General features: G+C 34.5%; 12 protein-coding genes across 24 annotated transcripts in view; 5 read left to right on the forward strand and 7 right to left on the reverse strand.

Annotated features, from left to right (window-relative positions):
• Nucleotides 1–8,333: 8,333 nt before the first annotated feature.
• On the reverse strand, nt 8,334–17,564 carry LOC128167387 (probable thiopurine S-methyltransferase). Of its 3 annotated transcripts, XM_052833086.1 has the most exons (10): nt 17,348–17,561; nt 13,256–13,774; nt 12,927–13,008; nt 11,722–11,814; nt 11,487–11,616; nt 10,353–10,405; nt 9,937–10,011; nt 9,575–9,660; nt 9,352–9,396; nt 8,334–9,198 (listed from the first exon to the last, which is right to left on the reverse strand). In XM_052833086.1, the coding sequence occupies exons 2-10, from the start codon at nt 13,365–13,367 to the stop codon at nt 9,086–9,088; spliced, it is 789 nt and encodes a 262-aa protein (XP_052689046.1). In that variant the 5' UTR covers nt 13,368–13,774; nt 17,348–17,561; the 3' UTR covers nt 8,334–9,085. The 3 variants fall into 3 exon arrangements, with proteins under 3 accessions (XP_052689046.1, XP_052689047.1, XP_052689048.1); XM_052833087.1 differs by lacking the exon at nt 9,352–9,396 and having other exon boundaries at nt 17,348–17,564; XM_052833088.1 differs by lacking the exons at nt 13,256–13,774; nt 17,348–17,561 and adding an exon at nt 13,160–13,235.
• A 3,262-nt stretch (nt 17,565–20,826) lies between these two features.
• Nucleotides 20,827–26,359, reverse strand: LOC128167388 (probable thiopurine S-methyltransferase). The gene is made up of 10 exons (XM_052833089.1): nt 26,232–26,359; nt 25,985–26,062; nt 24,173–24,269; nt 23,899–23,991; nt 22,987–23,116; nt 22,771–22,823; nt 22,487–22,561; nt 22,101–22,186; nt 21,234–21,278; nt 20,827–20,999 (listed from the first exon to the last, which is right to left on the reverse strand). The coding sequence occupies exons 3-10, from the start codon at nt 24,265–24,267 to the stop codon at nt 20,884–20,886; spliced, it is 693 nt and encodes a 230-aa protein (XP_052689049.1). The 5' UTR covers nt 24,268–24,269; nt 25,985–26,062; nt 26,232–26,359; the 3' UTR covers nt 20,827–20,883.
• Nucleotides 25,986–28,571, forward strand: LOC128167389 (acyl-coenzyme A thioesterase 13-like). Its single transcript, XM_052833090.1, has 4 exons — nt 25,986–26,218; nt 26,655–26,839; nt 27,588–27,739; nt 28,179–28,571. The coding sequence occupies exons 1-4, from the start codon at nt 26,123–26,125 to the stop codon at nt 28,196–28,198; spliced, it is 453 nt and encodes a 150-aa protein (XP_052689050.1). The 5' UTR covers nt 25,986–26,122; the 3' UTR covers nt 28,199–28,571.
• Nucleotides 28,572–28,885: 314 nt separating this feature from the next.
• On the forward strand, nt 28,886–36,632 carry LOC128167383 (tolloid-like protein 1). Its single transcript, XM_052833081.1, has 16 exons — nt 28,886–29,037; nt 30,761–30,947; nt 31,125–31,312; nt 31,431–31,601; nt 31,721–31,992; nt 32,092–32,194; nt 32,318–32,443; nt 32,767–33,189; nt 33,296–33,477; nt 33,583–33,799; nt 33,893–34,003; nt 34,096–34,285; nt 34,625–34,884; nt 35,687–35,832; nt 36,121–36,205; nt 36,454–36,632. Exons 1-16 carry the CDS (start codon nt 28,971–28,973, stop codon nt 36,528–36,530), a joined length of 2,805 nt encoding a protein of 934 aa, XP_052689041.1. The 5' UTR covers nt 28,886–28,970; the 3' UTR covers nt 36,531–36,632.
• A 767-nt stretch (nt 36,633–37,399) lies between these two features.
• Nucleotides 37,400–44,988, reverse strand: LOC128167385 (neurotrypsin-like). 2 transcript variants are annotated; one of them, XM_052833082.1, is made up of 12 exons: nt 44,804–44,988; nt 44,499–44,668; nt 44,311–44,395; nt 44,146–44,211; nt 43,944–44,066; nt 43,301–43,517; nt 41,961–42,071; nt 39,825–39,895; nt 39,306–39,492; nt 38,784–39,049; nt 38,195–38,340; nt 37,400–37,792 (listed from the first exon to the last, which is right to left on the reverse strand). In XM_052833082.1, exons 1-12 carry the CDS (start codon nt 44,880–44,882, stop codon nt 37,568–37,570), a joined length of 1,746 nt encoding a protein of 581 aa, XP_052689042.1. In that variant the 5' UTR covers nt 44,883–44,988; the 3' UTR covers nt 37,400–37,567. The 2 variants fall into 2 exon arrangements, with proteins under 2 accessions (XP_052689042.1, XP_052689043.1); XM_052833083.1 differs by having other exon boundaries at nt 43,301–43,469; nt 44,804–44,986.
• Nucleotides 44,989–45,187: 199 nt separating this feature from the next.
• Nucleotides 45,188–49,603, forward strand: LOC128166882 (rhodopsin, GQ-coupled-like). Its single transcript, XM_052832316.1, has 5 exons — nt 45,188–45,297; nt 45,801–46,093; nt 47,219–47,429; nt 47,563–47,699; nt 47,791–49,603. Exons 2-5 carry the CDS (start codon nt 46,081–46,083, stop codon nt 48,987–48,989), a joined length of 1,560 nt encoding a protein of 519 aa, XP_052688276.1. The 5' UTR covers nt 45,188–45,297; nt 45,801–46,080; the 3' UTR covers nt 48,990–49,603.
• A 616-nt stretch (nt 49,604–50,219) lies between these two features.
• LOC128166883 (uncharacterized) lies at nt 50,220–52,961 on the reverse strand. Its single transcript, XM_052832317.1, has one exon. The coding sequence runs from the start codon at nt 52,204–52,206 to the stop codon at nt 50,776–50,778; it is 1,431 nt and encodes a 476-aa protein (XP_052688277.1). The 5' UTR covers nt 52,207–52,961; the 3' UTR covers nt 50,220–50,775.
• A 4,188-nt stretch (nt 52,962–57,149) lies between these two features.
• LOC128164684 (uncharacterized) lies at nt 57,150–59,291 on the forward strand. The gene is made up of 3 exons (XM_052828666.1): nt 57,150–57,723; nt 57,802–57,957; nt 58,109–59,291. Exons 1-3 carry the CDS (start codon nt 57,372–57,374, stop codon nt 58,420–58,422), a joined length of 822 nt encoding a protein of 273 aa, XP_052684626.1. The 5' UTR covers nt 57,150–57,371; the 3' UTR covers nt 58,423–59,291.
• On the reverse strand, nt 59,063–82,138 carry LOC128164682 (heparan-alpha-glucosaminide N-acetyltransferase-like). Of its 6 annotated transcripts, none has more exons than XM_052828661.1 (19): nt 82,043–82,138; nt 81,176–81,381; nt 69,147–69,280; nt 68,873–69,024; nt 68,326–68,401; nt 68,125–68,182; nt 66,870–66,995; nt 66,331–66,443; nt 64,954–65,061; nt 63,912–64,063; nt 63,682–63,794; nt 63,473–63,594; nt 63,094–63,238; nt 62,892–62,978; nt 62,651–62,725; nt 62,473–62,543; nt 62,256–62,368; nt 61,448–61,630; nt 60,180–60,319 (listed from the first exon to the last, which is right to left on the reverse strand). In XM_052828661.1, exons 1-18 carry the CDS (start codon nt 82,086–82,088, stop codon nt 61,455–61,457), a joined length of 2,073 nt encoding a protein of 690 aa, XP_052684621.1. In that variant the 5' UTR covers nt 82,089–82,138; the 3' UTR covers nt 60,180–60,319; nt 61,448–61,454. The 6 variants fall into 6 exon arrangements, with proteins under 6 accessions (XP_052684622.1, XP_052684619.1, XP_052684624.1 ...); XM_052828660.1 differs by having other exon boundaries at nt 61,442–61,630; XM_052828662.1 differs by lacking the exons at nt 61,448–61,630; nt 64,954–65,061 and adding an exon at nt 64,467–64,574 and having other exon boundaries at nt 59,063–60,319.
• A 125-nt stretch (nt 82,139–82,263) lies between these two features.
• On the forward strand, nt 82,264–91,774 carry LOC128164683 (peroxisomal 2,4-dienoyl-CoA reductase [(3E)-enoyl-CoA-producing]-like). The gene is made up of 8 exons (XM_052828665.1): nt 82,264–82,422; nt 82,562–82,630; nt 82,989–83,106; nt 83,768–83,837; nt 84,118–84,242; nt 84,398–84,491; nt 84,934–85,038; nt 91,083–91,774. Exons 1-8 carry the CDS (start codon nt 82,364–82,366, stop codon nt 91,301–91,303), a joined length of 861 nt encoding a protein of 286 aa, XP_052684625.1. The 5' UTR covers nt 82,264–82,363; the 3' UTR covers nt 91,304–91,774.
• A 773-nt stretch (nt 91,775–92,547) lies between these two features.
• LOC128164681 ((E3-independent) E2 ubiquitin-conjugating enzyme UBE2O-like) lies at nt 92,548–104,210 on the reverse strand. 2 transcript variants are annotated; one of them, XM_052828657.1, is made up of 20 exons: nt 103,985–104,210; nt 102,839–103,033; nt 102,052–102,207; nt 101,353–101,520; nt 100,706–100,821; nt 100,067–100,586; nt 99,777–99,879; nt 98,965–99,073; nt 98,562–98,670; nt 98,199–98,324; nt 97,561–97,682; nt 96,357–97,387; nt 96,048–96,191; nt 95,834–95,934; nt 95,674–95,736; nt 95,301–95,504; nt 94,851–94,908; nt 94,527–94,648; nt 94,319–94,398; nt 92,548–93,977 (listed from the first exon to the last, which is right to left on the reverse strand). In XM_052828657.1, the coding sequence occupies exons 1-20, from the start codon at nt 104,189–104,191 to the stop codon at nt 93,632–93,634; spliced, it is 4,080 nt and encodes a 1,359-aa protein (XP_052684617.1). In that variant the 5' UTR covers nt 104,192–104,210; the 3' UTR covers nt 92,548–93,631. The 2 variants fall into 2 exon arrangements, with proteins under 2 accessions (XP_052684617.1, XP_052684616.1); XM_052828656.1 differs by having other exon boundaries at nt 96,030–96,191.
• A 17,727-nt stretch (nt 104,211–121,937) lies between these two features.
• The window catches only part of LOC128167158 (uncharacterized), a 29,596-nt gene continuing 7,354 nt past the window's right edge, over nt 121,938–144,179 (reverse strand). For 2 of the 4 annotated variants that reach the window (XM_052832711.1, XM_052832710.1), the window contains 21 exons: nt 144,061–144,179; nt 143,774–143,897; nt 143,543–143,667; nt 143,194–143,295; nt 142,847–142,970; nt 141,282–141,451; nt 139,450–139,607; nt 136,851–137,047; nt 133,924–134,165; nt 133,713–133,787; nt 133,451–133,627; nt 130,736–131,050; nt 130,452–130,521; nt 129,241–129,291; nt 128,853–128,916; nt 128,632–128,763; nt 128,313–128,444; nt 127,733–127,809; nt 125,567–125,750; nt 123,880–123,986; nt 121,938–123,303 (listed from right to left, as the gene is read on the reverse strand). The exon at nt 144,061–144,179 is cut by the window's right edge and continues 142 nt beyond it. In XM_052832711.1, the coding sequence (XP_052688671.1) occupies nt 123,121–123,303; nt 123,880–123,986; nt 125,567–125,750; nt 127,733–127,809; nt 128,313–128,444; nt 128,632–128,763; nt 128,853–128,916; nt 129,241–129,291; nt 130,452–130,521; nt 130,736–131,050; nt 133,451–133,627; nt 133,713–133,787; nt 133,924–134,165; nt 136,851–137,047; nt 139,450–139,607; nt 141,282–141,451; nt 142,847–142,970; nt 143,194–143,295; nt 143,543–143,667; nt 143,774–143,897; nt 144,061–144,179 (2,928 nt within the window). In that variant the 3' untranslated portion in view covers nt 121,938–123,120. Of the gene's footprint in view, nt 123,304–123,879; nt 123,987–125,566; nt 125,751–127,728; nt 127,810–128,312; nt 128,445–128,631; nt 128,764–128,852; nt 128,917–129,240; nt 129,292–130,451; nt 130,522–130,735; nt 131,051–133,450; nt 133,628–133,712; nt 133,788–133,923; nt 134,166–136,850; nt 137,048–139,449; nt 139,608–141,281; nt 141,452–142,846; nt 142,971–143,193; nt 143,296–143,542; nt 143,668–143,773; nt 143,898–144,060 lie in introns of those variants that run through there. The other 2 variants (XM_052832714.1, XM_052832713.1) reach the window with 2 other exon arrangements.

The raw sequence follows: 144,179 nt of genomic DNA on the forward strand, positions 1-144,179 counted from the left end.
GATTTTTAGGGGTCAAAAGTCCAAAACTTTGCTCACCTATATCTCAAAAAGAAAAAATATTTTGAAATGCAGTATAAAAGAAAAGATGCTCAAAATGATGTCCTTAACAACATGCAGCCTAAAAAAATTGGTTCAGCGGCCCCAATAAGGAGATAAGGGACCGGCCGCTAAAATATTCTTTCTGAGATATCTCAAGAATGGTAACGGATTTCTGAACACTTGTTGAACAAAATGTCTTAATAATCAAATGACCTTTCATTTGATACCATGAAAAAGGGGCTGGCCCCTAATATTAGGGACCTAGAGGGCTCTAAAGCTTTTTTCCTATAGTTCTTTACCGAGGGGTATTTCGTAATAGATTATAGAAGCAAATTTGTTTATCTAACAATTATGTAGCCTAACATTATAATGATTTTTCTCATGTGTTACGTAATTAAGGATTTTTAGGGGCAAAAGTCCAAAAATTTGATAACCTATATCTCAAAAAGAAAAAATATTTTGAAATACAGTATAAAAGAAAAGATGCTCAAAATAATGTACCTAATAACATGCAACCTTACAATTTTTGTTCAGCGGCCCCAATAAGGAGATAAGGTCCGGCCCCTAAAATATTCTTTCTGAAATATCTCAAGAACGGTGACGAATTTCTAAACACCTGAAACAAAATAGTATCAGGCACTTAAAATGAAGATCCTCTTTTCCTGTTTTAAATCATGTATAGCTGTTAAATAGCAAAATCAAGATCGAACATAAATCTCAATTTCTAAAATCAGACGGAAGACCTCCTCGTTGCTCGCAACGAGATCGTGTCTAGTTATTATTATTATTATTTTTATCATTATTATTATTATTATTCGTTCATAACCTTGAACTTATCCGCGGCGTTTTTTAAAGACGACCAAATGGAATTGTACAAAACTCTAGGATATGATAGGCTGGAATATCTTATTGTGCATCCTTGTTTGATTTTTTTTCATTTGGTTCAAGCGAATCACTTTTCGGAGTGTGAGGGTCAAATGGGTGTGGGTTCTAACATTAAACCCTTTGGGAAAAAAATCGTAGACTCATTTGTAGATGGCTATCACTTGTAAATGCACGAAGATAATAGCATATGATTTTCAGAATGGTATATTACATGTATCTGCAATATATTGGGTTTATGACATCTGACCCCTAGGGTCATCCCCACTCCACTCCCGGACCTAAGAATGACCATATGTCCAACCACGGATAGGATTTGAACCCCACAACCATATATATTCTTGTTGCTTCTGTCGAGGGGCACCAAATGGTATGTAATTTATGGTCCCGGGGATGGACCTGACCCCTCTCGTGTGGGAGGTACCCAAATATCTTGAAAGTGGTTCAAATCCCCACCTCATAACCATAGTATGTAAGTCATGGGTCTCGGGGGTGGTCTTGACCCCTTTTGAACAAGAAGTACCCATATATTTTGAAACCAATTGAGATCCCTATATCACATCATATATATTTGTGTTCCTTGGGTCATGTCGGTTTGCCTAATATACAGTAAATGACCCCTTCGAAACATTATATGAATTTTCATAAATATAAATAATTAAGGGTTAAACCTTTTTGCAAGTTTTGACCCGTTTCTGTCATCCCTACCCCAATGATAGACTCGTTAGTTTGGAAGCCTTTAAAATCGCCCCAATGATATTTTAATTTTCTTGTTTAAAATTAGATATTTAAATTTCTATTTTTAGAACCCTAGTTTGCTGTCGATAATAACAGCAAGTGTAAATGCTTGGTTTATTTTGTTTTATTTCATTGTTAAAGATAGTTGTTTCTAAAATTCATTCTTTCATTGTGTAAATGGAATTAATGTGACGTTACATACGTAAAACGGTAAAGGGATGTATTACTTTGAAGAGAATATATGTTGATTAACAATTGTTAAGGCAACAGTTCCTTAAGTCCTCTGGAAAAATTTCTTTTTTTTTCAAAGAAGCACATTTGTAGTGAGCCACATGCCAAGTAAATAGGGTTTTTATTTGAACCCTCTAACCAATAATTTATAAAAATCATTGAAAATTATATTTATTTGTTGGCTTTTAACAATAATTTATTATTGATTACCAAACAATCCATCTCTAATGCAAAGTAAGACGGGCCTGAAGGTAAAATTATTTGATTTTCGGTAGTTTAGACTTTTCTGAAAATGCTAAGAGATAAGTGTCGACATAAATAGAACATATTTTATCATTAACTTTGTAATTTGCATTCACATAACACTTCTTAAAAAGACTTTACAAATCATTTAGTAAGTTACATTGTCAGCTGTTTGCGATGATATCTTCGAATTTGGCTTTGCCATACTCAAGCGTATCAAATAGATATCGTCAGTCTTTTATCTTCATCAGTTCATCATACCTATTAAGAATTAAACCTTTTTAGTATTTGATATTTAGCAATTATCAATGATTATCGATTATGATTTTTTTTCTTTATCATGTTGCTTTGTTCGACCTGTAGTCGCGAGAATTCAATTCGACTTATACACAATATTTCTTTCTTTTTAAACAAACGGACTTGAATATTGATATAATCATACTTATTCATTCATGAAATTACAATATTTTCTTTAGATTGAAAGCTTGTTTCGTCTTTAAAATGTTGTCACAAAATATTTTTTTGATTTGATACCTGTATATGTCGCTTGTGTCTACGGCAAGGAGGGATCTTTTGTCCCATGTTGTTTCGTATTGACCTGCAAATGAACTAAATGTAGAGAAGACCATCAATGTTAAATATTACATTAGAAGACTGGACAACAAAGGAATGTTATTGCTTCAATATGGACACAGTGATTTATCATTTATGCAAAGTTTTATCCATTTGTATTTTTAATCCCTGATTTCTGATGCTTATAACATACTTTTTTAATTGTGTACTGTTTAGATGTTTATGTTCAAATAATGTTAATCAAACATTTTTTTTTACTTTTTTGAAATATCGAATTTCATTATCTTTGTTCACATGTCTTAAAACAATGTAGTATCCGCATGTAAATAATACATTAGATAAATCACAGCTTGGTGTTATTGTCATCGTAACTGTTTTATACAAATGTTTTTATGTTTCAAGTAAGTAAATGCTAGGTACATGTATAAGGGTTTCCTTGCAATTGAGCTAATTAAAATGCATAAAATAACTAATAATTTTTAATCTTATCATTAAAATTTGGAATTTACTTTGTTATACATATTTAGTACCCAAAACAACAACTTTCATCAACATATCAGCCAAGATTCAAAACATAAAGCTTACGTTAATGTCAACTGTTAAGTCAAAACATTTGAAATGGGCGGGGACGCGGACGTCCGAGAAAACATTGATTCAGAATTGAAACTGTTGTCTTAGGAAATATATTTTTAATCCACTTCAGCGTTTCTAACTTGCTATATAAGTTTAAGAAATTAAAAAAACCCAGTTAATTTAGTATCAGCTAAGCGATTGAAGAAAATATTTCATCAATAAGTATATAATCAGCAAATATAAGAAGTTCCCGATTCAGAAGAGATTATACGCAAGGTAAAGCATTATAAAACATGACTTAAGAGAATCAGTCGTCACAAGTCTGAAATCAAGTGGGGCCATTGTTGAAACGGGGCTTATTTCCAGAGGAGAAGAATTCAAATTCCGATTTAATAATTTAAAATAATATCCAATAAAATGAAATATTAAAAATGGTTTATTTATGATGTCATCGGACAATGTTTTTCCTTGCGTATTATCTCTTCAGCCGAGGGTGTATTCGTTTGCTACCGGCGGTCTCCAACTACAAACGAACGAATAGGGATTACTCTTGCAGTTCTCTAATCGACCAAACGAATACATCTCTGAATTGGGATCTTATTACAATTGCTAAAATTTACAAATTAAACAGCAAATTAGAAATGAAAATACACGTCATATAACTAAGGTGTCAATCCAATTTTTCCTTAGGCTTCTGTGTCAATTTGTTACCGTCCATTTCAAATGTTTTGAATATAACAAGTAAAACTGACGTAAGCTGTATATTTCCAATATCGTCAGTTAATTTTTCGCAGCCTTATTATGACAAATATTCTAAAAAATAATAAAATTGCCACCGAAACATAATCTAATAGCTTTCTAATTTTAAAAGAATTTGAAGAAACTTACATTAGATTGCAGGTTTTTCCAATATTTCAACTCGAAACTTTACGAATAATAACTAAACAATTGCTCTGTTGCCATATATGCAGTAATATCATAAATTCATGGAATATCCTGCTTCTATTTATAAACGTATTTGGTTTCTGCAAACTCTATTTCGATGATGTTTCTTATATACTTTTGTAGAAGAGAACGATGACGACGTAATATGACGTCATAATGTGTACTGGATTCATATGTCATGGGTACTGAGTTTGTATTAGAGAATAGTTTTTAAACTTTTTCAACAAAGCCCTTATATGTTTGAATTAGTTCATTTGCCTTGAGACATCGATACGTTGGCTTAACACACATGTGCAGTGACAATCTGGTTTCCTTAATCAATATAAGAAGTGCAGCGTAAATATGATTTTAAAAAATATATTTTAAAAACCCAAAAAGTCGGTATATATCCGCACATTTAACTTTTTGAATAATTTCCTAAAAGGTTAAAATTATAATTAAATTATAAAGATTTCAACGCGGCAATGTAATATGCGCTTTTCTTATTCAAACAATCCAAGTTCATATTAATATCTAATATATCATTTATAAAAGTTTTGAATTATTACTAGCATTATAACTCTATATTCAGCTTTTAGTTTAAACGGATCTCGAAAAGGGAATCAAGCTCTGACATTTACGTTTATGCAATACACATGAGCTCATGAAATAAAAAAAATCGGCAAGTTTGAAAAGCCCACGGAGTTATAAGAATTGGCTTTCCTATTGTTGGGAGAACTGCTTGATAGTCTAATAGAAAATACGGAGAGTACAGTAGGTGAAGTAAACATTCCTTAATAAAGTTAATGAGTCCATAGCCGCGCGCAACTTTTTGTGCGCAATAATTATAGTTTTTACATGAATGGATCTGGAACTCAACGGCCCGTCTAACCGAATTTCTAAGGGCTACAGTACTGCAGGTAAGATTTAAATATACCTGTATATTACTCCAAGAAACTTTTCACAAAACTTCATTTTAGATTCAATACAGTTTATTTTGGAAAACAACACGTTATCTTTTGATTACAAACAAATCAAAGGAACTGCAATGGGGCAAAAATGGAGCCTACCTACATTATTTTAGTAATGGGACATTTTGAAGAAATTTTGTATCAAAAATTTGAGAAGGAGCTAGACCAACACATTGGTAAATATCTAAAACAATCCAGGAAAAATATTTAGATGACTGCTTCATTTTCTAGAAAAAATCCGAAGGAGATCTTCATTAATTGTTTTCTTTAAATCTAAATATTCAATTTACCGTGATTTACTTATTGATTTTAACAACGGAAATAAAAAGAGCTACTTGAAATTTCATTATACGGAAGGTTTCACGCATCATAAGTCATTAGCTATCAATTTACATGTCATTAAAACTCATCCAGAAATTGCACATGTAAACAAACCGAGTTGTTTTGGACATTGGTGTAGTGTCACGTGATTGCAATTTCTATCTAAATATATATACAATGGGATTGATACACTGAAAAAAGAATTTGAACCGGAAGGTATTCGATGTCTGTGGTAAGAAATATGCATTAATAGAGAATGAATCTTTAAAAAATATATAGTTCTTGAAGACATCATCTTTCAATGAGAGGCTTCTGGCTCATGGTGTACGCACGCTGCAGTATTTACGTTCCCCTGCGCTTGCGTGGCTATGAAGCTGAAGGAAAACTCAATATTTTTGTGTTGGCCCAACGCGTAATTCTATTGTTCTCTTTTTAATTTGATTTATATACTTTAAAACACGAGTTCATCTTTTCATATGATATATAAAATATGTGAAATTTTGTTAATTGAACTCAAACTTTTATTGACGAGTGTTTAGAATTAAAAATAATGTTCAAACTAACGGTACTGTGAGCAAGCTCACAATTGATCCCCCCCGCTAAGAAAAAAATCATACTTAACGTAGTTTGCGTTTTGCTATTGTGCTATTTGTTAAACCGTCCATTATCTAGAAATGCATTATTTCTTTTTTAAATTGCTAAAGCTATTATGAGTACACAAACCAATTTCTATACTTTAAATTCCATTTTATTTCAACTTAACTGCTAATGCGTGAAGACATTTGTATCTTTATGATAACAAACATGACTGGAAGCAAACGATAATCCAAACGTCAGACAGCCATTAAATATTTGGTATACCGAGCCTGATTTTTCTACCGAAAATTTTTATTCCGCACAATTTTTTTTTTGGAAAAAAGATTAAATACATGGAGGCGGGCCATGTTCGGAGAAGCGGGCGGTGTTCAGAATTCTTACAATTAATTTGACTTCGCCGTACACAAACTAGATTTCAGTCAAATTCTACCTTCTTATAATTTCCATTCATACAAGACACGACACATATAAGAATTAAGCATTTTTTAAACTATGACTTTCAACTTGTCAGTGACCTTGACCTGCCCGAATGACCTTGACCCAGGGCCATGCATACAATGTATGTATTTAGCATGCAAAAATAAATAAAATTTAAAAAAAAAAATTTATGAACCAGGAAAAAAGGTAAAAGTCAATTAACAACAAGGTACAAAAAAATAATATTTATCGTTCACTTTGATCAAATTTAACACAAATTACATTTTACAGACTGATTAATTCTTTCTAAAAGTAAAGGACAGTTTTAGAGGAAAGCAAGTCTATGTATTTTGTAAGAATTTTTTTTTAACTTAGAATTATTATTCTCTCTCTCTCTCTCTCTCTCTCTCTCTCTCTCTCTCTCTCTCTCTCTCTCTCTCTCTCAAAAATTCTTCAAAATATCATAGTGGCTAATGGATGCAAGATATGTGTTATTCCTGCTGTGCTCACCCCAACGGAAGCACATTAAAACATATTAATATCATGATTATAACAAATAATGGATAAAATACGCTTATATAGTCTACAGAATGTAAAATGATTTCTAGATACAATGAAATATAACGTTATGTGTCACAATACGCAAAATTATTAACTGCAGCTATACAATAACAAGAATATCAAAGAGCAGAGCATGTATTTCATTGTTTACCCTCAGACTAAAATGTCACACTTACATTGATATAAACATAGCATGTGACTGCCTCATATACTTGGATCTCTATGTTTGTTCAGTGAGAATTAATATTCGGTAATATGGCCATCATTGGCCGATGCTTCGCCTACTTATTTCGACATATGAACTTATTTGAAATAGAAACCACATGCCGTAAGTTCTTGAACTATTTTGAGTAGTTGCCCTTTCAAATTCTTTAAAATTAGAGTACAGTACCGATCAGACCTAACTTAAAGTAAACCCCAACTAAACCCTGGGTTTACCTCCTGTGTTTTCTCTGAATTTAATTTGGATTTACTAGAGTAGGCTCAGATTAAACCCAAAGTAAACCGAGAGTGGACCCAGAGAGTAAACCCAGTCAGGAGTATACCCCTGAACGCAGACGCTAGCATTGTATTCGGAATATACAAGAGGCAGGAATTACAGGCAGTAGACCCAAAGTAAACCTCGAGTAAACCCAAAATAAACCCCAAGTAGACCCAAATTTTCAATAAGTAAACCCAGAGTAAACCCCAAGAAAACCTTAAAACTAAACCCGGGGTTTAGTTGTGGTTTATTCTGGTGTAAGGTTGGGTCTGATAAGTACTGTAGTCGCCCTTTGAATCTTACTTTATTTAATTTGAATAAATATATTCTTTTTTAAAGCATCGATCGACATTTTACAAGAAAATTGATTTGTAAGGTATGAAGATGCATTAATAATTAAAATACATATGTTAATGAGGTAAATATATTCTTAAAAATATTTTTTATTTTAAAAAATCTTATGTAACATATATTGCATGTCTTTTCGGGCAACAATACCAGAATTTTTGTCCATTTTGACAGGAAAGCCATGGAGTGTTATGTCGCCCTCTGTCATCGGCATCGGGCCACATAAAACTCCAGGGCTTTCCTGTCACCTCGAGGCAAATATTCTGTTTTGTCGCCCTCGAAGCCATGTAATATACCACTGTTCATATGAAATATTTACCTTAACGTTTATCTATCAGTATTCTTTCTTTACCTTTACAGACAAATCAGCATCACTTAAAAGGCACGTAGATGGAGAAGGATATATTTGTTTCAATAATCAAATCTTAATGAAATAAAAGAAGAAAGATGCGTTTTCATTGCACAATGGCTAAATTCTTATCAGATTCCATTCATATTGAAATAACATACAATGAGCATTTTTGTCCAAAATATATTGTCATAAATGTATAAGTTACAAGTACATTACATTTAGCAATTTTTTTTTCATTTTAAGGTGGAATAACACATCGTCACAAAATGGCTGACCTCTGATCGAAACGACATTTCGTTTCATTAAAAGAATTTTTTTTTATGGCAACATGTAACTTACTCCATAGCCGAGTAGATAAGGACTCGGTCTTGTGATCCGTACATCCCGAGTTTGAATCCCGCAGGGGCTTTTTGTTGTTACTTACTGAATTAATCTTTTTAGATAATCATTTTTTATCCCAAACTGCAATTTGTTCGCCTATTTGACATACATGTATGTATAGTTTTTTTTATCATTATATCTTTCATAAAAAAAATTACTGTAATATGACTGATTTTTCTGGGTGTGTTATTCCACCTTAACACATGATATAAAATGTAGAAAATTTCAACTCATTAAACAATAATATGTTGTTCATATTAACAGCCAGTGAAAACAATTAGGTTTTTTTTATTTATTGTTAAAATGACATCGCGTCATGACTTATTGATAGTAAATTCTGAAATTCAATCAAAATGCATGTGTTATGTAAGCAATACTAAATCAATTAATTTGTTTTCCTCTCAAGTTGACTGAATGTGACGTCATATGTACGTAAACGGTAGATGGGTGTCATTACTTTAAAGAGAGTAAATACATATTGATAAACAAACTGTCAATCCCCCATTTCGTGAATTCCTCTGAAAATATTTCTTTATTTTCTAAAAAGCACATTTGTAGTGTGTTACCTGTAAAATAAATTGGATTTTATAGTTGAATCTTCTAAACAAGAAATAATCAAAAACATTGAAAACTATATTCATTCGTAAGCATATATATATATATATATATATATATATATATATATATATATATATATATATATATATATATATACTAACCAAAAAATTCTTTGATATTCTGCTGCGATATAAAGTAAGGTGGGCCTGAAAGTAAAATAATTTGATTTTCGGTAGTTTTAACTTTTTTGGGAAATGCTAAAATTGAGAGATAATTGAGATTTAAACGCGCACCTTAAATGTAATTTGCATTCACATAACAGTTTGAGATAAGTTTACAAATCACTTAGAAGGTTATTACATTGTCAGCAGTTTACTTGGATACCTTTAAATTTGGTTTCGTCATACTCGAGCGTTTCAAGCAGATATCGACAGTCTTTTGTCATGAGACTCTTCATCAGTTCAGCATACCTTTTAAAATAAGAAGTGTACATAGACCTTACTAGTATTTGATAAGTCACAATGGTTATGGATTGTAAATTATTTTTCTTTATCGTGCTCCTTTGTGCATCATGTAACCACGAGGATTCAATTTGACTATATTTTCAATATTTTTTCTAAATGAATGAATGAATTGGAATATTGACATATTATACTTGTTCGTGAAATTGCAATATTTTTTTTTCAGTTGAAAGCGTGTTGCATGTGAAGATGTTGTTATCACAAAATATGATTTAATTTATATACCTGTGTCTGTCGCTTTTGTCGATGGCAACAAGGGATCCTCTGTCCCATATCGCTTCGTATTGACCGTCAAATGAACTAAATGTACGGAAGACCATCAACAATAAATATATAAGATCGGACAATAAAGGGGTTTTTTATAGTTGCAACACGGACACAACTTGTATTTTATTATACATGTTTTTATGCTTAGTTTTCTTAATTGGTAACATTTTTAGCCCTACTTTGATTTTCTCTTTATAGTTTGAGAATAAGTTGTACTAAGGCTTCTTTGAATGATTGTGTGCTGTTTCGATTTTGCTACGTTCAGATGTTAGCAAACTCATGTAGCCATATATTGCTCTTTTTTTAAATTTTGTTCCTTGAAATCTTGAATTTCATTAATATTTATTCTCATGTATATAAAAATTGTACTATACCTATTAAATTTGAATAAATCACAGCAGTACAGCTTGATTTTATTGTCATCACTCTGAAAAAGAAATGACGAGCATAATCAAAATTTTATTTACACTTTTAACGAGGCATAGAAGAAAATAGGTAACTTTGTTGTAAGTTGATAGATATGAGCCATAATTTAATGATTGGTCGTTTTGAACCACAAAATATCATGACAAAACTTCGATATTTCAAAAAGTTTGTTTTCACATAAAAATTAATTTTGTTTGATGGAAGTATATCCCTTTGGAGAAAATATAATATTGGAAATCTCTATACGATAAGGAATTTTGTCAACCCCATATACACACACATATATATATATATATATATATATATATATATATATATATATATATATATATATATATATATATATATATATATCCAAATCACAAAAGTATTTTCTTAGTGTCCGGTAAAATATAATAAAAGAAAAAAAGCAAAAAAAGCTTTCTTTTATATATATATATATATATATATATATATATATATATATATATATATATATATATATATATATATATATATATATATATATATATATATATATATATTCTTTCCCATTATTGAATTGCATTGGTAAATTTGAGTGATATTTACTCATAACACAGAAGACCCAATCACCAAATATGTTGCGTAGGAATACATTCAGTATTCCTTCAGCATTTCTCGAAGGACATGAACTGATTCTTCTAGGGACTTCAAACCGTATCACGAACTGATATTATACTAACGCTGATTAATATTTCATTGATACATGTATAAATATATTTTGACGGTTAAATGAATTCAATTGATTAATTTCTTTGTTTACCAAAAGTAAAGTTAAAACACAGAAAGAAAAATAAAATTGTGTTATTAGAATTTAAAACACTGTGCACAAATTTTGACAGCATTATTTAGCTGTTCCAATGGCTCTTCCGTTAATTTCGCATTACTCGTTGAATAAGTCAGAGCTTTTTAAAAAACAAATCATATTTGTGGGAAGGAAATAAATGTTTAAAAACGTAAATATAAGCATACAATCATTATTTTTTAAAAGATGTGGTCTCATAACTGCAACGGTGTGTGCAAACAATTATCATAACGCGCTAGCTATAATGAAAGCTTACTGTGAAAATTTCTCCCTCTCCATTCGGTAAAGGCCGCACTGAGTATGAGATGGTCTGCTCTTTGAAGAAGTCTTCAAACGCTTTCCTGGCGATATCCACACCAACAACTGTATGACCTTTATCCCAAAGCCTAGTATATGTATATAAGATTTACAGTTACACACTGACGGAAAGTAAGGGCAGTAGTTTTTCTTTAATTTGTTGTTAAAGGGCATGGAAATTGATCGAATTTTACCATTTCATATCAACTGTCTTTCCACAGAGGGGTAGAAATATTTTGATATTTTCTCTTCCATTGATCATTTGATCTGCATGGCTAAGAAGGCCTCTGATAAGTAAAAAAAGAAACTTGTCTGAAACGCACTGTGAACGTAAAAAAAACTCTTGTTTGTAGAATTCTGTCAAAAAAATCATACCTAGTGTTACTTATACAGTCAACTTGGTATGACCTATGTTATGAAAAAAATTAGAACCTCTTAGTTTCAAATATTAATGTTAAATAAATGAAGAAAATAAAAGTCATTTTTACACACAGATGAACAATGAGTATGAAAGCGACCCTGAACTTCAATCGATATTGATGGTTTTTCCCTTTCCTGTCATTTCTTTAATCACATAGCGACCGCGATAAGGTGTTGACAAAACAAGGTCAGAATCATAATTCAAAGTTTGTCGAGTAGTAAGTAAACCAAAAAGTTATTTAAGATATTTATTCTTAAAATCGTAAATTAGATTTAGATACAAATTATGATAGTATCGATAGAGAGTATACTAAAGTCGCAAAAGATAGTTGAACTTATTGAGATAAACGTCATCTCTTGAAAAGTGACAGTACATGTTGTTATACTTTCATGTTAAATACTGAAATCTGATTGGTTTAGACGCAGTTCATAGTCCGTTCTATTACCCTCAGCGTTAGCAACGCACTTAGCAACGGGTAACATTACAAATTGTTACATGCGCGAAAATTATGCGCGTACGGTTCGCCGTAAAATTCACGCTATTCCTATGTAAAAGCAGTTAAGTTTTCTTTAAAATTAAGACATTCAGTATAACAAAATAAATAGTGCCTGTTTGGTAGGATTTCAGTTGAAATTGACACCCCGAGAAAACCATTGTCAGCCTCCGCTTCGCGTCGGTTGACAATGGTTTTCTCGGGGTGTCAATTTCAACAGTTACCCTCCAAACAGGCACTATTTATATAATATCGCTTTTCATTAGAAGTAGTTGTTTTGAATGTGACGCTTTATCTTTGGCGACGAAGATATTTCGATTGACTAAACTAACTTAAAAATCAATCTGATTAGAATCAGATCCTCGATCCGCTTCTTGTTTCTCTATTGTCGCTACATGATGAGATCCTCGTGTATCGACAATAGAAAAACAAGGAGCGGATCAAGGATCTAAAAAATTGATTCTAGTCAACATGTCCCCACTTACTGATTTACATTTTGTTGATGGAATCCAATGTCGTTCGTTTCCCAGGCTTTAATCCAGTCACAGCCGGAATCGGACATTCTTGCTGTAAACGAATGCCATAATTTCTATTATAATGTTACATTAGTTGATGTAGTTTCGAAGAATAATAGATTAAAATGTTGATAATGCATACTAAAATAACCATAACCTTTAAATTAAAATTATTATAAATTTTACGAGCCTAATGCACTTACCGGTCCAATAGAAACTATGTAAATGCGATGGCATTTCCATACTTATTTTAAACATATGGTATATTAAAACGCAAAATAACAAATGAAACGGCTTACCTGTTGAAGACAAATGTGTGCAAATATGGAGTTGTATAATATTTAAATCGAGCGCATGGGAGTTTTCTAACGCAATCAAAACTTTCACAAAATAGGACATCCCGGGGTACATAAAGTACGATGCCGCATACACAGCAATGACCTACTGACCTTATTACGTGGTGTATTTGCCAAAGTTTGTTTAGTCTGTTTATAAATTTTACAATCAAACGGTTGGAGTTTTTCTGTGTTATTGGCTTTTTAATAATTATATCTAACCCAACTCGTTATCAATTAGCTGAATTCATCAATCCTGTAGTTTAATTAATCGAAATCACTGGCGGATTTTGAATCCCCCCCCCCTTTTGTCATTTTTTAAAAATCAAAAAATATTAAAAGTGCAGAAAAATCAGTTTTTGTTGTTATTTATCGATTTTATGATATGTCAAGTAAAGCTAGAAAAACTCAAAAAAGCGTTTTAAACCTCCAAAACCAAAGCCCCCGTCTTTTGGTCCCCCTTTCAAAATATCCTGGATCCACCTATCATAAGGTACATTTGACCCCTTATCAGATATATTTTAATATAGAAAATTCTCCTATTTTCTACATATTGTGTCTTTATATTGTAATTGTGTTTCAAACTATTTCTGGAACAAAATGCACAAAAAGATACTAATATCTTTTTGTCACTATAAATCCCATTTTGCCGCAAGGAAATATTTTCTATCACTTGATAATCTGCTTCGTAAATATTCACACTTATCATGGCGACGAGCGAAATATCTATCTAGTTAAGGTCAAACAAATTTTACGTAACAAATCACTTTTCAATTAGAAATTTCTTTTGATGTTTGATCTACTCAATTAGTGTCAGGTCATCGGATTAAGCCCCTTTGTCTGTACCCACGCTTTACCTATCTTTTTGTCAAGAGGCCCTCGCAAGGGAATCCTTTCTTATTTTTATTGATACAATAAGTAATTAACCTATAATGTACCTCACCTGGACTAAGTCGATTTTTGTCCCAAGATCCCAGCGCGTCACTTTATGCTGGATCTTCGTGGAATAAATATCTTCATTGTATATCGACTCCATTTATCAATTACAGGTAGGACATTATTTTATATACATTTTTATATGCATTTTTATTACAACTATTTGTCTTTTTAAAGGGTAAAACGTTCAACTTTTTCTGTCATTGAATTTTACCTTATCTTGAAATTACATTTATATACATGTATATTACATGCTTTGATAAGAAAATATTGTTAGCCAAAAATATTAACTGGAATGTTTATTTTCTCAATCATTTTATGTTCATAATCATTTTCCCATCTGTTCTAATATTTTGTTATTTGATTTATTTTTGATTCTCTTACTTATCAATAATTACTATCCCCCGCTTCTCACTTTGATAATTGCTAAAGCGTCTTCCGGAATTACCACGTGATTGGTTCAAAATTTAGTCATTGTTTATACTTCCGCCTAAGAGGAAATGCGGGTTTTACAACTCTATTTCGTTAAGAGAATGCGTATTTCATTATATAATTACAATCGATCGTTCCTAAATTATAATGTAAGTGTTTAACATGTTCATTTTTATCTACGCTTTCTTTTATTTGAACTTAAGATCTATATTTAACTTGAATCACTCTACGTCTTTATTTCGGCTCGTCAACATAGCCGAGTACATGTGTACTCGCGCTAAGTATAGGTTCGTAGCTTACTACTACATGTAAACAAATATAGTTGACTTTTCAATAATTATGGTCCTCATCATAGCCAAGCGATCTCTCCATTTTAGTTAATTTTCCCCTTATTTTAATTTTTATTTATAATCATATGATATAGCTATGTACTTATAAAACACAGATTTAATGTGGTCAATATTCACTTAGCATGTGTATATGTTACAGTTGTGTTAGAGTATGCAAAGACTCATTTTTATTGTGGTCCTTTTTATGTTGCATCTCTATACATATTTTGTAAAGACTCATTGTTTAGTACTCTGTTTTATTTGTCATCACTTTTATCATTTGTTTATAAGTCACTTTATGCTGGATCTTCGTGGAATAAATATCTTCATTGTATATCGACTCCATTTATCAATTACAGTACAGAAAACCAACTTTAACAACAACAACCCTAAGCACGAAATACTTTTTCGTGACAAAGTCCTTATCATAAGGTACATTTGACCCCTTATCAGATATATTTTAATATAGAAAATTCTCCTATTTTCTACATATTGTGTCTTTATATTGTAATTGTGTTTCAAACTATTTCTGGAACAAAATGCACAAAAAGATACTAATAACCTTTTGTCACTATAAATCCCATTTTGCCGCAAGGAAATATTTTCTATCACTTGATAATCTGCTTCGTAAATATTCACACTTATCATGGCGACGAGCGAAATATCTATCTAGTTAAGGTCAAACAAATTTTACGTAACAAATCACTTTTCAATTAGAAATTTCTTTTGATGTTTGATCTACTCAATTAGTGTCAGGTCATCGGATTAAGCCCCTTTGTCTGTACCCACGCTTTACCTATCTTTTTGTCAAGAGGCCCTCGCAAGGGAATCCTTTCTTATTTTTATTGATACAATAAGTAATTAACCTATAATGTACCTCACCTGGACTAAGTCGATTTTTGTCCCAAGATCCCAGCGCGTCACTTTATGCTGGATCTTCGTGGAATAAATATCTTCATTGTATATCGACTCCATTTATCAATTACAGGTAGGACATTATTTTATATACATTTTTATATGCATTTTTATTACAACTATTTGTCTTTTTAAAGGGTAAAACGTTCAACTTTTTCTGTCATTGAATTTTACCTTATCTTGAAATTACATTTATATACATGTATATTACATGCTTTGATAAGAAAATATTGTTAGCCAAAAATATTAACTGGAATGTTTATTTTCTCAATCATTTTATGTTCATAATCATTTTCCCATCTGTTCTAATATTTTGTTATTTGATTTATTTTTGATTCTCTTACTTATCAATAATTACTATTCCCCGCTTCTCACTTTGATAATTGCTAAAGCGTCTTCCGGAATTACCACGTGATTGGTTCAAAATTTAGTCATTGTTTATACTTCCGCCTAAGAGGAAATGCGGGTTTTACAAATCTATTACGTTAAGAGAATGCGTATTTCATTATATAATTACAATCGATCGTTCCTAAATTATAATGTAAGTGTTTAACATGTTCATTTTTATCTACGCTTTCTTTTATTTGAACTTAAGATCTATATTTAACTTGAATCACTCTACGTCTTTATTTCGGCTCGTCAACATAGCCGAGTACATGTGTACTCGCGCTAAGTATAGGTTCGTAGCTTACTACTACATGTAAACAAATATAGTTGACTTTTCAATAATTATGGTCCTCATCATAGCCAAGCGATCTCTCCATTTTAGTTAATTTTCCCCTTATTTTAATTTTTATTTATAATCATATGATATAGCTATGTACTTATAAAACACAGATTTAATGTGGTCAATATTCACTTAGCATGTGTATATGTTACAGTTGTGTTAGAGTATGCAAAGACTCATTTTTATTGTGGTCCTTTTTATGTTGCATCTCTATACATATTTTGTAAAGACTCATTGTTTAGTACTCTGTTTTATTTGTCATCACTTTTATCATTTGTTTATAAGTCACTTTATGCTGGATCTTCGTGGAATAAATATCTTCATTGTATATCGACTCCATTTATCAATTACAGTACAGAAAACCAACTTTAACAACAACAACAACAACCCTAAGCACGAAATACTTTTTCGTGACAAATTCTAATTGAAAAGTGATTTGTTACGTAAAATTTGTTTGACCTTAACTAGATAGATATTTCGCTCGTCGCCATGATAAGTGTGAATATTTACGAAGCAGATTATCAAGTGATAGAAAATATTTCCTTGCGGCAAAATGGGATTTATAGTGACAAAAAGATATTAGTATCTTTTTGTGCATTTTGTTCCAGAAATAGTTTGAAACACAATTACAATATAAAGACACAATATGTAGAAAATAGGAGAATTTTCTATATTAAAATATATCTAATAAGGGGTCAAATGTACCTTATGATACACCACTGGAATGAGGTAGATATACATGTATGATACTACAGAGCGTTGCGTAGTTCCGTAGCTGAAATAAACAGAAAGGTCAAAACGTCCGGTATATTGCGAAACTTTGAAAAAATTGTGATTTGGTCAACTCATTATTTCAAAGGTTCGATGAAGCTTCGATCCCTTAATATTATCTCTTGAAAGATGATCAGCAAAATTCAAAAATTAATTTTGCAGATCAATTATGATAGGCCAATAGGTTTGAGTGTAGTTCTGTTATTTTACAGAAAAAGAACATTATTTGAACGGATTTCATATCCAGCATAAAGAGAGCATTCTATTGTTTATTTTAGTATCTTTCTTTTAATTAATTACATGTAATTAACTTAATTTGAAAAGTAAGTAAGATTTTCTAAATTACTGTTAATGTAGATAAGTACGATAGCTAAAATTAAAGAAACAGCCAAATCATATCCTACATGTATGAGACTTTGAATCTGACATCATCATGATTATTTTGTGCAGTCCGTGATTTTCCTTAGGTCGCGGAATAGGTTTCGACTGATCGATAAACAGGGCGTGTCAATTTTAGTCCTGTCAATTTCAGCCGCTGTAGATTTCGACCAATCGATAAATGGGGCGTGTAGATTTCAGTCTACTCTAGCTGTTTCTATAGAGCTAAAACTGAGTTTCCGAAAGAAATAGAGGAATTAATCTTCTTAAAACATCTTTGTATTAAAATATTTCGTTATTCCTATCTCCATGCACGCTCTGGGATGTATCCATGGGGGGTTTGGGGGGGGGGGGGGGGGTTACATTTACGTGATTGTACAATTCCTACCATAACTAGCGAAAACAAAACACACCACAAATGTTTTAAACTTTAGTGATATAGTTATACTATCTATATTTAGTGACAAACATTGCGCATATTCATGATGAATATGAAACATAGCTAAAAATCTGGCGATTTGTAGTATGCCCTACGGAAAAATTCAGGTTAACGTGTCGTAATTTCAACCCCGAATTTTTAAACAGAGCTACGTATCTACATCAATTAACATGAAATGAATTCCCAGATATCATTGTTGACGATATTCGTCAAAGTCTCCTCTAAAATTATAAACGGTGTTCTTCTCTTAGTAATTCGGAAAATTTGGCTAAAAATTCTTCTCAGAAACCTGTTTGTTTTACGAAAGACGAATAGGATCACATAAAAAAAAATAGTTTTATCTCGTTATTACGAATTGATTATTTCGTTATTACGAGAAAAGATCTCGTAATAACGATATCTTTTCTCGCAATTAAGAGATCTTTTCTCGTAATAACGAGTAAATTATTTCGTAATTACGAGTAATTTATCTCGTTATAACGAGAAAAGATCTCGTTATTGCGAGAAAAGATCTCGCTATTCGAGAAAAGATCTCGTTATTACGAGTTAATAATCTCGTTATTACGAGAAAAGATCTCGTTATATCGAGAAAAGATCTATTTAAAATGGCGGACCACGCAGTTTTAAAAAAAATTCAGAAGAAGGAGCAAAGCAGATTGATTAATTTAATTGAACTATTTATTAATAAGGATACATGTAATTTGTTTTCAGACTCCAAAATGTTGATATACAAAATCAATTATTTTCAATATATTTATAGGGTGTGTATGAACATATAAAACACAATTCGGGTAAATCCTGTATATCCATGATTGAAACTATATAGTCATTCAAGTAATCTGTGACAAATAAAATTGTGTTTTTACGACTAGGACTACCTGGTATTTACTTCGGAGTGGCATTATGATATTTAAGATGAAGAGTAGAATTACATGAAGTTCTTTCCACTTATTCATATTAGAAAGCATGTCAAATCCGATCATTTAATGTAAAAATTAATGAATAATGGCCGCTGTTATTTAAAAATTAATCAAAATTGAATTAACGTGTCTGGAAGAAAAAGAAAGAAAACTGAAAGGGTGAACCACTTGACTTGGATCCTTTTTTAGAAATGCACCATTTTATATAAATCTATTCTCGTAATAACGAGATCTTTTCTCGTAACTACGAGATAATTAACTCGTTATACGAGATCTTTTCTCGTAATTACGAGAAAATTAACTCGTAATTACGATATCTTTTCTCGAAATAACGATATCTTTTTCGTAATAACGAGATCTTTTCTCTTTAACATCCTTATAACTCCCCATTTCTAAAAAAAATGTGTTTCTTACCTTTACAAGGCCTAAAAATCCAACGGAACATCAAGCTGTTGATTTGAAATGTTTACTTTCGCGAACAGGAAATGTCTATTGTCAAGTCGTACACAAAATTTCTAATTCAAGTGTTGTAATTAACGATAACTTAATAAACATTGAACAAAATTACTTGAAAATAAATAGGGTTTGTCCTTTTACCCTGCTTATAAAGTATACGAATTTTTACAAACATGCATGCGAGGGTTTTCTTTGAATCTTGCTTATTAAAAGGCTGAAATGGATACACATACATACACACACATGCACAGCAGCGATGCTATATTCCCTTTGCAACAAGTTGCGCGAGGGATTAAAAATAAGAGGTAGACCTTATAGCACGTGATAATTTTTTAGGATTCATCAATGATATTATATTGTCAGATGAACAGCAGCAAAAATACCACGGTTAAATTATCTGTTTACATATGTGTTAAGATTGATTACTCAAAAATTAATACAAATAGTGGTTTACACCCTTGATGCCAGTATCACAAACTTACATAAAATATATAGATATTAAGATTGCTAAAATGTAATATTTATAAAGGAACCGGTATTAAGATATAAAACAACTACTGAGATTGTGACCATCTCGAGGGGTCCTGCTTTAATAATGGACAATAGGATGAAAAGCATTTCAGAGAATTCTGCTTTGACCTTGGCCTAAAACTTAAAACTTTTCCAGCTGGCATTGAACTTTTAATTCAATCTCATTACAGAGTCCCATAAATAAAGCCATTCTTGTTCAATCAATTCACCTTATAAAATGGTTAAATGTCACTACACATCGTTTAAGCTCTTATGTGAAGAACGAGTCAAATAGGTCTAAGTAAAAAGTATATGCTCTTAAAATAGGATTCTTGCGTGATCCAATATGACCTTGACTTTTGACGTACAAAATTCATTCAAGGTCACTGCACACCCTTTGACCATAGACACTGGGGTGAAGTTTGGGCCAGATTAGACCAAGCGGAGAGGAGATATGCCCCGGACATGGATTTTTCATATAATACTGCTATGATTTTAACCTCAGACCTAGAAACATGATTCACGGTCACTCTTTATCCAAAGGCATTCTGTGGGTAAAGTATGAGCCAGATTGGGCCAAGGGTAAAGAAGATATATACGCTCCAAACAAGCAATCTCGGAAGGACAGACAGACAGGACGAATTGATGGACGAAGAGACTGATCCGCAGAGTGGGGCGCTAATTAGCTGAATCGCGCGTATACAGACAACAACGGAAAAATGTATTGAAGATCTGTTTATTCCAACATATTTATCTCTCTCTCTCTCTCTCTCTCTCTCTCAGTTTTTCAAAGTGGTTAAATACAAGTTTTCGTACAGACTATCAAGTCCCCATGACCGATGTTTTTCTTCCAATGAATCCTTTCTGTCTAGTTTCATGATGTTAAATTTCTCACCTGCAAAAGATGACATGCTTTTATTATTTCATATCATGTTTTGTTTAAAATATGCTACTAGTAGTTTGCAATATGATCTTTCCTCTCTCCTCGGGAAAAGACACGGGGTTGATGTTATTTAGTTGCAATAGTGCAATAAATTATATAAAAAAAACTAATTATGACGTGGCAATAAATTATTTATCTAGATTGATAAACACAAAGATGCAATTTTCAAACGGAAGTCAAACGTACCAAATAAGTCGTAAAACTGCTGTTCGGAGACACAAAATGGTGGCCCTAAAAATAGGAATAGGATTTAAATATAAACTTTACCATATATTTTTAATGTGTGACTGTTGAAATTCATATCGTCAACTTATGCATGAGCATACATGAATACAAAAAATGTTCGCTTGCGCCAAACTGGCGGTGAAACAAACATGATGCCAATGAAAATATTTTCATCTTTTTAATACTTATTAGCCGGGCTGTCCTGGCTATAGGCAGGCAAATCGCCAATGTTACTATAAATAGCACAAGTAAACAAAAAACCAAACAGCGTCATGGTAAAGCTTCCGCTATACCAAATAGTTACATAAAGAGCCACGTTTTGTCAAAAGTGTTGGCATTTTGTTTCTTTTTTTTTAAATTTCGAATGAATCGTCTATCTTTTTTGGTTTTCTTATTAATAACGTGTTTTTAAAACATTACTATGCATTTTGGACACATACAATGCGCATGAATTTCCATGAACTACTTTGCTGCGCGATGAAGAAATGGGGATTGAATATATAATGCTTGTTGCAAAATTCAAGGCAGCAACTCTTGAACTTTTTAACTTCTACTAGACAGACATATTTTTTGTTTATAGCCGCTTACAAAATTTGGTCGCTCTCTGATGCTTTGCCGACATTAAAAGCATGAGAGAGAGAGAGAGAGAGAGACAGAGAGAGAGAGACAGAGACAGAGAGAGAGACAGAGAGAGAGAGAGAGAGAGAGAGAGATTTTCAGTCTTTACTACACAATATGCATAAAGACACACCAAAAGAGCCCGGCTTTAAGTACTTCAGTACTTTGATTTTTCATTTGAAATTAAGAAGTAATAAATGAAAATATTACCTGGAAACTTTGTCTCATCAAACTCCAATGTCTCCACTAGATAACGGCAGTCTGGGGCAAGCAGGCTTGTGATAAGTTTCACATAGCTGTAAATGAAACATTTCCAAGTTTGTGCTGATTATGAATTTTGCCATGTATCGGAGGTATTAATATTCATAGTTATAATAGTTTCAATCCTGCGTTATTTGCTTCTGTCCGTGATGATTTTCAACCGGAGCACCCATCTTTACCCCCCCCCCCCCCCGCAAAGAAACAGAAATGATTTTTCAAATTGGGTCACCGCCTTTCCGCCTAGAACTTTGACAAACTTCCTACAATCAATTTTGTTTAACTTGTGTTTGTTACATGTGCAACTGTACTGATACTTTGAAATACTATAACATTACCGCTGCCTGTCCTCTCTGTTAATGGCCACAAGAGAGCCTCGGTCCCAAACCGCATTCATCGACCCCTCTAAGTCGCTATCCAAAAAAAAACCAAGAAGTAAACAAATGTAACATTCTCTATATTCAGGTTTAATATGGTTTTTACGACCATTTTATTTAATTTTGTCAATAGGTTTGATTGTACCTCTTAAAGAGCATCGGTCCTAGTTTACCATCTTCAATATTTTGTGAGCATTAAAGTTATGAGACCGCATCTTTCGAAAAATACTTAAATATGCCAGTACCTGTTGAATTTAAAAAGGTCACAGCAGTAGAGCTTAATCCTGCCGTCTTCACTCTGAAAAAAAGAAAATAGGTAATTTAAGAGCTTGGTTCCTCATCCTATAAAAAAGAGCTTGGTTCCTCATCCTATAAAAAAAATAGGTAGCAAGAACACATCATTAAGTTCTACAAATTAAGTGTTTAATTGTGTCGGATTTGTAACACTTTCGTAGACTTACTGTCAACAATGATCCCAGTCCGTCTGGGAGGTCTGAGGCCGTGTACTTGATGGAATGCTCCTCGAAAAACTCCTCCAGGGCGGGCCGCGCTGCCTCTACCCCGACCACGGTGTGACCATGCTCCCACAAACTACGGGAGGAGTAATCAACTGTTATGTGTGGTATGACGATTGCAAATAATTTCACAGATACCATGTATACGGCACACAAAATTCCCAAAAATTAAATAAACATATTTTCACAATCGATACAATAGATTTATCGATATCGGTTTCAAACTGTAAGTTACGGATCGTAAAGTGTAGTTAACGATGTTAATCTATATTTCACAGATGTATACCATAGTTAATACGATAATCTTTGTTTTAGAGGTGTTAACTATAATTAATTAACATTTGTGATTCAAAGACATAGTTTATCTGATAAATATAGTTCTGCGATTTGGAAAACTATGATTTATTTTAATACTCTTAAGTATAAAGTAAACAAATGTACATTGTGGTTTACAGATGTGAATCTATATTAATCAGCACAATATATTGTTAACGTTTATTTATAGACAGACAAACTAAGATTAGCTTTCGTAAAGAATAATTACAATCACAGTCAATAAACCTAATTAATCAAATGTCAAATTTGTTTGGCTATTTGTTGTGAACTTTTGCGTGCCATGCATTTGCACATGTATGATTATACATGTACTCTATAGTCAATGGGCAATTACATGCTATGACAGAAACGACACGCATGCAAGGGGTTTTTTTCATTAGAGGAGCGGTTTTTTGTTTTTGTTTTTTTGAAAATAATGAAATTAGTTATTAAATTGGTAATATTATCGCCAAAAAATATCATGACGACCTTCTAAACCATGAGACATATAGGTATAGTGGTTATTCAGTTTCCCGTCTTTACCATTTCATGTCCAACGTTTTTCCACACAGAGGAAAGAAAACCTTGATATTCTGCCGGCCATCCACTAGTTTGTCAAGATGTTTTTCCAATAATCTAAATGTATTTAGTATATTAAATAAATCGAACATCCGCATTAGAATGGAATACCAGTACTATTTTTCTTTAAATGCTTTCATGCGAGATTGACTGTATCTATTATTTACATGATTTTTACAAAAAACTAAAACACATCACTTTAATGATACTATGTAAAATGTACAAAGAAGATACTTACGAATCGACATGAGATCTATGAAATCCAATTTTACGTTCTTCCCACCGTTTTTGCCAATATTCAGGGCTAACCTCGGTAAATTGGTTCTCTGCCATAGCTATATAAAATAAGATGTTTTGAATTTTAAAAATCTGGTAAAATCGATGTTTTCAAAACAGAAATGATACTAATTGTAGCCGTTATATATCAAATATATTTACATTCTACTGTGTTTTTCCATTAAAGTCTGCGATCTTTTTAATTAAATGCCTCTATAGTCTGTCCCAAGATAGTTATGCAGCACATTTGGACGATTTTTAATAAAAAATACATATACCTGTGAAAGACGTGCAATTGAAATCAATGAAAGGGAAAATTTTCAAGATAACTTCATTCACAAATTATCATTTTTCCCTCGAAAAAGTTCACAGGAACGAAAACAGATTTCTTACGACGATTCATAATGGGGAATATTTGCATCTTTTCTCCATTCGGAATACACTCGGAATAATACGTCGCAGAATTTTTCAACGTTAGAACCATTTTATCAAGAGCTGGGACTTTGGGTAGATTTGTCAAACAGCAATGTAACGTAGGCCGGTCTATTTCATTGTCAGCCACTCAGCCATGGCTCTTTGAAATCAACAAGATTTGTCTGGCTTTTGAGCTAAGACTACGCATTCGATGCACATTTCGCTTGAAAACCGCGTCATTTTGACGCAAGTCTAAATAGATAGCTACGTCAAACCGAAAGTCCAGGGTCTTGTTAAAATGGTTCTATCGTCCGGGCTTCATTATGGCTGATGCAATGCAAAATCCCCGAAGACTTTCTATTCTTAGTATTGTATTGAAACCCGACAAGCTAAAGGGGCTGCGTATAAAATTATATGTCATGTAAATAAGTGGTTCCCAAACATTAATTCTCTGTTACTTGTGTAAAATTATATTTCATACATGTTGTTAAAACTAAACGATTTGTTTGCATGAATATTTAGACAACAACCATATAATTTTACAGCATATTATTAAATCAGATTTAAATACAGATTTGTTTTCCTCTCGCAAAAGCCTATATTTCGCTGTTATTCTCAGATTCTCACAGTTTACGGTCATTAGGCTAAGACCTACATTAAAATATAATTTGATTACTATTTGATTTTTCATCTATTATATATTTTATATCATGAACTTTACTCACATTATCTATCAAAGTTTCACTTGAAAAAAAAATCGTACAAACGTATTTAAAAATCATTCAAACGATTTCCTAAAGCGTACAAACGAGTTCTTAATCGTACAGAAGATTTTCTAAACGAATTTATAAAAATCGTTCAAATGAATTTTAAAATTTTGACAACAATATTCTTGATAGTACAAACGAATTTAAAAATCGTTTTATTTTTTCTGCCAATTTGAAATGACACCTATATACGCTGTCGTCGTTGTTGACACGACGACGTCAAAAATAATATTATTTTTAAGGATACATTAATACCATTTGGGGGGGGGGGGCATTTTACAAAAGCGCTGTCAATTTAATTACTCGCCTTATATTATTCTTTTACAATCATGTCTGAAGAACTTTTAGTGTTGATTTTTCTAACGTTAGGAAATCGGATGAACGATTTTTAAAGAGTAACCTATAAATCCACAGACTTCCGTTCAATATGCTTACTTTTCCCCCTATTGGCTTCCATAGATAATATTGCAAACTAGGATGTTGAGCTAGCACCTAGCTACTAGTTTACTAAAAGAACTAATATTTAGTGTATTATCTGATGAGGTACTTGGATGGTTTCAACATTTGAAAGTAAATAAAAGCATAAGTCTCACCTATGTGTAGAAATTCACTTCTGAAGTCTCGTACTGGTCAACTGGTAAAACTGGTGGCTTTTATGTAAACGGATTATTCTACAAAGAGAGATAACTTGTGATTAAATTATTACTCAAGTTGCACGTATTTCGGAGAATATGAGCGAGACCGATGAAGAAGGACTCAGGATAGCTAAAGAAGTTGCATTTGGGAGAGTATTCGGACATAAGAGATTTGAAAACATCTTACAAAAGGTGTGTAACTTACCTTAGTTTGATGCGATCTGGATTATGACCTCGTACATAACAAGACTAAACAGTATTTTTCATCTGAAGTAAATGTAGGACATCTTATCGAACTCAGTCACAAAGCTCAGGTAGTGTGTCTAATCGGTACGTTACGTAACAGATAGCACTACCTGTCTCGAAAACAGTTGTAGCTGGAGACTCTTTCTATATATGCAACAACAAATAGTATTCACTTACATATGTATACCATAATTGACCCAGTCATCGACAGAGTTCAATTTTAATTTTCGCTCAATCCATCCTTCCATCCATTTTTTCATCTTTCCTTCTATAATTTTATTGGCCACTGTGTACTGTTCTTTAGTGCGAGAACTCTTGGTTGGCACTAATAATTGTAATGCATCAATGCATTGTGTTAATATTGTTGTTGTTGTTTTTTTAGATATCCATAGTGTCGGGAGGTGGGGGTAATATCACCTGTGAATTTGAGGTAGTGGAAGACCACAGAAACAGCCATGGGACTTTACATGGAGGAATGATGTCTTTGTTAGTGGATGCAGTCACTTCGTGGGCCCTCCACACAAAAGTCAGGGACAGGAACAGCGCTAGCATAGACCTGTCGCTACGGTATAATTAGTATATTCATTTCTTTATAGGAACTAGGTGGTCAACAAGACACTCATCAAATCAACCCCTAAAACTTCAAAAACTTAAATATATTGCATAATAAAATATTGTTTAAATCAAATTAAAGGGGTTAATTTTGACCAGAGACAATATGTAAGGAAAAGTGTTTTCTTGTTCATCCGGGTTTTTTTTTATACACAGCTCTTCGTTTTCAGAAGATTAACATAGCCATAGAGTTAAATCATGGCCACGAATATCCAGTCCTCTTTAAGTGATATCGGGCACTGTCGCGATTTTGAATAACTTGCTATTACAACGTCGTTTAATGGAATCAAAAATTTTTATATAGTCTATAAAAGTCTATATACAAGTATCCGTGAAACAAGAAAAAGTTAAGGCTAGGGGTGCCTATTTCCTGATTTGAGGCCTGCCTCGGTACTCTATGTTCAGTGATATTTCCCATGAAGTAATATTAAAATATCAAACATCATATGTATACATATGGCATAATTCAAAATATTATAAATATCATAAGTTTAATCCAGTGCATATATTTAGATGTATGTAGTATCTCTTTTTCCTAGTATGTAAGAATTGCCATCAATATGCGTACAGTAACAAATGATGATACATGTGTTATACCGGTTTATACATACTTTGTAATTTTCACAACCGACCAGATAGAAAACACTTGTATTAATGTCAAGAACGACTTATAATCTTACAATTGCACTCCTTTTCACCAAAGATTCATCAAACCCGCTAGGGTGGGGGAGACGGCGGTCATTGAGGCGCGGACCACCCGCTGTGGACGACGGGTGGCGTTCCTGTCGGCGGAGATCCGCTCCAAGGAAGGCAGACAACTCCTGGCGGAAGGCTGGCACACCAAACTCCTCATGGGTCAGGCTTTGCAATATCTCAAAAATCTTATACATATTATTAGTACCACACTATCCCAATGGAATATTTCTTGGCTGCACAATATTTTTTTGGAGGGGGGGGTCTACTAGTACATACATGTGTATATTTCTCACAGTAATCTTTGTAACTTAGGGGTTACGCGCAGTAACTTTGTAAAGCCCGTTTCTATCTACCTGAGATGTGCTACAAACACACTGACTAACAAAAACGAAGAGAGTTCATCAGAGGGCCCTCGAATTTTTGATAGCATGTTGGTTTTTGTTCCTTTTGACCTTTTGGTTAACCCCCTAAAAGGAACCACATCAAATTACTTTTTTGCAGAGTGTGATCTACTGCATACAGCTGTACATGTATGATAATTTTTACAATACAACCTGCTGCTATCATGTTTTTGTCTGTTAAACACTTCTCTTTACAGCACCAGGGGCCAAGCTCTGACCAGTTTTACGGATGCAGCAAGATTAGCCTTGGGACCAAGACACGTATTCAGGGATACTGGGCTTCAGAGAGAATCTAGTGTATCATAATCCATGTGATGAATATCAAATCCTGAAATCCATGTTCATGAAACAAATAAATTTTGTTGATCAAAACTTGATTATTATTACCGGTATATCACCTGCATCAACGATTCAATATTATTGATATTGGGAAAGAAAATCATTCTTGTTTATGTGTTGTTCTGAATCAAAGTGTTGTGCTGTTGAAATATACAGTTTTCTCAATTTAAAGAGTTCTTGTTTACTTAATTTGCTAAAAATGTTTCTTGTGTGCACAAATAAAGAATCGTTGTTTTATGAAATCGAGTTGATTAACATAAATGAACCCATATCAAATATAGTTTCTGTGGTTTTCGAAGTGCATATACAATGTAACTCGGAGTACAATTCTACACAATACTCCGTGGTGTTAATTTGGATTTGTAATTTGGATGATTACGAAAGCTGCTGACCTGTCATCAACGCACCTGATTCACATGATCAGAAAAACCAAACTGGATGAAGATTATTGGTCAACATTTCGAAATTGTGGTCAAGTATGAAAAATAAGGAAGATATATCTGTACGTCAGTAGTATTGGGATGGAAAGACTTCCCGTCTACCTGTCATGCCTGGTCTATTTATTGAGATACGGATAAACCAACCTTATCATTTGTACTATAAGGGATAGATAAGAAAAGTCTGTAGAACTAAATCCTTTTCTGAGAGCAATGGCTAAACTTAAGGTTTTATTGAATATTGTTCCTCTTCTTTTACTCCTTCATACGGTTCTAGCAGGTAAGAACATTACTGTACCCATTTCGTTAATAAGACGATGATACCTGATATATTTCTCGTTGATCGGTTCGACTTACTGTTTATATACTGATGCTGTATACTATATGATAATGACTGGGAAATTAATGTTAGAAGACAGAACACGAACAACATTAATACCAAAGTACCCCTTTCTCAAACTTGACACGTACATGTACCGCTCACGATACAATGTTTGGGGAAATGTTGTATTTCTCAGATATGGCCGTCTTCAACTGGTCATCAATACACTGGGCCATTTCGTTACTTGAAATGAACTGTACTGTTAACGGTGTCAAGAGATAGGAAGGCTAGATTTTGAATTAAAGAAGAGTTAGAGTCCCGGGTTCTGAAATATTCAATGGTTGGGGAGAGGGATTTGCTGCATTTGTCAGTTATCAACATTGTCTATTATGATGTGGATGCATTACCTTATTTACCCAAGTCATCCTCTCTTCGCCACATACTTATATATGAGTGATTTGAATTGCTGTGTTTGGAGGCATCAAAGACCTTGTACATTTGCGGCTGCAGATTAACGTTGTGGCCACCCTTTTTTAATGTGCTCTAAGTGCCATATCTACCTTGATTTTTTTTTTTCGGGGGGGGGGGGTTGGGTTGTCTATTTAAATAGCACAGCATGCTCTAAAATATCAAAGATACTTAGGTCGAAGACCAAAATTTTCAAGGGGTGTGTACTACTTTTAATAAGCGCATTTTCTGAAACTTCAGCCATCGAAATAAGTAATTTTGCGTTTGTCGCCTTTGAAAGTAGATAGATAGTAAAACTAATATGCATCTGCTTTTTGCTAAAGATTAGCACTGGTGGAAACGCCTGGCATGGCCTTAGCTACATGTGCAGGTACAAAATCAGTTTCATCAGTTTTGGTTTACCGAAATAAGTTTCTTTGAAGTCATGATAAAGGAAGTGTACAGGTACCTGTGTATATCCTAAATTACATCACATTTGACCCACTTTCGGGCAGAGCTCTGGATACAATTGATAGCCATTTCTCAATGAATTGTTTCAAGTGTATATTAGTTTTGGGCTATTACAACATAGAAGCGTACAATAGACTTTAAATTGTTGCACAGAAAGTTTGAAAGTGAAGTTAAGTCTCTAAAGCAACATATGTAAGATAAATTTAGGTGTAAGCAACGTGGGCTACTGGAGTACACAAGCGAATACATGTATGTGTAACGTAATGTTAGCGTAAATTTTATTTTAAATTTTTCACATGAAGCTCATTTCACGTGAATTCACGTGAGACACAGGATTGGATGTGATGTATCATATATATTGGTATATCTGGTTTCTTCGGGATGTTTATTTAAAGGGTCTTGCATTTCGGGCTTTAGTGTATTTTTGTGCATACTGTAGGATTTCCTGACGGCTTCCTTTTGCTGAGATTCGGGTAGAAGTGCTTTGGTGTAGACACGATGTGAATTTCAGTTTGTCCTATATTATGGCGTGGGAGCAAACGGATCCATTTTACCTTGTTAGAAGAATCTCTAGTTTACTTTTGTTTCGGTAAAGAATCGGTTTGGTCTCAAGATGTCTTAATTTTTGGCGTAGATTCAGGTAGATCTTAAGATGGATTCAGGAATAATATTCATTGATATTTTGTGTAGATTCGGGTAGATCTCTTTGTTCAATACTTTGTGTAGATTCAGGCAGATCTGAAGGTGTTATAATTTCGTGTAGATTCAGGGAATTCCCATGGCTGTGGGGGACACGGGTACCTGACCACCGACAGTGGCATTATTCACAGTCAACCACCTGCCCAGAGCAGGTACGATAACAACATGGACTGCACGTGGCGGATTCACGCCCCGCCCGGTAAGGTCATCAGGCTGACGTCAAACTGGTTCAACGTGGAGCAGGATGGAACGTAAGTTCGGCATTTCACTAGAATTGCAATATCCGGAGGGGGGGGGGGTTGTTATTATCTTATGATGTTCATTTTGAAATACCAATGCAATTCTCTCTCACGTATGATTTGGAATTTGAACGCAAAAGTCGAGCGATTAATGTGTTTGATACATGTTTAATGTCTTGCATTATACAGATGCAGTTATGATTATTTGAATGTATATGATGGATCAAACACCGGAGCGAAATTGATAGATAAATTTTGCGGTCATCGAACTCTGAACATTCTGTCATCTGGACAGAACCTATACCTGGAATTCATAACTGACGATAGTGAACGGCTAAGAGGATTTGAACTGTCCTACAAATTTGTCTATGCCTCTGGTAAGTGCCAGATTGTCAGAATTAAATACCAGTACATGACCAAACGACTTTTGTATACGCTCAAGTTAATAGAAAACCTGAGTTTGAGAAATGTATGGATGATATTTATTTGGCTTAGATACCTGCGGGGGAAGAGATTTCCAGTGCCGTAACAGCCACAGGTGCATTGACTACTCTATGGTTTGTAACGGCATCACAGACTGTGTGGACGGAACTGACGAATCAACGTGCAGCTTTACCACTGCTCCGATATCGACAACTTCCGGCTCGGTCCATCCTATTTCTTCCGGTAACCTTATCTAAACTACGCCAAGAGAGAGAGAGAGAGAGGGAGAGAGAGAGAGAGAGGGGGAGAACCTACCGTATGTTATGTATAGCTGTTTTGTTTTAAAATTCCATCTTTTCTAGGAATTTGCAACACTGATGAGTTTTCGTGTCCTGATCATTCCTGCATCCCTCGGACCTGGCTGTGTGACGGGGACAATGATTGTGGAGACAGCAGTGATGAGAGGAATTGTGGAAGCTCACAAGGTTCTACTGTGTTACCAGCACTGTCATCCGGATGCGGAAGTTCTAGCACACAAACAGGCATGATGGGTAGTTTTAATAGTTTAAATTACCCATCGAACTATGATACTGACTTAAATTGTCGATGGGAAATCAACGTTCCCACTGGCATGGTAAGTGTGTTTGTCGAAAAATTGTACACGTAAATTCCTGTTTGTTAAAAAAAAATAAAACATTGGTCTAAAGATAGAATCTAAATGCATTTACTTTAGCACATAAGATTGGTGTTTGCGGACAAATTCGGACTAGAGGACAGTGAAAATTGCATGTATGACCGAGTCACAATCTATGACGGAAGCCAAAGCAATCTCATAGGTAAAGTTTAGTTAAAAAATCTATTTTTGCATAAGAACGTTAATGATTCTAATTCTTTGACATTGAGCCAAAAGAAACATACAAGTATGAATAATCGGTTGATATTTTTTTCATCAACGAAAGGAAAATATTGTGGATCACAACATCCCGGTACCATGGTGTTGTCCAGTAACCACGTCATTGTACAATTCACCAGTGACGACAGCAACGGGGACATAGGCTTCCTTCTTCACTGGTCAGCCACCAATGGTACTTGTATTTGTTGCTTACAGAGAGCACTTTCTGAATTGCATCATAAAACTTCACAGTAATAGACATCATCGGACCTGTTTAAGGTATAAAGACGATGTAAAAGAAAATTTCAAAGTAGATATTTAGAAGTAAATAGATATACATTTAGTTAATAAAACGTTTCTGAGATGCTTGAAGTCGAGGTCGCTGAGGCAGTGGTACACATTCAAATTAAGTTTTTTAAAAATACAATTCCCGATAAGTTTTACATTTCTATGTTTATTCTCGGCGTAGAAACGTTACATTGATTAAATGCAAATGTTTGGTATGTTTTACTATAGCGTCTGTGGTGATCCCCGGAGACTCTCACACCACACCTGCACCCTCTGGAATGAACTGTACCCAAGACATTTATATCAACGACACACTGTCGGCGGGAACCATTTCTTCTCCAAACTTCGGAGTCGGCCTTCAGTACCCTCCAAACTCTCGATGTGTTTGGAGATTTTTTGCTCCATTTGGTTACGCTATCCGTCTGACATATACACAGTTTGGCGTGGAGGGTGGCAGAGCCTGTCCCTTTGATTCTGTAACGGCGTTTGACGGACAAACTTCCACGGGGAGAATGATAGCAAAGAACTGTGGTAACACGATACCAGCACCCGTTGTCTCCAAAACCAACGCCATGTTCGTCAGCTTCGTAACGGATGGTACTACACAAGACATGGGATTCAGGGCCACTTATACGGCCGAAAAAGTCTCTGGTATAGCAGAATTGTATATTGAGATTTTATTTATGACAAGTCTTTTCCATTGTAATTCGTGCGAGATTTGACTTCTAAGCGAGTGTATAACGCTGTAAATTTTTAGTATCCACACAAACTGTTTTGACGGATCAGGCATGTCATGGAAGCACACCACTCGTTCTCAATCAAACTAGCGGCTTTATCTACTCCGAGAGATTCACCCTGGGAATGAACTACCCAGACAATATCAACTGTAGATGGCACATCAAGGCTCCAACAGATAAAGTTATTACCCTGCAATTTAATGTAAGGAATCGGCCTTCTGACAAATCTGTTTTAAATGCTTAGATTTAACAATGGTCCAACCATTTTTAAATACTATTTATAGTATGGGTTGCATTTTTTTCTCAGACCTTCTTCCTAGAGAAGGATCGCAGCTGTCAGTACGATAATCTACAGGTGCTTGATGGACCTCTGGCCAGTTCTCCGCTCATTGGTCGCTACTGTGGAATCATCTACCCACAGAAACTGACATCGACCGGAACAGACCTGTATCTGAGATTTCAAACCGACGAAAGCGAAAATGAGATAGGATTCAACATCACATACACAGTACATGATCCTATACGTAAGTTAGATGACGGTGTATCAACAAAAAGTAGCATTTTGAGAGGATTGAGAACTAGTCATTGAACAATTTTAAAAACCCCGTGTTTTCTAGCAACTTGTGCCCCGAGTGATTTCACGTGTAGTGACGGTACGTGTATTGATAGGACATCGGTGTGCGACGGGATCAAAAATTGTGCGAGCGGCAACGATGAAGTTGTATGTGGTAAGTGAAAGGCACTTAGCTCTCTATATGAAATAATATGCGTAATATTTAGAGTATCAAAAGTTGTTGAACTTATATCAATTCTTTAATAGCCTCGAACTGTGGAATACCAGCCATTTCACCGTCATTGGGTAACTCTCGGATCGTTGGAGGTAAAGAAGCAACCCCAGGAAGTTGGCCGTGGCAGGCCTCAATTGTATATGGTTCCTTCAAGGACCATATGTGTGGCGGTACCCTTATTTCAGACCAGTGGGTCGTGACAGCAGGGCATTGCTTTGAAGAGTATATATTATTTCATCAAATTTCCTCTTTCATTTGTTTTGTTGTAAAATTTGCCATATGTTGTACATGTGTATTTTATACTGATACCCGGTAAATTTATATAGAACATGACATATTATTGTTAAATTATTGTTTTATGTTTGTATCAGTGAACTTCATTTCACAGGAACCTGAATTTTTATCAGTCAGTCGCTCAATAAGCCAAATGAAAAAATTCTACCTCCTCTATGTGTAATAATATATAGAGGAGGTAGATTTTTTTATTTGGCTTATTTAGCGACTGATAGAAAAAAAATTCAGGTGCCTGTGTTCATTTTAACCATTGGGTGTTGATTGTAGTGATAGATCAACGTCAAGCTGGCATGTAGTTCTTGGAAATCATCACTTGAATAGGCATGATTCGCATCAAATCGTCGTCGGAGTCTCCAAAGTTTTAGTCCACGAACGTTATGACCAGGATACTACGGAGAATGACATCACTCTCCTGAAATTAGCAACTCCTGTGACGTTGAATGATTACGTCAATATTGTCTGTTTACCCAAACGAACGGTATCGAGTGGCCAGCACTGTTATATTACGGGATTTGGTGACACAATGGGTAACATTTCTGGTCATCTTAGATGGAAGTCTTTATACAACGTATTTGTATAAATATATAGAAATGGTCACATTTGAAGGTGGTATGGGACACATCAAAATCAAGAAGGCTAATATTTCAATATTTTTTCTTTCCCAAAATGTTACCTATAAATGCGTAGTGCAGTGGGTAAGAGCGTTAATTATGCATATTGTGTACAGTTGATAAAATGTAAATAATTGGTAAGGGGTTTTGAAAACGTGCATTAAATACGGAATCATTTTATGTGAAATGAAAACAATACATCAGACATGGCCAGTATAAAATGACTCAGTGCTAGATGGCCGTCTTATTGTCTAATAAGCGCACAAGTAAAAATCTCCGATCACTTGTCCAACGGTAGGTGTAAAATGGCTGCAGCTAGGACTGCGATGGTACGGTGTAACGCGGAAAGTCAAGAGATCGAACCCGCAGGGGATTTTATATTTTTTACTTCTCCAAAAATTGTTTAAATAATTTTTTTAATGAAATATTGAATATTTTGAAAAATCGAAACCGATGAAAGCCTTTTACTATAATGTACTTTTATCCACATTAACATGTCCCATGCCACCTTTAAACGTACGCAAATGAAGTTGGCAATGGTTAAGATTGAGAATTGTGATGTCTACAGTTGCAACCATTTTGAATTTATACGCAAGACTTTTCGGAACATGTGCGTCTTTAATGAAAATCTAACTTAAATTTTCTCAAACATAATTTTGATACTGTTGAAAAGAAGAATTCTTGCTCTTCCGATAACTATAGGCTTGTTCTTCTATAGGCACGTGTTGTCATGACGTTTTGAAGCAAGCCGAAATTCCTATCATTGATGTGACGAGATGCAATTCTACCAGATACACGGACGGACAAGTGTTCAACACAAATATATGCGCTGGTTTGGACAAGGGAGGCATTGATACTTGTCAGGTATATTTATCTCTTTTTTTCGAATGTAATATTATGATTTGTTTAGCTCTAAATGTTTAACCCTTTGTATCATTTTTATATATACCGTGTTGCTGTAGTTGTTAAGTTGTTGTCGTTGAGTTGTTGTTTTTGAGTTCTTCTTGTTGTTGTTGAGTAATTATTGCTGTAATATTTGTTGTTTTTGTTGTTTTTGCTGTTGTAGTTAAGTTGTTGAGGAGTTGTTGTTGCTGTTATATTTTTTGTTTATTCATAATGGCGATGATGGTATTGATGAAATAAATGTTACAGGGAGACAGTGGTGGTCCCTTGGTTTGTAACATTGACGGAAAATGGCAGCTTGAAGGTGTGACGTCATGGGGAGTGGGATGCGCAGGTATATTTGATAAAAAACGGAACACAAATTTATATCGCTGTTATATTTATTTCCATGTGTTGTTAATGTATTTAATACTTTCAAGCATTTGTTGGACCATATGTGGTTTGACGTTTCATTGAAGGATAGATTATTGTGAAACATTGTATTCATGTATATTTTTCTCAATTTCTTTGACGTAGATAAATGTAAAATGTTTGAATTTTGTTTTATTCTTTTTATTTTAAAACCTTTTTGTATATTTCCAGATCCTATGTCACCAGGAGTATATACGAAAGTATTTGATTACGTGAATTGGATACAACAAACGATTGTTCAAAATTAAAACAAGAACAACTGAACAATTTTATTGTTAACGATTTTTTGTAACTAAATCGTCCTAAAATTTATTTTAAAGGTTTTAGAATAAATATTTTTACCTGTATTACATGCACGTTCGTGTTTTTTTATTTATCATTATTGCTGTTCAGGACCCATAAATGCAATTGACAAAGACTTCGCCCCCAAATATTATAAAGTAAGAAGACAATTGGTTTCATATGATATATTTTGTGCATTCAATCTTTTAAAATAACAAATATTTTGTAGTGTGTCTACCATTTATTTAATGAAATATATCAGAACGCAGTAGGGACCAACAGAATGACCCTCTTATCGCACCAAGCAAGTTGTCAAACTATGAAGGCTGGTATTTGATTTGATTTATTTGAGTAGTATGGCACACGTTCTTCACCGATTTTACCATATGTTATAATGTTCGCTCTGCAAATATGTTAATTAAAGACAATTGAATTTTTTCAGACCTTTATAACTAAGGGATTTGGTCGGGAAAATTCCATCTATATAGACAAGTGCATTTTGTTAACTTAAACCTTTTTTTCATATTAATTTTATAATTCTAAGCGGTTTTTAATTTCAAATTCGGGCCTTATTTCTCAGGATACTAAATTACAAACCGATTCAAAATATCTGATTTTAAAATATTGTATCTCTGTTCACATTTGGATACATAATTAACACAGCGTATCAGTTTGGTATACATTCTAGACATTTTGCCCTTTGTTTTCCATGTCATTATCTTTTATTGTTTTACAGTTGTGTAAGAGAGCAAAGGAAAGCGCCCATAAGATTTATTGCTCTTGTTTGAAACATATCATAATGTGCGTGCTTAGCAAACATGTTAAAAGCAAGATTTTTCATTTAAAAAAAATATATATATTTAATAAAACATCAATACAATATTAAATAACAATAATTTTAAATACAAGAAACAGTATATTGAGATTCGTTCTTTGTTTTTGTGTTAGATGTGCGTATGAATACAATACAGGGTTTAAAGTTTGAGTACATTTCATTAAACAACTATCGACCAAAAAAGTTACTGAGAGAACTGTCGAATCTGTGTGGTATGCTTGGCGACGGACTTGTTTTCCCTAGCATAGTGTCTGTGATCCATGAGAGGAAGGGCATAGTTTTGGTGTAAACACCCGGCTTCAGGATTTGGGCACATCCATTACCCCAGGAAACGACGCCGCCCAACTCCCACCGATTACTTCTTCTACAGCTTAATGGCCCACCGGAATCACCCTACAGTCAAAACAGAATATAGATGCAGTGATACTGGCATCAGAAATATTGACAAAAGAATTCATAGTTTTTTCCTAAATAAATTAAATCAGGGTCGTCTTTGTATGAAAATGCTATCATATAAGATGTGGCTATAATGAAACCAGAATTGTTATGCTGTATCGAATTTTATGTATTCCTGTACTAGTACGAGTATATTGTTTTGAAGATACTAGTCAAGTGCTTATGGATTTACCATCGTTTTCATGATACACAGAAATTTATATTTCGGTAACGCGTTATGCATACAAATAATCTATATTTCATAATCGAGATAAAGATGCACAGTAAACGTTACACAGGCAAACAAAACTGTGCGTTACAGTTTGATTCATTATAACTTAGTGAAAAATAAGTTCTAACCTGACAGGTGTCTATTCCACCATACACATATCCCCCACACATCATGTTACTGGTCAGCTGACTATAGATCCTCCTACACAGGTTACTGTCCAGTAACGGCATTTTTGCTTCCTGCAGAATCGCGGTTTTGGAAGCCCCACTGGACCCTAATGTGGTTTAAATAACAACACTGTTAACCATCCATCAACGTTACACTTCCCGTTAATTAAGAGCATTTTTCAAAATATAGATTATTTAAAAATTCCATGAATAATACAGTAAGCGTACGTAATGGTAGCCGGGTCTTACTACATGTTGTAGCTTATCATACGCGTTAACCACCCCCCCCCCCCAAAAAAAAATCAAGATATATGTATAAACAATTATAATTATTTCGTTGAAAAATTCATATAAAATGGCTATGAAATCTAAATATTTTTCTTAATATTTAGACCGAGCTCTTCTTCGCAAGGAGATAAACATTGTCCAAATATGACCACAACCATTTAGCCCTCTTAAAAGTTTACGTTTAAATAACATTGTTGTAAAACATTCGATAGTATATATGTTTTTTCACTGAGAAAAATGTCCTTGAATGAGATAGCTTTACCTGTATTACCCCATCCCGCCACGTAACAAAAATCGTTGTGGAAAGGCGGTTCGGAAGCTAGAGGCAAACAAATGCTCTTGACGTAATCTGTGCTAGTATCAGCAGGCCGGTTCAGTTTTATCAAAGCAATATCGAAATCGTGAGAGGACTTGGTATACAATGGGTGGATAAAGAGTTCTGTTGCGTTAAACGTTTGTTCAGAGGGATCACGATGATGCAGGTTAAACTCCCCTAATCGAATACGAACATCTCTCTTATCTGTTGTTCTGGAATTTAAATAATTGAACTGTTTTAGACAATCATTGCAAAAAATGCCTTCACCAATCTCTAATAGGTTGTTATGGAATTTAGAATATTAATTTCTTTCGGGAAAACCGCGCTAAAACTGTCTCGTCATTCGTTTTCAATTGCATAAAATGTACATGTATTTATCATTAACTGACCACCTCACTTTTTTTGTTTCTGTCAAATTTAGTTTAATACTTAGTCTAGTATTTTGAATCATTCTTTAAAATTTACCACCTGTCAAAGCAATGGGCAGCGGTTAGAATCCATTCATCACTGACAAGACTTCCCGCGCAGAACTGCTCTTGGGACATCGGTGGAATGTGTAGATAGATGCTGGCTATCCAAGGCCACCTCCCTGGGGAAGAGACGTGCCCACCCACAATGCGGGGAGGTTTAGCGTGAGGCTTAACAACACCACAATCTGTCGCAAAGAAAAATATCACTCTATACTCTGTATAAAGAAACGAGGTAAAAGTATAGCTAACTGTTTAACCCTTTCACATTTCGAGAATTTTTACTTATTTTCAGAGTAAAATTGTATTTGAATATATGAAGTGAAAATGGCCTACCACTCAAAATCTAACCGGTACGAAAGTGGAAGGGTTAAATAAATCCTACAGTAAAGAATTTGTACAAAGAACTAGGCATTCCTCTTAAAAAAAAAAAAAGAGGGGCAAAAAGACGGAAACATGTCTGCTAGTTAAAAATTGAAGAATTTTAATGTCTTATAGGATGTGATAATAGAAATCAAACCTTTCGGATTTGGCGATGTTTTACAAACAATGCCAACATCTTCTGCATGTGTGCAATCGTGTGCAGCAAAACTGAAGTGAATAAGGAACAAAGATTAATATTTCAGTGGATAAGTTTCCCCTCTTCCTAAAAAAAAAATAGTGAATTTATATATCATTATAGTTTTGTGAATGATCCTTGCGGGTTTATTCTAATTTGATATCTGAACATATAATTTTTACTAAAATTGAATACATATTACATGGATATAAACTGCATGCTTTAACACAATTTTAAACAAATATAAAATCAATAGAATCAGTATCAAAATATTTGCAGCAAAAAGTGATAAAGGCCAAATATTAATCCTAAGCTCCGAATCAGTATCCTATTTTTTTTCCAATGAAAAGGAGTTTTGAACAGTTTTGTACTATCCGTGTTAAAATATGCGAAGTCCTGAAACAATTCCATTTGGTTTGAACCATTTAATAATAATTTGTATTTCTGTAGTATATTATATAATATATAACGTGACTAATAATGGGAAATTCTTTAAAATTCGTAATGCTTCTTTAGATATATACATAGAATGTAAAACTGAGTTTGAAAAAGTACTTAAAAGTACTTCGAATTATTTTTTAAACATACGTGTTAAATAATATAATACATAAAATGAAGTACTGCGAAGTTTTGTTCAAAACTAACGAAAATGATGGAAAATAAACGTGACAATAATTCATTGCCAAATTCATGCATGTCAGTAGCTGCAGGTCTGTATCTCCCGGTCCAAAAAAATTAGGATGGAAGACCTGGTGAAGGTCAAGATCTAATAAATAAATTAAAGATGCCTTCAAATTTATGAATTCTTTTAATGATGCTTCATAACTTAACATAAGCTTTGTTTAATAGGGTGTACCGGTGCTAAAAGTTTTGGTAAACACAATTAAAATCATGTTTTTTACAGTCATTTTCTATGAAAATATAAAGGTAGTAAGTCAAATATCGGAGTTGTGTTCATTTTTGACTTATAAATTATATCTGAATGCCTAATGTCTTTCTAAAAACGATAGTAAACAAGCTCTTGGCCTCCTCATTTTTAAAATAATGTAAAATTGAACACAGTATCCAGATTATTTTCTCATAATATGATAAATATGTGAAGAAATTGTTTCATTTCCTACATAATCCCTTAAAAGCCGTAAAGTACGGGAAAATTTCTCATAAAATCAATTATGACATCATAATGTTTTAAGCACCAAAAAGATTCTCTGAAATTATTTAGCCTACTAGATCTTGACCTTAAATCAGTTCAAAACCACAGGGGCTCGTCACGAAGTTTTTTCAACCTTATATATATACCACCTCTATACTATAAAATACACACAAATACATATACATAAGTCACATATAAAATGTATTTTATAGTATAGAGGTGGTATATATAAAAAGTTGAAAAAACTTCGTGACGAGCCCCTGTGTTCAAAACTAGCGCAATTTTTTGTGCGCCGTAAATTGCGGGGTTTTTTTAAACTATGGGTGGCACTGTAGCTCCAAGGTCGTATATCCGAATTTTTTTAGATCGGTATCTCAAGACCTGCATCTACCATGTCAACTATGAAATGGAATTAAAGAATCAAATATCCAAAATGTTCATTTTTATTCCAATCATATTGACATAAAAATGCGCCATATATTTTTGTAAGGACGTCTCTTGAAATCTATCAAAAGCAAATGCACAAGGAATTAGAACTAAGACTTAAAAAAATTGACGAAAACGAAATGGAATGTGGGCTTGTAGACTTATCTTTTAAAGTCTACTTATTTATTTTTTAATTTCAGCCATGTGCTTCTTTTTTTTTATTAGTTTTATCAAAATTTGAGAAAAATAAAAACGCCTAGACCCGCGAGCTTCTTTATGTTAACACAAAAATGAGCAGCTCGTCAATTTTAACAACGAATTTCCTTTCCTGCGTAATTCTCCCTATATCCTTGATAAACAAGTAGTCGAGATTATGCATTTTTGAGATATCATTTTCTATTTGAATACTGAAATAATTGATAAGTCATAGCTATAATAAATTGCATGTACTTGACCTCTTCGTTGTGGTGTAAAATCTATTCATGATGAGAATATATATCATAAATAGTTATACTAACTTGTTCCTTCTGCATTCTAATATTGATTTCTCATGTCCCCGGCAACTGATTTCATCGATCCAAATTTGTCCGGTACCGCTTCCAAAGCTTTTCACCTTTTCAGCACCGAACCTAAAAAACAGTTTTGTATTGTATTTTTTTTCTTTTGTTTGGGGTGGAGGGGTTGGACTGTTTACAGACCAAAGAACTATATATGATAGTTGAATTTGGCCCCCATAATTCGCCATTATTCATAGTGTTTCGGTAACATTAAAATGTTATGTTATTTTTTAGAGGAGTTGATATAAAATATATTTTTAACCTATTTATTTGATTTTTTTGCACTCACTTGCAGTATATGACGTCAGAAGTGACGCTACTTTTATAATTCAATCAAAATCAGTCAGAAATTGACATTTTTTCCTACCCTTTAACGAATGGGAAATATAGAGCGCATGCTTGGACAAGGAAATTTTTTTTGTCAGTTATTAGTCTTGGCTAGTTACATCTCTGATTAAAATATTTTGTTTGTTCAAGCATGCGCTCTATGTTTTCTGAAAGAAAAACTTCTTGAAAACAAGCTGTTTTATGCTAAAAACGTAAAAATGGCGGGAAAAGTCTGTCTTCATGATACCATATTTCTAAATTGTGGGCACTTGAATCAAAATGAACATAATGTTAAAACATCACATATATATCTGTACAAAGAAAACAAAGAATTACAGTAAAATGATGATGTTCATTTTAGGGGGCCATTTTAGGCCCTTATCATATATAGCCCTTTTTGTTCATTTTTTATAAATTTTGCTTAATTCTTGGTATTTGTATTTATCTTTTTTACCACCTTTGACAATTTTTATTCATCAAATTTTGTTCTGAATGTGTTACAGTATTTTATTTTTTGTATGCTTAATTAGAAGAAAAGTCAAGCTGAACAAACACACACAGTCGACTTTCATGCACAATCACGTATACCTATGAAATATCGAGGGGGTTTTATGTGTACATGTTAACGTTGCGCAAAATCAATCCTCTTATGGCTAAGATCCTTTCGCGTGGAGCCAAAATAAAACACGACTGATGAGAATTAATTACATTTTGTCATCATTATAGTATACTTATACCTTTACCTGTAATAATATACATGTAAGTAACGGAGTAACGGTTGCTTATTGTCAAAGATTTCAGAAACAAAACATATCAAATGTATGTGTAAAACGTATTTTATGTCTAATTTTTTATTTATTTGTTTATAGGTCAATGCCTTTATTTATCTTTTTAATGAATTGACTGAAACCATCAACTGCCTCCTTTCTGTTCGGTTACATAAGTACTACATACTGTTAAATATGTATACTTACGGAAAACCGAGCTGTTTGCAAGCGATGTTAGCGGCCACAATGTCAAAGCCATCATCACAAATCGTCCCCCAATGGTTGGCATAATTAAACTGCAGGATTCCCTCGTTGCTTTTTCCGTTGACGCTGGAGAGTCGAAGATAGTGGCTGATCATTGGAATGTTGATTCTGGCTGTTAATTTTGTAGAATATTCTTTGTAGATATGCGCAAAACTGTAAACTGAATTTTGCGTGTAATAGATGTATAAGTCGAAGTGATTTTTTCCACTGAAGTGATTATTTTATCGTTAGTTTAAAAACTCTTAACTTAAATTTAACCTGCCTTATATAACATATAATAACATATATGCACTTTACTTTTATTTTCAAACTGTTAACAAGTGAAAAACGTAGATAACTGAACCGCATCCTAAACAAATTGATGGGTGTTCGGCAATCGGTTTTTGGAACTGCCTGGGTGTAACTTTTCATTTAAGAATTAGCTTCATTTAAAATCTACATTACATCAATCAAAAAGGATAATAGATTTAACTTTTTATTCTGATCCAGGGGTGTATTATTTCATTAATTTTAGGGAATCCGTAAATCGTACAATCAATTTACAAATTGTACATTATGGATCCGGAGAACACGTGTTTGTACTCACGTGTACAGTTCTGTTCGTCCGCCCCGTCATCACAGTCAGACACGTAATCACACCGCCAGCGGGCCGGGATACATTTGTTCTCCCTACGACACAGAAACTGACGGTCCGAACAAGAAGCAGGGCCTACAAATATAACGGTGTTAGTCCGGCAGTTTGGCCAAATCTTTCTTGCTAGGGGTGGAATTGCGTTTGCTATACATACCTCCACTGATATCCCTTGGTCTGGCACACATCAAAAGGGCCTCTTTGTGCGTACTGCACGTTCTTACTGAAATATAGCATTTACGTATATTTCACTCAAATCTTTTTTAAAAGACATATGCATGATTATAATAAATTTGGACTTTACTCTAGAAATTCAGTTTACCTGTTGTTGTGAGACATTGCTGAATACTATTTTCAGAACCTTTACATTTCAATTTAGAATACAAGTGTTCTTTCTGTTGTATTGTCTGAAAAATTTAAGAAAAGAGTAAAATAACCAAAAAAATGCAATAATTCTTTATAACTGTTTTTAAACATTAGAATATCTTTGATAGATTATATATTCTTTACCCTTGATCTTATTTTGGTCTGTCGATCAAATCCAACGTGGCGACAAACAACTCCTGCAACCTGTAGAGTCCAGTACTCATCCGCGCACACTTTGTTCCAAGACCCGTCATTCTGCTTCAGTTCCAGGATCCCTGAATTAGATCTTCCGACTAAACGAGCGTCTTCCCACACTATAGGAAAGGGTCAAAATAATATGTCCGTTAACAGATCAATTCATTTTACTATTGCTTTTTAATTTAACAAGCCATTATAAGCATTTTGCAACAACATCATTTACACCCTCAGTAAACTGTGGTCCGAATTACCTTGACGACGGGGCACGCTTTGAGTAAAATGTATAAAGAATTGAAAGACTATGAAAAAGTACATTATTTCCACCGGCATCCTTTAACGACGTAAAATTCACAATGGCTATTTCTTGGTCTCCGCCACTTCTTTTTATCTTTGTTGGGTCTGTTTGTAGGCCAAACTTGTTGAACTCATTGCCCTTCTTCAACTGGCCTTTGGAAAACAAATGATTGATTTTATCATGGTCTTCGGGGGATATGTTATTCTATTTTGTAATTAGCCTTGGTGAGGGCGCAGTTGTCGGTTCGTGTCTTTAGCGGTTGAGATAGCCGGGTGTTTGTCTGGCCTCAATCGCAATCAGCGACCAGGGTCTTGACGCATATCCGAAATTTTGGGATCGGAGGGAAAAAATGAGAAGTTATGAAATTGAGTCATCTGACTAAACAAATCGCCTGTTTCAAAAGTATTTTAAGGCGAAATGATCAGACCACTAGCAGTAAAAGTAACCAAGGTCGGTGCTCCATTGCTTTCATTCATATTTTGAAATTAAAACCTTTATTAATAGTAAGAAAATATCGGAGAGGAGGGGGGGGCTGTTTCAAAGATGATGTTAAATACTAAACTTACAATCTGCCGTGATATGTATATTAAAAGATGTACCTTAAAAAAGAAATACACGTTTTAATGGGTGGAGTTCAGTTTATCTCTTGTGCACGCATGTCCGACAACCAAGTGTTTGACCCTAATAACGATCATTGATAACACGTGATAGAGATCCATGGGTAGAGGAAAACATTTTATTAAAACTGTCTGAACTATTGTGCAATTTTTTTTTATTGATAATCGAATGTCATTTTCACTTACAAACTATTGTTTATTTTTATATATATAAAAAAGAATTACACTTGAATACTCCTATTTGATAATTTGCCTGTTTATTGCCTGCAAACAAGCGAAATAATTATATTATATTCTTTTTTAAAATCTTAATTCTATTTTATTACATCATTATAGAAAAAAGACCGTTAACCCTTACATGTGAATAAAAATCTCGTGTCCTTTGTCAACAAACTGTTCTACACAGGCATACCTAGAACACAACATTAATTCCAAGACCAAATTTCCTTTATAATTAATTCCCATTCGTGACAACACCCAAAGCATAAGATACTTACAAGGGATGCAGGGCTCAGGAGGAAGAGGATATAAATGCTCGGTCGGTCGGCATTGTGTCTTTGTGTGCTCTTTGACAGCAGGCTCTGGACTTGGATCGGGAAGCCGGGAATAGCATACCATGGATAGCACAGGTACCAATTTACATTTCAAATGAACATATTTAAAATTTTCCAGCTATTTTCTTTTTAATTCTAAATTAAATGCAAAAAATTCGATATTATAATTAGGTTTATTCTAATTTTATCTTTTGGGTTTTTTTTGATAAGTGTTTCGACAATACTTAGATATTATAAATATGTATTAAAATATACAATGTATTGCGTTAAATTGTTAACAATATTTACGCATATGTATTTTACATTTTACACGACAAGTGTTGTGTAGCAAGTGCAAACAAAAAGGTTCCTGAAATTTTCGGGCCAATAATTTCAAGCGACGTCTGAAAATGTTCCACATTGATCCACTTACGTGGCTTATTTGTAGTATTAAGCACCCTCATCCTTTATTAGTGAATATGACAATGAGACAGCCCTAAGCAGCTTTATGGAAGAATCAACTTGATATTCTTTCACACGCAAGGTGTCATTCGTTGTACTAATTAAGACTAAAACATTGATTCTATCAACGAAAATGATTTTTCGAGAGATTTATTTCATATGGGGAAAACTAAAAAACAGAACTAAAAACAGAATTACGTTTACGACGAGGGTAACGTTTTATATTTGATGTTAAAAAAAAAGTTGTAAAAAAAAGTGAAAAGCTCTCTGTAACAAAGTTGCTTTGTCTTTAATTTAAAAACATATCCCTTTTACGGTCCTTTTCGGGGAGAATTCTAATTATAATAGATAAAGCTAACATTTTTTACCAAAAATGAGAAGAGATATTTCGTACGTACATGTACGTGTGTTAGCCATTGACTTTGCTTATGGTTATTCATACTCATTTTTCAGTCGGAACATTAAATTAAACATTGAATATATAGACATTTTTTTTTGTATTTCATACTTCTTTCATATCACGTTTGATATTTTGTTGTTTCTTCTGCTCAATATAAAACACAATTGCTTATATTAGCCCCCACTTAACACCAACAGTGTTATCAAAGTATATATAAATTGGCATCCGTGCGTCGATTCGAAACAATAGGTTTAATAGATAATTCAGCGAAAATTGGTGGTAATTGGTATTCCAAGCTACAAATCGTTTACGTTACCAAGTGCAATGAGTTAATGTTTGTATTTATGTTTGTATTCCAGCCACCTACCTCCCCCCGACCACAGTGACGGACATCTCAATGAACGAGACCACCACCCACATCTTTGATACCTACACCTTCTTCGTTCACCCCCACTGGTACAACTTCCCCTTGGTCTCCGACAACTGGCACTACGCCATAGGGGTGTTCATCTCCATCGTCGGTATCATCGGAATCTTCGGCAATGCAACCGTTATCTACATCTTTAGCACGTATGTATGGTTTTTGTTGATTGAAGTTTATCAAAGCTTTGTAAAATTTTAACCATTTTAATTTATATCAGCATGTACAAAATTATAATTTTTATTAAGATGTTCTCCTCTTTTTTTTTGGTTTAATATATAGCACCAAAAACTTAAAGACGCCGTCTAATATGTTCATTGTGAACTTGGCTCTTAGCGACATGATATTTTCTCTGGTGATGGGTTTCCCTCTATTGACAATATCAGCATTCAACAAGAAGTGGATATGGGGAAATACAGGTAAACGTTTTTGCCATTGTAGTTTTTACCTGTTCTTGATTGTTGCACTGAGAGCAACAGGGAATACATTTGCTGCCTGTATACCTTTCAGCATGTGAGTTGTATGGACTAGTTGGTGGAATCTTTGGATTGATGTCAATAACCACCTTGTCCGCAATCAGTGTGGACCGCTACTACGCCATTGCTCACCCACTCAGAGCCGCCCGCAATATGACCCGTAAGAAGGCCTTTATGATGATCTGCATTGTCTGGGTGTGGTCCCTATGCGCCTCTCTACCACCCCTCTTCGGCTGGGGTCGTTACGTTGCAGAGGGATTCCAGACATCTTGCACTTTTGATTACCTAACTACAACTCCTAATAATAGAACATACATATTTTTCCTTTACCTTTTCGGCTTTGCTGCCCCATTGCTTGTCATTGCTTTGTCTTATATTTTGATTATCCGGGCTTTGAAAAAACACGAACGCAAAATGCAGCAAATGGCAGCAAAAATGAAAGTTGATGATATCAAAGCTAATCAAGAGAAAACAAAAGCAGAAGTAAAAGTTGCGAAAGTCGCCATTATAATCGTATTCTTCTATATGCTATCATGGAGCCCTTATGCTACAGTGGCTTTAATCGGCCAATTTGGTCCAGCAGAATGGGTAACACCTTTCCTTTCAGAGTTGCCTGTCATGTTGGCAAAGGCTAGCGCCATGCACAACCCGATCGTGTATGCCCTGAGTCATCCCAAATTCAGAGAAGCATTGTACAAACGAGCTCCATGGATCTTCTGTTGCTGTGAGCCACCTTCTAAAGCTACACCGAGAACATCCAAAGCAACAAATGTATCACGCACCATGAGTGGCCTTAGTGACACTGTAGGTGGCGCTGCTAGTGAATTGTCCAGCTGTGTGAGTAACCTCAGTGACACGCGGGAAAATACACTCGAAATGCGCAGAACAGGAAAGAACTCCAACGACCAGGGAACAGGTAACTCCTCACAACTGATTCAAGGCCTTGTCCAAGCTCTAGTTGGTGTCACCAACCAGCAAAACAGACAGGTGGTATACCTACCACAAAACCAGTCAGCGCAACAAGCACTAGGGGCGGATCAAAACAACGTGTTTGTGGTCGACAACGGCGGGCAAAAAATCGACATTAAGGCATACTTGCAAGAAATTATCGCAGCTGAGAAGATTGCTGATGCAGTCAAAGACACCGAAACAAATAGCGTGGAGATGAGGAATGAGCCTAGCACGTCACAAGACGAAAAGGAGGCCAGTAAAGTGGAGAGTCACCATGTGTAAAGAATAAGAAATTTACGGTATACTATGGAGATTGGTCGGTTGTACCGGTATTCCAAGCTTAACAATGCAAGTCAGGAAAAAGTCTTTTAGTTCCGAGACCATTTTTTCACAAAACTTAATTTTATTTTGTCATTTATTATTAAATATATTTGCTATTTTTGGTTATACTTTTCAAAATTGATAATTAAGATCATACATCGTGAATGTTGTTTGCTTACTGATTTCACAAAGGTACTAAATTCATAAACGTCAACTTTAAAGCGTACTTTTTAGATATTCCGGTTTCTGAATCATAGCATTTTAGTGTTAAAATCATCATCATCACCATCACCATCATCACATATTGCATTGTTGTTATGTAATTTGTTATTGGGTGGAAAACGTGTTTTCAGCAATAAATTGAGAGAGAGAGAGAGAGAGAGAGAGAGAGAGAGAGAGAGAGAGAGCATATCCCTCCCAACCTATAAAAAAACAGTGTCGCTTATTTTCAGTTCTTGTTGTACCGAGTTCCACTGCATGATTGTTATTCTTTTGTGACCATGATGTATATCAAAGATATTGTGCGAGTTTTATTCGTAATAAAGATGTGATGTTCTATTTCTTTCTTATCTCTGTTTATGAAATTGACCGTTATTTCGAGATTAAACACTTGTTTTAAGTCCTCATACTAGGCTTGCATAAAACATTTCAACGGTTTTGTATTACAACTTCATTCACTTTGCAGCATAACAAAAACACAACCTGATCATAGGGTTATAATCTGTGTAAAACAGCTAAATATCGTGTCATCGATAACAGAGTATATAGAATGAATCGTAGATTCCTAAACAATGAGAAGAAAACGCCCCTTCCATTAATGTTATCGCTGAAAGTGGCATCTACAAGACTTTTATCAATATACATTCAACAATTAAAAATAATTAAATGTAGACTGATTGCCTCTTGGATATGTGTGGCATTAGGTAATATAGAAATATTTAGTGTAGGAACAAAGCGAATACATGTAACTGAAGGTGTTAACTAGCCATGTCTGGTCTGAAGTGATCTCCGATAGGAATGCCGATTCTTTAAACCCATTCAAAGTGAAATGATATCACTTAGGTAAACAAGGCCATTCTCGTATCAGACGAACTCTACTCTCAAAGTTTGATTTCATATAACTAGGTAAATAAACCATATTCTATCTCATCTCGTTTCTGTCATGAGTCTTGCAATTTCTAAATGATAATCTCATGTTAGTTAATCTTTAATCTCACCACGAGAGGTAATATAAATAGCAGATCAAAAAATGTAGTGCCATTTACATATTACATTGTTAAATTACAAGTGTTAAGAAAACCATTCTCATATAAATTGGCCCACTTCTATTTCACGTAATAATCCATCAACGATTCTTTAAATGGTAAATTTAACAGATTATGGTAGTTTGCATAAATAGAAACAACTTATTACAAGGAGATTAACCCAATCACCTACCGGTGACCAAGAAGTTTAATCCTTTAAATCGTTTATTGTCCTTTAAATATATCAAAGTGCACATGTTCAGTGGGGCAAACATAGTTCTTGCCAAGAAACGTTAAATACGCACCGATATTTCAGTTAATATACAACCTGGTCAACATGTACATGGTTCTTGCCAAGAAACGCTTAATACGCATCGAAATTTCAGTTGATATACAACTTGGTCAATTTGTACACCGTTCTTGCCAAGATACGCTAAATATTCTCTCATATTTCTGTTAATATACAATAACTTGGTCAACTTAAACAGTACTTCACATGATAACTAAGCTCGTATCGCTTTTTTGCTACCCGTAGATACCGTCGTTTTGGCTGAATTTCGTTTCTTCTTTCCTTGGCATTTCCCATTTGCTCTTTTCTTTCCAAATATGCTTGCAAATGTAGAGTCTTTCTTTGTGCGCAAGCATGGTACATCTAAATGGTGTGGACTTTCTACAATGGTTGGACGATATGACGTCGTATTTTGCTCGGCTAACACTTTCATGAAAGACCCTATGGTGGCGATATGGCCACGTTTGTCTGGCTTCATGTCAATTTTGGATAAATCAGGTTGACTTTTATGAAACTTCTCTGCCTCTTTCATTCTTGCGCCGGGTGTTAAAGAAAGCAATGACAACGACTGATTAGGAACAGATTTAGAAGCTTCAAAATGGTTTGCAACCGCGGCTTTGTTTGGCTCAGATTTCGAGAATGGTGGCGCGGTGTAGTTTTCTCTCGCTTGTTTAGGCTGTAACCGCAATGGTGGGTCTTTTTTCACGACAAAATATGTAGTTTTATCATTTTCAGCACTTGTTTCTGACACGGGTGCCGATACTCTTATAAGGGGTGTGTCATACATATTGTAGTGTAATCTCAGCATTCTACTGCTTCCAAATATAGCAGCTCGCTCAAAATTGGATTTCCGTTTCTGATTCAGTTGTTTTTCTTTCATTGACTGTCCAATTTCGGACCATTCCTCAGCACTCCTAAACGTGTAACTGTCAGACTGCCCCGGGCAAGCCCTGCCTTCTTTGTGTAAAATTTCTGTTATTTCCTTGTAACCAAGTCTTTTAGCGTGCAAGTAAGGCGTGAGTCCTAAATTGTCATGAACGTCAACAGACAATCGAAAACGTCGAAATTCTTCAACCAGTCGCCTAACTATCCCAACGTGCCCGCCTTGGGTGGCGTGATGTAAGACCGTCATTCCTTCGGTGTCCTTGTCTGTAAGATCATGGTCACCGTTTAAAATATTCAGCAACATATCGACCTGTTCAGCTCGACCTAGAATGGCTGCCCAGGAAAGTACGGACCGATTGTGTTTGGAATCCTTGTCTTTTGGATCAGCATTTCTCGACAGCAAATAGCGAAACATTTTCCCGCGTTTCTCGTCACAGTCAATGTGAAGCGCACCAACGAGTACACTGTAACCATAGTTATTTCTGCTGTTGATTTTGTATCCTCCATCCAGAATCAGCTTGACTTTCCGAAATCTTCCTTTGACGGCCGAATGAAAGAGATTGTTGGCCATGCACGCGTTTACACGGTCCGATTTGGAGGAATGATTAGAGGTTCGACTCCTCGGACGAACCATGTCTTGGGAATTTTTGCCTATGTTTTTGGTACCAACTACTTCCTTAATGTGGTTCAAATCCGTCGATTTCTCCATCTCATTCACCAGTGACTTCACTTGGATCACCGTTTCCTCTCGGAGAACCATTTTCCTGAGTTTTTGGGGGGTTGAAGCTGTGTCTAGTGATAGCGATATCGCCCCTGTCTCTATTCCTCCTGTACGACAATCAGACCCGTTCCGATTATATTCGGCAGAAAAGTGCCATATGAAATTGAATATATGAATCTTCTTTTAAATCCTCTAGGCGTAACAGACATTAATAAAGTGAATGAAAAATCTATATCACTGTTCAATAGCCACTCGGCGTGTGTCGACACCCCTCTGTATGAACTGCTTCTTCACAGACTATAGTTGCTCTGAGGGAACCTGTTCAACTACACAGTTATTTCCTTTCATAAACTTCTCATCTCGATAATGTCTACATTGCTCAAATCCTCTTACGTTCATTTCCCCTTGGTATTTTAAATCCGTCGAAACGCCGTCCTGCGACAGTTTGATATGTAAAATGTTCACGTATCAAGCGCTTTCCATTATAATAGAGCGCTTTAACTGCACCTGATTAGACAGTGAAAACTTTGAACTGTTCAAATGTAACATCTACCTCGTCATAACTTGGGGTCAATATTTTCCCTTGAAAAAAAATCACCGAATTTCACCTAATCTCCAAGTTCCGGACAGATCTCCCAAATAATTAGTTAATTGCTTCTTGTAGATCCATGACAAAGCGATTTGCGTCGAAAGTGGAAAAACATGTTTTCTGCTCGACTAGGTAAAAAAAAACACCTAGTAATGGTCTTTAAAAGCCATATCCACACTTGCATGAACAATTCAATCTGCGATGCAGGTTTAAAATTTGATCTTTTAGAAATAGCTTTGTCGAATCGAAGGCTCTAATTTATGGATTAGGGCTTCAAAATATCTCCTGTTCCTGATATATTGATTCTAAACGTTCATTATGATTCTTTATAATAACTAAGTTCAATACTCTATTCAATGCGGTTATCGATAAGTCAGGGTATCAAAGTAGGCTCTTATTTTCGCTGTGGTAAGTTGTTGCTGCTTCATTAAACTTCATAACAAGGTTCAAAATAGAAAGCTGAACTCTGGTCCAGTCACATCGCACATATTTTCTTTCACATTAACCGTCGGATTTCAAACTTGTTTTAAGTAAGATGCTATTAAAAGTATTTAAACAATGTAATTGAAATCTAAAATATCAAACAAATAATTGTCTTGTTTAGCAATAAGATGTTTTGTCTTTGGATTGCTATAAGACTTTGATTTTGCAATGTTTGATAGTTCAATCGCCAGATAAATCTTTCCTATGCGACCTCCCAGCGGAAAATGTCAGTTTCACACACTTTTGCAAGAACAAAAAGCTCTACTGCATTCGGTTTGCTAGACTCAGATAAGACTTGATTTATTTTCCCGATAAAAGATTATGTCAAAATTTCTGAAAATGAACCCGTCACGTCGTTTTTTATAATTGTCACCAAAGGTTTACACAATCTATTAAGTTCTCGCGTGTTTTGGGTTCCTAATCGATACAGAGTTGTCCTTTGGGTCTCCTCGCTGAAATCAACACAGGCTCCCGACGTTATTTATTTTTCTCATTAAAAAAACAAATACTCTATACCAAATGTGTAATATTAGTTAGAGGGTATTTATTTTTATTACGAGAAAAATAAATAACGTCAGGTGCCTGTGTTATATAGTGAATAATCTACAAGTATACGTCGATATTTTCGTTTATGAAATATGTTTAAATTTCAAACTTTGAAGATAAGATTTGCATTTTTGACATTTTAACGCATTTTTTGACAATGTCAATAGCACGTGACCCGTTTTCATTGGCAAGGTCAACATTATTTGACCTTGACAACTACAGCACCAAGGAGAATTCACGCTACTTGATGCTACTCTTAACATTTCCTTTCAATCAATAAAATAGTCCCCTTTCTTGAAAAGATCAGTATGGACGGGGGTGGGGGGGGGGGGGGGGGGTTAGGTGACATACAGTTAACTGGTCAACTTATGCTTGACACGTACTGTTTTTTTTTAGAAAAAAAAACTTATACTCTGACATCTATTATCAAGGCTAGTGGAATATTTGATTTTAATGCAATTTTAATTAAATTTCCTTACAGATGTTTTCGAAAAAAAAAATACTTGGATAATTGTAATAAATGAAGTGTTTCAAAGTATATATTGACAATATGCGACTTAATCATTTTGGCGACAAAAATGTTAATTATAAAATATATATCCCGTTGAATATAGCCTGACGACTTTCATTTGGTCCGAAATCTCATGACATACTGCTGGGAAAAAATGTCATTAACCCTAGCATTGGCTACCTGATATAACCAATACACGCACATTTATCATTAGTTCCGCTCCAAGACTCACTGCCCTAGAAGTCTTGATTCTATTCGGCATGGTTTTCTTTCACTCGGATTCACGTAAAATTAAGCGTACAACTGCATAACATGAGGTCTTTAATGGTCATCATTTGGTTTAACCTTCATTAAAATGACAACTTAAGTAAACCAGATTAAACCTTAGATGAGAGGATTATCAAATAAAATCTAAAACGCGCAATTATTGCAACTCAACTCAATTATGTCATGTAATTGTTTATAGCCCTGTATACTTACTTGTACATGTACACAGAGAGAGAGAGAGAGAGAGAGAGAGAGAGAGAGAGAGAGAGAGAGAGAGAGAGAGAGAATTGCCTCCGCTTGTCGTCGAATACTTAACAAAAGCAGTATAGCAATATTCTAAACAGAAACTTTAATTGAGCGTTTCTGAATGTTTCTCAGTCACCTAGTGCCACGCTATTTGCCGCACACTGATAACATTGTAGATGTCATCAATGAATATCAGAAATAATAAAGACTTTATTGAGGGTAAGGTACAAATCGATAGTATTGTCCTAGCTGTCAAAATGGCACTTATTATCAAAATAAATCAAATTTCTGTCTTTTGAATGCAGATCTTATATTTATTGGTTTTTACATAAGTAATGAAAATAGAAATCTAAAAAAATCGATGCAAAGGTAACATCGTAGATATGCCATTTTATTCAGATATTAAATTAAAAATATTATGGACATAAGGCCCATTTTTTTCTGGTACAATTACTTTTCCTGAAAGCCACTGACACTAGAAAGAGGCACATGTGCAAAAACTGTGCTGATCTCTGTATAAGATGCGATATTCAATTGTCTCGGATCCAAAAGTATGGAGCTAAAACCCTCCAATGTTGACATAGTAAATACGATCGCAATATTTCCCTCGCCTAACTCCAAAAGTAAACAGGACTTTTGACAAGTTTAGTCACTCGCTGATATCGGTCATTGTCGCTCTTCAAAGGAAGACATTCACTTCAATGGGTTCAATACCGAAAACAAATACCCAAAATTGGCAATTAGGGAGCGATTCCAAACTTATTCCCATTAATTTCATTTTCATTCAAAACATGCACCTTGCAATTTAAACTGGAACAAATACTCTGTGTGTACATTTGTAAACTAAAATAAGTTTCTCTCTTTATTCAAAGTCTTCAGCACACACTCAATACGAGTCATGAGCACTTTTACATTCTTTGTAAAAAAAAAAATAGTTTTTGTTTTTCTTCAGAAAGCATTAACCATGCTAGGATTGGGGTCAACAATTTTCAAGATCTATTGAGTTAATCAGAATAGCTTCCATTTTAAAAGATTATCGATTACAATCCGTGTAACATTCTTAATCTAAGTTATTGTTTATATAATATTATATTTTCATCATGTATTTCGTGATTACATTATACTATATATATATAAATGGTATATATAAATTAAATTCCAAATAGTCTTGCTTCTAGTTCAGTGGCTAGTGCTCTGGAAAGAAACACTGATTTTTTTATTTTTACTCAGAAGTCACCAATCCAAAATCTCACTATTTCTTCAGAAAATAAATATCAAACCCTTAAATTCATCAAAGTAGTAATTTATTTCAAAGCCTATTGACCTTAATAAACTTCTCTTTCGAGCTAGACGATTTACCGTAATTTAGCGCGGATCCAGAAAATTGTTCTGCGCGGAAGGGGGTCCCGAGGGACAATTGTGTTTGCCGGGGGAGGTGGGGGTCTCAAAGCCTTGTTTCGGAAAATATATCATGTGAGTGTAATAAATTTGAATTTTTCGGGGAAGGGGGGGGGGGTCCGGATCCCTCCTTTCTTGATCCGCGCATGAAGTGACTATGTAGGTATAGTTTGAAAAGGGACTAAACCGTGTGACTGTTGACATGCATGTAATCAAAGCTCGATGTAACATTTGCATCACGGGACTGTGGGGACAAGCTTTGATGGTAACGAATCTGAGCCAAATTACAACAGTCTAATCCACGCTGCTCATACATACATGGTTTACAAATGAACAAAAATTTCATATCACTAATGTATATATCGGGTCATACATTAAATGATTAAATATTATACATGCACAGTCCATGTTTTGCTAGCATATTTGCAGCGAAAATATTATAAAATAAGATCGAGTAAGCTATGCATTTCGTTTTTACCACTGTAATTATAAATGTATTCAATAAGTATTTGAGTATAGGACCTTTTTGAGTAACTAGATGCCCGTTCGTGTTAACTAGGATATTGTAATCGATTTCATTTTTCTGTTATCAATTTAACATTTCAGAGCTTTTACTAATTATAAAAAATGAATGCGATTCTTCACATAAAAATAAAGTGAATAGGTAGGAGAGAGAGAGAGAGAGAGAGAGAGAGATTTAGAACAATGTCGAAGGAGGTATAATTTGAACAAAAAGATTCGTCGTTTTAAATGCAATCAAACTCTTTCCCGGGTAGTGTTCATGGACACACCATTGTCATAGGCCATGAGTGTAGTACCATAGAAACAGAATCAGGTGGCATGATCATGACCTTGAAACCATTTACAATAAAGATTCTCATATTTACACAAATAGAAAGATCGAGTTTCTTTCTCAAGTAGAATGAAAGGGACTGTGTCTGACTGCTAACCTGTGAGTGCGTTGAACCTATGCAAATTGTTACTTTTTTAGTCACTATAATAGAAACCTTCATATAGCTCCATCATTAATGTTGACAGCAGCAGCGTTATAGTACAATTTGGTGTGTCAGGGTTGCTGCAGATTCCCGTGTAATAGTGCATGTGAAATACATAGTTGTCTATTGCAATTAGCTGCAACGACATATATCACCGACGAAGCTTACAATGAGCAAAAGTGAAGTAAAAGAGTTTCTGTTTCAAAACTTGACGCTGATTTTGGTGTTCGTTGCATTGTCTTTGCTGTGTCAGATCACCACTATAGCGACGCCGGGATGGATGAAGTTCCATTTGGAATTTTACGATGACGTCAAAGTGTCGTCTGCAAGTAACGAATCCACGCTATCCGACCTGACGGCAGAAGTTTCTGCCGGACTTTGGTTCTTCTCCTTCTGTTTCGATGGTCGGTATCAAAATGGGACAGAACTCGCTTGTTTTACGGAAACTTTTATTGACTACGACAACAAGCACCTTTCGAAGTTCCACGTCGACCATCTTGAATTGCTGAAGGACTTCTGCTGTGAGTAGACACACAATTCCACTTCATTGATAGTTAACCATTTTATATTGTTCCTTCACTAGCGCTTGCTTTTTTTAGTCAATGCATTAAGTGGCCTTCTGGAGTACCAGATTGAGGCGTCCATCAGCATCGCGTGCCTTCTGATCGGACTAGTAGCTTATCTTCTGTACTACAAATCAAGAGTCACTAAAAAGGGATCTGGCATCGTGGCATGCTCTTGTTTTGCAATTTCAGGTATGGGCTAAATCAAATAACTGAATGAATTTTGAAATTGTTATTATAAACAACATGTACATGTATAATTATATGGGTTTCAAAAACAAAAAATCACCTCGATTTCTATATGACGAACTTAAGATGTACTTATGGTGCCATTTTTTTAAAGCTATAATGTTGTGGTTAGTTGTGGGGAAGATAACAACCATCACTCTCCAGATGAAGAAAACCTTTGAGTTTCCTATGGCGGCCAGCCACGCAACGATTACAGTACTGATGCCATGGTGTCTGCTTGTTGCTGGATTGTCTGCCCTGATGACTTCGTATTCTACAATGACTTTCCTTGTCTATTTGGCCCAAGACAAAACCCCGCAACACAGATACATGAAAACCAATAGTCATCAGCAGATCCTTGCAGAAGACCAAGAACCTTGCTGCTCCAATAACAATCACCATTCTATTCCTATGACACGGTTAAAATAAACCCAGCTGTTTAAGTGTTACCAACTACTTCAGAGGAAAATCAAATGGACCTTTTCGTAAAGAATTGCACAATAGAGTACTTTAAATTCAAATGCAGCAAACTTGAAAACCACTGTCATTCAGAAGGATCCTATTCACAAATGACCTTGGGAACATCTGTGTTTGTCCTTGTGGAGTGAAATGCCTTAATGCACACTACTACTATAGTAATGATTACTAGACTGTTATATTGTAAAGGTGTAATCTTTACACATGTGTTACAATTGACTAAGTGACATATACATGTAATTAAGGAGGTTTGTGTCCTTCTTAAGTACAAAATAATAAGTATAATCCTGTTTTAATATTAATTTACATTTTATTTTCATTTTGTATATTGCACCTTACACATTAATAAAATTTTAATGAAATCACAAATCATTGTTTGGAGTTGTGGTTCATCATACATGTAGCTGCTTCGAAAAGTAGAACAATCTATAAAATTGTACAAAACAAGGTCCCGAGGCTTAAAAATTTTGGATGACCTGACTTTGGTTCAAGTCTGATTTTTCACTATATATTATATTCCATATTTGAGGATTGAGACTTGGATCAAAAACCTAACTTATATACCCCAAATCACATGCTAATTTTATTTGGGGGTGGGGGGGGGGTTGTATTGAGGATTTAGGTTTTTTTTTGCATAGAGCAGTTCTATATAAAATGTACAAGTATACAATGTGCAATACACAGTCAATATGCATGCATAGAAACAATTATATATATATACTTATCTCATGAAAAATAATAAGACTTCAAGAACAATATAAATCAGTTAATGTAACCGGTAAAAAAAATACCACCGAGAAGAAACAATTAAGTGTCCTCATTGTACTGCAGACTTGAAACAAGTGTTCAAAGTGTTCACATAAAAATTAATTTTCAATGTTGGACTAGAATACATTTTCTGCAAATTACTTTTTGGATCATTTTTTTTACAGCATAAATAGTTAGACAATAAGTAATTATAAATATTTGCTAATAAACCCCATAATTTCATGATAACATGTGATCTTCCCTCACAAATCACGTGTTTACCCGATGATTACATGTAATCTGATAAAGTATAAGTTACCCTAAAAATAACAAGGCACCATAAATTATATAAGTAATCATGACAATTACATAATCTCATGAATTATATTAAACCTGTAAGAATTTATAATCACTATTATAACATGAATTATGTGTAATGTAAACATCCAATTACAGTAACCCCATTAGTTATGTTATCAAACATTTACATGCAATCCAATTTACTTTGTGTTGTTTCAACATGAAATATCATAAATAATGTACAACAGAATTATGTATCATCAGAACAATTACCTGTAATCCCATTAATTTTAAATGATTAGATGTAATCCCATAAATTTTAAACAGTTACATGTAATCCATTTATAATTATGTTATCAAACAATTACAAAAAAATCCCTTTAATTGTATCATCCAACAATTATATAAAATAACATTAATAATATGTAAAACATGTACCAACAGATATATGAGAAACCATGAATTAAGTGAAACATATATCCAACCATTTGATTGTGTAATCAGAGATTTACATGTAACTTAAACAACTATGTGCTAATTATCCTGTAAGTTTGGCACAATATCATGTTTTGTATTGGAGAAAAATAAGAATACATGAAAATTTCATGTAGTTAACACAGTGTAGGTCACACAGTGATGAAAATTCTTTTCTTGTACAGCACTAGCCCTACAAGCACCCAGAAAACTGTCCCCCATAGGTCCATAGAAAGCAGGGAGTAATGATACTGTGATACCTCCCAGCTGATTGGAAAATGACGATGTAAAACTTCATGTCCCATGTACAACACAATGGGATTCATACCTGTTGAAGAGAAACAGAGCTTCGATAAAATGGTTTCAAAAAATCTTCCAAGTCAAGTTACGTGACAAGAATCATATGATAGGTAATGATAGAAATAAAATGGACAAAAATAAATTAAAATTGATATGTATTTATGTACTTCATTTTAACTTCTTTTGGTTTTAAATTTTTTTTACTGAATCACAAGCAAATAGAGACAAAATTCAATCTTCATTTCGCTTATTCATCTGCTGAGGTTAAGAGGAACAAGTGCAGTTGGTAATTCTATGTTCAGGTAAACAAAAATAAAAACCTGAGCTGGAAACCTCTTAGTGCAGAATGGATAAAAGATTCCATAACATGTATAGAAGCCAGTATCATGTTGCAATTAAAAAACAAATCTGAATACAACCCAATTCCAAGGTGTGCCTAAACAAATGATCATGATATGCCTAAACAAGTGCCCCATAAGATGAGCACTTCACATTGTTCACCTGCAAGATTTTGCTTTGCTAGCTAGGATATTTGGACTTGTCCCATCTGACAAGCTTTAAAAGGCAGTTTTAAGCATGAATGAATTATATGTACATATATATTCAAACTGTGTTGAATTTTAATGCACTGAGATGCTGGTTTTGGCAGATTATTCAATTTAACTTATAGAGATAACATAAATTCACAGCATGATATTATCTCTTTCAAAGAAGGATTTTTGAAAGGTCTTGAACACCATTTTTTTTTTAAAATATAATTCTAAATTTAATCAAAAAAATTTCTGGAAAGAATTTCTTTTTGATGGTAACAATACTAGAAAATTGATGGAGAAAATAAACATAAATCGTTTTGTACTTGACAACCATAATGAGAATTGTTAATCATTTGATTCCCTTGAATCTGCCGGCAATGAATAGGTTGCAAAAATTGTATCTGCAAATTCTACCTTAAAAATCCACATATATACAGGTATTGAATCTAAGGCTTGTAAAACTCAATTTTGGTAATGAACACATCATCCAAAAAGATTTTTAATGCAAAGGTATAATGTATTAATGTGTTATTACAAGGTGAGGAAAAGCCTTTCATGTATACAAGTAAGTGAATTTGAGGGACTGAGGATGTGTATACTGGGAGTTTCATATTTACATGTACATTGGTTCTATATAGTGATGTAAATCTTTTTGCGATGCATCATGTATGTGAACAGACAGAAGAAGGCAGGGCCCCACAAGTGTAAGGCCAGCTGTTGTGTGTGGTTCTCCTCCACCTTCCACCCCACAGGGAAGTAGTTCTGGTACGTGGTGTGGGCAATGTACATAAATATGGAGTTCATGCCTGCCAAGGTCCATATAACAGTCTGGTTATATATACGTTCAAGTAATTTCTGTATATTAACTTTTTGTACAGGGTGATGTGAACTTTCAAAAGATTCAAAATTTAAACATTGTTTTTTTTATAATCTATAGATTGAAAATTTGATAGAAAATATACCAATTGCAAAAACATGCATCCACAGAAAACTGACATAAAAGCAGTACAGTCCCTGAAACATTCTACTTTTCTACTTGAATTGTGAATGAACGGTGAGTGCACGCACAGTGAATGGTGAGCACAGTCTGAACGGTAAGCGTATAGTGAGCGCCCATTAAACGGAATTTTGTAAGCGCTTATGAATAGTGAATGGTGAGTGAACACAGAGGACAAACGGAGCACAAACGCGAGCACAAAGTGAATGATGAACGATATGTGCACCTATTTGAACGCACTGTGAATGCACAGAAAAAATGGGAAATTACGGTATAACGTTTCAGGGACTGTGATTAGAAAATCAGAAGTTTAGTAATCTACATGTACAGCATATACAATGAAAGCTTTTTGTTATTCATAAAGTTTGTAAATCAAGTTAGTTTTCATAAAACAATATACAATTTAGATCATTTTTTCGGTGACAAACACTTACCTGGGAAATAGAAAGGAGCACCACTCCACACTTTATACACATCAATGGTCACATAACAGAATGCCAACAAGACAAATGCAAACCCTGCCATACATAGCACAAAGGACAGGGACCTATTAATCAAAAATACATCAAATTTTTTTTTCAAAATTATTCACAAGTTCTTCAATCATCATATTTTTTTCAATTTTTAATTTGAGAAATCTGCATGCCTTACCATAAATTCTTATTCAAAGGAATTGTTCCTCCATCTTTCTTGAATCCACACAATGCACCGGCAATTAAACACTGAAAGCAAATAAATAACAAATCTTTCTCCATTGTATTTTTTACAAAAACTTTATTTGTCTACATATACATTTGAACTTATTCTCTCTTTGCAAGTCATCACTTACCAAAAATAACCCCCATATCAGGAACCGTTTGACCCTGGCCGAGGGCTCCTTGAATGTCATTAAAATTTTACCTGCCTAATACACAAAAGGTAATACCTGTATATGTAGTTATGTTAAAGATGAACTATATTTATTGAAAAGATAGACAATAGCTCATCTTGATAAATTATTTATTTACATGTACATGTACTATCATCAACACCTATCCCTAAAAATAAACAGACATTAATCATAGACTTACTTGTAATCCTAGGTAACACATAAATACAGAATTCAAAGTTCCTAAAAGTCCCTCTGGGTCATAAGGCACCGTTGTCTTGTAAATAGGCTACAATAATGAGAAAAAAAAGAATTTTGTAATGATTTCTCTTTTTTTCTCTGTTAACACTGCAGTGCTTAAAACATTAATATTAAGTGATGAGTTAATATTCCTTTTGCCATACCTTGCAAGTGGGACTTTGGTAAATGTGATCGTCCCCAAACACCTGCCTGTCTATATAGCCAGCGGCTCCCCCTGTGCAGTTCTGGTACACACTAGCTTCTGTACTATTTACAGCTTCATGAAGACCACCAGGACCTATGTATCCTCTAAATGAACAGAATACATGCATAATGAAACTATGAAAGAAATATTTATGATAACAGTAAATTTCTCAGTCCTGTAAACCCATTTCAAAAGTCATGAAAAACTTTTAGTTTTTCTAGATCTTTTGTAAAGTTTGTAAATATGCAAAAATACTCATTTAAAAATTATTAATTTTATAAAAATGTTTTGTCATAGCTCTCTCTCTCTCTCTCTCTCTCTCTCAATCAAATACTCACTTGCCACATCCTGGCACATCCAATGTAAAAGTGATAATGATATGCACAGTCACAAAAACAATGTGAAGAATCCACTCCAGCCAGAAATCCACAATGTCTCGAATAAAGCCCCAGTATGTGTACTACAAAATGCTTCTTTATAATCATAAATGTCAATTGCAGATATCCAATATATAACGAACAATGTCAATGAACTTGTACTGTCTTACCATGCTGACATCAACTGTTTTAGCAAAAAACATGTGAATAGAAGCCACCACGAGGTACGTTCCTGCGAACCTCTGAAGTACCCCAGGAATCCTCAGATGTGTCAGACGAGTAGCTGTCAGCAACAGAACAGAAAGTCTCAGTCAGTAAAGACAGCGGCTGTCACAAAAACATGCAAATAGAGTGACTGTTAGAAGTACATGTAAAGTGAAAGTAGCATTAATCAACTCACGATCACAGCCGCCTGTGTTGACCAGTAATCCCAGCACAAACAGGATACAGCTCCTCTTGAAGATTTTCCAGAATATCTTATGTTTAGGAGTGACTCTTCTAAGCATGCCAGTGAATGAATATGCCATAGCAGTTCCCATTATCCATATGAACCTGTTTAGGAATTTTAACAAAAATTAAATGCTTTAATTTCACCCCAGTTTGAATTGAACATTCTTTTGGGATCAATAATATGTATTTATTTTAAATAATTATTGTAGATTTTATCCCATTTGTATGATTAAAAATCAGAACAATTATTATTAAAATACATTAAAAAATAATGACAATTTGAACACTTCTTTTTAATTCATTAATTGCAAACATTTTTCAGAGAATTAGCTACTAAAGCTAGTGCATCAAAAGCTAAGGATTAATTAACATTCATATGAATAATCAGAAAAGCATGCTGAATAAATGATACTTTTTAGGCAATTCATAAAACTAAATAATTATATGTATATCTGAAGTTATAAATGTGATGTGCATGCAGGGTTAGTTTTTAATGTGTCATTACCATGGAAACACAAGGTCAGCAACAGTTACACCATTCCAATCGGAATGGTCAAAAAACCAATAGCCGCCTCCCCCATAGTTCACAAAGTTCATGATAGTCAGACTTATTCTACAAGCAACACATGCAAGATATTAAAGTCGGCTAGGCTCATTATGCTTGCTAAAACAGAAAAGCTAAATCAGTACTCATAAGAAGCCCTGTAATTTCAGGATAGTAAGACTTATTCTACATGCAACACATACAAAAGATAGAACTCTACATGCTAGGCTAATAAAGCTTTGTTAGGGTGCAGAACAGCAATATTAGTACATACAAAAAGTCCTTGAAGTAACAGGTTGGTTTATAAGTAGTGAATATATAACCTCAATTACATGTATATTCACTTGCTTCAAATGTGTCATTTCTAGTGTTAATTGATTTGTTAGTAGCAAGAGAGTACAGTCTATAGAACAGCACACCATTGCAACTACATTCATGCATTTCTCACCATGGAAACACAAGATCAGCAAAGGTCAAACCATTCCATCTACTATGGCGGAAAAACCAGTATCCACCTCCGCCATAATTAACAAATATCATTACGATTATACTAATCCTGAAAGTCAGAGAGTGGTCATGTTAAATACGTCTTCAAATATTTTACATTTAAGACAACTATTTCTGACAAATGCAGATCAATTGTTTCTTTTTTAACACTTGTTGCACTTTGTGATATAACAAAGTAAAAGAGGAGGCCCATGGGCCACACCACTCACCTAAACAACAATGCCCAAATGTAACACAAGTATCTTTAAACAAGCTTTTATGTCATATTTTGGATATCAATATCCTGCAAATGTGGATTTCCACTTGTACTCCCTGTTTAATCCCTAAGAATACTATTGCACATTGCTGGTAAAATAATTATTGACTAGATATCTGTGAGCCAGTGCTCACTAGTGATACCCCGCTCTGATATATGAATATATGCAAAATAAGCAAAGTCGTCATTTAACAGGAAGTTGGCATCCGATACACATAACTACAAAAACATATCCCACAATATGGTATGCCTAAACAAATAGTGTGTTAAAATTTCAAGCATCTGCGATTATATAATAGTTCCTGAGAAATCTTTGACGAAATTTTGTTTGAAAATTTTGGCTAAAAATAAAGACAGTTGTCATTTAATAGGAAGTTGATGTCCGATTAGTATAAAAATATATCCCACAATATGGCATACCTTAAGAAATGGTGTGTTAAAATTTCAAGCAAACGAAAATTTGTTTGAAAATTTTGGCTAAAAATAAACAAAGTTGTCATTAAACAGGAAGTTTTACTTTTCAATTTTTAATACATGAATCTATAATGCTAAATGTAACCATTTCTAATGTCCTGCCAAAATTTTACAATAAGTTTTAAAGTGAAAAGTGAGATACATTGCTCACATTCTTTGTTATATGTGAAAAAAAAAGCTTGTGCCTTGTTTTTGTTTACACATGTTGAATATCCTGACACAAGTTTTGTTTTTCTTTAGATTTTCATCTGCAAGTTTTATTTGACAATTTTTTTTAACAGTTTCCAGTGTTGGTACTTCTAATTTTGTTTTCTGTATCAAATAATATTATTTTCTGTTCAGCAATTTATATAATAAAAAAAGCAAGCTTACATAACAAACAATTGTGAGCTCAGTATTTCACTTAAAACTGTCAGCTATGGTTAAAAGTTTAGATGACCATTGAAAATACCTTTTTTCACCATTTAAAGAACTATAATTTGAAAAGTAATTTTTGAAAATAAACATAACCATGCCCCTTTAAGACCAAGTGTACCAAAAACACGAGGACTTTGTTGAATGCTAATAAAGAGTTGATTAATATCTCACCCTCTGAATGTATCAAGAGACTTGAGCCTTTCTTTCTTTGGACGGCTGTCTTGTTCATCGGCAGGGTTAATTGTAGTCTGCATCACCCCAAGGTCTTCTGACGTGTAAGCGCCCTACAAAATCATGTTACAACAAACAAGATGGGAGAACCTCCAAATTATGTCAGTTTGTTGTTTGGTACCTCTTCACTGTTGAACTGTAGTAAATTAAAACTAAAATTTCATGGAAAACTTTTTTAATTTAATTCTAAAAAGGCACTCTGGTATTTCATCTTGTAGACACCAGCACCAAACAGCTAAAAGTCTTATTTCATCATTAATCAAAACTACACCTTTTATACACCCGGAGACTGAAAATAATCATGAAAAAATAAAGAACGAGAAGCAAAACAATTCAGAGAATAAGATATTGTGCAACATACATTCTTTTAAGCCTCTGCGTGGTTAAAACTTGGAAATGAAACAATTCTGACATTTTTAAATTTAAAAATTAAGGAAACATTTTTTCTTTAGAAATGGTTGATTTTCACTCAAACTTACCAAGTCCCCACCAGAATTTAAAACAGATTGCTTCTGCTTTTTTGGTGGTTTACGCTGCCTAAGGGTCGCGCGTGGGGTGGGTTTGAGTGGGGCACTAAGGCGATCATCTATTGAATCAGACTTTTTCTGTCAAAAGAAGGGGGAGACAAATTGTTTCATTTCCTCTTGTTTCAGTCATGCCTAAGTAACCAGTACAAGCATATATGGGAACTTATACAATTTTGTCTCACTTACATGTAAACTGCCAACTTGGTTTTCAATTGTGGGACATATTTAACTGGTATTACACTACCGCAATAGTAATTACTATTTCAATATATAAAATCCAGAAGGCATTTATTTCTTTTATTTTTTTTCCTTTTATTTGCATTCAGCAACATGAATGAAAAATGAAATATCTCAATTCCATTTTCCCAATATTGCAATACCGTGTACAACATTACAAATATATATAGCAAACTTTAATGCTTAATTTCCTTGGAAACTGATGAAAATGTCAACTTAAAGAATGGGTTTTTAGTAGAAAAACATAATTACTGAGTTAATTAAATAATGCTGGTTATCATCTGTGAAAGCAAGCTTTGTTCATGAAAACAAACTAAAAGTTAATAAAACATGCGCATGTAGTAGAAATACATTGTATTTGGGAGTGTATATGTGAATAGTGGACTTTAGTGATTAGTATGATCCACATGCAGCTGGAACATCAGTATAACATTAACATCTCTTGATTTTATTAAAGAAAAAAATATTTAGCAACTACTGTATTTTATGGGAAGTAAATATCAATTTGCAAAAAAACGTGGTATGCCAAACTGGGGGCTTTGTTAGGAATCTAAAGGATCCTATAGAATGAAATACATGCGCGGATCTAGAGGGGGGGTCGGGGGGTCCCGACCCCCCCTGGAAAATGAAAATTTATTAAATTTTCATAGTAAAATTATCGCGAAAATATGCCTCGGACCCCCCCTGGCAAACACAATTATCCTTCGGACCCCCCCTGGAAAAATTTTCTGGATCCGCGCATGAAATAAGTAGTGACAAGGTTTTGTTTCCAATAAAAACACCCCCTTCCCCTGGTAAAAATAAATAAAAAAAACAAAAACACACACCTATATTTACCTGAGCAATTATATTATATACTATATTATATATATTATATATATTTACTCTGTAAATGGAGTTCATTGTAAATAGGGGCTAGAAAACCATGAGTTATGTACTTATCTGCATGCAGCTGATTATTGGGACTTACTGGGTTAATAAGGCTCTCATTCCCCGTCGTCATAAAAAGTCTGTTCAAACAATACCACCTAAAAATAGCAAATTAAAAGATATAAAAACAATTCATTCTAAATATTCTGCAATTGTAAAATACTGATAGGTATCAAAATATTGGAGCGGGGTTTTATTTGAAGCGTATTTTGTCTGGTTATCGTGTAAACATTCACCATACCTTTTCTTGTACAGCAATTTTCCCAAAGTTATGAGAATGGAGACCCCAGCTATACATCCTATGGCAACATATATGGCTGCAAACAAATAAAATATTAATTATATTCATAGAGAAAGTCATAATGAATATAACAGTATAAAAAATATAAGTGCATCATATAACATGGTATGCTCTTCATCAGAAGTCTACATCTACCAGTACTATTTTGCACTACAAATATTAGCTAGTTACACAAATATGACATCTGTCATGGCCCCATCCCTACCCTTTTTTTTTTATTAACTTTGTCTCTACCTCGCTCCTTGCATTATTACCCCACTTCTCACCCTCTCGGTCTATAAAATATGTGTCCATGATGAAAAGATGATACATTACACCATGGTTTGTATCAAGACAAAACCATTTAATTTCTTTATAGCAATAAACTTTAACAGCAATACTAACATAAAAGAATGACTACAGTCACTACATTTCTCAATTAAATGTTATATATATATATGTGAAGTAAAATAAGAAGAAATTAAAGGATGTGTAAGAGTTTACTCACGTATATAGGAATCTGGAGGCATATTTTTTAGAATCAACTGCCTGCATTTGACAGTGCCTGGTACAGCTTTATCCCCAGTATCATTGGGGGTAAAGGTCACATATAAATCATATGTTCCATTTTCATGAAGCTTTTCACTCAGATTATCCTCCCTTGTGAAAAATAAAGAATGGCTCATTTCTTTAGCAATGTAAAATAGTTTACGTACATATTTTTCAATCACTAATACTTGAAATATCATATACTATATTGCATAACGGTATGAAATACCTACTTGCAAGATGGATCTTGTTTAACAGTCTCTTCATGAAGAGGTCTTATCTCAAGCCTTGAATTCCATCTTGAGTCAATCAGAATATTACAGGATGTAGAATTATTCAAAATGACCAAGCGCTCTACTAATGGACACTAAATGAAAACGATAAAATACTTCAATCAATTGTGTGCAAATTTATTCATAATTTTTCACTCTAATGGTAACGACTAGTGAAAATAATTAAACCACAGGCTAAAAAAATTAAGGAAAAAAAAGAAAGATAATTCATCTAAGTCCAGTGTAGTATCTTTGGGGGTTTTTTTTGGTTTTTTATTTTTTGGTTTTTTGTTTTTAAGACTTTTTATTGTCCCATCACTTAAAACAAGAGGCCCATGGGCCACATCGCTCACCTAAGTAACAACAGACATAATAAAATCAGCTTTATGGAGTCATATGCAAAATATCTGAACAATGTTGTATAAAAGATCCTGCTTAAAAAAATCCCCTGCATATTCTTCTGTTTATCATTGAGCTGCTTTGTGAGAGGATGAATTTACAGTCATATCACATATTGAGCATTGCAGTTCTCGAAAAGATGATCAGACTTAAACAACTGTTTATATTATAAACCTAAATCAAACTTTGAACGCCTTGTGAGAAAGAAGAATTGTCCAGGGGCTAGAGTCTAAACAATTTTAAAGAATCAACAATATGTCAAAATGCTTGCATATAAGTGAAACCATATATAAAAACATCTGAGTTTTTTGTGAACAATTTAAATGTTTTCTTTTGTAAAATTGAACCCCCCCCCCCCCCCATGTGGCCCAACCCTACTCCTGAAGAATATGATTTTGACAAATTTTAATCTAGACTATTGGAAGACTGAACTGACTAAAGTTAAAGCTTTTTTAGACAATTTGTGTTTTAGAAAATTTTTCCAATACATTCCTATGTAAAAATTTGACATCCCCCCCACCCCCCCGTGGCCCCGCCCTACCCCTAGGGATCACGATTTTATCCAACTTGAATCTCCCTAACCGAGAAAGCTTTCACACAATTTTTTTGCTTTTCTTGCTGATCAGAATCTGAGAAGACCATTTTAATAGATTTTTCTCTATATATTCCTATGTAAAAAATTTAACATCCCATTGTGGCCCCACCCCACGCCCAAGGATCATGATTTTCACAAACTTCAATCTACACTACCTGAAGATGCTTTCACACAAGTAACATCTATCCTGGCTCATCAGTTTCAGAGATGAAGATTTCTGAACATTGATTCTATATATTCCTATATAAAATTTGACCCCCCATTGTGGCCCCACCCTACCCCCAGGGATCACGATTTTATTAAACTTAAATCTACACTACCTGAGGATGCTTCCACACAAGTAACATCTATCCTGTCTCATCAGTTTCAGAGAAGATTTCTAAAGATTTACTCTATATATTCCTATGTAAAAATTTGTCCTCCAAATTGCGGCCCCACCCTACCCCTAGGGATCATGATTTTAACAAACTTAAATCTACACTAACTGAAGATGCTTCCACACAAGTTACAGCTATTCTGGCTCATCAGTTTCAGAGAAGATTTCTTAAGATTTACTCTATATATTCCTAATATGTAAAAATTTGACCCCCCATTGTGGCCCCACCCTACCCCCGAGGATCATGATTTTCACAAACTTCAATCTACACTACCTGAAGATGCTTATACACAAGTTACAGCTATTCTGTCTCATCAGTTTCAGAGAAGATTTTTAAAGATTTACTCTATATATTCCTAATATGTAAAAATTTGACCCCTCATTTTGGACCCACCCTACCCTCGGGGATCATGGTTTTCACAAACTTCAATCTACACTACCTGAGGATGCTTCCACACAAGTTACAGCTATTCTGGCTGATCAGTTTCAGAGAAGATTTTTAAAGATTTACTCTATATATTCCTATGTAAAAATTTGACCTCTCATTTTGGCCCCATCCTACCCCTGGGGATCATGATTTTAACAAAATTTTTTGAGAAGAAGATTTTTGAAAAATACCAACAAATTTTCAATGATTTTTAATTATCTCCCCCTGAAAGAGGGCGTGACCCTTCATTTTAACAAAAATCTTTACCTAAGGATGCTTTGTGTCAAGGTTGGTTGAAATCGACTCAGTGGTTCTGGAGAAGAAGCCGAAAAATGTATAAAGTTTACGGACAGATGGATAGACAGACAGACGCCGGACAGAAAGGGATCAGAAAAGCTCACTTGAGCTTTCAGCTCAGGTGAGCTAAATAAGCAATGTATTTGGTGCCAAGGTTGGGGCCCTCGGTTCACAAAGTACTGGATTACTTTTTTACATTCTACATTATTCACCTAAATAACAAATGGTTATCTATGGTGGCATATCTCTGCCCCTTGTGTGCAAGTTATTTTTCCATCAAATATGTCGACATGCATGATAAATATGTTGACATGCAAGATAATTATGTCAACATGCAACATAACTATGTTGACATGCAAGAAAATTGCAATCAGATAAGAATTTTACAAAATCTCAAAAATTTTCAAATATCGCCCACTTGTGACATCCAAGATGCTAGATGCTACCTTTTTATGTCGACATGCAACTTATTTATGTTAACATGCAAGATAAATATGCTGACATGCAACTTATTTATGTCAACATACAACTTATTTATGTCAACATGCAACTTATTTATGTCAACATGCAACTTACTTATGTTGACATGCGAGATGACTATGTTGACATGCAACTTAGTTATGTTAACATGCGAGATAAATATGTTGACATGCAACTTATAAGTTGTATGTCAACATAACTTAGTCGCATGTTAACATCACTAAGTTGCATGTCGACATAAATAAGTTGCATGTCGACATAAAGAAGTTGCATGTTGACATAAAAAAGTTGCATGTTGACATAAATAAGTTGCATGTCGACATAAAGAAGTTGCATGTTAACATAAATAAGTTGCATGTTGACATCAATAGGTAGCGTATCTAGCATCTTGAATGTCACATGTTGGCGATATTTGAGATTTTTTATAACTCTTATCTGATTGCAGTTTTCTTGCATGTCAACATAGTTATGTTGCATGTTGACATAACTATTTTGCATGTCAACATATTTATCTTGCATGTCCACATAATTAATAGAAAAATAACTTGCACACAAGTGGCAGAGATATGCCACCATAGTTATCAGCACACATATCATGTAAAATTTTAAATCATTACTAATTTTTACTTTATGATCTCTCCTTTCTTGAGTTAATTTTGCTGACATCTGTATTTACATAATTTTTTTAATATCACTTATTTTCATCAATAAAACATCTAAAAATAAGTTGTCTGGAATTTCCAATGTTGATTCTTCAATACGATATTCATTATATAACCAGGTGGTAATAGTATGTGTACATTATTAATAATTGTTAGGAGTTCCTCTAAAACTAGGAAAAAATCAAGTCTAGCTTGTTTCACAGGATTTTCTCTACTCCATGTATATTTTCTAGTGTTTGGGTTTTTGATTCTCCAGGGATCTACTAAATTAAATTTTGATTTCAGTTTTTTTATCTCAATTTTTAAATTATTTTTTGGATTGTTTAAACAATTAAACTGGTAATCTTACACAATATTCCAGTCCCCACACATAATATAAAGTCAGTATAAAAAAGTAATTTCTTTTATCACTCAACTCAGAATAAAAATTAGGATTATCTGAGTTTTTATCTAGTTCTTTTCATGGGATTATGTAACCTTCTGCAGAACAAATACTTCCTGTAAGGTAATGTAACAGCTAGATCATGTCATAAAAAAATATACATAATGTACAGAGTTTAAAGTATGTTAATATTCAACTATAAATAAGATAGTAAACCTTAATTATCTTAAATACATTGAAATGGGAAAAACCTGTAATTGCTCATATAAACTCATATTTCAGGGCACAGGAAAGAAAATGTGTAAGTCCCTATGTAACTACTCTATACATATCTAAGAAAATCTCTGTAAACTCATACTTTGAGGCACAAGAAAAAGAGTACATACAAGTGTAAGTTTCATTTGAAAAAAAGAAAAAGAAACCTGCAAACAGATGCAGGTTTAATATATCTATGTGTACATAATCAAAATTAATTATACCAGTAATTATCTATCAACTAACATCATCATTTTCATCATTTTTAATGAATACATTAAGCACTAGGCACTAGCACAAGATTTCCTCTCTTTCCAGCTGCTCTCACATTCTTAATTATTTGGTATTCTCAAATTACAACCTATGAACACCAGATTATCACAGCATGATTTTGATTTATTCTTTAAGAAGTTTTGCATTAAAAGCCAATTGATTAACATGTAGAATAAAATCATGTGGAACAAGTAGTTAATTATGATTCAAGAACACTCTACAGTTTCAAGCCAGTTGAGGTGTGGCTACTTTCCACGCATCAGAGTTTGTGACACTGCTGATACATGTCTAGGTTAAGAAAATGTTTTTGATGTGTATATAGACTGTTGTTTAAGATTTTGTGTTTGTTGTACACAAAAATTTATTATAAATTTATTTTTTCTTTATAGTTGTCATTGCAAGTGCTAGTTTCCTTAACAAATAAACAGATGTTTTTGTTTGGCTTGGTGATTAAGAACATACATGCATGTACGAGGGTTGTCCCAAAATAGCGTAGACAAGTGGCGTTATTCAGGTAATCGAAGACACAGAAAGATGAAATTGGTGCCACAAAGAGTTCAAGTAATTTGCATCCAAATAATGTTTTAAAATCAAATATTTATTGACATTAAGTTAGTGAAATAAAAGCATGTTAGATCAGAAATTCGATATGCGGCGCAATGTCAAAAAACAAAAAGTTAAATTGAACATTATGAAATGAAAATTGCGAGGAAAAGTAATTTTTGAATGAGAAATTACAATAAAACATTCATTTACATTTGATAATAATTATATTATTTACTCAAAAAAATGTTCTGGCTATAACAAAACTTTTAAATATTTTATAGCGCGTTCTGTGGCAAGTTGAAGAGTTAACTCGTAATCAAATCACGACGTCAGCGTTTCAGGCGGCGCAACAGTATTTAATCAAATTTTGCAAAGACCTTGACACAAATCATAATCGGCTTCTTTAGTAAATAAAATTAACGAAATTGATTCGAAATGCGTTTTTTGAATAAGTGGTTTAACAACATTTAAAATATTGTGACGAGTATGATGATAATAGGTGGAAAAAAGAAATACCGCCAGATATCAATGGACGTCAAAATGTTGAACGACACATTGCGGTAAGACGGACGTTAGTCAAAGTCATACAGGGCAATTTTGGAGTCGTCAGAATGTTAAGACTTATTATAACATATTAAAAAATACTCGAAATGTATGTTGAATGTGCACTTATGATCATGTTCAAAGAAAATATTTTTCCAAGACATTTGTGGAAACTAAACGTAAGGGTTATCGTAAACGTTATTGGTGTGGAGGGTTTTAGCAACAATGTAAGCACCGGAAATTTCTGACGTCGCACATTGCGCCGCCTGACAAAACCTTTTGCTACTAAAGGACCACGTGACTGATCATGGCGTAGGACGCATTTCTTTTCGAGCTCTACCAAAGTGGAATATTAATAGCTTTCTGCAATTGTATCAATGTGTATTTGGATAATATTCGCTAGCGGAGCTTTCTGGAGTCACGCAGTGCTCAGTAAGTTGCGATTTTATTCAGAATAAGAACGTAATTCGAAGTGTCTTTGTATTCTACCTTTAAAGGTGAACACTGTTAATACAAACATGGCCAGTAATCGTGCTAGCCCTAGCCCTGGTCTGTCGACCACACCATCCACTAAGGGCACAAAAGAAAACAAAAAGAAAAACCTTGTACAGTTGAACATTAAATCTGCATCAGCGACAGTTAAAAACACTGTAGTGTCGGACAAAAAAGCGACAAAAAAACCACGATTAAGCAGTTCTGATCAAAACCCTGTCGGGGCCTCAGACACCACAGGTGAGATAACAGGTGAAAATGACCTACATTCAATCCTCGAAAGCCTGCAGGAAATAAAACAAGGAATGGTAACAAAAACTGATATTAGCGTTGTGGTCAAAAACATATTATCAGAATTAAAAGGTGATTTCGTTAAAGAAATTAAGACCGCAATCAAAGATGAAATAAAAAAAAAATTAAAGACTGAACTGAAAACAGAACTTAAAGGTGAGATAGAAAAATTTACAAACAGCAATGTCGACGAAAAACTGAAGCAAACCCGTGCTGATACCAACGAAAAATTTGATGCTCTCAATATGTACCTTACCGACATAAGGGAGAAAATCGCAAAAGAAAAAAGAGATCTGCAGAAAATGAGCGATGATCTTAGAATAACAACAAAAAATGCACAACAAGCCATTTCAATGGCAAATTTTAACCAACAATATTCCCAAAAATGCAACATCAAAATACTGGGTTGGAAAGAAAAATCGAAGGAAGACCTCAAACAAGAGTTCTGTGCAGTCCTAAAACAAAGGGTGAAAGTTGATGTAAACCCTCACGACATTCTCGCGATTCACCGAGTCCCCGGAAATAGGAACGGTGGACCCCGACCGTTATCGTGAGGATGATAAGTCCGGAAAGTAAAATACTTATCATGAAACACCGCAAACAAATGAAAGAGGAGTTCTTGATGGTGGACCACATTACTCAGCAGAACGCAATGCTCATACAGAAACTCAAAGAACACGAACTTGTGCATTCTGCCTGGTATTTCAACAGCAAAGTGTTTGCAATAGACAAAAACGACCGTCGTTACACATTTGATATATTCGATGATATAAACAAAAAACTTCGAGCGTGATGTCCACTGTACCGGTAGTAGTGTCGCATAAACGCATCGGGATCGAATCTGTAGCAGCGAAAGCTCGAAATCGGGATCGATGTCCCGTTTATTCCAGAAACTTGTTCCTTTGACATTTATTTTTGTTTTTTTTTCTTTGTATGTATGTTTGTGTGGAAGTCTTGTGTACTTTGCTGGTAAATTACATATACATATCTCAAAGGGAAAAAGTTTGTATTGTATGAGAATGGTAGGGGTCTTTGCTATAGTGAAAAGTGTTTTTTTCTTCTATATACCATATTTTCGTTCTCTGCACACATCTTTCATGTCACCTTGTTTACACACATTTTTCTTTTATACACTTAGTTTGTTATGAGTTTTAAGGTAGTAACATTTAATTGTAGAGGCCTAGGTGGTCTCGACAAGAGGAGAGATGTGTTAAATTACATAAAACAAAAACAATTCTCTATTTCATTTTTGCAAGATACACATTTCACTCTTAATGATTATGAGCAAGTTAGATCCTTTTGGGGCTATGACATCTATATATCTCCTGGACAATCTAATTCTCGAGGCACTGCAATTTTGTTTAACAATACTTTTGAGTATCATTTACTGAATGAATACAAGGATACGGAAGGTAATTTACTTGTTCTAGAAATTAACATGTATAAGAAATATGACATATTATTAGTTAATATATATGGTCCAAATAATGATGATCCAAACTTTTTTCAATCAGTATCGGACATCATTTCAAACTTTCAAGGTGAATTTATAATTATGGCTGGAGATTTTAACCTTGTTCAGGATATAGATTTAGATTATTTTAATTATACCAATATTAATAACAAAAGAGCAAGGGAGAAGGTTTTGAACATGAAAGTAGTACACAGTTTAATTGATCCATGGAGAGTGAAATATGAACAACGAAAAAGATACACATGGTTCAGAACAAACCCAACTAAAAAGGCGAGAATTGATTTCTTTTTAATTTCAAACGAATTAATGGCTTTATTGGATAAATCTGATATTCTACCTGGTTATAGATCCGACCATTCTATGGTTTATATAGAAATTTATTTTACTAAATTCGAAAAGGGTAAAGGCTTTTGGAAGTTCAATAATTCACTCCTCCATGATCAAACTTATGTTAATCTAGTGAAAAGTAATATACAAAAAGTTAAAGAACAATATGCTGTGTTTCCATACAATCCTGCAAGTATCCATACAGTTAAGAATGACGAATTACATTTAGTTATTGATGATCAAATGTTTTTTGAACAACTATTGCTGAGCATAAGAGGTGCCACAATACAGTACTGTTCCAGAAAGAAAATATTAAAAAACGAAAGAATAAAACTACTGGAAGAAGAAATTAAACAACTAGAAATATTGAGGAATAGTAATGATTCAGAGGACATTCTTCAAAAATTAACCAATGCACAGAACAGTTTGGAAGAATTCAGAAAAGATTTTATTAAAGGTTTATTTATCAGAACAAAACTTAACTGGATTGAACAGGGTGAAAAACCAACAAAATATTTTCTTAGTTTAGAAAAAAGAAATTATGTCAATAAAACTGTTGGCAAACTTATGCGCAGCAATGGTACTGTTATTACCTCACAGGAAGATATTTTAGCAGAAATTGAGACGTTTTATAAAAATTTATATTCCTGCTATGATAAAGAATTACAAGATGTTGATATTGAAATTGCTATTGATAAGAACTATATTAGAGTACTTGATGAAAATATGTCTAATAATTTAGAGGGTTATATAACTAACGAGGAAGCCTTATTGGCATTAAAAAATATGAAAAATAACAAAAGCCCAGGAAGTGATGGTTTTAGTACAGAATTTTTTAAATTTTTTTGGAAGGATCTTGGATGCTTTTTATTAAGATCAGTAAATGTGGGATTTGATGTTGGCGAACTTTCAGTCACTCAAAAACAAGGTATTATATCTATACTGCCAAAAGGGGATAAACCAAGGGAGTATTTAACTAATTGGCGTCCAATATCTCTCCTTAACGTTACATACAAAATAGTTTCAGCATGCATCGCAAATAGAATTAAAAATGTCCTTGATTTCTTAATACACGACAGTCAAAAGGGCTTCCTCAAAGGTAGATTTATAGGAGAAAATACAAGAATGATTTATGATGTAATTGATGTAGCTCAGGATAAACATATTCCAGGTATGATTCTACTCATAGATTTCGAAAAAGCTTTTGATTCTATATCATGGAAATTTATGTACAATACATTACATTTTTTTAACTTTGGTCCTGATCTTATCAAGTGGGTATCAGTACTATACAATGGGGCCAAATTATGTGTTATTCAAAATGGTATTTTTTCAAAATTTTTTGAAATAGGCAGGGGCTGTCGACAAGGTGACCCAGTATCCCCATATTTATTCAACTTATGTGTAGAGATATTAGGACTTTTGATAAGACAAAATAAAAACATTAGAGGTATTAAAATAGGACAAGAAAAAGTATGTCTATTACAATATGCAGATGATACAGTTCTTTTTTTGGATGGATCTGAAAAAAGTTTAAAAAGCGCACTTGATCTTCTTTTTCAGTTTTCAAAATTCTCTGGACTAAAACCCAACATTTCCAAAACAAAAGCAGTCTGGATTGGCTCAAAAATTAATTCAAATACAATTTGCAGTGATACTGGTTTACAATGGACGACAGAACCTTTTACAATTCTCGGAGTAACATATACTGCTAACCTAAAAAACATGGAACAACTGAATTTTGATAATAAACTAAAACTAGTTCAGAAAGAAATTAACCACTGGTTAAAAAGAAATATTTCAACATTGGGAAAAATTACAGTTGTCAAAAGTTTACTTTTATCAAAATTCACACATTTGTTTACCTCTCTTCCAAAACCAAGTAGTCAATGGATACGGCAATTTGAAAAAACACTGTATAATTTTATTTGGGGAAATAAAATAGACAAAATATCTCGAAAAACATTGCAATTAAATTATGAAAAAGGGGGATGCAGAATGACAAATGTTGAAATATTTATTAAGTCTCTAAAACTAACATGGATTAGGAGACTTTTAACAACTAACTCAAGCTGGATAAGTATTTTTTCTGAAATAACTGGGTGTCATACTTATAAACTATGTCAGTTTGGACCTGAATATTGTAGACAGAGGGCAAAAGCCACTCGTAATAATTTTTGGAAAGAAACCTTATTTTATTTATGTGATTTTTTGGAAACTATAGAGACTGATAATATCAATATCATGCTTGAGCCACTATGGTACAATAATAAAGTAAAGATTCAAAATAGATATGTATTTTGTAAGGCTCTTTATGAGAAAGGGTTTCATATTGTTCATGATTTATTTGATACTCAAGGTGAATTCATTAGTTATGAGAGAATCACTAATGAATATCCAGTTAAGATTCCATTTACTACTTATGAAGGTTTGAAACGTGCAATTATTTGTGCTTGGCCAAATGTTAAGCAGTTTTCACATCAAGTAATAGTCAAACCATACCAACCTGAATCTATCAAAATACTTTGCTTGTGTAAAAAAGGAGCACGGAATATCTATGATCACTTGATGGTAAAATCTAATCATAAACCTATTTGTGAAAACAAATGGGCCTTCAATTTAAATTTACCTCTAGATTTTAACTGGAAACAGGTTTATTCAAACCCTAGATCTGCCACAAAAGATTCAGGACTGATATGGTTTAACTATAGAATTATCCACAGAATATTAGGTACTAACAAAATACTACACATGTGTAAAATTAAAAATTCCCCACTATGTTCAATATGTTTTTTAGAACCAGAAACAATTACACATCTCTTCTTTTACTGTCCATCTATTTTCGGATATGGTTATTAATGTCTGATTGGATTTTTAGAAAGTCTGGTGAAAGAATTGTATTTGATGCCAAAACTGTTATTTTTGGTGTTCCAGAAAAGAAATACTTAGCTATAAACCTAATTATCATGTTAGTTAAGAGACATATCTTTAGTCAATCCAGAAAATCTGCTAATATTGCATTTGAGAATATTGTGAAATATTTACAAAATTACTATTCTTTAGAGAAACTAATGTTGGAAAATAGATTTTACCAAAAGAAATGGTCAAGATGGGTATGCCTCTTTGACGTGGCATAATGTGTAGTAAGACCCTATCAATATTGTATTATTATTTTTATATTTACTTTCCCAATCTGTGTGGGAGTGGTGTGGTGTGAATGATGGTGTAGATGTATTTGTATTGAAAATGAATAAAAAAAAAAAAAAAAAAAAAAAAAAAAACCTTTTGCTACTAATTGTTCATTCTCTCAATAATTAAATAAAGTACAGTTTTTAATTTTTCAGTATTGTTTGCCATTGGGTCATTGAAGAAAACTAAGAAGTCTAATGTAACTGCAGTGAACAGATTTTAAGTTATGTGTCATGTCTACGCTATTTTGGGACAACCCTTGTATATGTTTTACTAGTAGTTTTAAGGGTTTCTGAGTGCAGATCCACTCCACAAAATAATCAAAGTAATTAAGAACTGACGGGAGTTGATTTTATCGATTATTATTTATTTTAGAATCATCGATTCATATATTATTTTGCATGGCAAGTAGTTTCCTATATGTATTTGAATTATGCACATGCATTTTTTAAAATATGAATTATTCTCTGACAAGAATTTCGCAAAACCCCTGATGAATCATGTTGTGTAATATTCAAAGAATTAGTTTCATCAAACTACGTATCAGTATCGATATTTCAAAGAAATAGTATGGATCCAAGCAATATTGAACTCTAGTCTCGTTAAACCAGAGGCTTGACTATCTCCTTTAATCTACGATAAGCAAGAGAGACATCTCTCGGCTTGTCGGAGATTTACGGATATATTGAACTCTGGTGTAGGAATACATACAATGTAAGACTACAAAAAATATCTAAATTGTTTGTACCATTTAAAATTTGACTATTTACAAGGCATCTATAAATAAGTTTCCTTGAAAAACAATGTTTTAGAATACATTTCATCGAATTTATCGATTGTTTTCAAGGACTAAATGTTATCAGCGGTGTTAGTTTGTGCTTAGGTCCAAACACTGTTTCACTTGCAATCATTTGAGAAAGTGATTTTAATTGATAAATATTTATAATTAAAATGCATGTTTAAACGTTTGAATTAACATTACCTTATAGCATTCCTCGGTCTGGTACAGAAGGGCAACTGAGTAATCTGGATTTTGATTCAACACTCCAGATGTATATAGAATACTAATTCTAGCATTGTTCATTTTATCATCCCCAATCGGGCATTGAATGGGAATCTCCTCCTTCACAAGCCCATGCCCAGGTACATGTCCCTGAGCCTGACTTGAATGCCACAGATTTAAAATGTCTGAAAAATAAAATAATCAGATAAAGAGTAGGTAAACATGTTCAAAGATTACAAAACTATTTGTATCAAATAAAAATTGTTTTTTTTTTATTTTTCTAACATGTCTAATGTGTAAACTGTTTATAATGCTAGTGGTATGCCTACTTGTTATCTTGATTCGAAAGTAAACTAAGGTACATAGCTCACAAATCTTTGTGATATAAAAAGAGTTCTTCTATTTTCTACTTTATTTTTACAGTAGGCTTTCAGTTCATGAAGTTTCACTCCAAACAAATCTTTTTATTTGCAAGTCAGCAGTGAATCAATATACAGCCATGTATACACAATAAAATAAAACACTTTGTTCTTCCCGTTTGTGATTTTTAGAATTTTAGAATTGCAAAACATGCAATTTACTCCAATGACAAAGCTTGCAATTATTTGCAAAAAAAGAAAACAAACATAGATTGGAGGGGAGGGGGCTCTGCAAAATACAAATAACTTGATAAGTACAGACGTTCAGATGGTTGACAGGGCACAGCAGCAACAATTTGTCCTTCAACATTGCACTTTAAAAAGCTACTGTATGAGATATTCCAACTAATGTAAATATAAAATGCTACTTTTTGTGTTTTAGATCATGATCTAAATATGAAAATTACGGTAACAGAGAAATACATACATAAAACTTGCAAAATGCATAGTTTCATTCTGCCCCTGCCTGCCATAGTCACAAGATCTGCAGAATGTCAATCCCGATGTATAATGTATTTCAGAATAATGCTTCAAAATACACAAAAGCTGTGGAATACGAATATGTAACTTTCCAATTCAGGATTACAAAAGCGATTCAAATATATAATATTGATATAAAGAAAGAATTCTCTTTAACATTTAACATCGGGTTCGGACTACATCTCTAGTTTCGATTTGTGGGCGTCTGCATTCTTCATTCTTCATCGTTCTCCACCGCAGTGACAGGGATAAATCAAGCTTAACCAAGATGTCTGACGAAGCCGTTTTGACTGATTACAAATATGTTTTTCAGAAGGATATTTTCAAGTAATGTGGTTCTTTTTTCTCCATTTACCATCCATATTTGAGTCTCCTAAAATTGTCCGTTCTTACAGTGCAGTGACTGAGTGAGTAAATTATAAGATTTTACATTTCAATCATCAAAAAATACATTTTTGTATTATAGAGGAAAAGTTGCATTTGTCACTGGAGGTGGAACTGGGATAGGATTCACGATAGCAGAAATATTAATGAGGTATGTTAGTAAGTCACGATATATAGGTCATTGTAAACAGGTATAGGCATTGAACTGTTGAAGGGTTTAACATCTAGAACGTTATATATACTTACCTCTTGCTATCCACATTCAGTTCATTATTTTACTATATGCTTTATATATATAGGATACTGTTAATTTTTCGGCAATAGTTTAACATAAAGAAAGTTATATATAGTTAACTTCACTGTGGCTTTATGCACCATTTGATTCATTTATTATTTATACTATAATTTATTCTATATGAGATTCTATTCGGCGTTTTAATTAAAGATTACACTTCCCAAAAAAGAATTTCCAGTTATTATCTGTTTATTTATGCCTGTTTTGCATTTAGGCATGGTTGTGACACAATCATTGCTAGCCGCAGACTTGATGTTTTAAAGAATGCAGCTGAAAAGCTCTCAAGGGCCACTGGACAGAGATGTCTACCAATACAGATGGATGTCAGAAAGGTGCTTCTATACACCAGCCATATTTGTATTAAGTATTTTAAAGGTTTTTTCTAATTGACACTGTTATATTCAGTTGTATATAATATATTCTTACTATTTAACTCTTTATAGACAATCTTTAATAGATAATGACTTAAAATTGTTTTCAGGCAACTTTGATTATGTTAGACCCTAGCTGGAACAAATACTGAATACATGGTTATTTTTATCCCATGTTATTTTTGCCCATCTACATTTGAAAATGATTTTGCCTTGTCTAGAATTTGCCCAGACACAAGCACATATAGATACTCTTTCTAATTAGTGGTTTTTGAAAAAAAATTGCTTTGAAATTGGCAAGTCTTAAATTCTGCTGACAGGGAGAACAAAAGGGGTGAAATAAATCGGGGGCAAATATTTCCCCTTATACAGTATATTGCTTTCTGATTTGCGTCGGTAATATTTCATCTCTCTGGGGCTAACATGATTAATGTTTTTCTCAACCCCAGTCAACATTCGTATAGGAATGAGTTGATTCAGGTGGATACTTACACAAACTATAGATAAATTGACAAATATCTGATGAAAATATCTTTGCATTGGTAGAATCTCTCTTTCTTTTTTTTCTGTCTCCATGTTTTATAAAACTGTTTCTCGTAACCATTAACTAATTCATTTTCAGCCAGAGGCCATTACTAAAGCTGTAGAAGAAGCTCTTGGGCATTTCAGGCGAATTGACATTCTCATTAATAGTGAGTAGATTGCTACTAACAGTTTAAGTTCTCACATACACCGTATATGCAATTTAAATTGCACCAATGTATTGCCACTTGTGGTTGCACTAAAATATGTATTCGCCAAATTTTCTCATTTTACAGTATACAGTTTATGATGCTATGTAAAATTGAAAAAAACATTGGTAATCACTATAAGCAAGCTTGTAATTTTTTCATAATTCAGAGTAATAAAAAAGTGCTCATTCTTAATCACTTAATGTCGTATACTTATGAGCATTTTTATATTGTTATACAGATGCTGCAGGAAACTTTCTGTGTCCCGCAGAGAATCTTTCTTTTAATGCCTTCAAGACAGTGATGGAGATTGATGCTCATGGAACATTTAATGTCTCCAAGGCAGTATTTGACAAGTACATGAAGGTAATCTATTAATGTACTGAGACCAAAAAGCAATGTGAACCCTATCAGTGCAATTTAGCACAAAACATGAATGAATATTGTAAAGGTACAATGTTTGATTTTTTTATGCAAGCGAAAGTCTCTTTATATTTGAATGTGTGGTGCTTGAATTTCAGAATAGTGGAGGAGTCATCATCAATATTACAGCTACACTGAGTGTACGTGGAGCAGCTTTACAAACACATGCTGGAACAGCAAAAGCTGCCATAGGTAACATTCTGTACATATATTAAATAACATACACATTTTTAAACAGACGTAAGCATTTTGTAAGATGTGGAATGGATAGAAATGTGAAACATTCCAAATTAGGTATCTGAAACATTCCAAATAAGGGAACTGAATTATTCTTATGCTTATTGTAACTATTTCCCTGTAACTCACAATCTAGATCTACCAAATCCCTGACTGAGGATAAATTTATCCTATTATGTACATGTACTGTATATACCATAACAAAGAAATTGGCAATAATGGAATGATTTTCAGGGTTTGATGTTTAATTTACATGTACATGAAGCAGAGGCTCTATCGATACAGTAACATTTATATTATGGACTGAATGTATTGAGATTTACATTTTTCTAGATTTTACTAATGAGATACATGTACATTTATCAATCGGTCTCAATTAACTTCATTGTTCATTTAGAGGCCATGACCAAGCACTTGGCTGTGGAGTGGGGCCCCAATGGAGTCAGAATGATGTGTGTGGCTCCTGGACCTATAGCAGATACAGAGGGGATGAGAAGACTCGGTGAGTTGTCAGCATTTAGAACTCTTTCTTAAAGTACCAGGGGATACTATCTGTTATTGAATGATCATACCATATACCACATCATAAAATAGAAAAAAAAAAATCTTAGATAACATTGTTGGATCCAGAGGGGGGGTTCTGGGGGTCGGAACCCCCCCCCCCCTTTCTCTTGGACATTAGCTGCAGGTCTGTAGCTCCCGGTCTGAAAAATCCAAATTTTTTCAGACCGGGAGCTACAGACCTGCAGCTACTTGGACGTGAATTTTTTTGAAAACTTTAATGCCTATTTAAAGGCAATTTTCTCCATTTATAATATAAATACTGTAGTTATCTCAAATAAATGCTTTTAAAATTGCTTATTTAAAGAATTTAGTACAACGTATTGTATTTTGTTCTCATATGAAAAAACCCTATCGATTTTTTATCGAAATAAAGTACATTGTACTCCCCTTCAGCATCCGGTGTTTACTACACTGAGTAAACATGTGGAAAATTAAAGAAATACAAAACAACAACTTAAGCAGACTATTGCTAAAAACACAGATTTACAATAACATCTCCAATGTATTTTCTACTATATTTCTTTAAAAAATCGATTATAGTTCATACAGTTTTGAACCGACAAGCCATCGAGTAAAACGACGTTCAAGTACGAGTACACGCATTCGTTTTACTTTTTAAAGCTGCTTTCAAATGTATTGTTTAGTTTATTAACTTAAGTATTATAATAGACAAGTTTTACTTCGTTTCCTACGAAAAATACAAAGAAAACTAGAGCAAAGCTCGTTGCAAAGCAACGAGTGGGTCTTTCGTTAGTGTCGACAGTAAAGCTAGAAGTTCCTGTAAGAAGCAGAGATCTGAAACCAACTTCAAGAGAAAATTAAAAAAAAAAATTAAAATTCGAATAATTCTTGGTACGACTAAACAATATCTGAATGATTTCAAGAACGAATTAACAGAAACCTTTACAATTTCCAGAACGACTTAATAAAAAAAATCCCGAATGTGTTAAAGTACGATTCAATTTCCGATTTTTTTTTTAGGAACGATTTAATTTCACTTATAACATAACGCTATTTTCTGAACCAAAAAACGTGGAATTAAAATTTCCGGAAAACTTAATTTTTAAATCCCAATATCTCTGTAATGCATCGTCTGATTTTAAAATGGATTTCAGTTTTTGATTAAGCTTAATAAAAGCTCCTTTGTTGCTTTATAATAAATTTCAAATTACTGGTCAGAGAAGAGTTATCATAAAAAGACTTGGTAGCCCTTGTGGTCCCTAATTTGAAGGATCAGCCCCTTTTTCTTGATATCAAATAAAAGGTCTCACTAATATAAACATATTTTGTTATACAAGTGTTCATGAATTGTAAACCGTTCTCGAGATATCTGTACAAATGTGTTTTAGGGGCCGAATCTTTAACCCCTTACCAGGCCCACTAACAACAAAATTTTTGGTATCACATTGTACAGAACATTATTTTGAGCAACTTTTGTTCTACATTGCTTTTCAAAATATTTCTCCTTTTTCAGATATTAATGATCATAGTTTTGAGTTTTGGCCCCTTCAAACCCCTTATTACGTAATATATGACTTAGGTGTGGTATTGTATAGATGAACAGCTGTACAATGAACATTTTGCTTCTATAATTATTAACAAAATATTGTTCAGTAAAGAGTTATTGTAAAAAGACAGTAGAGCCCTCTTGGCCCCTAATTTGAGGGGCCAGCCTTTTTTTTCTTGACAACAAATTAAAGGTATTGTAAATATAAACATATTTTGTTCACAAGGTGTTCACAAAGTGTTAACCGTTCTCGAGATATCTGTATAAATGTGTTTCAGGGGCCGACCTTTAAAATCCTTAGTGGGGCCATCATCAAAAAATTTAAGGTGGCATATTGTACAGAACATTATTTTGAGCAACTTTTGTTCTACATTGCTTTTCAAAATGTTTCTCCTTTTTCCGATATAAATGATCAAAGTTTTGAACTTCTGGCCCCTTGAAACCCCTAATTACATAATATATGACTAAGCTATGGTACTGTATAGATAAACAGTTGTACAATGAACATTTTTGCTTCTATGATTGATAACAAATTATTGTTCAGTAAAAGGTTATTGTAAGAAGACTTTAGAGCCCTCTAGGCCCCTAATTTGAGGGGCCAGCCCCTTTTCCTTTACATCAATTTAAAGGTCTTGCAAAAATAAACATCTTTTGCATTACCTTATTTCACAAAATATGTATACATCAAAAGATATTTCAGAAAATGTTCAAAAATTTCGTGGACAAATTTGGTGCTTATTTTCAGGTTCAGGCGAGCTTCGAAGCCTTCAGCAATTCAAAAAGTGAAGGCAATGGGGTACATCTACATACATTTATCTACAATACCTGAAAATTTCAAGCTTCTACCTTGATTAGTTTCGTCGGAGATGCTTGGACAAAATGACCCTTAAAAATTTTCAAAATCGTCAATATCTGAAACCGGATGTGACGTCATAAGTTTAAATTTTAATTACCTCGAGTATTTACGTTACCAAATAAGTTCTAAAAATTTCGTGTAAATCGGTTGAATAGTTTTTGAGATATAAGCCACATAAAAAGTCAGAGGAAGAATAATAATAACTAGAGCAAAGCTCGTTGCAAAGCAACGAGTGGGTCTTCCGGTGGTGTCGAGAGTAAAGATAGAAGTTCCTGTAAGAAGCAGAGTTCTAAATCCAACTACAAAGAAAATTAAAAAAAAAAAATTAAAAAAAATCGAATAATTCCTAGTATGACTTAACAATGTCTGAATGATTTCAAGAACGAATTAACAAAAACCTTTACAATTTCTAGATCGACTTAATAAAAAAAAAATCCCGAATGTCTTCAAGTACGAATTAACAATTTCCGAATTATTTTAGGTATGAGTTCATTTAACTTTGAACATAACTCTATTTTCTTAACCAAGAATGTGGAATCAAAATTTCCGGAAAACTCAGTTTTTAAATCCCAATATTTTTGTAATGCATCGTCCGATTTTAAAACGGATTTCAATTTAAATTAAGCTTAATAAAAGCTCCATTGTTGCTTTATGATTTAACTCAAATTATTGGTCAGAAAAGAGTTATTATAACAAGACCTTATAGCCCTTCTGGCCCCTAATTTGTGGGGTCAGCCCCTTTTTCTTGATATCAAATAAAAGGTCTCGCTAATATAAGCAAATTTTGTTCTACAAATGTTCACGAATGATTAACCGTTATCGAGATATCTAAACAACTGTATTTTAGGGGCCGACCCTTTAACTCTTTACCGGGGCCACAAACAACAAAATTTATGGTATCATATTGTTCAGAATATTATTTTGAACAACTTTTGTTCTACATTGCTTTTGAAAATATTTCTCCATTTTTCAGATATTAATGATCAATGTTTTGAATTCTGGCCCCTTGAAACCCCTTATTACGTAATATATGACTTAAGTATGATACTGTATAGATAAACAGCTGTACAATGAACATTTTTACTTCTTTACTTAATAACAAATTATTGTTCAGTAAAGAGTTTTTGTAAGAAGATTTAAGACCCCTCTTGACCCCTAATTGGAGGGGTCAGCCCCTTTTTCTTGATATCAAATGAAAGGTCTTGCAAATATAAACATATTTTGTTCAACAAGTGTTCACGAAATGTTTACCGTTCTTAAGATATCTTTACAAATGTTTTAGGGGCCGGCCCTTTATCTCCTAAATTGGGTCATGAACAAAAAAATTTAAGGTGGCATATTGTACAGAACATTTTTTTAAGCAACTTTTGTTCTATAATGCTTTTCAAAACATTTCTCCTTTTTCATATATCAATGATCGAAATTTTGAATTTCTGGCCCCTTGAAACCCCTAATTACGTAACATATGACTTAGGTATGGTACTGTATAGATAAACAGCTGTACAATGAACATTTTTGCTTCTATAATTAATAAGAAATTATTATTCAGTAAAGAGTTATTTTAAGAAGACTTTACAGCACTCTTGGCCCCTAATTTGAGGAGCCAGCCCCTTTTTCTTGATATCAAATGAAAGCCCGTGTATTTTGAAACAACTTTTGCATTACATTTTTTAACAAAATATTTATACATCAAAAGATATCACAGAAAATGTGCAAAAATTTCGTGAAAAAATTTGGTGCCAATTTTCAGGTTCAGGCGAGCTTTGAGGCCTTTAGCAATTTTCATCAGTGGAACCATGGGGGTACATCTACATACATTCATCTACAATCCCTGAAAATTTCAAGCTTCTATCTTGATTAGTTTCGGAGGAGATGCGTGGACAAAATGACATTTAAAAATTTACAAAATCATCAATATCTGAAACCGGAAGTGACGTCATCATTTGAAAATTTTATAATATGTAGCACCGATCATGATTTATCAGTCCTGAAAATTTTGTGCGAATCGGTTAGATAGTTTTTGAGAAATTGCGCTCCAAAAAAGTCAGAAAAAGAAAAAAAAGAATAATAAAGAAAAAGAAACCGTAGAATAACAAGAGGGTCTTCCGTTGGAAACGGAAGACCCTAATGAAAAAGAATCCGAAGAAAAACAATAGGGTCTTCCGTTGGAAACGGAAGACCCTAATTACAAGACCCGCTTGTTTATTGACAAATAAGGAATTTTGCACGTATTGATATTCATCAGTTGGAACCCCCGCCCCCCCCCCCCCCTTTTCCAAATAGCTGGATCCGCCTCTGGATAAGCAGATATTCCATGTGTGGATCCAGAAAATTTTTACAAGGGGGGGGGGGGGGGGGCCGACGGTTATTTGAGTTTGTAGGGGGGGTGGGTCTGAGGCGTATTTTTGGTAATTTTATACCCCCTCTCTCTAGATCTGCGTATGTATTAAACAAAAAAATAATTCTATTAAGTTGAGTACATATGAAACTAGAGGTACTGTGAGCAAGCTCACAATTGATACCCCCCGCTAAGAAGAAATCATAACTCGTGTATTTTTTCTATTATAGAAAATATTTGATGAATCTATTTCACCGTCCATTTTTTATAAATAACAATTGCTCTATTTTTTAAAACTGTTAATGCTAATATGAGTACACAAACCAATTTCTATTCTTTAAATTCCATTTTAGTTCAAGTTAACTGTTAATGCATGAGGACATTTGCATCCTTATGTTAACAAACATGACTCGAATCAAGCAAAATTCCACATGTCAGTTAGCCATTTAATATAAATATCTTGAATTATTGGTATAATGAGCCCAATTTTTTTTTAAAGCAATGACCTTGAACTTCCTCAATTGACCTTGGGTCAAGGTCATGACACACCCTCAGGTCATAAGCAAACTTTGTGTGAAGTAAGAACTTCCAATGTTTCTCCATTAAAAAGATATGGACCGGACACGAATTTTGCACTTTTTCTGCCAGTGACCTTGCCAAAATGACCTTGGGTCAAGATCATGACACAACCTTAGGTCATAAGATATCTTTGTGTGAAAGGAGAACTTCCAATGTTTCTCCATAAGAAAGATATGGACAGGAAACGAATTTTGCATTTTTTCTGTGAGTGACCTTGACCTTGTCCAAATGAACTTGGGTCAAGGTCATGACACACCCTTAGGTCATAAGCAATCTTTGTGTGAAGTAAGAACTTCCAATGTTTCTCCATAAGAAAGATATGGACTGGACACGAATTGAACAGACAGGCAGACGAACGGACAAGGTGATTCCTATATACCCCCCCAGACTTCGTTTGCGGGGGGTATAATTAAATTCTATAGTTACTAGAAATGCTGTCTATATTACTTCATGTATAACTGCATGTATTTATTACTTTTTGTTGGAGGTAACATAATTACATATCATGATATGACGACATAAAATTATTTCATGTTTAAATTTATGCTATGCATGCTTTCTTGGTATCTTCATACTGTAGTATTGAATGCTTTTTGTCAGAAAACAGGATACAGATGTTAATGTATAATCAATACATGTTATGCTGTGTACTTTTGTATGGTACATGTATTATATTATAGCAATATTGAATAAATTTTGTAGGAGGGAACAGGATTACAGATGATTTTTTAAAATCAATCCCAGTCCAGCGTCTGGGACGACGGGAGGACATTGGCAATGCGGTGCTGTACATAGCCAGCTCCGCAGGGGAGCTCCTCACTGGAACCACAGTTATTGCAGACGGCGGGGCCTGGCTCACCTCAGAAAACAACTTCTGGAGAATCAAAAACAGTCCCTTGTACAAACAGATATCTAAGATGTAATCCATCATTTGATCATCTGCGTTGTGAAGGTTTATTTCAAGCACTGTAATAGATATCTTGCAATGAAATAATTTTTGACCAGATATTACAGTTTTGTAAGTAAACAGTTAACTGTACATGTACACAAAGCTTTGAATTAAATGATTTTGTGATTCCATTTTACTAATTTCACACCTTGTAAATAAAAAATGAATATACTGTACATTTTTTGCAAATGTAGAATATTATCATAGCTTTTGGTTGGTTTTACATTGCAGTCAAGTATCATAAATTGTTTTGATTTGCAGATTTTATATTATATCCATGGATATTACTAATTTGTATATGTATCATAATCATGGTTTTTTCATGTGATTTTATCATAAAATATTGTGAATATTGATTGGTGCTACATGTTTATTAATATGTTTTGTATAAAAGTCAATATGCATTGACTATTTTGAAAACATAATTAAATGAATGACAAAAGGCTATTATTAGTGTTTTCAATTAATTATGATTTAGACATCAAGAATCCATGTGCAATTAATACAGTACTGTAATCGTGCTATATTTATAGTGTGCAAGATATTTAGTGAAAATTGAATGGGATATCAATATGAGAGTGCAGATGAAATATAACACATTTCTGAATGTACAGCACATGTACCTATTTATATACATATATGTATATGCATGACAATAAGGGTTCTACTACCTGCTTTCCACCAAAAATGCTAAATAATACACAGCCCAATATATACCATACATTTAGATTATTGATTTGGTGCAAGAGCAACATTTTTTTTTGGACCTGAAGAAAAAAAATGTTTCCAAAATCTAGCATCTTCGCAAGCCAGGGTTTACGATCCACTCTACTCCTCCGACGGACTGGATCGCAACCCTTGGCTAGCGAGGATGAAATCCAGTGGCAAGATTTCTGAAAGTCATACTTTATTATTATCACGTATAACATGAATGTCAGTTCATCATACCTTTCACATACAACTGGAGTATAGTTTTGTGCAACTTTCACCAAAGTGAGCTGAAAGTTAAAGAAACGGAGACTGGTTATTCCACTTAACATATCCTTGGTAAATTTTGTATTCAAATAATGATGTTGACAAGATATATTACTATGTACATGAACTCAGGTCAACTCTTATGTGCATGGATGGAAAAATTTCTATCGTAATTGAATCAAATTTTGAATTTAAAAAAAAAATCTTTACTTAAGTGTGTAGATAATTTAATGAGAAAAGCTGTATGCAATACATATTTATTGACATTTGAATTAGCAAACAATCCACAGACCAACAGGTGATTATATATTTTTTTGTCTTTGTAACAAAGAAATACTTGACAAGCAATTTGTTTCACTTTTCAACATACAGTCAATGTTTGAAAGACTAAATAAGTTGTTGAAAAAAACCCCAAATAAATGCTAAATAACTTTAAAGCCATAGGGAGAAAAAATACGAAACCTAAATTTAAGAAAAAAAGCAGTCAATGAAATACAAAAACAGGACTGGTGCATCCTAAAATTACTTGTATATTTGTAGATAATGATTTATTGATTAGAAACATAAACTCAGACTTTAATGTGTAAATGTATTCTGATTTTCCATGTAATCTTTTACTTATAAATTCTATGCAATAACAGTGACTTTTCCAAATTACAAGGATGTTGTGTGTATGTACTTTAAAGTATTACATTTACATAAGTAAATTTAAATCTGTTATATAATAAAAAGATATTAAATATCACCTTTTTCTGTCAGATATGTAAATAAATATAAACGTTCATATACCAGAGAACAGTGTATAAAACAGCTGAGGTAAAAGATTTGCATAATGTGAAGAAAAAAAATCAATTGAAATATATACAACTCATGACTCTTACAATACATAATTTTCTGCAAGCATCATGTAGCATTTGGCACCAAACAGAAGAGAATGTGTAGGGGTGTAATAGTTGAACTATCACATATACATGCATTTTTAATACATTTTTTTCCAGTTCATTGTAAATGGGTAAACAATAAAAGCTGACATACCTGAAAAAGATAACACCAATAGCACATGTTAACATCACCCACAAAACATGTAATAGCTAGCACTTGATTTAAATTAAACTTCTAACCATAATGAGGTATTTTAACAAAATTGGTGTGAAATACTGATAAATGTCCAATTAAAGTCAAAATTTTAAATGCTATCACCTAAATTGTTTATGAACCTGCACAGCACAGTACATTTACAAACATTTTATATATATCACAAGCAAGGATCAAATAGCAAATAAACAATACTTTAAAACTTGGACTAGAAATTCTAAATTCCATTCACTTAATTAACTGTTGAGTTGTTCACATTTTCATCTGGAGTAAAAATGTTTCTTTCAACTGTCTGCTTGAATGTTTCCAAATATTTTTTCATGGGGAGGCAAAATCCCTTGGAGGGTGGAAACAGAGGAAATTCTGGAGGTTTGAAGTGAATTGTGTTTGAGATGCTATTCTTTGGCAGACTGTCTTGCTGAAGTCCCTGAACCTTGTCCCCATCTGATGATATGTCCATTGCTTGGTCTCTGGACAGGCCGGCTGTCCCTGAAGAATCACAGTTTAGCCCCACTCCACTGTCTTGTTTGCTGTGCCCACTGCCTGCCTCCATCCAAAACTGGAATCGTTGGATCATCCTGAAATGTTGATGCTTACAGCTCATTGAAAGACATCAGTATTCAATAAATTATCAGAGATACTCAAACTCAATGTTTTTTCCTTATTTTTTTTTTAACAGTTAATAATTATGATCATGAATTTGTATTTAATTCTTTCTCCATCAAGGTTAATTTTGGCCCCTCTGCAGAAACCAGTGAATTTGTCTGTTGTCTTAATGTATACATGTAAAACATGTGTATCAGGAGTGTGTATGTTGAAAATAAGAAAAAATTGAATAACATGGGAAAAGCAGCTAGTCCCCTTTAATGCATTAAGAACTGACGTAAATAAATTTGTAATGACTAAGACCAAGACTAACCTTGCTGCATTCTGTTTAAGATGTGAAGTCATCTCCTCCTTGAAACTATTGGGAGGGTTCTCAATCATTCTTGTCATACTCTGAAACACAATCAATTCTTCTGAAACATGTACATGTATATTACAAGTACAAACATTAAATTTCTACATCCTTTTCAAAATGCATAGACTGGTGGATAAATGTTTTGATTTTAAACATTTTACCTTACCTGCACAAGTTTGATGATCGCCATTTCATTGTACATCTTACTATTTTCTACACCTATCACAGAGCCCCTCTGTTTCTCAAACCCAGCCTCGTTGTAATAAGGCTCTGACACCAGGATCAAGCCTAAAGATTAAAACAATGCTAACTTCAAAACATCCCCCAAGGATGACACATACTACCTACATTTTTCCTGCCATTTTATGTACATGTATATGCTATTAAGCCTATTATAGGATCAACACAAATACACTGCATCTGTATATTAAATACAGTTGAGAATTTAAAGAATACATACATGTACAAGTTGTGAATAATGACTGAATACCTTGAATGGAAACAAGAACTTGCAACATGTTGGAATTGGAAGTCCACATTTCACTTCCCTAAAAACAGGAAAAAAAACTCATATTACACAGTAGTTTATACCATAAATGGCTTCCATATTTAAATATTACTGTAAACCAACTTTTATCTGTGACTATTTTATTTCGCAAACAACCTGAGATGAACTTGGTCACGGCAACTAATTTTTTCGTGATCAACTGTGTTGTTATTACATCTATAGGGCGAAGACCGGTTTCACGGCGAGTAATATTCACAATAAAAAGGCTCTCGCAAAAAATTCTTGCACATGAATAAAAGTTGATTTACAGTATATACAATCATACATATACTATTATATTTCTAGGTTGACAAACATATACCAGTATACATTTAATTCTTTTTAAGATTATGTTTAGTTCTGAGAGAAAATCTGTGCTATTATCAATCGTACCTTGCCGTCCCAGGTGCCCAGAAGACTGACACACACTTTACCGTCCTCGTACAGGTTGGGGTTTAACCTGTCCGTGCAGTAGGAAATGTAGTGGAACACAGGGGGTGAGGTTGGGTAGTCAGGGGGCAGGAAGACATCAAAGAAAAATAGGCCATCTTCATACGGGGTTCCTTGTGGCCCAAGGATCATCACAGAAAACAAATCCTACAAAAAACAACAGTTATATTTACATTTTAAGATATTACAGTTCTACAATGAGAATTAAGACAAATTCTGTTTTTTCACACTTCAACTGGCTTACAGTAGTCGTTCTCTTTCTTTCAAATTTCCACTAAAATTTTGTATTCCTTAATACTATGTATGATCTACAAACCATTCTGTCCTCAAATCCTTTTACTAAAATCCCACTAGGCAGGTTATTTTGAAGCAGTTTATACTGAAAAAGATACAGAATATTCCTTTTTAATTCACAAATGATTCAGAAACATTGGCACTATATATAATTTAGAATAGGATTCAAATCTACATTGTACCTCTTTTCTTACAGCCTTTAGGAAAGATTTTGGGTCATGTGGGGAATACACCTTACTGGCAAAATTGTGTGTAGAAGGTGCTGCCTCACACATAACAAAACCTACAAGATATACACACATCAGTATATACAATTCACATAACGAAAAATACCTGGGTAAATACTCTGTTTCATATAGACTTTCATTAAATAGATACCGGTATATGTACACGCACCTTGAGTGGCACAAGAGGCCTGTTTATATGTTTCAACATCCTGCTTGAGATCAGACATTTCAGGAATGTCTTCAATTGACTCCACACCATTGGTCTCACTTGATCCCCCACCATTACACTCAGAGTTAAATGACCCCATAAGTTCTACAATATTATTCACACTTATAAACTATTGCTGCAGTGACTGCCAGTGAGCACTACTTTAAGTTAGCAATAAATCTCAACAAACCTTACTGATGTGAATAAAAGCAATTCTGTAAATAAGTTTCCTCAATAAATACATGTCATTATTCTATTATGGACTCTTACCTTCAACAAGCCTAGCCCCTGGAGAGGCCCCCGCTCTCTCTTCCTGACCCTGGCTGTCTGTCTGTGTGTCCTGTTCACAATTATCACTCCCATCATTCATAAATGCCTTGGTTTGCTCCCAGCGTCTATCAATCTCAGATCGAATCTTCACCATTTGGGCAAGCATCAGGTGACAGAATCTCCTACACAACTCCTCCTTTTTTCTCTGCATTGAGGCCAAAGTAGATCTTTCCAAAGATGCCCCACTTCCTTTGGACTCCCCTAAACCTGAATCACAATCACTGACCTCTAGACCAGATTCCTGACTCACATTCAGCTCTTTAGCTTCACTGGGTACACTAACATTCTCCTCTGGGGCCTGCCAGATATCTGGTTCACCACTGTTCTTTCCAGGGGTGTCAGATTTCACATCAGTGTCATTCAGTTTGGGTATATTAACTGCGGCAGTTGCCCCCAATTCCAGGTTTTCTGAATATCCGTTTTGTAAATTTGTGCTTTCCTGCACATTAGATTCCTGATTTTGTAACTGTGCCACTGAAAATGTCTTCATCACAGAGTTAACAATTGCACTGGCCAGCTGAGTAAGTTCTGTCTTTGGACTGTTAGGTTTCTCAATCTCGGGGAACACATAACCTGTGGTATCTTCTGATTCATGCAGAGGACTTGATTGAGGATTCTCTTTATAAGGAGATTCATTGCTTCCTCCGCCTTTCCGTCTCTCATAGATTTTAATAAGGCGATCATTGAGTTCATTTCTTTTCTCATCATACATCAAGTCACGTATTTCTTCAAGTAATTTTGTAAGCTCTTCTTCTTCAAAGAAATGTGATTTGAGAATCTTTTCCAAGTCCTGGCAGCGCTTATACACAGATATTATGTCTCTCAAATACCTATATGTAATGGATATTTTTCCAGTGTATGTGAAAAATATTCTCTGCAAGTTTTCTAGCGCAGTCTGAGCTCTGGACAGTAATGCATCCAACTCCTCCTTTTTTTCTTTGGTTATGAACATTAAACTGATTCCATCTTCACTACAAAATGCAAGGAAAAATTCAACATGTAACATCATCAACTTTATGCTAATAATGAATAAAGGATATATTGAGAAAACAATGTTTGTTTTTCTTTCTTTATACAAGTGTAGCATAGAAAAAAATAAGGGGAAGCTAGCTATAGCTTGAGTCAATTATGGACAAGAACTTACTAATTATCACAATTGGACTCAATGATTTCTTCGTCAGTCTCCCAGCTCATGCTAGAGTTATCATCCTCTCCTTCGGTCTCTTCCTCCTCTGTGGACCAACTGGAGCTATCAAACTCGCTCATCTACAAATACATGTACACAATAACACTGTTGCAATTGCAAAGTTAAGAACTGATCAATATTTTAAAATATATAAATACATAAAGTTGGCCTTTTCAGTATAGAACCTAGTCAAGTCAGACAAAGACCATTTCATTACTAGTTATATGCTCCCATTCTACATGCAAAATACTGACCACATATAAAATATATTATTTCCACTACAATCCATTAATTTTATGAATATATTTTGCTCACTGCCTTCAATTATTTTGAAAGGGATATAGTGAATACCAGTAATTTTAATTTTACAGTACCAAATTAAAAGTTTTATAAATAAAATTAAATTGTTTTGAACAGGGCATAAGAAATGACTACATATTACTCTTTAGACTAAGAATTACATGTACACCATTATCCTCAGAGGGTGATATATCTTTAAAGTTACTATTCATGGAATTTGCATGGAACTTATGTACTTTCTTGAGAGTCATTTTTAACATTTACCAGTAATTTATATGTTTACTGCTAGGCTTTACCTCATCCCCGACAATATAGAGTTCTTGAGGATAACATCGAGTGATCTCCCCTGATGGCCACCGGACGTTGATTGCCCCATTAGGATCCAAACTTTGGATCTGTCCCACAGCCTCTTTACCTTCCTCCTATTATTATGAAAATAGAAAATTACTGTTTCAATGTATTGTATTCAATCTGACTAAAGCCAGCCTCTACTTATTCACTTTGTTATGATAGTGAATTAATAGAAGCTGGCTTAAGTCAGAATGTCAATGTAATATGACTTAAGAAGAAAGTAATTCATTATCAGTTAATGTGTTACAGTCCTTCTGGACATGGATTCTTTCTCTCGTCTTTACCTGTGTGTATATCAAAGTCCCTACCTGTGTGTCTATAACTCTGATCACAGTCTGGGCTGGACGGAACTTGAAATCTGGGTGGTCCTTCAGATCATAGGCACTCACCTCCACCGCCTCCACATTCTCCTCAGGTCTAAATAAATCAACAGCTTATATGAACAATCATGAATGTGTTTGATTTGAGACCATCAACTGTACAGGCTAATGGAGTTCTCTTCCTAACAAACTAACACTAGTAATGTCCAATGTGTTTTTCATCTAAAGTGTTGGGACTGGCATTGAAAGACTATCCATTTTTATCAAGATATTTATTAGTTTCAAAAATGGTTAACCTAACTTACTTGTAGTAGTTGTTATATTTGTTAAATCTAATAATCAAGTGAAAAGTGTCAAATACATGTACATGTATATCTGTGTAAAGTTTCACCTCTCTCCTTTGGATACATCCACTGTTTTCATCCACTTGACCAAACAAGTTCTCTCTTTATGATTACAGCTTACTACCACACCATAGTCACAGTTTTTACTGGCTATTTCTGAAAGCAAATGTCAGTACATGATCATATCAAAGGTATTTCTATATTCCTATTCATTTACATTTACTTAAACAATAAAATTTGTCTTTATTGATTCATACAGGTAAAGCAGTTCCATGAATTGTAGAAAAAAAATACAGGTACATAACCAACAGCAACTGATATAATTTTTTTCTGTGACGATCACAACCATCATTTCCTCATGAAATACCAGAGAAATTTTTTATATTTTTCTAAGGCAAAAAAGTGTGTGAATGTGTGTAGATCAATGCATCATAGATAGAAGAGCCCTCACACACTGACCTGTTGCACTTCATCTCTTATGGCTATTTCTGGCAGTAACATCATTAAGTTTGCCCTGTTTTAAGCAGATCTATTCAACAAGATATGCCCTTTATATTTTATTTACCAGTGCTGTATCTCTGGGGTTTTTTTTTTAAGAAATAAAGGAGAATTAGTAAATAGATGCAAATATAATAACTGTTCTGAAATTAGAAAATTTGGGAAAGTTTTGTTGCCCACCTATATGAACTGATTTTTAGGTAAACGTCCGAGATGTGATCCCAGTTTTTGAAGTGCTTGAATCTTATTCTTTTAAACGGTTGCTCATGAGATACAAAGGTTAACATGGGAAAGATATCCTTATGTATATTTATGACTAACAAGTATAACGAACAAAATAGAATTAAACTTTTTAACTTACCTTTGGCATCTACAACATAATCTCCTGGAAAGAATTCTAATTCATCAAGGTAGTGTATTGGAAAGAGTTCTGGAGAAGGAATGTCAGATTCCACGGTGCCATCCTATGTAATGGCAAAAACAAAGCTTTTCATTTCTCCTAACACAATTTATTCCAAATTAAAGAAGATGTTAATTTTCAAATTAAAGATATTAATTTTACAAACAATAAATCCAATAAATGAAGAGATTAAACAATGGACTATTTGCAATGAGACTTGCAATATAGTAAATTGAGAAATCAATGCTTACCTGCCACATTACAGTGGCTGTAGAGAAAGTATAACAGATCCCCACAGGCACCTTCTCTCCCACTACACACTGTGGGTACTCAGGCTCAAACTTCACTGACTGCTTGGGTCGCTTTCCTCCCTTTTTTCCTCCAGTTCCAAACTTGAGTCCCTTTTTACCCTTGTGCCTGGAAACCATTTTTTTAGAGCATTTTTCCTCCTCAGACTCATTCTCTGATGTGTCAATGTCCTCATATTCCTCATCCTCATCAGCCCCTGCCTCAGCCTCATTACCAACGTCCCCATTGACCACTGCTGTAGCCTCCTCGGTATCAACTGATTTGGGATCTTCACTTTGTGTTGATTCTTCTGGCTTATGCTCTGTTACAGTGTCATGATCCGCGAGTTCACTCAACAGAACATCAGGAATGAAGCTAAATTTAGACGGAACTTCCACAAGTTCATCACTGGGTTTTATAATGTATTGAGCAAAATCACCAATTTGTAGACTGCAATGTGAAAACCAGTCCAAAATTTGCAACCTGAAAAGAAAAATGGCTATTACTTTTAATCTGTTCATAATACATAACATTAAATGTTTAATCTGTTCATCAAACAGGAAAATATGCAAGTACAAATACAAGAAAGCACCCAGGTCTACCTTTGGAGATCTGGTCCCTCTACTCTGGACGGGGGTGGGGTCATTCTTAGGAGTGGGTTGTCTGACTTAGTGAATCCCCGACACATCCAATACACCTCCACTGATTTCAGCATGGTCTTGAAAAAACAATCAGAGAACAATTTAACAAAACATTCTACTGCCTTCTTGTGGCATGCTTGGGGGTAAAGTTGAACAAGCTGCACTTGGATTTTTTCTGTTTTTGATTTGTCAAAAGAAAGAAAAACATACCCCATGCTCTAATATTGATTGACAATGCTTCACTGTATAATGAATGGCAATGTATGCAGTAATAAAATCACAGGGGGGAATTAGTTTCGTGATTGTGCACCAAATGTCCTTATTAACTACAGTAAAACTTAGTTATAACAAATTCCTAAAGACCATTGGAATAACTTGCTGTATCAGTAAATTCTATATAGCCAAGTTTTTCATAACTGTTTAAAATTTACAAAGATTTGTAACTACCCAGTAATATTTCATAGTCCATTTAACATGTTTAAAGATAATAAAAAAACATTCATTTTAACTTTCAACTTTACAAATTAGTTAAATGTTAGGATTTATCAATATATTAACTGTCTATATATTACCAATACTCTTTGATGAAAAACAACCCTTTTTTTTACCTCTTCAATCCGAACTGTCACTGTCTGACTGGGAGACTTTTTAACCATTTTTGGTCCATGTTTATAGGTACTAGTTATCCACACAACATCATTAAGGTCTCCTATATTTCCTTTCATAACCAATCCTTTGTACAGTACCACTGAATCATCTGTGCATAAGGACTTATACTGTAAGTAAAAAGCATTGTGATCAAAACAACCTGATCAATAATTATTTTCTTTTCTCAAATATACTATACCATAATCAATTTCAATTTTGCCCCCCTCCCTTCCAAAATTAATACAGCTAGGGTTTAGTTTTTAGGAACTGCTGCATCAGGTCAAACATGCCTCATTGATCAATTTCATTGGTAATTGGAAAAGGAAATAACTCACAGGAGTTATTCCCCATTTGCAAATTGTACACCCCAATATCTGATACCTGTGGAATCATTAGAATTTGTGGTGGCTCAATTTTTGTGGTATTTGTAGTAGCCCTCTCCCACAAATTTACATTTTTGACAAAAACAATTTTGAAAGTCATTTTTTTTACTGAAACTGAAAAGTGAGGCATCCACGATGTAACAAGCCCACCAATCATAAAAAAAAACAAAATCCATGAAAATTGGCTCCCACAAATTTAAATGATTCCACAGCACTGTAATTGTTGGAACTAGAGATTACATTTTTTGGCCCTTCTCATTCAGTTTTTGAACTTACATGCTCTTTGACTGGTTCAAAGTCTTCCAGCAGGTCTGTGTCTGGTACTCTACACGAAGCTCCATCTGAGAACTTGATGACCAGCTCCTCGTTCACCCTCTCTATCTTCCCGACCCAAGAGTCCATCACCACATCACAGAATGAGTTACTGAGGGGCTGAACAAAGACATCGAGATTGATTGTACTATTTCACTTTAACACAGTCTGTCCTATCAATTCTATTTGTCATTTATTATGACTTACTTTCATTGTTTTTAATTCAATTCGATCATTATGATTACAATATCCAAAATTGCTGAGCAACAATTTGTTGGCAGTATATCTAGAATTTTTTTACTTCATTTTTGAACTACCATAAATGATATTAATGAAATTCTTCAAAAAATCTACTAGTAACACATGATCTCATTTTATATTCAACATTCATTTAGCCATTATTTCTTAATCAGTACAATACCAAATCAATTTCTGTGGTCACATACTGAACTTTTTAATAACTTAAACATGTATTATATTCCATGAATTTTGCTAGAGGTTTATGTCAATAAAATACCGGTAATCTTAAATGGATCTACTTACACAAATATTTGTCACTGTGGAATGCAATGATTTTAATATTGCTTAGCCTAAATCATTCAATACATATTGGTACATGTATTTGCATGTCGTTGATTGATTATTGGTCATTGATTTCATTGCATTACTCATAAACAATTTGTACTTTTGATGTGCAAACTACATGTAAAATAATCTGAAAATACAAAACTTCAAAAAAAAATTACAGTACCTTTCTTGCTAATTCTTCTACTTTCATGCTGCTTAAATCTTTGGCATTAACATTATACAGGAATTTATTAGTCCCCCTTATGTGGATGTGGCATTTTCCAATCAGATCCTGAACAAATCCCCTTTGACTATTGCTATCCTCACCAAATCTTCTGATCACATCCCCAGGCATCAGTGATCTGTCTGCCAGTATCAGCTGTAATAAACAAAAAAGTGAAGTTTTTATATCTAATATACAATTAGGTTGGTATTATTTGAAGTATATATCTCTAAAAGAGTTTATGCAGCATATTTTACACATTTTTTTACGAAAATTCAAAATAGTTATTCATTTACTAGAATTTTTAAAAATTCCAAAATTCCATTTAAAAGACCCACATAACCTTGTGAGAATAAGGAACTCCGCAAAAAATAAAGTCTATGAAGATTTTGCACTGCAAATGCATAAAACTATCCATGGCACAAGCCACCGGTTTGTGTCCATTCTATTTTAATGTATGTAAAAAAAGAATGGACACAAAACCTTTGACTTGTGATGAAGGATAGTCGTAAAAAATTGAACTGAAAATTAGGAAATGTGAAATTGAAGTTATCGGTATCCTCACCTTTCTCAATGGAATAGGATTTAGGATTTTGGGAAGTTGCCTTTTCTTCCTTTTTTTTTTGCTTGTCAAGTTTTTTGGATGAGTCTGACCACCCCCTTTCAAAAACGATGCTATGTGCTTGATTGTATTTCTGTGCCACACATCTATTTCTTTTATATCTTAAAAAATCTTTAATAGTTACATAAACAATAACCTAGAATAGATTATAGCTCAACTCTTATTCATTCTCATTCATGCTGTTATTGCAAAATCAAATGTGACGAGATGAGCTAAATAGATCCCCTTAATCTATTAGCAAAGTAGCATTATATAAGACTTTAAGAGATTTTTCAGTGTTTCGAACATTAACAAACTGCAGGGCAATAGAATGAATAGGTAGGTAAATAGAATTTGATAGTGGGTGATATCATCAAACAGCTAATCAATCAAAACGTGTTACATGGTCATTGCCTTCATCTACAAAGCCAAAGGTACCCAAGGTTCATAGTTTCCTCGCCAATTAATGTACGCAATGAATTTCAGAGAGTATCCACATTCCATACCTGGTTTTCTGACACGACAGATTCTTTGCCTGTTGGATGCCATGATACACGGACTTTTCCCTTTTCTAGACGATCCTCGTCGTCCTCTTCCTCATCACTGCTCTGGTATGTGGAATTTTTAACCACGAACCCATACATAAAAGAGCCATCTGCCGTTTTCCTACAAACTTCATCTTCTTCGAAGAAGCTCCAACTACCATCAGCCATTTTCTGGTGACTAAACTTGAAACCGGAAACGGACGGAACGGGCACCTGCTTCGCAAATTAGTTCCGAATTAATCAATATATTTTTGCAAGCATCCAATGAAGTTCGACCTCGAAATGAAGATTTTTTTCGCATCCTCATATAATGAAAAATTTAAGAAACATAATTATATCTTATTCATATATATACAGATCTATATGTCTGAAATTTTGTTCTTGTTTCTTGCGACAGGCACTTGTTCACCGGGTGACCCCACAGTTTATTAAAATAATACCAGATACACAATTTATTATCTACGTCACTAATTAATTTATGGTTCAATAATGTATTTATATTGGGAAATTTAAAAACGGGGCTATATATGGGATAGTACGAAAGCCCATTGAGCTCATTTTCGTAGGTAAAAAAAAATATTTTTTTCGAAACGCGAAACTTTCGCGATATAACGCGTTACTTTCGCGAATAAACGCGAAACTTTCGCGAATAATTGCAAAACTTAAATATAAATATTGTTTTTTCAAACAAGAACCCATATGAAGAACAATTACTGAAAACAAAGAAATTAATTCAAAATAAAAGAAAATAATATTATATAAAGATGTAAATGAATCAGATTTAACCTTATTCAAATTGATATAAATTTAAACGTAGGAAATCTTTAAAATCTTAGAACTGATTTTCAAAGGACATAATGCATCGTGCTTCTCACATCCAATGGGTGCTGCATTATTGAAAATGAGGCAGCAACATATTTTAATCATAACAATTTTAATTCGAATAAAAATTTTTATTAAGTATCGTTTTAGAATTTAAAGGATATCATTGTTCAAAACGTTATAATATATGTTATATCGCCGCGACATAAATTAACGTCTAGTTTAATATCAGAAAGATAAGTCAAGCTGTGAATTGAAATTTTTAAGCTATTGTTCAAATCTATATGACGTAATTTCGTCCTTTAAATTTATCTCATATATGTCATATGAAAATCAATATTAAGATTTTAAAAGTTTCCGACGGTTGAATTTATATTAATTTTATAAGAAAAAGATAATCAATGAATGTCTGTTCGAACACAGGGTCGGCGAACAAATGAAAATAAAAAAAATGATGCTCAAACTTATTATCTACTTGGGATACATTAGATATAAAAATGCTATAAAGTTTTATCAGATTTATTATTTATTGTAACTATTTGTAATAAAAATAATTTGTCATCATAAATCAACGTAACACGGATATTATGATAATAATGAAAAAAGTGTTTTATGACTTAAAACTTAAAATGTGTTTGTTTTCAATCGTTTATCTTCATAAGGGCTCTTGTATGAAATGACAATATTTATATAATGGTTTCGCGTTAATTCGCGAAAGTTTCGCGTTATATCGCGAAAGTTTCGCGTTTATTCGCGAAAAAAATTTTTTTTTTACCTATGGAAATGAGCTCAATGGGCTTTCGTAGGATAGAACGTCTACGATCTACTGTACTTTAATATAGGGCGAATTTATTGATCAAAAACTAGTTTAGGTTTTAATTCGGTTTTGCAAACTTTTTATTTATTTGCAAAACTGGTTTTGAACTAGTTTTAAACTAAAACTTGTTTTTGTATTTATTGGCTTTAAACTGAAACAAGTTTCCAGGAAACCTAAAACCACCTTCGAGTGCGGTTTCGGGGGTTTTAAATCCTTTCAAAATGGCGGAGAGGTGTTCGAAAGAGAGTTGTTGATACTCAAGTGTGGCACATTTGTCAAAGAATGAACTCAGCGAAGCATCGCTCTAACGTTAAACCTATGTGTCTCAAAGGATCTATGATGACCAAAATAATAATGTGGAAGAGAGCGATTCCATTAATACTAACACTGAGAATTACTCTTTGCAATTTACAACGGGCAAACGACAACTTTCGAAGTGGTTGATGAAAAAAAAAGAATTCATTGAAAGATCTGCTCATAACATTTTCTTTTAGTACACATTGTAATGCCTGTCTATTTCATTGCTGGCCATTTAACTACGGCTCTTTGAAATCAACAAGATTTGTCTGACTTTTGAGCTAAGACCACGTAATTAGTGGATATTTCACTTGAAACCAGTGTCATTTTTAACTTGTTTCAAACGCCTTGAGTGAATCAAATGAATATTAGTATAGTTTTTCATAGCAGCGTTCACTTTTCCAAAATATTGATATGGTGTTAAAAGCCAATTTTGCAATAAGTTCGCAGAATAACCTAATATGTGGGTATTGCCAGGAAAAAAATTGTCTGCACTGTTTAATAAAGACTTTCATGCAAATCCAGATGAGTTAAAGAATTATCTCCTTTAAATTCCAAGAACAAATCCAGTAGGCATGCGAGTGCAATGACAGCCATTTTTCTAAACTAACTTTCCATTTAATGCTAAACCTCCAAACCACCCAACTGGTTTCAAACAGATATGAAACTATTATCAAACTATAAACCTAAACTCGAACTAATTTTTGATCAATAAATTCGCCCATAATTGAACTATTTCTACACTTTATGAATGAACCGGTTTCATTTCATTTTTTTTTTTTTTTGTAATTGCAAATGGGCAGGAGGACCTCATTTTTTAAAACAGTTGATGCTTGACACGGATCAGGATATTAAGTTTAATTAAGTTACTTATGTAGAAAGTCTCAATAATTATGTTAATGACACGTATACAAAAATAATAACATCCCTAAGTTGTCAATTCAATTCAATTCAGTTTATTCGCTCAAACCATGAAATGGTACATGAGGTCAATCATTATACTAGTATACAGTTCAAAAGTCAGAGGTACGTTTTATAAATGAATAGATAAGTAGTAAATGAATAGTAAATAAGCATAAATATACAATATATACAATGAAGATAGGAAAAAGTATAATAATGAAGGACAGACTATTATATCATACTGTGTATTTTGATAATAAAATAACATAATTTTTTCAGGTTTGCAACATTAGAACGAGATATAAGTTCACAAAACTAAATAGTATTTGGCGCTGACCAGTATTTATCATCAAGATATTTACAGTTCACAGTTTACACACTCTTTGGTTTAAAGAAGTATTGTATCATCTCCCAGTCTCCACTGGGAGATGGTGACTTGAGGTTCTGAATTTCATAAAAACCTTTCTGAGCTTATGTGGCAATATATTAATGTAATTTTCATAACTAAAATTTTTCTTAAAAATCTTGTAAATTCGCCCTTTTGACTAGTCATTAATTTCACTGAACCATTTTTGGATATATTGGTCATGTAACCTTTGTTTTACAGTTGTAAAATATAAATGATTATGGAATACCAAATTATATAGTAATTATACAGTTCTTTCTGTAGTTGATAATTAGCCATAATGTATGGTAAAGGTTTTTCATTAATTGATTTGTTTATAAGAAAAATAATTTTACCCCAAATAGTTTACGTTTTACATAGAGTACAAATAATTTTAGAGCTCAAGTATTCTGATTTTTTAAGGCAAGCTATCACTATTTGATAAAACTCGAATTCAGAAGGAATTTATAAATTAAGTGGATACGCCGAATTGATATTTCAAATAATCAAGTAAAATTGATCTAAACACTATTATCATCATCAATTCAAATATTGTTGACTGAAATATTGTTTCATGTAGGTTTAACTTGTATTTGGGTTCAAGTCCGCCTGAGCATATGTGGTTATTTGTTTGTTTACTTGTTGTTTTGTTTTTTACAGACATTTGTATTATACCTTTTTAATAAAGCATTTATTAACCAAAATTATTTTGTATTCATCTGAGGAGTTTAAATTCGAATTAACAAAAGTTGAACATTTTATCACTGTATACGTATTTACCTACACGAAAACAGAGAACTTTATAATGTCTAGTTCCGTTTACGTGTTTAAAACAAAATATCCTACAGCTGGTGTTCGTGATATCCCACGTTTAATTCCGTCATAAAATTATCCTGATATGCGGATAACGTTATGTAAGTAATTAAATTGTCTATAACTGTGAAATGAGTAATAACAACTGTGCGATATATCAGACTTATTGCGTTTCACATCGCATCTGTTGTCATATATACTAGTAATTATATAACATGATAGATATAGACATATATAAATATTTAATGCCCCCACCACCCCCCCCCAAAAACAAAAAAAACAAAAAACAAAAAACCCCAAAAACCATTATCTAATATACTTGGCGCGAAGTTCCTCGATGAGGGGATGGTGACTGTATGAAGAAGTTAATATCCTCATTGAAGAACCCACCCACCTGCCCCCTGCATATATTTTGGATTTGTATATTAAAACATAAATTAAGGAAGTTCATTTCAAACTTAATCTATGACACGTTCGCAGAAGAAAATAAATCATTAATATAACTAACTAGTGTATTTTCATGTTCGTTGGTCTGTCTAAGAATATTTTTGTGCATTTTCTTTTTACACAGCTTTATTTGATATATCTTAAATCATGAAATGTCCGATGTAATATGAACAAATCGTCTCTGTTGATGTTCGAGCTATCTTTTATTATCGTCGGATACCCACGGGTGATCGCATCGTTTACTTATCACGTAAAAGACGCGATCACCCGTGGGTATCCGACGATGACTATATATATGATGCAAGTCAAACTTGGCCCCCATAATTTGCAATTTTTAAAAGTTTTTAGTTACCACTGGCATTATATAACGTCAGAAGCTAATAGAAATCCGTCAAAAATTGACATTTTTCTTACTTTTTTATTTTGAATGGGAAATATAGACATAGGCTTTGGACAAGAACAAACTTTTGCCACTTATAAGTCTTGGATAGATACATCTTTGATGTAGATGATAATACATCATGATGATACATTAGCTGAAGGACTGTAGCTCCCGGTCTGAAGAAATTCCGATGGAGGTCCCAGGTCGTCCATCCGAATTTTTTCAGACCGGGAGCTACAGTCCTGCAGCTAGATGATACATCGGACCATATAGAAACATCTTTTTTTTCTTTTTTTAAATATTTAGTTTGTTCAAGCAATCGCTCAATGCTTTCTGAAAGAAAAACTGCTTGAAAACGAGTCGTTTTACGAAGAATGCAAGAATGACAGGTACTTTATAGGTTCACTTTTTAAAGTCATATTTAAAAATTGGGTGCAATTAGATCAAAATAAAAATTATGAAAAAACTTCATATTTATAGATCTGTGCAAAAGAAATGTCCATTTAAAAAGCCATATTATAATAATATAGGCCCATATACATGCATGTATCATACTCTAATGATCCTGGTATATAATTATAGTCCTTTATTTATTTATCCATTGATTGTTCATTTTCAGGATTTTTATTAAATCATTTACTTGATATGCATTTATCTTTTCGCGTAGGGTCACTTTTAATGGAAATGTATTTTTGCTCGTTTTCTCTACAAACATCATTCAGTGGATTAATTACTGTACAGTGCGGCCTATATTGTGTTCATTTTCAAAGATTTATGTTCTTCAAAACGGACCATGATAATACATGTATAAGTGACTTTAACCATGATAAGAAAGACTCAATGGGAATACACGGTCTAATTACCAATATCTTGAAATTTTATATACGATCATATTATTATTTTTTGTTTATTTTATCTTATAATTTTTTTTATGTGTGGGGGGGGGGGGGGGGGGGGGGGGGAGCGGCTGACAGTTGCAACACGGAAATTTTGCATTATTTGGTTTTCTCTTTTATGTTTTTGTTGACAATCATGGCGACCAGGCTAGCTGCAGTTCTGTCATCTCGACTTAAAACTCTCAGCATCTCTCAAAATAACAACTCCCGTGTGTTAAATCTCATACAAAAACGAACAATGGTATGTCAGGAAACGGGAGCATTATTACCTAAGCCCGAAAAGACCCCTCTAGGTCTTACAAAGGTAGCAATTGTCGTTACTCCATTTCTAACCCTTGGTACAATACTTGGAAGAGAAGGGGCGTCGTTTCTGGAGGAAAGCGAAATCTTTGTTCCTGATGATGACGACGATTAATTCAACTACTGCAAGAAATGTTGACTTTGTGAAGGTAATGTTAATTTAATTTTCTATTTTAAAAATATATTTGAGGTATAGAATAGGGTATTTTTTATATCCCATAACCAGGCACTATAACCAGGATGTGCGCATGCGTGAACCAACTTTCCATCGGGATCGGTAAACGATTGGGAGGAAATTCGAAAGCTATTTGGAGGAACTTCGAACTGATATATGTGCAATTTAAAAATGCGATTTTTATATGAAAAATATGATCAGAAGTGATAAAAATGTTATGTAGATTTTACACCAAAAAATTAAATAAATAATTGAGAGAACAATCAAAATCAATGTTACAGGAAAACAACAGGCACTTAGCATCGGAGGGGGGGGGGGGGGTTGGAATGGTTATAAAAAAGTAAATTAACATACAGTTTCACCCCCCCCCCCCCAATGTTTTTGGGACCATGTAAAATTTGAAATGAAAGAGAGGAAATAAACTGTGAAATTGAAGTTAAAGGTACACTTAGCCCCCTACCCCCACGGATTAGGATTTTCAATTATTTAAAAAGTATTTTTGAGTTGGGGTTTTTTTCAAGGCAAGATTGGATGAGTTTGCCCTCAACCCACTTTGCTACGATGCTAGGTGCCTGAACAAAATATCATGGTTTCATTACATACATGTATGCTAGTATAAAGACTTTATGTAAACCAATATTATCTCGTGCATTGTTCCATTCACCAGGTTCTACAAACACCTTAGTCCAAAATAAATAAAAAAAATCCAAGACTAGGAGGGGAAGAAAGGAGAAATCTCTTTTCCTTTTTTTTTAACTCAGGAGCTATTTTGTTGGGGGGGGGGGGGGGTATTAGGGGTGAACAGGTCACTGACCCCTTGTAGATCTACCCATGACCTATCACCAGGGTCTGTATACACATAACCAGGGTCAGTATACCCATCACCAGGGTCTCCAGGGTCAGAGTACGTATCACCAGTCTGTGTGCCCATCACCAGAGTCTGTACACCCATAACCAGGGTCAGTATAACCATCACCAGGGTCTTCATGCCTATCACCAGGGTCAGAGTACGTATCACCAGAGTTTGTGTGCCCATCACCATTGTCTGTTTACCCATAACCAGGGCCAGTATACCCATCACCAGGGTCTCCATACCTATCACCAGGGTCAGAGTACGTATCACCAGAGTCTGTGTGCCCATCACCAGAGTGTGTACACCCATAACCAGGGCCAGTATACCCATCACCAGGGTCTCCATACCTATCACCAGGGTCAGAGTACGTCTCACCAGAATCTGTGTACCCATCACCAGAGTCTGTACACCCATAACAGGGTCAGTATACCCATCACCAGGGTCTCCATACCTATCACCAGGGTCAGAGTACGTATCACCAGAGTCTGTACACCCATAACCAGGGTCAGTATACCCTTCACCAGGGTCTCCATACCTATCACCAGGGTCAGAGTACGTATCACCAGAGTTTGTGTGCCCATCACCAGGGTCTGTACACCCATAACCAGGGTCAGTATACCCATCACCAGGGTCTCCATACCTATCACCAGGGTCAGAGTACGTATCACCAGAGTCTGTGTGCCCATCACCAGAGTCTGTACACCCGTAATCAGGGCCAGTATACCCATCACCAGGGTCTCCATACCTATCTCCAGGGTCAGAGTACGTATCACCAGAGTTTGTGTGCCCATAACCAGGGTCTGTATACTCATAATCAGGGCCAGTATACCAATCACCAGGGTCTCCATACCTATCACCAGGGTCAGAGTACGTATCACCAGAATCTGTGTGCCCATCACCAGAGTCTGTACACCCATAATCAGGGCCAGTATACCCATCACCAGGGTCTCCATACCTATCACCAGGGTCAGAGTACGTATCACCAGAATCTGTGTACCCATCACCAGAGTCTGTACACCCATAACCACGGTCAGTATACCCATCACCACGGTCTCCATACCTATCACCAGGGTCAGAGTACGTCTCACCAGAATCTGTGTACCCATCACCAGAGTCTGTACACCCATAACCAGGGTCAGTATACCCATCACCAGGGTCTCCATACCTATCACCAGGGTCAGAGTGCGTATCACCAGAGTCTGTGTGCCCATCACCAGAGTCTGTACACCCATAACAGGGCCAGTATACCCATCACCAGGGTCTCCATACCTATCACCAGGGTCAGAGTACGTATCACCAGAGTCTGTGTGCCCATCACCAGGGTCTGGATACTCATAATCAGGGCCAGTATACCCATCACCAGGGTCTCCATACCTATCACCAGGGTCAGAGTACGTATCACCAGAGTATGTGTGCCCATCACCAGAGTCTGTACACCCGTAATCAGGGCCAGTATACCCATCACCAGGGTCTCCATACCTATCACCAGGGTCAGAGTACGTATCACCAGAGTTTGTGTGCCCATAACCAGGGTCTGTATACTCATAATCAGGGCCAGTATACCCATCACCAGGGTCTCCATACCTATCACCAGGGTTAAAGTACGTATCACCAGAGTATGTGTGCCCATCACCAGAGTCTGCACACCCATAATCAGGGCCAGTATACCCATCACCAGGGTCTCCATACCTATCACCAGGGTCAGAGTACGTATCACCAGAGTTTGTGTGCCCATAACCAGGGTCTGTATACTCATAATCAGGGCCAGTATACCCATCACCAGGGTCTCCATACCTATCACCAGGGTTAAAGTACGTATCACCAGAATCTGTGTGCCCATCACCAGAGTCTGTACACCCATAACAGGGCCAGTATACCCATCACCAGGGTCTCCATACCTATCACCAGGGTCAGAGTACGTCTCACCAGAGTTTGTGTGCCCATCACCAGAGATTGTACACCCATAACAGGGCCAGTATACCCATCACCAGGGTCTCCATACCTATCACCAGGGTCAGAGTACGTATCACCAGAGTCTGTACACCCATAACCAGGGTCAGTATACCCTTCACCAGGGTCTCCATACCTATCACCAGGGTCAGAGTACGTATCACCAGAGTTTGTGTGCCCATCACCAGGGTCTGTACACCCATAACCAGGGTCAGTATACCCATCACCAGGGTCTCCATACCTATCACCAGGGTCAGAGTACGTATCACCAGAGTCTGTGTGCCCATCACCAGAGTCTGTACACCCGTAATCAGGGCCAGTATACCCATCACCAGGGTCTCCATACCTATCACCAGGGTCAGAGTACGTATTACCAGAGTCTGTGTCCATCACCAGGGTCTGTACACCCATAACAGGGCCAGTATACCCATCACCAGGGTCTCCATACCTATCACCAGGGTTAAAGTACGTATCACCAGAATCTGTGTGCCCATCACCAGAGTCTGTATACCCACAACAGGGCCAGTATACCCATCACCAGGGTCTCCATACCAATCACCAGGGTCAGAGTACGTATCACCAGAGTTTGTGTGCCCATCACCAGAGTCTGTACACCCGTAATCAGGGCCAGTATACCCATCACCAAGGTCTCCATACCTATCACCAGGGTCAGAGTACGTATCACCAGAGTTTGTGTGCCCATAACCAGGGTCTGTATACTCATAATCAGGGCCAGTATACCCATCACCCGGGTCTCCATACCTATCACCAGGGTTAAAGTACGTATCACCAGAATCTGTGTGCCCATCACCAGAGTCTGTACACCCATAACAGGGCCAGTATACCCATCACCAGGGTCTCCATACATATCACCAGGGTCAGAGTACGTCTCACCAGAATCTGTGTACCCATCACCAGAGTCTGTACACCCATAACCAGGGTCAGTATACCCATCACCCGGGTCTCCATACCTATCACCAGGGTCAGAGTACGTATCACCAGAATCTGTGTGCCCATCACCAGAGTCTGTACACCCATAACCAGAGTCAGTATACCCATCACCAGGGTCTCCATACCTATCACCAGGGTCAGAGTACGTATCACCAGAGTCTGTGTGCCCATCACCAGAGTCTGTACACCCGTAATCAGGGCCAGTATACCCATCACCAGGGTCTCCATACCTATCACCAGGGTCAGAGTACGTATCACCAGAGTTTGTGTGCCCATAACCAGGGTCTGTATACTCATAATCAGGGCCAGTATACCCATCACCAGGGTCTCCATACCTATCACCAGGGTCAGAGTACGTATCACCAGAGTTTGTGTGCCCATAACTATGGTCTGTTTACTCATAATCAGGGCCAGTATGCCCATCACCAGGGTCTCCATACCTATCACCAGGGTCAGAGAACGTATCACCAGAGTTTGTGTGCCCATCACCAGAGTCTGTACACCCATAACCAGGGCCAGTATACCCATCACCAGGGTCTCCATACCTATCACCATGGTCATTATATCCATCACTAGAGTTTGTGTGCCCAACAACGGGGTCTATACACCCATCACCAGGGTCAGCATACCAATCACCCGGGTCTGTACACCCATAACCAGGGTCAGTATACCCATCACCAGGGTCTTCATATCTATCACCAGGATCAGAGTGCGTATCACCAGAGTCTGTACACCCATAACCAGGGTCAGTATACCCATAACCAGGGTCAGTATACCCATCACCAGGGTATGTACACCCATAACCAGGGTCAGCATACCCATCACCAGGGTCTCAATACCTATCACCAGGGTCAGAGTACGTATCACCAGAGTCTGTGTGCTCATGACCAGGGTCTGTACATCCGTAGCCAAAGTCAGTATACCCATCACCAGGGTCTCAATACCTATCACCAGGGTCATAATGCCTATCACCAGAGTCAGAGTACGTATCACCAGAACTGTAAACATATCACCTGGGTCATTATACCTTTTAGTAGGGTCAGTGTTCGTAGTACTAGGGTCTGTGTGCCCATCATCATGGTCTGTATATTCATAACAAAGGTCAGTTTACCCTTCACCAGGGTCTTAATACTTTTCAACAGGATAGTGTACGCATCAATAGGGTCTGTGTGCCCATCACCAGGGTCAGTATACCTAACACAACAGTCCGTGCACTTATCATTAGGGTTTGTATATCCATTACCTGAGTCAGGTAATACTGACCCTGTTGATAAGTAGAGTGACCCTGGTGATAGGTATACTGATCCTGGTGAAGATTACACATACCTTGGTGATACGTACACTCATGACCCTTGTGATAGGTATACTGACTCAGGTGATGGTTATACTTACCCTGGTTATAGATTTTGAGATTCTGGTGTTACGTATGCTGACCTTATAATATCTACATTTTTGTGTATACCGACTCTGGTGATGGATACATACTGACCCCTGTGATTGGCTACAGACCCTTGTGATACGTACACTGACTCTGTCGATAGGTATACTGACCCTGGTGATAGAGAATGTGATAGATATACTGGTGATAAATGTACTGACTCTTGTGATAGGTATACTGACCTTGGAGATGGGGCCTCAGACCCACGGATGCGTACACTGACACGGCCGTTAGGTAAACTAACTCTGGTGATAGGTAATAGGTACAGTTATCCTGGTGAAAGTCTACTGATCAAGGTAATGGATGTACAAACCCTGATGATAAGTGCACTGACTGTTGTGATAGATATACTGACCCTAATGATGGGCACACAGACCCTATTGATTCGTAAACTATTCCTGGTGATAAGTATTTAGACCCTGGTGATGGGCATACTGGCCCTGGTTATGGGTGTACAGACTCTGGTGATGGGCACACAGACTCTGGTGATACGTACTCTGACCCTGGTGATTGGTATGATGACCCTGGTGATGGGTATACTGACACTGGTTATGGGTGTACAGACTCTGGTGATGGGCACACAGACTCTGGTGATACGTACTCTGACCCTGGTGATAGGTATGGAGACCCTGGTGATGGGTATACTGACCCTGGTTATGGGTGTACAGACTCTGGTGATGGGTACACAGATTCTGGTGATACGTACTCTGACCCTGGAGACCCTGGTGATGTGTAACTGACCCTGGTAATGTGTATACAGACCCTGGTGATAGGTCATGGATAGATCTATTAGTGGTCAGTGACATGTTCACCCCTTACACCCCCCCCCCCCCCCCCAAACAAAATAGCTCCTGAGTAAAAGAAAAAAAATATAGATTTCACCCTCTCCCTCTCCTTGTCTTGGATTTTTTATTGTTGGTTATGTGTATACTGACACTTGTGATGGGCACACAGACTCTGGTGATACATACACTGACCCTGGTGATAGCTATTGAGACCCTGATGATGGGTATTCTAACCCTGGTCATGAGTGTACAGACTCTGGTGACTGACACACAGACTCTGGTGATACGTACTCTGACCCTGGAGACCCTGGTGATGGGTATACTGACCCTGGTCATGGGTGTACAGACCCTGGTGATAGGCACACAGACTCTGGTGATACGTACTCTGACCCTGGTGATAGGTATGGAGACCCTGGTGATTGGTATACTGGCCCTGGTTATGGGTATCCAGACCCTGGTGATGGGCACACAAACTCTGGTGACACGTACTCTGACCATGGTGATAGGTATGGAGACCCTGGTGATGGGTATACTGGCCCTGGTTATTGGTCTACAGACTCTGGTGATGGGCACACAGACTCTGGTGAGACGTACTCTGACCCTGGTGATAGGTATGGAGACCCTGGTGATGGGTATACTGGCCCTGTTGTGGGTATACAGACTCTGGTGATTGGCACACAGAATCTGGTGATACGTACTCTGACCCTGGTGATAGGTATGAAGACCCTGGTGATGGGTATACTGGCCCTGGTTATGGGTGTACAGACTCTGATGAAGGGCACACAGACTCTGGTGATACGTACTCTGAGCCTGGTGATAGGTATGAAGACCCTTGTGATGGGTATACTGACCCTGGTTATGGGTATTTTTAGACCCTGGTGATGGGCACACAAACTCTGGTGACACTTACTCTGACCCTGGTGATAGGTATGGAGACCCTGGTGATGGGTATACTGGCCCTGGTTATGGGTGTACAGACTCTGGTGATGGGCACACAGACTCTGGTGATACGTACTCTGACCCTGGTGATAGGTATGGAGACCCTGGTGATGGGTATACTGGCCCTGTTATGGGTATACAGACCCTGGTGATGGGCACACAGACTTTGGTAATACCTACTCTGACCCTGGTGATTGGTATGAAGACCCTGGTGATGGGTATACTAGCCCTGGTTATGGGAGTACAGACTCTGGTGAGGGGCACACAGACTCTGGTGATACGTACTCTGACCCTGGTGATAGGTATGAAGACCCTGGTGATTGGTATACTGGCCTTGGTAATGGGTATCCAGACCCTGGTGATGGGCACACAAACTCTGGTGACACGTACTCTGACACTGGTGATAGGTATGGAGACCCTGGTGATGGGTATACTGGCCCTGGTTATTGGTCTACAGACTCTGGTGATGGGCACACAGACTCTGGTGATACGTACTCTGACCCTGGTGATAGGTATGGAGACCCGGGTGATGGGTATACTGGCCCTGGTTATGGGTATCCAGACCCTGGTGATGGGCACACAAACTCTGGTGACACGTACTCTGACCCTGGTGATAGGTATGGAGACCCTGGTGATGGGTATACTGGCCCTGGTTATGGGTGCAAGACTCTGGTGATGGGCACACAGACTCTGGCGATACGTACTCTGACCCTGGTGATTGGTATGGTGACCCTGGTGATGGGTATACTGGCCCTGTTATGGGTATACAGACCCTGGTGATTGGCACACAGACTCTGGTAATACGTTCTCTGACCCTGGTGATAGGTATGAAGACCCTGGTGATGGGTATACTGGCCCTGGTTATGGGTGTACAGACTCTGGTGAATGGCACACAGACTCTGGTGAGACGTACTCTGACCCTGGTGATAGGTATGAAGACCCTGGTGATGGGTATACTGGCCCTGGTTATGGGTGTACAGACTCTGGTGATGGGCACACAGAATCTGGTGATACGTACTCTGACCCTGGTGATACGTATGGAGACCCTGGTGATGGGTATACTGGCCCTGTTATGGGTATACAGACCCTGGTGATGGGCACACAAACTCTGGTGACACGTACTCTGACCCTGGTGATAGGTATGGAGACCCTGGTGATGGGTATACTGGCCCTGGTTATGGGTGTACAGACTCTGGTGATGGGCACACAGACTCTAGTGATACGTACTCTGACCCTGGTGATAGGAATGGAGACCCTGGTGATGGGTATACTGGCCCTGTTATGGGTATACAGACCCTGGTGATGGGCACACAGACTCTGGTGATACGTACTCTGACCCTGGTGATAGGTATGAAGACCCTGGTGATGGGTATACTGGCCCTGGTTATGGGTGTACATACTCTGGTGAATGGCACACAGACTCTGGTGATACGTACTCCGACCCTGGTGATAGGTATGGAGACCCTGTGATGGGTATACTGGCCCTGGTTATGGGTGTACAGACCCTCGTGATGGGCACACAGACTCTGGTGATACGTTCTCTGACCCTGGTGATAGGTATGGAGACCCTGGTGATGGGTATACTGACCCTGGTTATGGGTGTACAGACTCTGGTGAATGGCACACAGACTCTGGTGATACGTACTCTGACCCTGGAGACCATGATGATGGGTAAACTGACCCTGGTTATGTGTATACAGACCCTGGTGATAGGTCATGGGTAGATCTACAAGGGGTCAGTGACCTGTTCACCCCTAATACCCCCCCCCCCCCTCCCAACAAAAATGCTCCTGAGTAAAAAAAAAAAAGGAAAATAGATTTCTTCTTTCTTCCCCTCCTAGTCTTGCATTTTTTATTTATTTTGGACTAAGGTGTTTGTAGAACCTGGTGAATGGAACAATGCACGAGATAATATTGGTTTACATAAAGTCTTTATACTAGCATACATGTATGTAATGAAACCATGATATTTTGTTCAGGCACCTAGCATCGTAGCAAAGTGGGTTGAGGGCAGACTCATCCAATCTTGCCTTGAAAAAAAAAAACAACTCAAAAATACTTTTTAAATAATTGAAAATCCTAATCCGTGGGGGTAGGGGGTTAAGTGTACCTTTAACTTCAATTTCACAGTTTATTTCCTCTCTTTCATTTCAAATTTTACATGGTCCCAAAAACATTGGGAGGGGGGGGGGGTGCAACTGTATGTTAATTTACTTTTTTATAAGTAAATTCAAGAAAAATATTTGCTGCGAGAAAACGTGTGCTGGAGGGGGGCAGTCCCGCCCCCCTGTCCCTGCCCCCATTCCAACCCCCCCCCCCCCCCCCTCCGATGCTAAGTGCCTGTTGTTTTCCTGTAACATTGATTTTGATTGTTCTCTCAATTATTTAATTTTTTGGTGTAAAATCTACATAACATTTTTATCACTTCTGATCATATTTTTCATATAAAAATCGCATTTTTAAATTGCACATATATCAGTTCGAAGTTCCTCCAAATAGCTTTCGAATTTCCTCCCAATCGTTTACCGATCCCGATGGAAAGTTGGTTCACGCATGCGCACATCCTGGTTATAGTGCCTGGTTATAGGATATAAAAAGTACCCTATTCTATACCTCTATATTTCGCAGCAAGGTTAGTGTATGCAGTAAACTATGGGAAGAGGTAAATACAATGTAGTTGTACATACATCAGTACAAACATATTTGTTCTATCCTAATCCCATCTGAAGTTTGTCTTGGCTTGATCATTGAACATCAAATAATCTTGCTATAATATTAAAAAAATGGATTCATTGAAATGATGAAAAAAGTTAAGCATTCTTTACATTCAAATCATCTTGATGATGAGGCTTTATGCAATCATTATTTCAGGCGATATGAACCATATATGGACATAGCAAACGGTTTCTATCTTTCGTCAAGAAAATTAAGCTAGTGCAATGTTCCTAAAGTAATTTTTTTTTTGTAAAAGGCTTTTTAACGTATAATTCTTTTTCATTTGGCAGGTACATGAAAGGAATTTCTTTGGACCTTACAGTGACATAACAGAAGTAGATATTTCGTTTTTCGATTCTACATGGATTCAACTTTCCTATTATGCTTTCACGTATTGACTGTTTGTAAAGGATATCCAATAAACTTACCTATACTGTACACTATTAGTAAAAGAATTTATTAATTAAAATTCTTTTAATTGAATATCAATATCTTTTCTTGTTTTCATTTCTTTTTTGCAGGTTTCCAACACTGAAAAAAGTGTAGGAAACAACTAATACATGTATATTTGTATCATATTTATTTAGTTAAACAGTAGTTATCATACAGTATTCTAACTAAAGATGAATGTCATTCGCATGTACTATCTTAAATCAACAGACTATGAAAAAAACGGCATACATCTAGTTGTGTACTCTAAACAACGGTCTTAAAGTTGGAAAATATGATTATCAATCTACCGTTTAATTACTAGGTAAAATGTTAAGGTGAGGTTGCACATTGCGATTTTCAAACTGATTTTTTACCCAATTTACTAGAAACAAAATTTGACCATGTACTGTGTGTGCACCTCAATTGATTCCAATCAACTTGCCCGACTGAGCAAGATAATTAAAAATCAAGAAGACTCGAGAGAGTTGCTCGTGTATGGTTTATGAATTTCCCAATTCAGTCCGAGGTCTCAGTGCTTTGTGTGACTATGCTGATGCTCATTTGCACTTAATCAACAGTCTTGAAGTTCAGGGAACTTCCAAAATTTTTGTTATAGTGACCTTTGTTATAGTGACCAATAACATGTTCATTAAATGAATTATTTATCCTAGGCTATATGAATAGAACCATTTTAACAAGACCTTGGACTTTCAGTAGCTATCTATTTCTTGCGTCAAAACAAGTTAAAAATGACGCGGTTTTAAGTGAAATATGCACCAATTATGTTGTCTTAGCTCAAAAGCAAGACAAATCTTGTTGATTTCAAAGAGCCATGGCCGAGTGGCTAGCAGTGAAATAGACAGGCCTACGTCACATTGCTGTTTGACCCAACTACCCAAAGTCCAAGCTCTTGTTAATATGGTTCTATTAATTTGTTAGCAATTTGTGCTTCCTGTTTGTTGAACAATTCTATAGCAACAGCTGGAACTATTTAATCGATAATACTCGACAAATAATGTTTATATAATATTGAAGAACATACTTCCAGAAATTGTTCTTGTACTCAAGACTAGCTCTTAGAATAAGAAATCCAAAAGAGGCAGGTGTGCACCACAATCCTCAAATTAATTTTGTACTTCCTTTCTAAAGTTTTTACATAATAAGTTTACATACACCCTATTTGCACAACATGCACTGCCCCATCCCAATTTCAAGCATTGCACTAGTACTGTAAATGAATTGAATTTCTATCATATTAGAGAGTATTTTTATGTATATACCGGTGTGAGCTTAAGCCCAATATTCCCAAGATAAAATGTATGCCAAAAATTGCACCTTGCACTGATGTGAGGATCACAACTGAATAATCTTCAACTTATTTTATATTCACTACATGTGTAAAGTCAAAAGTAATACACACATCATCAATTGTAACAATGTATTAATTCGAGAAGAATTCAGATTTTTTAGGATGATTGACTGTAAACATAATTATATATTCCTACATCTGTCCCATTACTGGTCTGGTAGTCATAATTTGAACAATTAAAAATTTACCCTTTAGATAAATTAATCCAATAGATCCCCTTCACAAGAGATGTGACCCTTTGTTAGTAAAATTTGATTTTTCTCCTAAAATAAAACAAATATTAATGTTTAAAAAAATATTTATTAAATATTAGTACCTTAACAATTAACAAAAACATATTAAAGATAGGAGAATGAGCATTTGATTCTGTGAACATGTTCACAGAAAATTGATCATACAGTATCACAGTTTCTTTGACGAGTCAACATGATGAAAAAAACAACATTTTAATATGTATAACAATGCAATAACAAGAGATCGACCCATACCCACATCTCACACCCGAGAAATATTAGATACCGGTAATCAAAAGCACACTAGTATTATACTAAGACTGAAGCAATATGACCGGTACTAGTAAGAATTTTGTTTTCTACAAAAACCTGCCATCATGATAACTACGTATGCATGTAACTTTTACCTTTATTATCAAAACAATTACAAGAAATCATCAAATTTTGTCTGAAGACAGATTTCTCTATATACAAAGTAAAGTACAATGTATATGTACAGCAAAACAATTTCTACAGGTCAACAATATTAAAATTTTACCTCAACAGGGACTCTCAAAAAGCCTCTCCCCCAAAAAAGAATTCCCCCCCCCCCCCAAAAAAAAAAAAAACAAAAACAAAACAACAAAAAAAAACCAAACATTGACTAACAGAAGTTTACATGTATAATCCATATAATTTCTTTTGTCATTTAAAATAGAAGAGAATAACAGTTTCACAATAAAAATTTGCAACATAAAAAGTGCAGCTCATACTGCTTTAAATGGACAGTCTTTGGACATTTCAAGGTTTGAAAAGCTGTTTTTATCTTAAGATGAACTTTGAAACATCATCCTCTGAGGGACATGGCTTGAGCATTACCATACTGTTTATATGATTCTTGAAAAAGATTCAAAATTCTATTTCCAAGAAATCCCCACTATTTAAGAGGGCCAAACTTGAAGAAGTTGAAAATGTACAGAAAATTTTCAATAAAGACATCTAATAAATTTTGATCAGGAAACCTCGCTGAGCCTTCATCTCAAAAGAGCTAAACATCACAAATAAATATCAAGTAGAATCATATTATATAGGTATCACAGTAACATGTTTGATTTATATAATTAATAAATTTCACACTAAATTACATCAATTTATTTGACACATGACGAAAAGAAAACTCATTTTCGAGTCTCCTAGACACATTGATTTGGCAGACTCAGTACTGAGAATAATGGGCCGATATAACATCTGAAGCGTGGACCTTTTTTCCATACAGAGTACTGGTAGTGCCATCAACAAGATCTGTGAGGGTATGTGTCACAACATGTGAATCAGGATCTCTTGAATTACTCTGAATCACTACTGTACTTTGAAAAGCTCCTCTTTTTTCACATTCTTTCTGAAAATAATAATTATTAGCTATCAATATTTTGGATTTTTTATGAACAAGAGTCAGACCAATAAATACATGTACTTGTAATATGCCACCATTTTAACAGCAACATTGTAGTTTATAATGTATACATGATAAGTGTAACAAGTGACTGAAAACAATAAATTATATCACTGGGCACCAAATAAACACACATTTACCAATACTAAGGATTTTTCAGATTAATATATTATGCTGGTCTTGAACTCTGACCTCATAACTTAAAAACAGCCTCTTCTGCAGACTATTTATCCAAAAACTCTGTAAAAGTGAACTAGAGCCTGATAGTGCCAAGGGAGAAGCTCAAAGAATATGGTAAAATATGCTCAATACAGTAAATTCAAACAGAAACGACTGTTTTAATCTTGAATTTGGAAATTGGTTTTAAAAAATTAATGCACATCATTTACACACAAGTACCGGTACATCCATGTACACTATGGGCAAAGAAAAGGAAATATGATTCTGGAAAAAAAGCCCAGACAGACAGACAGACAGTGAAATACTATTTAAAACAAACATAATAGGCCTCAATAAATTCACCTTGATCTTCTGATACTCTAATACAGATGTAGCTGGTATATATCTTGGATATGGCCGTGGTGGAGAACCAAAGTGTTTTGTATTTCTACCATTTTCCTCAACATGATCTGTGAAAATACAAAGGCAATATTCAATTTCAGTCAAAAAGTAAATGATGCAATGATATCTTAGGTAATTAGTTCAGAGTATCCTTCTCTATGCCATGTGTTTATCTCCTATTTTAAGACAGATAAAGAGTTATTGGGACACCAGCTCATTGCAAGCTAACATAAAACAAAAGCCAGTACCTGGATGGACTGAGACCATGTAGATAAACTGCCTCATCTAATGACACAACAAAACATCCATTAACCACAGTGGGGGTGTGAAACAGCACCCTTTGCGATACTGGCCTAACATGTCTTAATGAAGACATAAGACAAATCCACAAAGTTCATACATGTATGTAGCTCTCTCTCTACTCTGGCTGGATGAGTTTTATTTTTGAGTGATCAAAGTATTTAATTTTGCTGTCCCTTTATGACAATTCTTGTATAATGTGTAAATGTTTTGTCACACTGATCGCTTTGACCAAAAGGATTCAGACATGAGGCTAACCACATTCAAAGTAGAACTGTACTTTCTGTTAAAATACCTGTAAATGCTATTTCAACTTTACATATACAAACCTTCAAGAGTGAGCGCTGAAACTTCAGTTCTAAAGTTCAAGGGGCATAACCCTGTCATAAATGATTTCACCTGGACCAAATTCAAGCATTACCTGCATACCATAATTATATGATGTATCCATATATTAAATTTCAGTTGAATGTGTGCCACTGTTGTTGAGATAATAAACAGAAAGATAACTAGATTCGATCTCGTTGCGAGCAACGAGTGGGTCTTCCGTCCGATTTTTGAATAGATTAGATTAAACTTATCAATTTAAAGATAAAATCGTAGATCTAAGCGAAAAAAAGAGAAAAAAAATTTGCGGCACTCGGGACTTGAACCCGGGTCGCCTTGGCCATGTCCACGACTCTATCGACTGAGCTACTCGGACTCTCGCTTCAGAACTTTGACGCTTAATTTCTCGAGAATGCCTTGATCGATTTTAAAACAAATTACATATTCTGAAACAGTAAAAGGGTCACTATCATCTAATTTGAAAAAATATATCAAAACAAAAAGTTGAAAATTTTCATTTTTTAAATTTGCTTCCGGTGACGACCGGAAGTGACGGCCAACATTCTCTTGACCGAGGTGCACGAGGATATTGCTAGATCTATCATCTCTGAAAATTTCAGTTCTCTATCTTTACTCGTTTTTGAGAAACATCGCCAACAAAATTGACTTTTAAAAATCGTAAAACGACGTTAACTTCCGACCAGAAGTGAATTTTTAAAAATTGTTCCTGCGGTATAAAATTCATATGACTAGGCATCAGCCCTGAAAATTTGAAGGAAATCGAACAAGTCATCATCGAGAAATCGCCTGCACAAAATTTGTAAGACAAAAAAAGAATAATAATAATAATAATAATAAGAAAAGTGAAAAAGAAACATTACAATAATAGAAGGGTCTTCCGCTGAAGACGGAAGACCCTAATGATGATGGAAGGATGGAACAAGGATGATACTATATGCCCCAAGCTATATAATGGCAGCAGAGACATAAAAAACAATTCATTACTACATTATATACATACCATAATCATGAATATTAGAGGGAATGTCTTGGAAGGAACTCCTCAATTTGTTGTTATACTGCATCAATTTTCCCGGTAGAAATGGTTTTTGTAGTGTCATGTGACTTTCCTCAGTTATATTTTTGTTCCTCAAATCATCATCAAAGTAGAACTCTTCTATCTCTGACTTTTCATTGTTCCTGTTCTGAAAAAATTGAAATAGCTATAGATGTAGTAATTATGTACCGGGTATACATTTCTTTAAAATTAGCAATCAGATAATTTAACTAGCTAGCATTATCATTGCTTTTCTTGAAAGTCAACAGAAATAATAATTTTGACTATAATTATTATTACATACATGTATTATAATAAAATATTGTATTGATCGATAGCAACCCAATATACATATTGATTTATGATAAACATGCAGTATACGGAAGCCAATTTAGGAGTTAGGACCTATCAAAAAATATTTTTGAATTTGATATAACGAATTCTTGAATTTGTTTAAAAAATGAATTTAAATTGCAGTATGGCAATCTTTTTTTTTTTAAACCTATTAGCTTAACAAGACAACATTGAGATGATGACCATCTCAAAGGGTTCCGCTTAAATAATGAACAATGGGATGAACAAGAATTTTGCTTTGACCTTGACCTTTAACTTAGAAATTTTCCAGCTGGCATAGAACTTCTAATTCAATCTCATTACCCCTTACATACAGGCATTTTTGGTCAATCTGAGCAAGATTAAGCAAATGAGAAATAATCTAGGTCTTACAATTATTAAATAGAGATATTCTATGACCTTCACATTGACTTGGTTCAAGATCACTGCACACCATTAACCAAAAAGCTCTGTTAAAGTAAAGTATTGGAAAAATAGGGCCAAGTGGAGACTATATAAATGCTCTTAAAATAGGACTTTTGTGTGATCCGACCTGACCTTGACACTTGACCTACAAATATCATTCAAGGTCACTGCATACGCTTTGATCAAAGACACCATGTGGATGAAGTATGAGCCAAATTGGAGCAAAGGAAGGGAAGATATGTTAAAACAAGGATTTGTTATATAATCCTAAATTATCTCCCTTTCAAAGAAGTGTGGTTTTTCATTCAAATAAACTTAAACCCTCTTCACCAAGTGATGCTTTGTGCCAAGTTTGGTTGAAAATGGCCCTGCGAGTTCTGGAGGCGAAGATGAAAATGTGAAAAGTTTACAACAACAACGACAGACAAATCTTGATCAGAAAATCTTGAGCCTTTGGCTCAGGTGAGCTAAAAAGTAAGATAGATAAGATGTATACAAGTCAAGAAAGCAAAACAAACTGCAACTGGGATGAAAAATTATTTTTTCAAAAATTTAGTTCAATTAACATGAAAGAAAAAACCCAGGCAGATTCGAACTCATGATCAGCGGCTCACAAGCCCTGTACTTTAACCACCAAGCCATAATGAGATACAACCAAATCGATTGATACAGAAATCACCGTCTTGTGATGTGGCGTCTTAAAAAATAGGTCTAGATGTAATGATGAACCTTAACATTTAATTTCAGTACAGCAAAACTCAAATATAACGAACCCAGATATAGCGAATTTACGGCTATAACAAATTCTTATTCAAGTCCCAGCAAATTTCTTAAAATAACCTATAGAAAATTGCCATATATAACGAACAGGGCTAAAGTACTCAATTTCAAATCTTATCCAATTTGTTTTTTGATTGAAGGAAAAAGTTCTGACATTTTTTTTGTAAATGATGGTATATTGATTTTATAACTTACGATTATTTGAAGAAATTTCAGCTGACTATTTTGTAACTAATATATTTATATGATTTCCTATGTATTTGCTATAAGCATAAAACAAATTACAGCTACAACGAAGTTTTTTTAATGGTCCCTTGAAATTTGCTATAAATAAGTTTTGCTGTAATGCAAAAAAAATAAAAAAAATACTAAGGTTTCAACACATATTTTCAAGGATTTCATAAATAATTTTATTTACCAAAAAAAATTTCACAAATTATGTTGTGATAAATATTGATGAAACCACAGTTCTTCAAATTTTTGGATGTAAACTTTCAACTTGTTCAAAAAATTAGTACAAGTTGTTCCTGTATTCTAATGTTATGTTAATTATATTTCAATCAAATAATATGATGATGGATATTTACCCACATTTTTGTTTGCTTTGTTCTTCTTCTTTTTCTTGTGATTTTTCTTTGATCTTGCTGACTCCTCGTTCAGCTCATCTTCTGTAAAGATAAAATGCACTTGATGGATTAATTGTTCTCCAAAAAACAGAGTGAAATTCAGAGGACTTTATATAACAGAGAAGAACAGTTACAAAAGTTAAGTTCAACATTATCAGTACGATTTTTTTCACGATTTAAAAGTAAAACAGAGAATTTACAAACATTAAAAGGTCAATAGTTTTAAGCTTAATACAAAATAATGTGGAAATAACCAAGCCCCTAAAATCTTAACATTTTTGCTATTATAAGCCATACTTTACCAAATATATTGTCCAATTGACCTTGAGTGCATGCATATATACGTTTGTATGGACTTTAAAAGCAGTTTGAAACTTGTATAGTTCCATCAATGTCAGCTTACAATAAAATAAAATGCACTTTATATGATGAAGAATCAATGTTCGAAAATTCTTAAGCTTGTGAATAATTATATTTCCCAAAATGTTTACCAAATACATGCAAAAGAAAGTACTTTTAGCTAAAAATGACTTTTCCTAGTGTACCTGCTTTGTGTGCCAATTCATTAAAGATTTCATCTGTGAGTGACTTCTGACAATTCTGTAAACTATGCGACACCCACCTATCCAACACTGCAGATTCCACACTGCTGCTTTCCTTCAGATTGTTGTCAGGGCCTATAAAACATCATTACCTACATAAATTATCAGCTCTATACTAAAATTTAATTTACGAAAAGCGTTTCATTAAAACAATCACTTGGGATGAATGCAAAAGTACCTGGCTGCCTTTTCACAAATAAATTTCATCATATTTAAAAAGAATTTAATTTATTTTTCATAAAATGAATGCTTTGCTTTTTGCCTGCACTGGTGGTTGAGGAGACAGTTGTTAAGCTATCACAAGCGATGACATTGCTTTCAATGGTTGGATACAATGGAGGGGCTGATGGAGCCTTCTTATATGGACTTGGCGGTTTACAACAAGTATCTTTTTCTTCAAAAACAAAAAAAAGTTTCGATTTTATTAATGCACCAAGTATCAAACAAGTAATGCAACAATTTCTGTTTTAGATCATAATGTACCCTTTTCCTCTGTTCCATAAAAATCTATTTTCCTGGGCTGTACTGGAGACTTTGGTAAGGAGGTCTATTAAAAGAAGGATGAAAAGGTCAAATCCAAAACTTTCTTTTCTAAATGTTGTCAAGTTTTAAGAAATCTACTGTAAATTCCTTATTAAAAGTGAAGAATTAATATCCTAGTAAAATCGCGAGAAGCAGTTCTTGCAGATTTTAAAATCTTGCTTTTATTTTCAGATAGTTTTGAGCTACCCCGGTATATGAAATTATAACAAAAATTGGTACTCGCAATTTTATATTCTCACGATTTGACGCAAAACAGCAGATCACGGAATTAAGCACTTGCGTAAAATAAGGAATTTGCAGTAACTTTTTATATAAATTACATTAATACCTCTGTGTATTCTTTGGCACGCCCACATAAAACAGCTTGTTGAAACTTGTGCTGTAATCATAAAAAAAATAACAATTACATTATCTATACTTGCTAACTTATTGCAGAACTGTATAACTTTCTCATCAAAGTATTTAAGATGGTAGACAGTAAAGGTACCAAATTTACAAGAAAAACGGAAAACCTTATTTCATTTATTTCTTAGCATATCATGTGGTACTGTTTAATTGATGCAAAAATGTTACTTTGAAAAAACATTTCTTCTTTAACACTCGATCCTGCCAACTACAGATAGAAGAGTTTAGTGTTGGTTTGTTAACAATGGATATGAGACCATTAATCAGTTCATAAGGGAAGAAAACTGAATAGGACAGACTTATAGACAGAAAGAAAGAGGATGGCACAGGGGAACAAGATAGCGCAAATGCCCATTTGGTTTTGTCATAAAAAACAATTCCAAATTAATTTTTTTCTAACTATATATACCAGATGATGTTATATTACAAGTTTACAAAGGCACAATTTCTAACAATATTCAGTTTTGAATATTTTAACAAAAGATAAGAAAAAAAAATAAATTCAATAAAGTTTTGGTGGTATCGAACCCACAACCTAAAAACCCTAGCTCTATATTGTTACCAAATGTCTGGTGCTCTTACCACTGAGCCATTTCAGTCACAACAAACTTCATTGTTAAATGCTAAATGCAACTTCAACCACGAATATACAGACTTGTAGTATTTCTCTAAAACATTCAATTGTTGGGATACAAAATGACATTTTTAAAGTATAGTGGGTCATCTCTCCACGTTTTTGTTGATTGAAATCGGTTTGATTTCCGTTAAACCTTAGACTATGAAAAAAATATGGAGCCTAGACCCACTCTGTAAAAGAAAAGGCATTGAAGTTCTAAAATGACATTATTTGGAGGTTTTGACACGCATACGTATATGCCAGTTTAAATCAACCTGTTCGAAATATTTAACATAATTAAAGGTTATAAATTGATGTTATGGTAAATATACATTGTTTTAAATAATTGAGAAAGAAATTATGAGATTTGTTCATATTTTAATTTTATAGTATCTTATCTATCCTCATATAGGCAGTTTACACGCCTTATTCATCCATCTTCTTTTACAGAAACTTCGGCAGTTATATCTTACTGGAGTTGATCAATACTGATTTATGTAATAAAATGTGCAACTTACTGAACTCTCCTGGGTCTGAAAAAGGTCCACCAAATTTCTAACACTTCCTTTCCCAGGACAATATTCTTCTCTACAAAATGTTATAAGGTGAAATAAGAACTTTAAAATTACATTGAATACTTAATTGATCTAGGCAAGATTTAAAGATGTGATATCTTTTTCAAAGCAAAATGGGCAACACAATTCTAATGTTAATTAGATTTACTTTATAACTTTAACAATTACTATAAAAACAAAAAGCTTTTTAAATTAAACAATAAAAAGTGTGATCTAAAATGTCACACCTTGGTCTCATGTCGGGCGTAGCCCCCATTCTCTTTCTTTTCCTTGGCATTGTTGAATATGGGTTCCTTTTGTTTTCATCAATCTTTCCTGGTGTATTGCAACCATCATCACCATAAAATGAGTTGTATAAAGCATATATACTACCGGCAGTAGTGAGCTGTTTTTCCACTGGTTTTTCTACGTTTCCAGCTGTACAGTGGCTAGCAGGTTTTACTGAACAGTGACCTTTTGGGGGACTAGATCTTTGTTCAGCTTCCAAATAACTGTATTTTCTAACCAAAGGCTTCTGCATCTCATGATGCTGAACTTCTTCGCTACAAAAATATAATCCCATGTTCAAATATCACTATGAAACAATCATACAAGTGAAAAGCTGTCAATGTGACAGCAAACCGGGTTTTCTTTTATGTGAACTGTATCCACAATCCATGTCAACCCGTATCGAGTGAAATGGATAAGGTGAAAGGGTACCCTATATGCAATATTTTGCCAAAAAATTATCGGAAACCTAAATCCTAGCAATATGCACACCTCTGATATATGTACAATTGATCTGCAAAAGAACATTTTCTTATCTTGAAAACTGTAGGAGGAGTTATCCGTACAATGAGGGTACCCTATATGCAATATTTTGCCAAAAAATGACTAAGTTCAAAAGCTGGTATTTTTTTCATAAATAATCAGAAATCAAAATCCTAGCAAAATGCACACCTCTGATATATGTACAATTAATCTGCAAAAGAACAACTTCCTATCTTGAAAACTGTAGGAGGAGTTATCCGTACAATGAGGGTAACCTATATGCAATATTTTGCCAAAAAATGACTAAGTTCAAAAGCTGGTATTTTGTTCATAAATTATCGGAAATCTAAATCTTAGCAATATGCACACCTCTGATATATAGGGTTGTCTCTAAAAATTGAAGTAGAAGGAGGAAATGAAAAAGAAGAAGGGGATCTGGGGGTCTTGCGTATAGCTACATTGTGTTTGAAATGCAAAAATAGCCGGGTAAATAAGGCATTATAGGTGGGGGAATTCCCCGCCTCCCGGGTCTTAGAGACAACCCTGGATATATGTACAATTGATCTGCAAAAGAACATTTTCCTATCTTGAAAACTGTAGGAGGAGTTATCCGTACAATGAGGGTACCCTATATGCAATATTTTGCCAAAATAAGACTAAGTTCAAAAGCTAGTATTTTTTTCATAAATAATCAAAAATCAAAATCCTAGCAATATGCACACCTCTGATATATGTACAATTGATCTGCAAAAGAACAACTTCCTATCTTGAAAACTGTAGGAGGAGTTATCCGTACAATGAGGGTACCCTATATGCAATATTTTGCCAAAATAAGACTAAGTTCAAAAGCTGGTATTTTTTTCATAAATAATCAGAAATCAAAATCCTAGCAATATGCACACCTCTGATATATGTACAATTGATCTGCAAAAGAACAACTTCCTTTCTTGAAAACTGTAGGAGGATTTATCCGTACAATGAGGGTACCCTTTTGGCAGCCGCCCGCCTGCCCGCCCACCCGCCCGCCATTTTCACCATTTTAATAACCGGATTTTTCCGTTGGAAAACCCAGTTAAAATACATATATTTAAATTAAGTCCTATTTAGATAATCAATTAAACATCATAAAAGATGGACACTTCTCAATGGGCCATACTTTAATAGAGGGCATAAGAATGAATATCATTTGACATTTACCTCTGAATAATAAAATCATTCCACATCGTATTTCCAAAAAGTAATACTGTAGATTTCTAATTAAATGTGAAGAATTTATTTCCGCATAAAATCAAGAGAAACAATCATTGCGGATTTTTAAACCTCACTTTTATTTTTCAGAAGCTTTTGAACTATAAGAAATGATAACAAAAAAATTGGTGATCGCGATTTTATATTCTCAGGATTTGAAACAAAATGATGGAATAATGAAATTAGTCGCGTAAAATAAGGAATTTACAGAATATGGGTGAAAATTAGAGCAAAAAAAAGCAAAGGGGGTAAAATAGGGGCTGGACAAGGATTTTACGCAGAGGATTGCTATGAGTTTGAATAGTCACTACCTATAGAGAATCTTATGGAAAGGTATGAGTCAGATTGGGGGGGGAGAGATTTAATGGGCTTCATGTTTGACTTAAAAACATGGTTTAAGATCACTGCACACCCTTTCCCCACAAGCACTTTTTTGTGAGGTATAGATCAGATAGGACTAAAGGGAGAGAATATATGGTTCACATATGGTTTACCCAAAGGCACTCTGTTGTTGAGATGAACCAGATTAGGCAAAGGGAAGAGAATATATGACCTGAACAAGACTTTTTCACACAAGTCTGGTACAGCCTCAACCTTTAACCTAGAATCTAAGTTCAAGGTCACTTTACACTTTGGCATTTTCGGTATGGTATGCATCAAATTTGGACAAGGGCAGAGAAAATACCAGTAAGCTAAAGACAAGTGATGTCTAATAAATTGGATGGACAGACTGATCACTAAGCCTGCAGAGAACCCTCACAATCGTGCTTATAATTTCCATTAAGGAGAAAAATCATCTGGTATTTACATTAATAATTCACTTCCTGATAATTTCTGTTTAACTTGGCATCATTATTTGATATCTTGTATAAAGATAAACGTTCAATCTAATATAAGTTTAGGTCTTTTACATTCACAAGTATCTCAAAAACAAATGCACTGACCTTGTTTGACTATCACTTTGACGGAGATCACTTTCACTATCTGTCAGTGGTTTTTCGTTATGCTTGCGTGAAGGCTGTGGACTACTGTGCTGTTGCTGATAGTTTGGTGACCCTTTAACTCCAACTGTGTAGTAGTATTTGTCTCCCTCTTGTTCTTCTTGAAGTTTCCAAGACACACTGAAATATTTATTTAAATTTTACATTGTGTTCGAATGCATAGCTGCTTTATTTCCAAATAAATTTAATTCTTGTCAAAATTTACTTTTTATGAGTAAAGTTCATCTCATCCACAAATCTCATGTTTGGATTGCATCCATATTTGTAGCCATTTTGATTGCTGCAAAAATAGATTTTTAAAAAAAATCACATCTACCATGTCAAGTGAATAAAAACAGATTAAAAAAATGGTTTGATGATTATGCAAGGCCAATAAAATTGATCTTACTAGTATTTCTATAAACAGAAAATTTTACCGGTTATCATGTTTTCCTTCTAAGGTTTTGGACCATTTAGGTTTCCTTTTTCCAGATGTTTTGTTTTCAACCTCATCATAATCTGCCATTTCTTTTCTTAAAACTGTTTCATTCAATGAATCAGATGAGGCAGACTCCTGTGGCTTTCCAAAATGTTTGTACCTCTTTCCATTTGCTGTTTTCTTGTGTTCACTTCGAAACTTTTCTTTTTGGAGAACCATCTTTAAGTACTTTAATATTTCCTTCAAAAATTATAAAATTTATTTGTGAAACTACAGTAAAACTCGGTTATAGCAAAGTCCTAGGGACCAGTGGATTTGCTTCGTTATATCCGTAATTCGTTATATCTATATAACGAATTCGCAATTATAACTAGAAAGAATTCCCTTTATACATGTATTCTTTCAAAAGACTATATTTTTTTGCTAATTGAGGCTTAAAAAATATGCATTACTTTGATACTTTAAACAATCAGATTGTGAATTGAAAAATTTATATGAAATTAAATTCATTCAAACTATTATCTTAGATGGTAGTGAAAACTTTTTAAACTGTAAAGAAATTCATTATAAAAGTGTTAAATTTCTTTATTATTCACCTCTACGGGACTCAAAATCAGTTTGCTGTATCCGTAAATTCGTTACATCTGAATTTGTTATAACCATAAAATTTTGCAAAGATTAAAAAAAATTGTTAAGAATTTTACCAGGGACTCAAAAAAACTTTGCTATATCCGAAAATTTGCTATATATCCATGTTCATACTAAACGAGTTTTACTGTAATGAGAAGCAATGAACTTGTTCACAGGGTATTGATTATTTTCATATAAAACAAAACTGATCCTGAGAATAAGCAAGTTCTTTAAGCATTAATTACCAATGAAACTTTGGCTGTGCATGGTCACATTATATACATGTATGATATTCAGTTTCAGAAAAAGTTATTTCCTAATTGTAAATACATTTGAGTAAACATGCCAAGATTCCTTCATTAAGTCAATTCAAACTTATTGTACTAGCAATTGAAGTACAGATAATCTATAATTCTTCTGGCTACCTTATAACAATTGTCAAAGATTGTCATCAATTCTTTATAATTGCATAGTTATAAATATTTTTCACTATAATATTCTCCCATTTAAGTACCTCATAAAAATTGGTTGTTCTAAGAATAATTTGCAGGATAAACCTAAAGCTACACTTATCTATTGTCAGATGTTTCAAAGAGCTTAATCAAATTGGTATGGTTTAGTTATAGCATAACCAAATACCGTATATTCCCGCTTATAAGTCGGTATTTTGGGAGTAGAAATTTGAACAAAAAGTAGGGGTCCGACTTATAGGCATGACATACAATCAGATAATTTTTCCACTGGGTATTTAAAACTTCGTTTTTGGGTGCCAATTTGCTTCCAACTTTTGACTTGTGATCCCTGTACTTGACATGTTTATATTTTAATTACTAAAAAGATAAACACATTAATAAATGCATTGAAAGTTTCAACTGTATTTCTTAAAAATATAAACAGGGTTTATTTGATAGGATCTTTTATTTAAGCAGGCAATTATTTACGCCTGAGGTGATAATAGCTGTAGGTATAACTGTACTAAGGACAATACAAGCCAACACTGAGTGTAAGGGGCTAATTACCAACCCTAATCGATCAGTATGGGATAAAATACCTGTCATTTTATTTCCAGTAGCATTTAAACTAGTTTTTGAGCTATAATCAAGTTGTAATGAGTGTTAAAAAAAATAATGGCGTCCAAAATCGAAAGTTACAAATTTCAAGAAAGATAACTCTGTTTACAGAAAACTATTAAAAAACATGGCGTCTACAAGCGATCTAGACAGTGGGATTACAGAACAGTAATTTCTGTTGAATACTTAAAAATTAAACACTGAAATAAATGCTGGTCTGTTTAAAAAAAATAAAGATCGTTTTATAATTATTCATAATTAATTTCACCTGAGGTGATAATAGCTATATTGGTGGCTGTAGGTGGCATGTCACCTAAAACAACACAAGCTAACACACCAGTTTTAAAAGGGGCTATACTATCTTAATCAGTCAACAGGGGATCAAAATCACTATAATTTTATTTTCAACAGTATTTTAAATAGTTTTAGAGCTAATACCAAGAGTATTAATAAAAAAAAAATGGCGTCCAAAATTGAAAGTTATTATTCCAGGATAGATGTCTTAACTGAACACAACACTTTTAAAATGCATCTAGAAATGATAACAGAGGGGTCAAACACCAATACATTTAATCTAGAATATAGTCTTGCTTGATAAAATGTGCTAATTTGATTGAGAATTTATAGACTGATTATCCTGAAAAAGATACCCGACTTATAAGAGGGTCAATGGCAAAATCTTGTAAATAAACTTGAAAAAAGACAACCGACTTATAGGCGAACAATACTTATAGGCGAGTATATACGGTAAGCTTCAACTCTTATTAAAAGAACATGTAAGAACTAGAACCATTTAAACAGGAGCTTAGACTTTTGGCAATTGTGTCAAAGAGCAATGTGATGTAGGCCTGTGTATTTCATTACTGACCACTCAGCCATGGCTCTTTTAAATCAAGATTGATTTGTATGACTTTTGAGCTATGACTACTATGCAATCTTTGCATATTTTACTCAATACCAGCATCATATTTAATTAACTAGTTTTGATGCAAGATATAGATTGTTACGTCCTATCAAAAATCTAAGGTCTTGTTAAAATGGTTGTAATTCATGCATTACTGAACTGGCTTCTGTTCTTTTATGTTCAATTTTAAATGATGATGCAATGCTCATGTAGATCAAATTATATCAAATTTAAACAAATTTGATAAAGCTATGCAATACTCATCAAAGTTATAGTACCGGTAAACAGTTCAATGTTTAATGCTTTCATTTCTTTGATCACCTGATCAGATAACTGCAAAATTTGATGCACATTTGAGAAGTTGAGCAATCTGTGTAAGGGATCTCTTTGGAGGCCATACTGCAGAATGCCATGGTACTTCTCTGGAATGCGACTAGTGTCAACAGGCAAAGATTCTGCTTCATGTACAAGCTTCTTTTTAATTTTTTCAGCCCCATATTTCTGCCATGGAATCTCACCTACAAAAATACAATGTAATAAAAAAATAATACAGTTATAAAAAAATAATATCAATTAAACTACCGTTTAGCAAATATTTGATAAATTGTCTACATTTGTTCCAGCATTTTCTAGTTAAATCTCAACAAACCGCACTAAAATACCTTATTGTTGCTCTTATATTTTGAATCTGCTTACTTTGCTTTTGGATCAAATTTTATACATTTCATTTTCAGTCATGATGTCATCAAAGTTTTAATTCACATATAATACACTCAAATTTTTGGAGGGGGGATTGTCTCATATTTTTCATTTGCTTTTGGTCTACGTTTCTCTGTTTTAATATTTGATTAGGTAAATATATGTATTTAATAAGATTTTGATAGTTCGTGGAATAACTTATCACATGTATTTTAATTCCATATGCTTCCCTAACACCTCTGAGAAAATGGCTTTTAATATGTATTGTTACAATTATAGCACAACTGCTTTTTATGTATGAATTAAAAAAGCAGGTCTCTCTTGAAAATGAAATTAATTAGTTTACACAAAAACTAATTACTGATGCAGGTTCTATACACTTGGCACATCTTTGCAATGAAAAGGGATAATTGGAACAACAGCGGCAGGTCTTGTCAGCTAGTTGTTATTCAAATTGAATTATAAAACTGAACTAGAGGTACTGTGAGCAAGCTCACAATTGATACCCCCCGCTAAGAAAAAAATCATAACGCCTGTATTTTTGCTATTATAGAAAATATTGGATGAATCTATTTCACTGTCCATTTTCAATAAATAACAACTGTTCTATTTTTGAAAACTGTTGATTTTTAGCTTCTAATATTTCCATTAATACAAGATATGACACAGACAGAATTTAGCTTTTTTGAAACAATGACCTTGAACTTTCTCAATTAACCTTGGGTCAAGGTCATGACACACCAGTTAATCATAAGCAATCTTTGTGTGAAGTAAGAACTTCCAACGAATTTTGCATTTTTTCTGCCAGTGACCTTGACCTTGCCCAAATGACCTGGGTCAAGGTCATGACATACCCTTAGGTCATAAGCAATCTTTGTGTGAAGTAAGAACTTCCAATGATTCTCCATAAGAAAGATATGGACTGGACACGAATTTTGCACTTTTTCTGCCAGTGACCTTGACCTTGCCCGAATGACCTTGGGTCAAGGTCATGACACACCCTTAGGTCATAAGCAATCTTTGTGTGAAGTAAGAACTTCCAATGTTTCTCCATAAGAAAGATATGGACCAGACACGAATTTTGCACTTTTTCTGCCAGTGACCTTGACCTTGCCCGAATGACCTTGGGTCAAAATAATGACACACCCTTAGGTCATAAGCAATCTTTGTGTTCCAATGTTTCTCCATAAGAAAGATATGGACCAGACATGAATTTTGCACTTTTTCTGCCAGTGACCTTGACCTTGCCCAAATGAACTTGGGTCAAAGTCATGACACACCCTTAGGTCATAAGCAATCTTTGTGTGAAGTAAGAACTTCCAATGTTTCTCCATAAGAAAGATATGGACCGGACACGATTGCACAGACAGACGGACAGACAGAAAGACAGACGGACGGACTGACAAGGTGATTCCTATATACCCCCCAAACTTTGTTTGCGGGGGGTATAATAAGTAATTTCATGCACATTTGCTCTATTTGCTTCATTTTCATTTACGGTATTACATATGTAATAGCAAATGGAGGTACATGTTTGTGACACCTCCAATTGTTGATGTGATGTTCTTCTTGAAAATAAACATTATTCTCTTTCTTACATGAAATACTAACAGTCAAACAAATAGGTTTAAGTGTCATTTTTTGATTTCATTTTGCAGGTCATGTCCTTAACAATCACAAAGATTCTTCCCTTTTTAAGAATTTCAGAATAAATTTAATGGTCAAATATTGTACAATTCAAAAATGATACTTTTAAAAATTATATACGTTCAACCCCAATATGTCAAGTTGTCCCAGACCACTTCAACATATTACACAAAATATTACTATCTGGTTACCTGTTATATAGTTTTTAAGGCACTGTCAATATAAGTGCTAACTTGTCATGACAAAAACTTGCCAAAAATGGCAATCTTAACCTTTGAATCAAAAGAATAAAGAGACTTTATAGATATATACAGCATATTTGTTCATTAGAATTTTATAAATACTTTTGAACAATTAAATTATCATAGGGATAAATTACCTGTATGCAATTCCATTAAGATGAGATATGCCAAATAAACTATGAAGCAGAGAGCAAAATTAACAAAAAGTTAATAAGAATGGAACAACAATTGTGAACAAATTCAAAGCTTAACAGCCAGTGCATTCTCTCTTATGTAGAGCAAAAACTGAACAAAAAAAAAAAAGTAAGAAAATCAAGAAATCTGTGACTTGCATTTGAGCATTTCCCACACAACACAGCAATAGCTGTACATATCAGAAGCAAAGCTTGGTGGGCATTGATTCATTATTTCAGGAGCCATCCAGTTGTATGCAACATGATCAGAGCGATTGGATGAAACAGCACTTGTTTTTCCCATGTTACAATGATCACTAAAAATTTGCAAAAGTTAACAATCAAGACAACAAGAGGCCCATGGGCCACATCGCTCACCACAGCAATAGGTATGATAAAATCAGCTTAACGGAGTCATAAAGAAACTATCTGGACAATGTAGTTTACATGTAAACCCTGTACAAATAAAAGTCCATTTTTTTACCATGGATATTTTTTGTGTTTATAATCAAGTCCCTTTTCTACTAGGATGATTTTATATCCATATCACCTGTTGAGCATTGCAGTTCTCAAAAAGATCCTACAAAATTGTTTATATATGGGTTATAAACCTACATCAGGCATCAAACAATCGTAAAATTGGAATCCCAATATGGCCTCACCCTACTCCTCATGATTTTGATTTCAAAAAAATTAAACCTACATTATCTGAGGTTGCTTTCAGTAAAGTTACATCTTTTCTAGGCAAGTGGTTTTGGATAAGATTTTTAAAAAAAATTTCTAACTATATTCCTATGTATATTATAGCGCTCCCCCCCCCCCTGTTGTGACCCAATCCTACCCCTGGGGTTCATGATTTGAACAAACTTAAATCTACCCTACCTGAGGATGCTTCCACACAAATTTCAGCTTTCCTGGCCGAATGGTTTTTGATAAGAAGATTTTTGAAAATATCAGCAAATTTTCAATAAATCCTAATTATCTCCCCTTGATAAAGAGTGTGGCCCTTCAATTTCTCAAACTTGAATCCCCTTTACCTAATCATGCTTTGTGCCAAGTTTGGTTGAAATTGGTCCAGTGGTATTGGAGAAGAAGTTGAAAATGTAAAAATATTTCAGACGGACAGATGGACAGACAGAAAGATGCTGGACAAAAAGTGATCAAAAAAGCTCACTTGAGCTTTCAGCTCTGGTGAGCTATAGTCTGTCCCAAGATATCTTAGATTCATATTTTGCTTAATTGCTTGATATTAATAAATATCTCAGGGTTCAAACGATGTTCATTCAAAAGTATAAAACATTTCCAAGATTTCTCAGTCGAATGCCCGTTAGCTTATCAGGTTTCAATACAATGCTAAAAAATGTGATGTCTACGGAGATTTTGTATTGCAGCAAGCCCGGATGATAACGCTGAAAAATTGCGCGATGTATTCCGAGTGTATTCCGAATGGAGTAAAGATGTAAACATTCCCCATTTTAAATCTCTGTAAGGAATCTGTTTTCGTTCCTGTGAATTTTTCTGAGTCACAGTTGATAATGTGTCAATGAAATTATCTAGGAAATGATCCCTTTCAACTATTACAAGTGCAAATCTTTCACAGGTATGTGTATTTTTTTTAAAAATTGTCCAAATGTGCTGCATTAATATCTTGGGACAGACTATAATAACCACTTATAAAATGAACTCATTTTGAAGATATGATACAGTGCTCCCTCAAGATTCATATTGATTTCAAAGACCAAGTACATATTCTGACTTGTAATTTCTAATAATAATCCAAATATACATACACAAATTTTTGCAGCATATGAATAAATGATTGACTTCATATCCTAACGAAATGTTTTTTTTTAAAAAAGAGAGTTTTTCCTCCTTTTCAGTATTTCGATAGCAATGAAATGAATCGATGCAGCAGCATTTGACCTGTGTTTCATGCCTGAGAATCAAAACATTAATTTTTTTCTGGCTTTATTTATCAATAATATACAAACCTTTCCAGCATGTACTCAAAGTTGCCAAGCTTGGCTTGATGGGGATTGACTAAACCAATGGCATGAGAGGTTACGTAACAATGAACTAAGTTTTGGTCATGAAGGAACAGCAAAGCACTACAGATCTGTCTACAGACTTCAAGTATCTGGTTTGTATGCATTTTTTCCACCTATATAGAAAATTGAATCAAAAATTACGATCAGAGGAATTTTATAGTTTTAAAAAAATTAACTAAGCCAAGGCAAAGGTCTTATCAACAAGTATAACCATGCATCAATAAATTCTAAGTAAACAATTAAGAACAAGAATAGAATTCCTGGGTCCCCCGCCGGTCAAGCAGTATACTAGTATCGAGTCTATCGACCAAGGCTGATTTTCGAACTTGACCAAGGTATTAGTGGTATAAACATTTGGTATAAATTTAATGAAAATCCGTCAAAATTTGTAGGCATGAGAGCGCTTACAAGGTCAATTTTTGGATAAAACGGAGTCATTATTGTGGTCAAAGTCCCATAACTCCAACAAAAAGTATCGACCAATGCTGATTTTCGAACTTGACCAAGGTATTAGTGGTATAAACATTTGGTATAAATTTAATGAAAATCCGGCAAAGTTTGTAGGCATGAGAGCGCTTACAAGGTCAATTTTTTTATTAAACGGAGTCATTATTGTGGTCAAAGTCCCATAACTCCAACAAAAAGTATCGACCAATGCTGATTTTCGAACTTGACCAAGGTATTAGTGGTATAAACATTTGGTATAAATTCAATGAAAATCTGTCAAAATTTGTAGGCATGAGAGCGCTTACAAGGTCAATTTTTTATTAAACGGAGTCATTATTGTGGTCAAAGTCCCATTACTCCAACAAAAAGTATCAACCAATGCTGATTTTCGAACTTGACCAAGGTATTAGTGGTATAAACATTTGGTATAAATTTAATGAAAATCGGGCAAAGTTTGTAGGCATGAGAGCGCTTACAAGGTCAATCTTTTTATAAAACGGAGTCATTATTGTGGTCAAAGTCCCATAACTCCAACAAAAAGTATCGACCAATGCTGATTTTCGAACTTGACCAAGGTATTAGTGGTATAAACATTTGGTATAAATTTAATGAAAATCCGGCAAAGTTTGTAGGCATGAGAGCGCTTACAAGGTCAATCTTTTTATAAAACGGAGTCATTATTGTGGTCAAAGTCCCATAACTCCAACAAAAAGTATCGACCAATGCTGATTTTCGAACTTGACCAAGGTATTAGTGGTATAAACATTTGGTATAAATTTAATGAAAATCCGTCAAAATTTGTAGGCATGAGAGCGCTTACAAAAAAGTGTGACGGACGGACGCACGGACACACGCCCGGCATTTCTATGTCCCCACACCGCGTTGCGGCGGGGGACAAAAATATACATGGATATCTTAGTTTCAATTAACTTTGAAATATCAATAATCTGAACTATATGTAAACATTCATGTATTCATCATAATTCATATAATTTTATAAAAGTGAAAAGTGTCTAAGTGGTCATCATGATTTTCACAATCAAGTTTTACCAAGTGCCTACCTTTTGATGTAAATGGTAGTACAATGAACCAAATGTAATGTTCTCATACAATAGAACAATTCCATCCAAGTTATTGGTCTGACAAATTCCCATCAACAGCAACAAACAAGGATGTCTGAGTTTTCTACATCCAAATATTCAAAGAAAGCAACTGATCATGCAACACTACATTGTATATTGGCAATCTCAAGAATTATTTTTTCTCCAAAATGCTCACACTGATTTGTCCTCCCTATATTTGAAATTTACATTTATTTTAAAATAATCACAGTATTTTTTTTTTTTAAACATCCAACTGACTACAATGTATTAATAAAATACAGTTTTCATGCATGCTGTGTATTTACCCCATATAGTCAGCTTCTTTAATCAGCAAATCAACTTCTGTTCCAGCATCCACATCTCTGTGTAACCTCTTGGCTGTTACTTTTGTATGCTTCCAAAGCATGCTTCATAGAAGAAATGCACATAAGGATTTTTTTGTTATGTCAAAATGCACCCTGTTCAGCAGACTACAATAGTTCTAAAACTATTACTTTTTTAGCAATTTTACATAAATCAATCTAAGAAAAGGTTTATGAATAAAGAAAAAGACAGACTGTTAGTACCATAACAACTGTTGAGCTAAAATAAAGAGCTTAATTACAACTATATAAAATTTTATCAAACTTTAATCATAAAACCTCATAATCACACCTTTGCATCACAACAAAACTTCCACTATCATAGGTGGTACCGTCTGGGTCATGAATCAGTACAGTTTCATTTACAAGTGGAATGGTACTCATAAACCCACCACTGCTTTGATGATCATGATAAACCTATAAAGCAAGAATAATCAAGTTAAGAATACAAATTGAAGGCTTATTAAAAATAACATCAAAGTACACAGACTTAGCTATTATTATCCTGGAAAAATAAAATTACCTTGCCATATCCGAGACTCGGAGAACTTTTCAGCTGATCCAAGTTGACACTTGACTGACCTCGAATTTTTTCATTAAACATTCTAACTACAGGGTTGTTCCTTATGTACAGAGCCATTCTGCTTCTAAAATCATGAAGTGAAGCATTTCCCAAATATTTGTCAAACTACACATGCTTAACCAATGAGGCAATTGCCAATGTTTTCCAACAAAATAGTAAAATTTAATGTCAAAAAAAACCCCAAAAACTGTCTTACATATACCGGTATGTACAATTTCACACTTTACCTATTTGGATGTTCAGAGTGAGTTGTATCACGAAAATCATGACCAGATCTGGTCAATGCAAACAATCTGGTCTTTTCTAAAAATTCAATCATTTGCAAACGCTTTTTAGGATTTGGTTG

This window comes from Crassostrea angulata, chromosome 10 (genome assembly GCF_025612915.1).
Source record: "Crassostrea angulata isolate pt1a10 chromosome 10, ASM2561291v2, whole genome shotgun sequence".
Taxonomy (NCBI): domain Eukaryota; kingdom Metazoa; phylum Mollusca; class Bivalvia; order Ostreida; family Ostreidae; genus Magallana; species Magallana angulata.

Coding starts and splice junctions, on each gene's coding strand:
- LOC128167385 (XM_052833082.1), bottom strand. CDS start 44,882: ATGCCGGTGGAAATAATGTACTTTTTCATAGTCTTTCAATTCTTTATA. Junction 42,072..43,300: donor TGCAAACAGCTCGGTTTTCC/GTAAGTATACAT, acceptor ACTGTTTTTTAG/GTTCGGTGCTGAAAAGGTGA. Junction 37,793..38,194: donor GTGGAATAGACACCTGTCAG/GTTAGAACTTAT, acceptor TTTTGACTGTAG/GGTGATTCCGGTGGGCCATT.
- LOC128164684 (XM_052828666.1), top strand. CDS start 57,372: ATGAGCAAAAGTGAAGTAAAAGAGTTTCTGTTTCAAAACTTGACGCTG. Junction 57,724..57,801: donor ATTGCTGAAGGACTTCTGCT/GTGAGTAGACAC, acceptor TGCTTTTTTTAG/TCAATGCATTAAGTGGCCTT. Junction 57,958..58,108: donor CTCTTGTTTTGCAATTTCAG/GTATGGGCTAAA, acceptor ATTTTTTTAAAG/CTATAATGTTGTGGTTAGTT.
- LOC128166883 (XM_052832317.1), bottom strand. CDS start 52,206: ATGGTTCTCCGAGAGGAAACGGTGATCCAAGTGAAGTCACTGGTGAAT.
- LOC128167387 (XM_052833086.1), bottom strand. CDS start 13,367: ATGTACCCCGGGATGTCCTATTTTGTGAAAGTTTTGATTGCGTTAGAA. Junction 11,815..12,926: donor CATCAACAAAATGTAAATCA/GTAAGTGGGGAC, acceptor TTTACTTATCAG/AGGCCTTCTTAGCCATGCAG. Junction 10,012..10,352: donor GATTTATTCAAATTTAATAG/GTATAGTACAAT, acceptor CCGTACATTTAG/TTCATTTGACGGTCAATACG.
- LOC128167383 (XM_052833081.1), top strand. CDS start 28,971: ATGGCTAAACTTAAGGTTTTATTGAATATTGTTCCTCTTCTTTTACTC. Junction 32,444..32,766: donor TCACTGGTCAGCCACCAATG/GTACTTGTATTT, acceptor GTTTTACTATAG/CGTCTGTGGTGATCCCCGGA. Junction 34,885..35,686: donor GGGATTTGGTGACACAATGG/GTAACATTTCTG, acceptor GTTCTTCTATAG/GCACGTGTTGTCATGACGTT.
- LOC128164683 (XM_052828665.1), top strand. CDS start 82,364: ATGTCTGACGAAGCCGTTTTGACTGATTACAAATATGTTTTTCAGAAG. Junction 82,631..82,988: donor ATAGCAGAAATATTAATGAG/GTATGTTAGTAA, acceptor TTTTGCATTTAG/GCATGGTTGTGACACAATCA. Junction 84,243..84,397: donor TATTTGACAAGTACATGAAG/GTAATCTATTAA, acceptor CTTGAATTTCAG/AATAGTGGAGGAGTCATCAT.
- LOC128166882 (XM_052832316.1), top strand. Junction 47,430..47,562: donor GTTATCTACATCTTTAGCAC/GTATGTATGGTT, acceptor TTTAATATATAG/CACCAAAAACTTAAAGACGC. Junction 47,700..47,790: donor GTGGATATGGGGAAATACAG/GTAAACGTTTTT, acceptor TATACCTTTCAG/CATGTGAGTTGTATGGACTA.
- LOC128167389 (XM_052833090.1), top strand. CDS start 26,123: ATGAGCGAGACCGATGAAGAAGGACTCAGGATAGCTAAAGAAGTTGCA. Junction 26,219..26,654: donor TTGAAAACATCTTACAAAAG/GTGTGTAACTTA, acceptor TTGTTTTTTTAG/ATATCCATAGTGTCGGGAGG. Junction 26,840..27,587: donor AGCATAGACCTGTCGCTACG/GTATAATTAGTA, acceptor TTTTCACCAAAG/ATTCATCAAACCCGCTAGGG.
- LOC128164681 (XM_052828656.1), bottom strand. CDS start 104,191: ATGGCTGATGGTAGTTGGAGCTTCTTCGAAGAAGATGAAGTTTGTAGG. Junction 97,388..97,560: donor GAGTCCAATTGTGATAATTA/GTAAGTTCTTGT, acceptor TGCATTTTGTAG/TGAAGATGGAATCAGTTTAA. Junction 93,978..94,318: donor CTTAAACAGAATGCAGCAAG/GTTAGTCTTGGT, acceptor TCAACATTTCAG/GATGATCCAACGATTCCAGT.
- LOC128167388 (XM_052833089.1), bottom strand. CDS start 24,267: ATGGCAGAGAACCAATTTACCGAGGTTAGCCCTGAATATTGGCAAAAA. Junction 21,279..22,100: donor TGATGAGACAAAGTTTCCAG/GTAATATTTTCA, acceptor TCCTATTTTTAG/GGCCACCATTTTGTGTCTCC. Junction 21,000..21,233: donor GCAGTTTTACGACTTATTTG/GTACGTTTGACT, acceptor CATCTTTTGCAG/GTGAGAAATTTAACATCATG.
- LOC128164682 (XM_052828662.1), bottom strand. CDS start 82,088: ATGGCAGGCAGGGGCAGAATGAAACTATGCATTTTGCAAGTTTTAT. Junction 81,382..82,042: donor ATGCATTTTGCAAGTTTTAT/GTATGTATTTCT, acceptor TTTATTTTTCAG/ACATTTTAAATCTGTGGCAT. Junction 69,281..81,175: donor AGACCGAGGAATGCTATAAG/GTAATGTTAATT, acceptor GTTTTCATTTAG/TGTCCATTAGTAGAGCGCTT.